We start from the raw sequence: 108,893 nt of genomic DNA on the forward strand, positions 1-108,893 counted from the left end.
CAAAGTGGTACCAAGTTTGTGTAGCTGTGATAGAGCTTTACTGCCTTTGTATCATCAAAAGCTGCATTGTCCGTTTTTCTTTCCACCAGTGTTGTTTGGGACTATTCGGTGCAGGGTTTACAAATTCGTCTCCCAGCATCCAAAACTCCAAAGAACTCTTGGGTGGAACTCTGGGTTTATGTTGGATCTGTCCCGTCACATTTTAGAGCATTTTGAGGAGATACGCTATCTCATCCTTCATCTAAAACTAAAAATAGAGTACATAGAGGAAAAAAAATTATTTTAGAAGACACTACATCACATCCTTAAAAAATAAGGCACAATCTCATCATCCAATCTTAGGAGGAGAACAATAACAACATAAAATAAAATGGTTATAAAATATTAATAAAATATGTATGCCCTGGTAATTGATATAAAGAGAAAAATTAATTTAGATGTCCATCTAAATTACGATATGGATGATGATCAGCTGCTCGAAATGGTCTTAAGCAAATAAAACAAGATTGCAAATAATATAAACCATATATTATCACTACCAAGCAGACCCGCAGAGGTCACGCTCAACCAAGGAATGGTCATTACTCCATAAGAAAGGGATTAGGTTGGAACTCAAGGATGAAACAACACCTGTCCACACAAAACCAGATGATTAACAGGTACTGCTTCATCCATTTTTAATATTATATATCCGATCTAAAATATAGACATTTCTTGATTAATTAATAAAAACTAGGATAAAAAATCAAAAGATTCCCTCGGTTATATTGAGACATGTGACTATTTTATTTTAAAAAAATTAATTAATGGTTAAACTTTTGGATACGTAGATCCACAAATACATATATATTGAGACGCAAATAAATATATTAATAAAATTAAAGATAATTTTATTATGATTTAATAAAATATGAGATATTATAATCTTTAGTTTTTTTATTGGCCGGGAGTACGATGGAGTATGTTAAACACCGTAGCAAGCAGATGAGATGCATGAGACACGTGAACAAACATTTTGTTGGCCTGTCTCTGCCTGCTGGATCAGCTGAGCAGATCGATGGACGTGATAAGACACGATTGAACTGATGAAATGAACTCTTGTGTCCTCCTTCCTCCCGACTGTACTCTTGTGTCCTCCTGGTAAGCCAGCAGAAGAGCATTCTGTAGGTTAGGGGGTTTTTTTTTTCTGTCAGTATTCCTTTTTAGTTTTCATGTCTAGCGTCTGACCATCTGTCTTATTTAAAAAAAAATTAAAAAATTAAAAAAATTAGTCACATGTAAAGCACTATTTATGATGTATATCTAATAAAAATAAAAATTCTAATAAAAAAGAATAAGACGAAAACTTAAATATTATATGTAAAAAGTAAAAGATTGGTTTATTTTGGGATGGATGGAGTAGGTCTTAATGGTTTGCATGCCGAACATGTGTGTACTTTTTCGTTATTGTAGGCTATAATAGGATAAAATAAAAAAATCATATAAATCAGCAAACATAAAAGTAAAGTACCATATAGTTATATATTGTTGCCGCAAGACGCCGTGTGCAGCAGAAAATTGTGCTAAAAGTCGAAGTAATATCAGTGACCTATCGGGTGTCAAACTTGTCGAAGTAATATCGGTGACCTATTGGGTGTCCATGTATAGAAACTTCTCATCCACTTACAAACACCTCACGCCATAGCTATGTCGATAAACACCACAATTTGACGATGCCTCTAGTTTTAGATCCTAACGATGGATTTAGGCCCCGTTTCTTCTAACTTGAAATTATTATAATCTAGATTATTAAGAGTAAGTGGAAAGAAACAGACAACTTATTGAAGTAGCTTATTATAATCTGGAGTTCAGCTTATTATAATTTGATAAGCTCATTTAGGTGAGCTTTTTCCAGACTACTGGGTGAAAAATTACCCACCATGCCACTTCACTTCATCTTTAGACTTACAACCTAATAATCCAGGCTCTAATAATCTAGAAAAAAACAACTCAGAATTTATTCTACTACAGATTATAACAATCTAGCTTATAGTAATCTAACTCAATAATCTAGATTATAATAATCTTAAGCTGAAAGAAACATGGCCTTAGTTTGCCCATGCCATGATTCATGAGACATAATAACCAATCAATTCATATGCTGGTCATCTAATCACATTTATTACACATGAGATATTTAATCGGAGAAAATTTGAAGAAATGCAACTTACAACATAAAGAGTCTCGTAAACGAATCACACACTCATTAATCAATAATAAGCTATTTATCCGAAAAACAAGACTAAAGAATAAATATTTAGTGTGTTCTAAAATAAGTTCATTTTTTCAGTTTTTATATATCATCTTTGACTCTTCGTCTTATTTGATTTTTTTATGATTAATACTTTTATTGTTATTAGATGATAATACATAAATAATATTTACGTGTAACTATTTTTTTGAGTTTTAGTTAAAATTTTCAAATAAGACGGATGATTAAATACTGGACACAGAAATTGAAAAATAAAGTTTTTCATGGACAGATGCAGCACATGTTTTGATCGTTATAAAAGACCAAACTAAAAAATAAACTACGGTGAAAAAACTCTAAATTTAATATTAAAAATTAGAATTTTGGCTCTTATAATCGTAAGCAGCAGGCAATCTTTTTATATCGAAGGGATTGGCGGAGTTTAGGACTGCGTGAAAAAAAAAAAGCAGAGGTCCAATCGAAGGAGGAGGCAATCCAAGAAGCAGGTTGTTCACTTGAGGAAACAGGTTTGGGACGGTCGATGAGATGCGGGAGCAAACAAACAATTTGTTGGCAAAGGCCGGCCTGCCATCGATAAGACACGATCGAGTGAAATGATAGGAAGCCGATCGATCAGCTGAAAATACTCTCTCCTGCACTGCTAGTAGTATAGGAGTATCGAAGTGCAGGAGTAGCGATCGAGAGTGGAGTGGAGTGGACACCGACTTTTGGACGAGTACATGTCGCTTGACTTCTCTCCCGTTCTACTCTAGTACTACTAGTACCTGCATGCAATACACACCTACGAACAGAGATTTTAAATGCGTATACTAGTACGTAGTATTTACTGTGTCTTTTTATTTTTATCTCATCAGATTTTACTACCAACTTGCATAGCACAGGGGTCGTGCAGATAGGCTGGTGTAGAGGAGAGCCGGGGCCGATCGATGGCTGATGGATCATTCATTGCCTGGCTGCGGTACCGCTTGCCAATGCCAACGCCAATGCCAATACCAATGTCGATGCCATTTGCTGCTGCTGCAGCGTCAGTCGGAGTACACATACAGCACTGTACTGTACAATTATTGATCGAGCTACTCCTCCTCTTGCTCCTGTACACATCACCTACACGTTCATACGTCGGACCTCGATGGCTCAGCCACCACTCTACTCTAGCTCTACTCTACTCCTGGTAGTATATAGTAGGTGTAGATCACGCCATGCGGTCTTGAGCTTTTCAATGCATGCTGTCCGTGCTCAAATGGTGAGAGAGGGAGATCGGTTGTGCGCTTGCTTTGCCAACCGGAGTTGTGATCCATGTATTTCTACTGTCGTGGACTTTTTTTTAGGTGTACATATGAGCCGTCTAATACGATTAGGGCTCAATCGAAACAAAGAATAGAAAAAATAGGGGATAGAAAAAATGTAGAAATATGAAAGGAATGTATATAAAAAACGGAGGAACAGAAACAAGAGGAATATAAAGCTAAGAACGTTCGGAATAGAGGAATTGTTTCAAAGGAAATACACAGTAATTGCTTTATTTACTGCCTTTGTTATCCACTCAACTACTAGACACCATCCCTACCAACACTTTTCCCAAATCAACCATGAATCAGCGGCGTGAGCTGCACAGAGACGACCCGTGGGTAGGGGTGGAAATGAGCCAAGACTCGTGGGTTTTTTTTCACAACCCTATTTAATTTTTAGAAAATTTTTAGATCAAAACTCTATACAATTTTATTTTTAACCCGTTTTAAACTCGGTCCTTACATTTTATAATTTTATAGATAAAATAGTTTGGCCTATTAACACACCTACATGTGGGCCAACGAGCTCGAGACAAACCATGGAGAAAGCATGAGATAGCCCTTGGGAAAGCACGAAGGCGGCGAGGTAGAACTTTGAAGAGCAGGTAGAACTTTAACCCTGTGAATAGGTGGCAGAGGGCCGGCTTGTGGATGGATGGAGGCGGGGCTGGCGGCCAATTGGAGGCGATGGAAACGACCTTCTTTCTTTCTTTCTGTCATGCGGTTTAGCCGTAGACAGGGATGGGTCTGCTATCTTGGCCCACTTAGTAAATAAAAGAAAATGACTAATTTGACCCTCTTTACAATACTTATTAAAATCAACGTTAACGTTGTTAGATGCATCTAATACACTATTGCATCTCTAAGTAGGGTACAGTAAAAGCGTCTTTTTTTTAAACTTACTTTTTCATAAATACGTGGTAAAATCTTGGATACATTTAATCCGACTTTTCTCGGCACTAGGCTAATTGACACCAAAACCCTCAACCTGTGGCACCCAAACACAGGCGTGGAGGCAGTCGCATTCACGTGTATATTTGAAAATAAACTATTTAAATTATGCTCTCAGAAGAGTTATATGGTAAATAGCTTATTTTATAAATTGGTCCATTACATGAAAGGTCTAATTGTAAATAAGTTATTTAAAAATAGTTCTTCGGCACAAAAGATATTGGCATCGTCCACCATCATTTTTAGTGCTATAGACCTAGTTTCACATGTCAGTTGTTGCTACTATAATAACTACATGGTTACTACTACCAAGAATTCCTACCAATACCATTGCAGTCATCTTTCCATTGCCACTGCATAGATCTTTATTTGGAGGGGTTGGGAACCCTTATTGCATTAGAGTTCATAAAAATAGGGAACACATGCATTAGACTAGATAAAGTGAGTACTATTTTATTAATTTTGTATTGATCGGTATAAGATGAGTGAAAAATAAAGTTATTTTGGGACTAAGGCAATAATTAATTAAGTATTATCTACAAAAGAGTTGAAAAATAAATTAATATGATTTTTGCAAAGCAATTTTCATATTTTTTTTAAAAAATACACTATTTAGTAGTCCAGAAATCATACGTATGAAAAACAATAAAATTGAGTGTCCGTACAAGGTCATCTTGTCCATATTCGCTTTAAGCATGAGTAGTACTCCCGGAGGCCGGAGTATTCGATCTCTCCCCCTAGGCATGACTGGCAATGTGAATTCAAAACGTAACCTAGCTTATTCTATCTTTCTATACGCCTAGAGTATTCAACTTCTCTCTGACAAGTGTAGTGATCTAAAGACTAAGGATATATTGTTTATTGAGTGTTTTTGCAGAAATATAGTGAGGAACGCATGATGAAGCCATGAAGGCACTAAAAGATTGAGCACCTGAGGAGAGAGATTCGACTATAGGTGTTCTATAGGATGTTCTCTCCAAGATATCTGGGGACCAGTAGTTGAGTCCTGTCGAGGACTTAGGGCATTCACAATACAATAACAAGGGTAGTTTCTATCTTTCTATTTATTACATTGTTATATAAGTAAATTGCTGATGTGTCATGTCATTTATTAAAAAAAGAGAGGGGGGGAAATGAAGATATCGTTTCTTGTTTGAGAACCAGTGTCTACACGCGTGTCGATGCAGATGCGGTGTTGGGGGGAAGGAGATCGTTTCCATGCCCTCCGCTCAGATCCAGCGCGGCCCGCGCGCTCCCCATGGCACACATCCTCGTCTCGCGCCGCTCGCTGCCACGAGCGCGCCCTTCTCTCGCGTGCAACCGCGAGCTCACCAAATTTTCCCGCAAGCTCCAGTCTCCCGCGCGTCGCTCAAGGTCTCGCGCGCCAAATCTCCCGCGCAGAGCTCTTGTCTCTCTCCTTCTCCTGCTAGAAGCTGACCAAATCGAGGTATGAGACACAACAGATCGATCTCCCTCCAATATTTCTCCATTCTCCTTCCTTCTGCCGCCTAGAAGCAATCCAAAACATGGATTAATCTCAGTCGCTTGCTCCAAATCGACGTTCTTTCCCCAACTCCTGTGACCCAGCCTCTCAAATTAATCTCTTCCCAAATCGCCATTACCCCAAATGCATCCCCCAAACTCCGGGCCAATGAATCCGTTGGTTAAAGAAGGCATCGGGCATCTGAAAAGAACAAAAAATTCTAATCCAAGCTCCTGGCGAGGCAATGGTGTTCATGCTGCCCGTAATACTGTAGCAGATGTTGAAGGTGCGTGTGTTTCTGCTGCTCATACTGGCACATCCAGTACACATCCAGTACATACTATGCCATACATTACCTTGCCACACATGATCTCTCTTTGTATGTGATGTATGCATATGCTCATTAAATTTTAGTCTATGTAGAAACTACTACAAGAAACCATGCATTGAAATGGTTAGTGTCTATCTTACTATTAATATCTATAAAAACTGCCTATAAAAACCATGTATTGTGAGTGCCCTTATAATGTTATCCAAGATGATCCTAAATTATCAACACTCATTTTCATCCCTATCCGGTAAAAAGAACTAGATTGAAATATATGCATGTGTGAGTAAATCTTAGAAGTTAGAACGACAATCCAGATGTACTGCTGTAGATAACATCCAACAATTGCAACGGCTTAGAGCATTCTCAACAGCTCATCCATCTCATCCTCCATCTTAGAAATAGAGAATGAAGAGTAAAAATTGAGCTCCAGCAAAACATCTATCTCATCATCTATTTTTAGATGTCATCTATATTAGGACAGAGAAACTCTATATTTAGATATTGTCTCTAAAATCCTCCAAATAGATATAGAGGATGACATATATAGATGATCTGCTGAAGTATAAAGAGGTATGAAAGATGAAAGTGTTTTAAATGATCATCCAAATAAAGATATGGATGACTAAATTTAGATGAGCTGTTGGAATGCTCTTAACAAAGCATGGCAAAATGTTTTCCGGCAAGGACAGTTTATCATATATCCACCTCCTGCAATTAACATCACAGGAGAAACATGCTAATTACACACACACAAAAAAAAAAAGAACAAGCTAGTACCTGTCACTACACAATTTCGGTCTAGTGTGATATGGGTGGCCAACACGATTCCTGCATCCTTTCTAGTATCATCAGATAAACAGAAGAAACACCAAAAAAAAAAACAAAAAGAGGCAAAACAATAGCTGACTGAGCTAAACTAGAATCAGTTTCTTAATGTTCTTGCATATCTATCTGAAGATTCTGAAGTTTCCTCATGTTTCTTCCAATCTATCTGAATTCTGAAGCTTGTTCATGTTCTTCGATCTATGATTCTGAAAGCTGCCGTCTTGGCTACAAGAAGATGAACAGGAGTGACGTGGCCACCATGCCCTGAACCAGCACCAGGAACCAGAAGCCATTGACGTTGGAAGCAGAGATGGCAAAGGAGGTGGCCATGAGGCTGGAGCTCACCTCCGGCGTCCTCCCATCCACCTTGTCCCTCACGCCGGCACCGGCCGCCTGCACGTCCTTGCACACGGTCACCCCGGGCGGCGCGTGCGCCGCGTCCACCGCAACATTGTTGTAGCACAAGCCGGGGTTGTCCCACGACGCAAACCTCCTCCCCATCCTCTGGTAGAACGCCGACGAGAACTGCAGCGTCCCCGTCAGGTTGTTGCCGTTCAGGTACAGCGCGCCGATGTTGGGCAGCTCGGCGAGCTTGGGCGGCACATTGCCGGTGAGCCGGTTGTGGTCGAGAGCCAAGAACCGCAGCCTGGTCAGTGCCGCCATGGATTCCGGTATGGCTCCGACGAGGCCGAGATTGGACAGGTCCAGCGTCGCGAGGCTGAGCAGCTTCTCCCACGCCAGCTGCTGCACGCTGCCTCCCAGCGGGTTGTTCGACAGCAGCAGGTCCTGCAGCGTCGCCATGCCTTGCAAGAACGGTGGCAGCCCGCCGGTGAAGCTGTTGTTCCTGAGGTCAAGCAGCGTGAGGCTCCTGAGTCCGGCGAGCTCCGGCGGCAAGCTCCCTTGGAGCAGGTTGTTGCTGAGGTCCATCTTGAGGAGTCCCTTGAGGCCACCTAGCGACGAAGGGAGAGAGCCGGTTAGAGATTTGTTGCTCATGTCGACGATCAGCAGCTGCTCGGCGAGGCGGCGGTCATTACCGAGCGACGCCGGGATCTGCCCGGACAGCCCGTTCCCGGACAGCACGAGGCGGCGGAGCCGCACCAGCGCGCCGAGCTCGGCAGGCACGGCGCCGGTGAGGTTGTTCTCGACGAGCACGAGCGACTGCAGGCTCGACAGGCGGCCGAGAGAGGCCGGTATCGCGGCGGTGAGGCCCGGATTGGTGCGGAACTCGAGCGTCTCGAGGCTGCCGGCGAGCTTGTCCCAGCTGGCGGCCGGAATGGGAGTCGGGTTCGCCGCCGGGAAGCAGCTGTAGAAGGAGAGTGTCTTGAGGTGCTTGAGATCGAACAGCTGGGGGCTGAACTTGGCATCAGCGGAGCACTGCAGTGAGTTGTCAAGAACTGGTCCAATGCTCATCACTGTTGGGTACCACATCCCATTGAACAGATCACATGACACTCCCTGCAAACACAACCCCATCCAAGAACACAACCGTGTTAATTAGGAGTATTCCACAGAATTTGAATTCAAAAACACACCTTTTATTTTTAAAAAAAAGCAGCCAAAGGTGTTTTTTTTTTTGGGTGAATTTTTGGCATTTACAGTACCATCTGTTAGCTGTTCACAACTTTTACTGGACACATGAAAAAGGTACCATCTGTTAGTAGTAAATGGCAGGCTACTAAACAGAATTTTGGAGTAACTAGTAGTAACAGACATGGAAGGATCACATGGTTGACAGAAGTTGATAAATGCTGTTACAGAGAAATGTTCAGATTTGCTCCTTTTTTCTAGCAGCTCCCATTTTCATCCAGCTGCAAAGAATTCTGGTATTCTGAGATGGCAAATACTAATTGCTACTAAAAGGAAAGCGAGTACTGAGCAACTGTTGCTTATGAGAGAGTAAACAGCACAAAGCGCAGGGAAGGAGAAAAGGAGGACAGAGCGAAATGCAGTGGCAAAAGAGCAGCATCTCCATCCACACTCCACAGCAAAAGAACAATGGATGGGAGAGAATATAACAGTGACATGCTATTACTATTACTAAAAAAGAGAGGAGAATACTCCTGTATGGATTGATTTTTTAAGAAAAACATGGAGATTTCAAATCAGAGAGATTCTTTTCATGTGAGTGGAAAGTTCTTGCCCAAGAGAATCTCCTATATCGAGTAACATCGGAGACCTAAAGGTTCAGAGGTCTCACTCATCCACAGTCGAGGAACAGGCCAGCATGGAGGCCAGCCGCAAATGCAGCAACACCAAATATACAAAACACCGCTAAAGTTTGGATCTTTATAACAAAAATAAAACAAGTGTTGCAGGAAAAAAAATTCAGGATATGTTCCTGCTGCATTGAAGAAATCTTGTGCGTATCACCATGCATTGCGGAGATCAATTTTGTTCAGCTTCATGAAATCTATTGAGAGCAACCAGAAAGAAGAGAGATTGTAGCAGAATTGAACCTGAATAGGAGACCATCCGCAGGGGTCAGGATAGAGAGCGGAGCCATTCCAGCCCTTGCCGACGAAGCCCTCGATGGCGGCGTAGAGAGCCCTCTTCTCCTTCTCCTCCATTGGAGCCGCCGCCTCCCCTTGTTGCCCCGAGCAGCCATGGACAAGCAGCAGCAGCAGTAGAGAAAGAGCCAGATGCTTGCTGCAGCTCGACCCCATTGCTTGGCGCAACAAGCAAAGCAGAGAGCAGAGCAGAGCAGAGGTTCCAGTGTGCCTAGCAAGAGAGCGCTTCACCAATCACCAGCTATATAGGAGGAGGCAGCCATGGTGGGGGGGTCGGTGTCGCGAGAAGAAGATGGATGGAACTATGGAAGTGGCGCCCTTTTAGGTGGCGAGTAAATGCTGGGTTGGATGAGCAGAAATGGCTGCAAGAAGGCGAGACATTCCTACTACTACTCCACTATGCAGCAAAGCGAGGCTGCAGCGGCACCGGGGATCCCAAGGCAAGCGCGAGAGAGACGATGGAGTGTGCATTTGGTTTTTTTGTAGCAACAGCGAGCGTGAGAGAGAGATTTGTACAAGTTGACAAACCGACTGGTCCCGCCAATGGGGTTAACTAAAGAAAGAAACTTTTCTTCAATCTCATCTCATTCTACGGTAATCTCGTGTGAATTTGCACATTTTACAGTCGCACCTATGATTTGCAAATCATACTAGTTCGAGAGAATTCAAAATGAGCACCTTTTGCGTCGTACTCCTATAGTAGTAGTATGAATGAAGAAAGGTTTTTACGCATCAGCATTCAGCCGCCCAAGATGATGAAGAGCAGAGAGCATACTCCATGAAGAAGAAGGTGTGGTGTACTATGGGGCTTTACTCCGCTTTGCAGAAAGGTACAGTGAGGGGGGGGGGGCATACTCTCAAGTTGTTGGGTTTTAGGCGGCTGCTGGCTTGCAGGACTAGTGTGGGCGCTCATCAATCACAGTGCCCAATGCAAAAATATGCAATGCAATGCTGCTCCATCTACACAGATGGTGATGAGTAAATGGAGATCGATCGATCTGATTCTGAGCTCATCAGCTAGATGCATGGGCGATCCCCACATCTACACCTAGCGACGCAATCTGATGGCGACCCCATCCCAGAACTAGCGTTAGCCTTCGATCACAAATCCACAATCAGCAACTGATCGAGGAGCAAAGGACAAGGAACGTGCATGTGACCCAGAGAGAGATCGATAGGCAGCCAGCCACCGAGACAGATCTTGCTTCCCTACTCCACGGATGAGCAGAGAATGCAGGAATTGCTGCAGCCTGCAAGAAAGAACCCGTGTAATTAGGGCTTTTGAATCACTAGTATTAAGCAAACCAATCAGTATCAGCTACTAGACTAGTAAGCTTGATCAAGTCATGATTTGTGTACGACTCCTTTTAAGTATATGATTGATTCGTGATGATACCATCGATCAATCATCTCGTTATCAGTACGGGAGCAGTACTGTAACTGTATGTATGGCCATCCGGGTGTGTCTGAATTTTGCTGCAATCTGCTCTTTCTGAGCTGGGCTCTCTCCTGCATCTGCAAAAGAAAGACGATGGGGGAGGAGAGACATGAGGATGATGGGGCCACCCACATCAACCGGTCTTTTATTATTACCAACTGTACGATCGATACCTCTGCAACTGCAAACTAAACCACCCCAAAAGGCTGTGATAAAAGAAAAGAAAAAGAAAGAGAGCAGGTTAAAAAATTAGACTGAAACTGCCAGCCTGCCTACTTTCACCGTCTCTCTTGTGTGTTTTAATCTTCTGAATTGTGATCAGTGCAAGCAAATTCAGGTTACTCTAGTTGTTGTTCCTGAATTAGCAGCAGTACCAGGTTGTAGTGCCCTTTCGGTAACTAACCCACATGCTTGCTGCCTGCACTGCACTGCCCTCCATGGCAAGAGTGAAAATTGGCAGGCCTGCAACTGCAAATCTGCAATGTAGTAGTAGACGAAGTAACTTCTTTCTTGACGTGTCACTTTACTATTAGGCAGTTAAACTGGAGTACTGGACTAGGGAAGACACTGTTGAGAGCAAGAGAGCTGTGAATCTGTTGGTGAATGCTTCTGAATTTATTAGTGAATGCAGTCCTCGGTGTACTGTTCCATCATCAGCCCATCCCTAGTTGTTCTCTCTTTCGAAATGGCAGAAGAAGAACATCAATTCAATGATAACGAGTTACTAGTCCTATAATACTTTGCAAGGTGTTAGTAAGTAGGAATGCTTAATGCCTCTTTGTTACCTGGACAGCCAAAAAGGATGCTAGAAAAATCCACATTGATGAAGCCAACAATAACCAGCAGAGTTGCATATGGTGAGAGGAAATGCATAGAGAGGAGCAACGCAAATTTGCAAATGAAGCGAGCAGATGGGATCAGATGAGGTGCTTTTGGATGAACAGGTACGGTGTGAGAGGAGTGGAGAGCAGGGTAGGGTTAGGGTAGGGGACCGATGCAGGGCAATTTTTTTTTTTTTTTGCAGAATGCAAGGCATGAGGGGTGCATGTGATTGGGCGATGCAGCCATGCATATGCATTTGTCATGTGTGGGGCTCCGAGATTTACAATGATTTCCTGGGGACCTCTTCAACTTGCAATGCTGCGTTGGCCCATCCATATATCATTCCATCCATCCACGTAGATGCATTTTTATGCGAGAGAATTTCATGTCTATGTCATGTAAAAAATCAAACTTTCCTCTGATTTTTTCTTCCTTACGTGACATTGCCGTTAACTTTTCCATCCATCTCCGTTAACTTATTTTGCTTACGTTCCTTCTATGCCACTACATGCCAAATGACCTGAAACATAGCATTGAAAATTGATATTTTTAAATAAAATTTGAAATTAAGACAGCATAATTGAAAATTAATATTTTTGAATAAATTTGAAAATTAATATTTTCAGATAAATTTGAAATGACCCGTAACATAGAATTGAAAATTTTAAAAATATCAATTTCCCTACTTTAAAGAGTACTAACAAGCAATATTTGACCTCAGTCTCTAACTATCACAGCCTGGGTATCTTTTTTAAACCTTTTGAAAAATTTCAAAAACTAAAATGGTTTTAAATCTCTGAAAAAAATTAAACGAGTAAACAAAGTGACAGAAAATCTCTGAAAAACTCTAAGTAGGTAAATTGATATTTTTCAAATTTTCAATTCTATGTCGCGGGTTATTTCAAATTTATCCGAAAATATTAATTTTCAAATTTTATTCAAAAATATCAATTTTCAGTTCTGCTGTCTTTTTTAAATTTTATTCAAAAATACCAATTTTCAATTCTATATTTCGGGTCATTTGACATGTAGTGGCGTAGAAGGAACGCAAGCAAAATAAGTTAACGGAGTTGGATAGAAATTTAACCACGGTGGCGTGTAAAGAAGAAAAAATTAAATGAATGACACAGAGAAAAGTTTGATATTTTACGTGATATAGAAGGAATAGGGTTAAATTTTAGTGACATGCAGGAATTCTCTCTTTTTATGCAGATGCAGCACGTGCTGGTAGTGGTAACTGGTAAGTAAATATTACTGTGTCGTAATCGAGTATGGAAGACACAGATACCGCTGCTACTCAGTGGTACTGGCTCATATATGGTGCAGTGTATATATATACATGCAATGACCTGGGGTAGAGATTAGTAATACGATGATAGTGCGTCTGTTAAGTTGCATGCACCAAGTGGTTAGCCTAAACGAAAAAAAAGTTTAAACACCTGAACAACATCTGATAGATGGAGCTTTGGAACCGTCCATTGCAGTCGATCCTAGTGCTTCTCTGCTTTGCTGATGGATGGATCCGGCTCTAGTGATTTACGTACGTAGAGAGTAGGGTGTGGTGAGATTAAGACGGTGAGGAAGTACTACTTAATGTGATTGCAAAATTGACTGGCTTCTACGACTCCAGTAGCTAGTGAATTTGACCGACCGGGCTAATTTTTGTTGGCGGGTACTAGCTAGCTAATATAAGTGATCGAAGTGGTACTGTTCCTCTTCTACCTGAAGAAAGATTGAGCAGACCAGAGCAGCAGCTAGAAGTTACGACGGTATGTATTGTTGGTTGGATCGGCAAGGACAGGACAGGCAAATGGCGATCCGATCTACTACCATCCATTACCAGTGAGTACAATGGGATCGAATACAATGCAATCAGACAGACAGACAGAGAGAGAAGCATGTACGTACATACATACATACGTATGGATACCGGTAGCATCGCATCTGCTGCTGATGGCGCCGCCCGGACCCGGAGCATGCATGGACGCCGCCGCCTAAGATCTTACGAGATGCCTGACCACTCCGGCCGGACGCCGGAATTCTTTTTATATATTTTATATTATTTTTTTCAATAATAGATTTTTGTTTTCAAAAATAGCAAATCTATATCGCTAAGAGCATCTCCAACAGCTCATCTAAATTTGACCATTCATATCCTCATTTAAACTAGTTTCATCCTTTATATCTCTTTATACTCCATTACATCCTCTATATCTCCTTGTAGAATAGAGAGATCATCTAAATATAAAGATTCTTTCTTATAATATAGATGACCTCTAAAAATAGATGTTATAATAGCCGTTCTATTAAAGCACAATTTATAGTTTTTATCTTCTATTTTCAAGATAGAGGATGAGATAGACGAGCTGTTGGAGATACTCTATCGTCCTACCGGCGAGCGAGAAATATGAATGCCCACTAGCTATGTGCAGAATCCAACGTTGCTTTGCGCCCGAGTATGTAGCTGCATGCAAAACAATCATGTTATTCTCTTTAGTGAAGATGAGAGAGAATGTATTTTATTTTATTCTATTGATATTTTCTTTTTATCTAGGATCATACAGTAACCAAACAAAAAAAATCAGCTCAAAAGGGACGAACCATGTGGCTCGTATAATTTTTTTAATTTTCTATCCAACTGTTTCCGAATCTCCTAACTTAAAAAACGCAATCTTGCAAGTAAAATTTTGCGACTCTGATTTCACCAAAACCGGTGACGTGAGGGGGAAATAAGCATAACTTTTTTCCGTAGATGTACGTGAATATAAATCTTGATCGAATTCAAGTCCACATGAGAAACTTATCGCTATTTTTTAAGAAAGAGCACTCGAGTCGGGTTTTTATACCTCTCGGGTTAATTTGTAGGCGCTCTTCTACTCGAACATAAAATGGCCAAGCCCCAATACTCTCGCCCAAGCTCATAATATTTGCAGGTGCCCCTTGTCTAAAGATAAAAAGTCTAGCTATTGGGTAACCACCTGTAAATATGCCACCACCGTCCAACGGCCGTCGCCCTTCTTACTATCGTCGGCTGCCGCACCAGATTCCACGCCTAGTCTCGATTTGCAATATTTAGAAACAAAATCTATTTTAAATAAAATATAAAAATTACTCGACGCGGTGTCGCCTTGGGGATGATTCGGCCCAATTTCCTGCCACGGGTCCAACGACAAGACTGGGCCAACGTCGAATATCAACGTGGGCCGGAACTTATGAAGCCCTTTCCTTGTGCGAACGGCCCAGCCCGTTGGGCCCGGATGGCAAACGGGAAAGAATTGATGAAAACGCTACTCCTACGAGGATACAATGGAAAGGCGCGTGTGCATGGCGAAAGAATGGAGAGAGTATCAAAGCTGCATCGCGAAATATAATCATCTTCCATGTATGTATCCAATCCAGCGCGCCATCACCGCATATATCTGCACCTTGCAATGGCAATGGCGACGACCTCTGCTTCAGCAGCAACCATGACGACGACCATCGTGCTTCTCGTCGCCGTGCTCTCCGTGTCGACGGCCACCCTCCCCGTCGCCGTGGCCGACGCCGGCTTCATCGGCAGCACCTGCAACAGGACCCGCAACGACAGGTGCGTCGCCGTCCTCGGCGCCAGCCAGGACAGCGCCGACGCCTACACCGTCCCCGACCTCGCCGGCGTCGCGGTCGACCTCGCCGTCGCCGCCGCCAGCGACGCCGGGGCCGTCATCAACGACAGGTCCGCCAGGTACGGCGGCGGCACGCCGGAGGGGGACGCGCTGCGCATCTGCAGCGGCGCCTACTTCGACGCCGCCAACGACCTCGACATCGACGCGCACGACAGCCTCGACTCCGGCGACTACGTCGCCGCGTCTCGGCTGGTGTCCGGTGCCGGCGGCGCCGCTGACACGTGCGAGGGAGCGTTCGCCGCCGCCAAGGTGAGCTCGGTGATGGCCGACGTCGACCAGAAGATGAAGGATCGCTGCAGCGTCGCCCGCGATCTCATCAACCTTCTCATTCCCCCCCCCCCCCCCAAGTGATCTGTCATCACTGATCCTTACTACGTAATACTAGTAAATAAAATCAATATATCTTCGAATTTTTTGTACGGTAAGATGGTGTGTCTCTCGGGTATATATATACCCGTTGCTTGCATGTTATCTAAATAGTCATCAAAAAATATGAAAAAATTGACAAGATAGTTTGATATGAGTTATATCACTCCACCAACATGCAAGTTTAAATTTAACTTCTATAAGTTGTAGCAAAAATAACAAAAACAATTATGAATATGTGCATACTTAGTTTCAGTTTTATTTGTTTTTTTGCTACTTCTTGTAGAAGTTGAATTTAAACTTGGCTGTTTGCGAGGTGATATAACTCATATTAATCTATCTTATCAAAATTTTTTATATTTTTTGATAACTATTTAGATGGCATGCAAGCACACGGTTATACATACACCCGTGTGCTAAAAACGGTTTCCCGTCGCCCGATCAAAGATATCTTCATCGTGACATCTGACGACGCGGAGTCTCAAAGGGCGATAATAGAATAATCTTATCTGCAGGAAGATTAACCAAATCCAGTAGAAGAATGCTACTTCGTCTGTTTAATATTATAAGATATTTTAGTCTCACGATTCAACCATAGTTCATAGTTCCATGAATATGTTTTACGTAGTATTTGCGATCAGATTCGTCAGTATGCATGTGATTTTAAAAAATATCGCAATATGTTATAGTTTGTAACGGAGCAAATATAATAGCTAAAAACTCGAAGTAGGTGGCAATGCTTTACAAATTACAATATTATGATCCTCACAATGCTTTATAATCCTCTCCCACTAGCTGATTGTATTATCAATCCACGAGTAACCAAACTCTGGTACTGTGAATATCTTTCAATCCCTCTTGTAAACAGAGCTCCAATTTGTTACACTTTGTAAAATTGAACGCATGAAAAAAAGAGGATAGAAACAGAGCAAAACGAGGTTTCTACGGCTGCTGTTGAAGGACTCCGCAATTGGTGACTAGGATCTTGGTGTAGGGGCGGTTGAACCCTCGCTCTGCAACCACTGCTCTCTTGTCCCCAATCAACTTGGCCACTCTGCAGCAACAAAACACAAAGCACAAAGCACGGTGGTATTCAGTTTGATCACGAAGAGTAGTACATGGACAAGGTCGCCGGAGCTGGCTGCTTGCATTGCCATTGCATTGAGTTTCAGACAAAGAGGGTGACCTGAAGTAGGGGGAGGCTGTGTTGTCCCTGACGGTGGGCACGGCGGCGATCTTGCCGACGACGTCCATGCCGTCGACGACCCTCCCGACCACCAGCGCCGACGCGTCCAGCTCCGGCGCGTCGCCGGTGGTGATCACGAACTCGGTGCCGTTGGGCGCCACGCCCACCTGCTCCTGGTCGATCTCCAGCTTCCCGCCGCGCGCCACCAGCTTTGGCTTGGGCGGCGGCAGGCTCGGGTCCCTCACCACGATCGACACCGCCCCCGCCGCCGCGTGCGGCCTCCTCCCGTCCCGGCATTGCGCGCGCACGGCGCCCATCTCCGCCGCCAGCCGGTCGGTCACCTCCTCGATGGCCGGGTACGACACCACGCCACCGTGCTGCACGTACCCCGGCACGATCTTCACGAACTCCTTGCGCCGGTAGCCGACGCCGGTGACCAGGGACAGGAACCGTGACGCGCCGGCGGGGGCCGTGTCGCCGAAGAGGCCGACGGTGATGCGGCCGGCCGGCTCACCGCCGATGGAGACGTCGAGGAAGGCCTTGGCGGTGACGGGCAGGTCGGCGATGCAGGGCGCGGCCGCCGTCGCTTCCTGTGCTCTGGATGGTGCGGGTGTGACGCTGAGGATGGCCGGCGCGGCCGCGATGGCGACCGCGGCGGCACGGCGACCGAGCTTTGGCGGTGGAGGCGGCGGCTGGTGGTGGTTGTGCGGCTGAGGCAGCGACGGGAGGGTGGGGTTGGAGGTGTTGAGAATTTGGTGCGACATTGTTGTGGAGTGAGGTGCATTGGCATCGCGAGGATGGCGCGCAAGTTTGAGTGGCGACTGACGAGGCTGCTGGATAAGGTGCGTAATCCATCAGACAGACTGCCACCTTGTACATTTGGATTTTCTACGACCAGCCTACCTATCTACCCTACTTCCTCTCCATCTTATTATAAAAAACAATTTTACAAGAATGAATTTGAACAAACAAAATGTTTACGTTCATCACTATAAATTCATTTTTTCTAAGATAGAGAACCCAACAACACTATGGCTATATGTTTTTTTTTTTCCTTTCAAGCCGGTTTCAGTTGTACTGCTACTGTTTTTAAGTTTAATGCAATTTATGTAGGGCTCTCACCCCTCCGGTGAACATAAAAAAAAATGGCTATATGGTTGAAGCAACCAACACGGATAATATAGCCTTGATACAATAGTTTGATGTGTTGATTTTTTTCCCGTAAGGATAAGCATAGACAAGATAGTCTAAAGTTAGCATAGCTATCGCAATGATGCTGTCCGTTGTTTTTAATAACGCCTATTATAACTAGTTATAGGAGTATCTCACAATAACACGTAAAGTACGGACAAAATGAGAAACAATATTTTTTTGAATTCTTTTTTGCCTATGTTCCCTAAACTATTAATGTTCTTAAATTGTAGCTTGGGTGTGTAAAGAGCCACTTCCAAGCGGGGAATCAACCATGGAATATGCTGTTTTACTAATAATCAAAATTGCATCGTAGCCTAACCATTTTAACCACAAAAATACATACTTCTTTTATTATAGTCTCGCACCTGAATGATTTGCAGCTTGAACTCTCTCAAAATGAATCGAAATATAACAAATTTGAAATGGGCCACCGATGGAAAGAAGAAAAACAAAGCGACCGAGGTGTCACGTCCATTTCCTTTCCCCAACTTGAGCCGATCCACCCGTTTAATACGGGGGGGAGGGAGAAGGCCCAGCCGGAAAACACCATCCAAACCAAAGCGCACATCTCAAACGGATCAGCCGCTTAGGGTTTCTCCCCTCCCCCCTCTCTCCCTCTCCCGCACCGTGTCGCATCCCTAACCCTAGCGCTCGCCCATCCGCGGCGTCCATGGCGGCGGAAGCGCCACCGCCGTCGGCGGCGTCGGCGTCATCCTCCTCCTCGTCATCCGCGGGCCCGCGGGCGCCTGCCGCGGCCGGCTCCAGTGGAGGGGCGGCGGCGGCGGCAGCCTCGCCGGACTCGTACATCGGGAGCCTCATCAGCTTGACGTCCAAGAGCGAGATCAGGTACGAGGGCATCCTCTACAACATCAACACCGAGGAGTCCAGCATCGGCTTGCGCAATGGTAATTCATCCCCCCCTCTCATCTCGTCAGATGCGCTTGATTCAGAGCAGATTTGGTGTGCCATGGAGCGCCCGGTGAGGCAAATCTCCGTCCTCGACCTAGCTGCGTGTTTTAAAATTCGAAAAAAATTGGGATACCATAAAGTACAACAATGTTGGTCTCGATAGTAGTTTCATCGCCTTTTTTTCATAGGCCACCTGCTGCGTATTCTCGTATCCGTACAACACAAGTGCTAACCTGGAGCTCAGCTTTGCTTTACTTCCAGCACTGTTAGACGCATTGTTCCTGTCACCTTTTGATTTACACCTGTCCATTTGTTGTATTGCAGTTCGATCATTTGGAACCGAAGGACGCAAGAAAGACGGGATGCAAATTCCTGCTAGCGACAAAGTTTATGAGTACATACTTTTCAGGGGAAGTGATATCAAGGTATATTGCACTATGAACAAGATCATTGGCGTAATTTTGATGTGTGAAACCATAGATGCTTCATGCTTGTATGAATGCACACTCGAAATAATTCTGCTATTGCTATTGCCTTTCTTTACCCCATGGGGTTGGGTCCAGATTCAGACTGGCAGGGGCTGGGAATCATGAAAAGGTTGGCTACATAATTCCAAAATCAATGGGTGCTTGGTCGTGTTATGCACTTATTATTGAATACACACTTTCTGTTTGGTGTACTGAAATGTTAAGTTAGCTGACATTAACATGTCATTTTGGCTATGGTAGCATTAGCCAGTTTGTAAATGTGTTTTCATTTGGTCAGTTTTGTGCTGCATATATCCAATTTGCGCCTGAATTCAAGGACATGTTCTTTTTTTTCCTGTAAAATGCCTCATGCACTATATTCTATCTATCTTTTATCATATGTTGCACCATATCCTACCTGAGACCAGTTGATTTGTTTCTCCAGGATTTGCAAGTTAAGTCATCACCACCTCCACCGCCACCGCCGCAACCAGCTGCCCCACACAATGATCCTGCCATAATACAGGTACTGCAATGAAATAAAAACATTAAAAATACCATACCTTTAGATCTGCACGACTCATGCAATTCTGTTCTGCAGTCACACTACTCTCAGTCAGCGTTAGCTTCTTCAAGTTTGCCTTCTGCTGGAAGTACAGTACTACCAGATCTCAGCTCCCAGGCAGCTCAATACGGGCTTCAGAGGCCAAGTTTCCAGAGTAATATTCCTCTATATCAACCTGGGAGTGCTCCATGGGGATCGTCTGCTCCACCTGCTGGAAATGCACCAGCTCTTTCAGTTCCCCCAATGTATTGGCAGGGATATTATCCACCTGGTGGGCTTCCACCTCATTTGCAGCAAACTCCTTTGCTCCAGCCCACACCAGGATTATCAGTTCCCCAGGGTCTCCAATATGCAGGATTGAATCCCAATTTATCATCAGGGCCACAAAAACTGTCAGAATTGCAGCCACCCTTTTTGCAACCACCTGGTAGTACCCAAGGCCCTTCCTCAGGCATCCTGCCCACTACAACAGCACCTTCTTCTGCTAACTTATTAGCTCCAGAAACTTCAAAACCTTTGCTGCCGAATATGGGTCCTTTGTTTACTCCTCCAGTTTCATCTGTTGGTGCCACCCTTCCTTTAGCTAGTCTGCCAACATCCATCGCTGAAAGTAGTGCAACAGCGTCACATAATTTTAACTCACTTGTTAGCAATAAGATTGCGGATATTCCAGGTTCAACATTGGCATACCAGTCAGTGTCTCAGGCAATTTCTTCGACTGTTGCTTCATCTAGCTCAGCCCAAATGGATATGCCGGTACCTTTGTTGGCATCATCAGGTCAACTACTGCAGAATGCTCCATCGATGCTTTCATCATCTCAGTCCATGCAGACACCTTTACAGATGAGCAGCAAAGACTTCAAGACTGTTGAATCTAAAACTAGGGTTGTAGAGCCATTGCTGCCTGATCCATCATCACGTGCTCTACCTGAAAATATGGAGCCTATATTACCATTGCCGAAACAAACACCTCAAAAGGTATGCCAGCATTTCTATGCCTGTGTTGTGCTTAATGAGACAAATTATCCTTGTTTTTTTCCCAATCCTGCTTGTTATGTGTATAACCATGTTCTGATATTTAGACATGTGATTTCCTTCACAATTACATCAGGAAATTAGTGCCTTCTTTAGTTAGTCAGCTTATGCTTGCCTACTTTGGCTTGATAAAATTAATCTGTGGTCTTGGTCCTTTTGTTTAGATACTCTTTCTAAAGATCAAACCTACCATTATTTGTGTGCAAATACATGCTTAAACATAAACTAGCCAAGTGTTGTATTTCAGTAGATATCCTCATTGTGTTTATAACAACACACTTCAATTTTGAAATTAAGATCTATGGATTAAAGTGAGGTGAAACAATTCCTTCAAGAAAAGTATGTAATATGTACCCTGATTTGGGAAACGTGGATACTTCCATAAACATCTAATTTCTTTTTCCAAACTAAAGAGTTCAGTTGCTATTGGTTGCATCTTTTCCTATCTCAACTGTCAATCTTGCTCATGGAACACCATTTTTATCATATTAATATCACACATTTGCTACTAGTAAATTTTTTGCTTGTCTTTTATACTCCATTCTTTGTCATAGTAATATCACACATTTGCTGGTAGTAAATTTCTTGCTTGTCTTTTATACTCCATTATTTCTTCATCTGTTGTCGTTATGCATGCCCTTCACTATGTTGGTTCTCTCTCTCTTTTTTTTCTCTCAGTACAATGGAGCTGGTTCACACAGCAATCACAACTTCAGGGGACGTGGGAGGGGTAGGGGCAGTGCGGTATGAGTTACACTTTATACTTTTTGAGTATCTCTTGAACTTTGTTTGCTCTTATTATCTGTAGTCTTGCATTTTTTGTTATCGCTGGTGCGTATGGTACATGTTTAATTAGAGTACATCAGAATTTTATCTTCAAATGGTCTTATTCCTCCCCTCACAGACAAAACTTGAATTGAATAACTAAACTATTGTTGAAAGAGCTATTGGAATGTGAAATTAATCTATTTACTTTTGGATTTAAAGACCACCTGGTAAAACTCATAAAAACAATTCCAGGCACTCATTTTTATGCAATACTCCCTTTGTTTCATATTAGGGTTTCTCCTAAGTCAAACCTCTTAAAGGTTGACCTAGTTTATAGAAAAATATAGCAACATCTACAATGTGTGTCACTCTAGTATCTACAATCTTGTGAAGAAACTGACAATATGATGCAACCAAATCTATGGGGTCTATTTTTCCTAAGGCTTAGACTTAAGGCCTCCTTTGGCATGGAGGAATTTTTGATGCCCTTTTCTTCTGAACTGAAGTCTTTCCCAATATGCCTTTCACTTTGGTTTAGTGATTCGAGTAAAATTCCAAGGCACATGTTTGCATGTGAGGGTCTGCGCTTTATAGAGCAGCCTAATGAATTTTAGATTTAGACACAGATGTCCTTAAGAAAATGGCACTCCATAAACCTTGGCATAATTTCTGTTGTTTCCTTGTTGGGCATTGATTGAGGCATTGATTCTGTTTGTTTTGCAGTTTTCGCAGTCAGTAACAAATTTTACTGAAGAATTTGATTTCATGGCCATGAATGAGAAGTTTAACAAAGATGAAGTCTGGGGTCATCTTGGTAAGAAAACCCAGTCTAGGGACAAAGATGGCGAGCTAGGAGATGATGTGTTTGATGAAGACCTGGAGTACGAGGAAACAGAAAATCCTGAGTTAGCAGCTAAGGTTTAATGATAACATTTTGTTGTATGAATAGATGGTTTTGTTTCTTTCAGGAATAACTAAACATGTCCTTCAACCTCCATGCAGCCTGTCTATGTCAAGGATGACTTTTTTGATTCCCTCACTAGTGGAACATTTGGACGTGGAGGGCAAAACGGGAGGTCAAGGTTTTCAGAACAGCGAAAACTGGATACAGAGGTACAGCACCCACTTTCTTTCTTGATCTTGTCCCGTCGCTGTTTTTGCTGACGGTGGTTTCTGCAGACTTTTGGTGATTTTCCAAGGCATCGCCAGCCCTACCGTGGTGGTGGTCGTGGTTACCGTGGTGGTGGTCGTGGCCGTGGATCATACTATGGCGGCAGAGGGTATGGGAACATGGGAGGAAGGGGTGGTGGGCAGGGCAACTCCTATCCTCACCGTGGTTCCTACTGAATGGGTTGATAATGATCGAAGATATGTACTGTCAGTGATACCGGCAGGTGTTGTATCCTTTACCATGATGCATCGGCTCTTACTGTTGTCCAAATAAACGGAACTTAGCGCGCCCCTTGTGTTGGGCAGGGGCCGTAGGTTTGATGTCCGGTGGTTGGTTTATACCCCGCCCCTTTGTTCTGTTAGAGTTGTCAGTAGATGGGGGCAGTTGATGCTCTATTATGTCATATTATATAGTAGGTGCAAACTGTGCCTCTTACTCTTTAGGGTGTTACCATGTGAATGGGATTTAGTTTGTATAGGCAGATCTCATTCCTGGTATTACACCATGCTGAGCTTAACTCACTCGGTGACTCTCTCGTCTTTCATAGACTAGCTGCTGTGTTTGTCTGTTTTTTACCTTTATATGCTAAAGAGACTTTGAATTTAAACTTCTCATTAATCATCAAGTTTATCATATTGGTATAGACTGTTGCAACTGTGACTACAAACGTGTTATCTGTATTTGCTCTTGATTCCTTTCGCAAAGTAGGGAGGGACACCTGGAGTGCTTGATGAGCAGAGTTGTGCAAGCGAGGGTATACAGTATACTATAGATTGGAAGGCATCTCAAATTGATAAGGTGGAGGGTTTGTTTCTGTAGAGAGTACAGTGCGAGTACAAGCAGACAGTGTGCCTGGTCTGGTCGGCAGCCGGAGTGGAGTGGGGTTTCCTTCCTCCGTCGGTGCCTCATTATCCCTCTTTTTTTTTTCTTCAAGGTGTTCTTATTTTCTTAATTTTCTTTTCTGTTGGTGGCTCTGATGGTCGTTGTCTTGCATACCGGCCAATGCCGAAAGAAGGCAACACACGCACACGTGCATCGTCAACACACACATTAGGCACGAGAAAGCACCATGCACAGTGACCATTCTCCTTTCTATGCTCCTTTCATAAAAAGTACAACAAACTTCATGTGTTGTATTACTGTATGTATCAGCAGCATTATTTTCCTTAAGGGAAAAGGATACGACATTATTTTCCTTGAGGTAAAAAGGCTGAAAAATTTTCAAGGAAGCTAGAGATCCCAGAAAACGGTGCCCCTAGAAAGAAAAATTAAACTAGGTGCACTCGCGTGTCGCGTGCCAAGCCAAGAAGAGAAAACACTTGCAACCAAAACTAAGAACAAGCGTAGCAAAAGGCTGCACGTACAGCACATGTACCCTTTTAAATTTGTTCCTACCTCCGACATATTGAGTGTTGTATCCCTCGTGCCTTTGCTTCGTGCTTCGTGAGGAACCACTGTTTTTGCATCTCAACACACACACACAACATAATAGTTCTAATTCTTTTTAAACAACAGGAGCTGCTGCTAATTAGCTTCTCAATCAATGTTAATGGGTATACATGAGTTGGCACCTACATCACAAACAATATCGTTTGGCTCAATGATACTCACTTCAACAAATGTAGACCAGCTAACCCCAAAAAATTAATAAATAACATTTAGATATATAATTTAGATGCCACTAATAATTACTGATCCCTAATCGGTAGCACGACACAATCCGCTGCCATCACTCTAAACATTTTTTTTAAAGCGGCTCCACCTAATTAAACCGATCAACTGCTACACTTGCTAAGACGACGACATAAGTCCTTCCACTTGCAAAAAGAGGGAGATTAACAAGAGAATTAGACACGAAATTAGAGGGGTCTGCACCCCGCCGGCCGGTGTCATCTCACGCGTGCGACCATAAACCCTCACCATTTCTTCTCCAGCTAGCTCGTCTCGTTGTGAACTAAAACTAATGCTCATATGTATAAGCAGCAGGTAGCTAGGACACGTCGCAATCGATCCGTTTGTATTTGATAGGAAATTTGTTAAGATGAGCTAATTAACAAGATTCCCTAATCCACTCCTAACCTCCAAACGCGTGACAAAACCAAACAAAACAAGAGCCATGTTTGTATGCACGCCTAGAGATAAAGCAGCTAGCTAATGCCACAAATGACATATACACGCATGGTCTGAGTGATGACATGATTAAACAGTGAGCATGCCATTAGGGATACCCAAATCCATTCTCAATTGAATGGTAGTTGTTAGGGAGAAGAGGAGGAGAAGGATGAACATGTTGAGAGGAACAGCTATGGAGTTGGGGGGTGGGGGACCCTTGAACAATTTCCTCCTCATATCATATGGTCCCTCCCATGTCAATGTGTACGTCATGGCATGGCCACCTCATCATTTCTTTACTCCTCCATCTAGCTACAGCTGAAGTTGATTATCCTCTCTGCTCTAATCCTCCATGCATCAGCTCCCTCACCACACACAAGTACACAACCACAGTAGCTTAGCACAGCTCTTTAGTTAAGTGCGTACTAATTACCAGTGTGCTCATCTCTCACCTGAGCAAGAGAGAGAGAGAGAGAGAGTCACTTTCAAGAGAGGAGGCTTCTTCTTCTTCTTCTTCTTGAAGAGCTAGCTAGCTAGCTAGCTTTCATGGCGAGTTCTTGATGGTATGGATAATCTCCTAGAGTGAGGCGAGCTAGGTAGGTAGAGGTAGCGTGTGGGTGCGATGGAGAGCCAGAGGGTGGTGGTGGTGGTGGAGGACGTGGCCGCCGCCCGCGCCGCGCTGCAGTGGGCCGTCCGCAACTTCATCCGCTCCGGCGACTGCATCACGCTGCTGCACGTCTGCCCGCCGGCGCGCTCACGCCGGCGCCGGCGAAGCCTCCGCCTCGGCGGCTTCCAGCTCGCCCTCGCCTTCAAGGAGCTCTGCAACGGCATCGCGGAGGTAATTAACCAATCAGCATCAACCACTCAACCCTACCAATCAATCAATCCAGACGCTCTCTGAATTTAATTCATTGGTAGTTGGCTCTAGCACTCAAACTCAAAACTCAAAACTCAAAACAAAGAATCAGTCAGAGTGATGCGTATGTTGCTCCTGTCTGTCAATCATCATCTTCCGGATGCTGCCATCCTCCTCCGGTTCTTGTCAATCTTCTTCTGAAATGGTGGTGTGGTGTGCGTTATCATTGGAATGCATGCAGGCGAAGGTGGAGATAGTGGTGAGGGACGGGGAGGTCGGGGATACGGTGGTGGCGACGGTGAACCAGCTCGGCGCCACCACGCTCGTCGTCGGCCTCCACGACAAGAGCTTCCTCTACAGGTACCTGTAACCCCATCAAAATTGTATCTTGCATCTTGATTCCTCAACTGAACTGGACTGAACCGAATTGCTGTCAAATTCTGAGTGAAAAAAATCTTGTTGGTGTCAGGTCGGCGAGCCCGTATGAGCGAGTGAGGAGGCTTGGGTGCAGGGTTCTGTGCATCAGCCAGCACGCCACGGCACGGCATGGCTCCTTCAACGCCGAGCTCACCCAAATCGAGACCATCAATCTGCAGTAAGTTCTAATTAGCGTACTGCCACTTGTTAACTATCTGCTCAATCTCCAATCACATTCTTAACTGCAAAAGGAGCCACAAGAACACAGTCTCCCCCTTTCGGCTACCCTGACGATTTTCAGCTCAGGGATGAACAGTTTTCAGAAAACCTGCATACCCTATCGGAATTCAGAGTTTCAGACTGTACCCAAAACCAAAAGGATTAGTTAGGACTCCTGTTCATTCTAGTGGTTCAGTTGAGCTCTGCCATTGCCTGAACACACGCACACACACATACTCTCTCTTTATCTCTGATTGCTAGTACTTGTTTGCTACAGTTGTTGATGGAAGATCAATCATTTTCCTTATTTTTGCAGCGTGCCGCCGCCTAAAATCCCGTTCCCAATGTTCACTCTTCCGCTGGGCTTGCTATGGGGAAGAAGATCGAAGGCAAAGAAGAGAAAATGAAGTCACTGTGCATGACAACATTTGCAGTTCGAGTTAGCTCACTGATTCGATCGATCGATCATACGAGTAACTGATAGATTACTCTGATTGAGCTGGTTGCCCGGGTACATATAACTATACAAACACACACATCAGGACATGAAAACATCGAGTGAAGCAGGGAAAAGGGAGGCCATTCTTTTTCCTCACTTGGATTGGATATTTGTATTGATCCATTTGTTGCACTTGTACAGAGATGATCCATAGTGGTCAAATGACAAACACCAAGAAACACATGTAGTAAATGGTTTTTCTTTTACCTGTCAAAGTTTTACATTTATGTTCCCTGTTTCTTCTTCTCTGCGAGTACTGCAAGGGAATGGTTAATGGTTCAGATCAGAAAAAAAGTAATACCTTATTTGATGAGATGAAAATGGAATACTAGGCCAAGGTCGGTGGCATTGCTCTTCTTATGTAGTCGAACACTAATTACTGTTAACACTTTATTTAATCACAGTATTTTGCATCTTCAGTAAAAAAGCGAGTAAATCAAATTATGTAAAACTACATATTTCAACCAGTGTATCACAAAATTACAGATTTAATTACAAAAATATCGCAAAAACTATATATTTAAGACAAATTCAATCACAGAATACATATTTAATAACAAAATAAGCTAGGGGTTTTACCTCTAAATTAGGAGGGAGCATGTAATCTCGTGATACAACTCCTTAAAATTTTAACTTCGCGATAATTTGGTCAAAGTATTCATAGTGTCGTGAAATTTACTCAAAAAATAATATTAAGAGGAAGCACAGGAAAAGCTAAAGTTAAACGATTCGGCGCAGCCCAGTCCAACCAAGCCCACTAATGTTGTAGAAGTGGAGTCAGCGTGCGGAGACGAGCCGGCTCGTGACGTGAGCCGCTTCGATTCATCGTCGGAAGACAACCCTAGCTCGCTCGATTCCATCGGCGCCTCCTCCCTCGCTCGGCTCCGCCGCTGCTGCCCCGGCTCGGCTCTCTCTCCGGCGACATCCTTCGGCTCGCTCCCCAACCCAAGGTACTACTCCTCCCCGAGCCTCTCCTTCTCCTCCTCCTGCTGCTGCTGCTTCCTCCGATCTGCCTGCTGCACGGCTCTTCTGCCGCTCTCAAGGACCACCAACTCAACGGGACTCGATCGATTATAACCTTTGACCTGAAAATTTCACTTCTTTTTCGCACTGGAACGAAACAATCACAGCGTTAGTTGAGCGAAAGAATCAAATGCTCATTGATCTGCTCTCCCACCTGTCAAAGATTGCATCATGTGCAATCGGCTGCTCTGCTCGCTCCCGTCAGATTGGATTTGATGTTTGCTGTCGTGCTGAGTCGCTGACGCTTTCTTGCCACAGATCGGTATGGGGAACGCGACTCTCACTGATATGACTCTCTTGCCCAGCGTAGAGCCGCCCGCCGCCGACGCCGACGCGCTGTCCGGGATGGCGCCCACTTCCTCTGGCAAGCCCAAGAAGAAGACCATGAAGTCCCTCTACCTCCAGTTCTTCGACACTGCCCCCGATGGGAAGTCCCGTGTCTGCAAGCTCTGCAAGAAGAGCTACTGCATGACCACTGCCACTGGTATACATATGCTCATCACGCCCCCATCAAATGGAAACGATTTTATTATACCCTTATACTCCGTTGCTGTAACAAATTAAACAATTAACAGAAGCAAAGGGTATTTTGCACAATGAGAAAATCTATAGAAATTCCATTAACAAACTCCTAATTCTAAGAAATGCCATCGACGTGTGCGAGTTCTTCAAAATGCTATCATAAACATCAACTTTGTCTAAGAAATGTTATCGTCGTTAGGGTTTCGTCAGCAATCCTCTGTCAAGTGTTATAAGATGAACAGTGTATTTAGCGGCGCAAGATAGACGGAACCCTAATGACTATGACATTTCTTAGACAAAGTCGTTTACAATGATATTTCGTAGAACTCGAACTCGTCGATAGCATTTAGTAGTCTTAGCCGTTTGTCAATGACATTTCTTAGATTTTCTGTTGCACAATTTATCTCCAAAATGATTCAACCTTTTCTGATGACACATGTCCACAACGGTAGAAAATGGTCTTAAAGAAATCTGAAGACTGAACACCACACTCACTAATCTTAGAGAATGCTTGTGTGCAGGAAATCTAGGGAAACATCTTAATAACCGCCACCCTGGTTATTGCCAACTTTCTGAGGGTGATACAGCTCAATCTAATACAATTAGCAGCATGTTTTCTCGAGGCAAAAAATCTCAATCCATAGCCCGAACTCGATCACAAGCTCAATCACTGCCCCAAGTTCAACCTCAACCCCAAGTTCAATCTCAGCCTCAAACTCTAGCTAAAGTTCATCCTCAACCTAAAGCGAAATCAGCAATTGATATTGACCATGTCAACTGGTTACTTCTGAGGTGGCTTATCAGCTCCTCCCTTCCACCTTCCACCCTTGAAGACAGTATGCTTATCGACAGTTGCAAGTACTTGAACCCCCCTGTCCAGCTTTGGCAAAAAGAAAAGGCTCATGAGGTTCTCCTTCAAGTGTTCAGAAGCATGAAGGAGAATATTAAGGCATCTCTGCAATGCGTCAGCTCTCGGCTCTCCATTACTCTTGACTTTTGGACTTCTTACGAGCAGATTGTGTACTTGTCCGTGAAGTGCTACTGGATTGATGAAGGCTGGGCCTTGCAGAAAGTTCTGCTTGATGTCCGCCGTATCCCATACCCATGCACTGGCCCTGAGATTCTGCAAGTTCTAATGAATGTCTTGCATGAGTTTAACATTGATTCAAAAATCCTTGCTTGCACTCATAATAACAGCCAACATGCAAGCCATGCTTGTCATGAACTCAGGCAAGAGCTTGAGTCCCGTAAACTTCCCTTCTGTTACATCCCCTGTGCTGCTCGGACACTGAAGATTATCATAAAAGATGGCCTGGAAAATGTAAGACCATTACTGTCCAAGATCCGTGAATTTATTCTTGAGACCAATTCAAACCAGGAGATGATGGAAGATTTTAAGCATTGGACTGAAGTTTATCAAGAAGGTTCGTGGAAACTCCCATTCGACCATTCATCAAATTGGAGTGGTGATTACAATATGCTTGATGTGGTAAAGAAGGTACCATACAGTTCATACTCTTTATTTCATTTTCCATCATGGTCTATAGTTTTACTTTACATTTTTAATAAAACAAAACTTTCTTTCCATCTAGGCCCCTAATGCAATGGATAACACCATGAAGAAGTTTGAAGGGATATTTGGACCAAGGGACTGGGTTCTGAGTTCCACAGAGAAGTCAGCCGTCAACTCATTGCACTCGTTCCTTGAACCGTTCTACAAAACTACTACTAACCTTTGTACTTGCAAAATACCAACGGTTGGGCTGGTGTTCTTCTTCATGGACCATGTTATTGAATTGATCAATGTCTGCCATGACAGCACCCGTCATGAATGGCTCAAGAAAATTGCCGGTGACATGTCTGAGACGGCTCATAACTTTGCATCTCAAGCTTACAACATCTACACGTTCACGGCTGCAATTCTTGATCCAAGAATCAAAGGAGAGCTTATCCCTGAAGCCCTTAACTCCACTAGCAACTTGGAGGATGCAAGGAACCAATTTATCAGGGACTACAGTAGCACCTTTGAAGCTGTTGGGAATGGTTACAGCACCCAAGATACAACTGACGGTGGTGATGCATTTTCCTTTGCTGAAGAGATTGTTCGTAAGCGCCGTCGCGTGAATATGATCACTGCTGCCGATGAGCTTTCTCAGTATCTCGCTGAGCCCCCTGCACCAATTTCCACTGATGCTCTTGAATGGTGGAAGGGTCACTCTTCTCGTTACCCACGGCTCTCCTTGATGGCTCGTGATTTTCTAGCAATCCAAGGGACATCATTAGACCCTGAAGAGTTATTCACGAGCAAAGGTGACAGCATGCGCAAGCAGCATTACTGCCTTCCTCTTAGTAGCATTCAAGCTACAATGTGCGTAAAATCATGGATGCAGAGCGGGTATCAGTTCAATTTTCAATCCACCATCATTGATTTCAAGAGACTGATCGAATCTGCTGTTGCTCCTGATGCTGTAGATGCTCCTGAGTTTTCATGAATATATGGCCATAAACTCAGAGTCTAGATTAGTTATGTGTTGATGTTTTCATTGTCTTTCTGTTGATGTTTTTAGTGGTCTCTGACAAAACCCCATAGTGAAAATTATGACAAGCAGCATGTGTTAGAATCATGACATAATGAATTTAAGAACTGAAGGCAATCAGAAGCAACACCGCACTTCATGTTTGTTTCTTCTGAAGGTGCCTCCGGGCAGGGTTTTTTTTTTTAATTTTATTTTTTAATGTTGTGGTGTTGTTGTGTTGGTACTTCCGTAGGTGGCGAAACGAGAGCAATATATATCAATGGTAAGATTGATATGTAATTTATTTGTCAGATCATTTACCTTGCTACTCTGTTGGCTTCTGCCACAGAAAAAGATGGGTTCATGGGCATCTGAATTCAATAGAAGAAAGAAGGAAGAAAATAATAGATGGGCATCTTCACAGTACGTGCATTAAATCCCTGTGATTTTCTTGTCTATTTTCTGTTTCAGATGGAAGTGAAAGCAACTTGAAGTTTGCGACGCAGGTAATGCTTCCCACGTCCTTGGTTTAGTTGAATCCAAATTTTAATGACATGTGATGCCATGAATCTGTAGTCATACGCAGTTTTAATTTAAGATGTGTACTCAAAAGTCACATGGGAATGAAGCTAAGAATTGAGAATAAGAATCTGTAGATTATATTCTGCTGGAATGTGACCTCAAAGGACAGGATGCTGTGCTCACAGAATTGCACCCCATGTTTCCTGTTGCCTTCCGGATTCAGCAAATACACAACAGGTTGGTATAAAACCTTCACAAGCACCAAATTGCCAAAATAAATATTTTGATATGTTTTCAATTAGCATGGCTTAATAGTTGTTAGCTACTATAAATTCTAGATAGGTATATCATCAAGAACAAGCCTGGTTCATCAGTTATATTTTGCCTTCGTAATACTTCAAACTTCATGGTCATCATTTACAAATGCTTGAAGCATCAGATGATTTATATTTTTTTTCCCTGGGAAACATCGACGATTCTAAAACCACAAATTAAAATGGCAATGGCATCCGTTATTGTTTATTGATGTGGAAACAAAGCACACATAGGTATCCACATCCTGTGATTTGTTTGACTTCTACAATGAATTGCATTGCGTCCCATTGTCAAACAACTAAATTAATGGAGTTGTCACATGATGCAAACTTCTGATGAGACTCCAAGCATTGCACGACTGATACTACCAAGAAACTTGTAGATCTTAGGACCACACACTAATTTTTCCTTCTCTCTTTTATGTCAAGCAAAACTGTTTATGTGTTCTAGCCACCGACTATTAGCATGACGCTGCCCCTCTCTCATTCCCATTGTTATTTAGAGATTAGTAGCATTTCAACTTGATTGTTTATTGTATTCTTGCCGATTATCTCGTGACAATGATTCAATGAAGATGTAAATGACAGTCAGTACCACATGTCAAACATCTGATCATGATTCATGCATCATGCAATGTGTTGGACAGGTAAAGTTTAAGTATCATCATTAGAGTTTATCTCATTGATGACGGCCCAAGTTTTCAGAGGATAGCTTCTCTTGCAGTTTTTATGACACATTCTTCATTGAATTTTTTCCCTGAAAAGATGTTCTTCATCTAGAATTTAATTTATTTCTCGGACCCGCTTCTGTGTTGGTATTTGCAAGAAAATTAGAGAAAATGATGCCTTCTTTGCCTTTGCATGTACCATTTGTATCTGCATTAATTTTCAGAGGACAGCTTCTCCTGCAGTTTCTTATGACCTATTCTTCACTGTTTTTTTTTTCAGAATAGACGACGTTCTTTATCCAGAATTTTATTGATTTTTCAAACCGGCTTTTGTTTTATTTGCAAGAAAACTAGAGAAAATGGCGCCTTGGCCTGTACATTTGCTTTGTGCTAATCCTAGCATAAAACTTCACATAAAACAATTGAATTGAGCACTGAGGCCCTGTTTAGATCCTTTAAAATGGCAAAAGTTTTGCCATTTTGAAGTATTTTTTGGCAAAATAGATCTAAACATTAGGGTAAGAAAATAACAACTTTATATTTGGTATTTGACAGTCTAGAGTAGCAAATTTCACCAAAAAGTGCATAGGGACACAGACCACCTCTCACTTTTGCCAAAAAAATGACAACTTTTACATGTCTCTAAACACCAATTTGCAAAAATACAATACCAAAACTTTTACCACCAAAACTTTTGCCATTTGCTATTTGGCATTTCAAATGCTTCTAAACAGGGCCTTAGATCCTTCAAAATGGCAAAGTTTTGCTATTTTAAAGCATTTTTTGGCAAAATGGATCTAAACACTAGGATAAGAAAATGACAACTGTATTTGACATTTGGCAGTCTAGAGTAGCAAATTTCACCAAAAAATGCATAGAGACGTGGACCACCTCTCACTTTTGCCAAAAAATAACAACTTTTGCATGTCTCTAGACACCAACTTACAAAAGTGTAATGCCAAAACTTTTGCCACCAAAACTTTTGTCATTTACCATTTAATATTCTAAATGCCTCTAAACAAAGCCTAACACTTTCAGTATATTTTCGAAAGGTGTGCAGTTAGTTCTTCGTCTGATTGGCCAAAGATGATCATGCACACACATCAGAAACATACTATATATTATAATCTGTTAAAGAACACCCTAGAATTAGCCAAGTCTGGCCAGATTCCTCCTGGAGCTCCTCTAATCACGCACCAATTGCCAAATTAGCCCTAGTTGCATTACACAAATGTTTGACTTGGAGAAAAAACACAAGTAGCTGATGATGCCATGCTATATCAATGTTGTAGCAGAAAATTGTCAGTGAGCAGAATACATGCTCTGCAGGAACCGCTACTAATTTACTATCACTTTCTTCAGTTAAGGTGATGTTTAGTTGGCAAAAACTTTTGGCAAAAAGATCATGTCAAATGTATGACCGAATGTCAAAAGGGGTTTTTGGACACGAATCAAAAAACAAATTTCAGATTCCACCTAGAAACAGTGAGACGAATCTTTTGAGTCTAATTAATCCGTCATTAGCACATGTTGGTTACTATAGCACTTATGGCTAATCATATCGTAATTAGACTCAAAGATTCAAATATCTTATAACTGTGTAATTAGTTTTAATGTTTGTGTATATTTAATGCTTCATTTAAGCGTTCAAAGATTCGATGTGATGTTTTTGGGAAAAGTTTTTGGAAACTAAACACGGCCTAAGTCACCGCTAGTTTACATGGTTCATCAGTTCGTGCAGATCAGGTAGAGGTCAATGCCGATCTTTGCGTGAGAAAATTATAACATTTCCACGATCATGCATTCATGCATTCAGGCTTCTCCGACTGCCCAACTGATAAATTTATTAAGAGCCTTGATCTGTCTCAGGAAGGTTCCGTTCATCAATTCACGATTTAGGGTGATACTATGCTTATGCTCTAATTAAAAAAATCACTTTACTTGCACCACGACCGTGAGAAAGTTAAAAAAAAAAGAGAAATAAATCACGTCTTCTTGTTGGCCCTCGTCTGCAATGTCTAGAGCTTTCTCTCTGTTTTTATTTTCTGTTCTGTGATGCCTGGTTGTTCATAAACAGTATGAAGATGTACAAGTGAAAATAAATAGCACTTCTTGGATTTGACTGCATCTATTTAAGATTTATTTATTTATTGGAATTTGCAGTGTAATTTACAGTAGCAAGCGAATTTGCAGTGCTCAGATTTTTGTTTTCTAGCTGATACCTACACTACATCCTTGCTATGAAGTGAAGGAACTCTGATGACTGAAGTACATTACTTTGGCAACAAAAACAAGAAAGAATTGATCTAGGAAAAAAAGAGTGAAAATAAAAACATCTAAGATGACTGATTTTCAACTCTGAAGTCCAATAGAACAACTCCCAGTTTTTCTTTTCAGAGCAGAAGCTCTGTTACATTGCCTCTGTTCTAAAGATCATACATACATCAAACTTAGTTTTAGACTTGTGAAATTTGATGCATAATTCTAGCAGCATCATTTGTTTGGATGCTGAGAAGATAGGATGGCGTCCAAGGCGTCCTTGACTTGAGAGAGCTCTGGTGCTTTTCCTCCTTGTGCCGGCCAGAACTCATCAGTAGCCAAAACCTGCATCGATCAAAAATCAGATTATGGTCAGGCAATTAATCTTGCACACTAAACTTGCATGAGACATAATATCTGAACTGAAAGAGCTACATATACACTCCTAAATTACTATCATAGTGCATGAATAATACCTTTACTTGTAGCTGGAGGAATTTGACGTAGTTGATGGCCTTTTCTAGCATGGTGACCAAGTCTACCTGCGGCAGGCACGAACATGAATAGTTGTTATCATTCAAAAAAAAAAAAACTCTAGGAACCATGCAATTAACTTAATAAGAGGAATTATACTGATGATAAATATAGGATGATATGTACTACCTTCGTGCCATTGGGCACCAGATCCTGAAGAACTTTGAGCCTCTCACTGATCCGCTCTCTTCTCACCTACACATGCATAACATAGCAAGATTAATTGAGTACTATACACCCTTGAATAATACTAATCAAGTTTGATCTAAACAATTGCAAGAACAGATCAGAAAATAAGTAATTAAGTAATGATTCGTACCTTTGCAGCTGCGCTCTGAGGGTGATCTTTGTTGGTAGGAGTTGCAGGAGCAGGAGCAGAAGCAGCCTTGCTGGCCTTGCTCCCTTTCCTGCACTGCTTCTTCCCCGCCGCTCTCGCCTCGCCACCCTGCATGTATATATGCATGAACTCAAAACAATCAATATTGGTTTGATCTTGAATGGCCTAATACTTTTCACTCGAAATTCATGACTGGTTGGTGTAATATTTGTGAAAAGTGACGGCTTTTTTGCATGACATATTACCGGGCATGAGCGCTTCTGAGCTGCCTTGGCTGCCGGCGGCGGCTTGCTGACGTTGCTGTCATGGATATCCAGGCCGGTGTCAGCCGACGAGCCTGGGCTCGCGAGTCCAAAGCTGGCGGCGCCGTGGAGCTGCGCCCGATGGCAGTAGTTGCCGGCGACTGACGGGTTCTCGACCATGCCGGCGGCGGCGTCCATCCACATGGCGGTGCAGTACTCATCGTCGCCGCCGGAATGGAAAGCCAGCTGCCGGGCGCAGCCGGTGGCAGCCTGGTCGAAGCTGAGCACCGACGAGCTGGAGCTGGAGGTGGAGCCCGACCAGCTGTAGTAGTAATCGGCGTCGCCGCTGCCGCCGTGGTAGCCGAAGAGCTCGAGCGGCATGGATGCTTCGTCGTCGTCGTAGAGTAGTGGCTCCCGCAGCGTGGCGCGCTTGCTGCTTGCCTGAGCTGCCATCATCTAGCTTAATTATTAGCTAAGCTAAGCTAATTGATGCTAATCTTCTAGCTAACTAGCTACTTAATTTACGCTTGCATGCAACACACAGCTAGCTAGCTACCTAGCTAGATTAGTCAGTCGACTTAATGGTGATGAGATGTTTAGGAAGTGTGAAGCTAGCTAGGGTTTCTGTTCTTGGTTTGGTACTAGCTACCTGAGCTGCTAGCTACTTATATATAGGGAGATGAGTTGGGAGACACTGTGTGATAGTTTAGAGAGGTTTTGAGCTGGCCATGAACGGAATTAATACCTGCAATTATATATGCATGCTGTCATAAATACTTGTTAGCTAGGTAGGAGTATAATAAGAAGTAATTAACTAGAGATGAAGTCACTCGATCGATCACATGCATGTTCCAGCTCAAGGTCCACAGACACTCTCTCCTTGGGTATCATATCCCCACTTCACATGGCATTGAAATGCAAGTTGATGCTTGTTTACAATATTTGACATGCTAGCTAGCAAGGGCCTAGGAGTGATTAATTAAGCAGATGCTTATCAAGGGTCTGGGGGAGGTGACAAGCTTAATAACCTCCCCTCCTTACCCTTTGTAAACATACACCACGTGGCAGATATTTTTATAGGGACAATTTTATCTTCCATAAGAGAAGTTCTTGAGGTATCATATTTGTTTTAGCGTAAAACATAGTACCTATTTGTACCAAATAATTGAAGGTATCAAAATTTTACACTAAAATATCTCGAGGTACTTTTGTAGAGTACATAAAATTTATTATTTTTGTAATCTTTGAAATAGTACCAGAGGTTACCATATTTTTCAGTTTGTAAGAGAATCAGGATATCTTTTTTTTTTGTAAGGCAGAGAATCAGAATATCGGGAGGGAACATTTTTCAGTTTTGCTACAGTAACATCCTTTTGTCATAGGAAAGGATCATCCATATTCCATGGTTGTTTCAGTTGCAGGTTTTGCCAAAAATTTTTTGAACTGCTTTGTACGTAACCTGGTTCTTCTCATCCTTCAATAGCGCTAAATTCCAGTGCCATGTAAATTGTACAAATTCTTCTCGATCAATACATAAGTAGCAAAGCCTTTTCCCTCCTTCAAAGGAATAATAATAATAATAATAAATTCCAGTTCCATTCATCAGGCTTCAGATACAGAGAACAGAGTGGATTATATGTTTGGGTGATTAAGGCAAATAATCATGCCAGTTAGATCAAGACATCAATAGGATAGCAGTAAAAAGAGGGAATTAACTCAGGCTAAGAGCCTAAGATGAATTATAATTGTGTCAAATCTTTTCTTGGCGTGAACGTTTCAGCACACCTCAGCTATCCAGCACAGTGCTGCTCTGCTTCGCAAATCGATATCGCAGGACCAAAAACTGGTTAAACAAAAACACCTCCCAGAATTAACGACGAGTCCATTTCTACCCAAAATAAACCGACTATAGAACAGTAGAATTATCCTGCTAATTAAGTTAATCTGAGAAGCCCAGAAATGCGCATATATATGGAAGTAGATTAATTATATTAATGGAGAGTGAATGTGTACTGGACTTGCTGGGAAGATAGGCCTAATGCACATGCAGTATTACTTTATTTAATTTTAATTTGTGAACGGTGTGCCGTGCAAATTAATGGAGTATAATAGTAAGTAATTAACTAGTAATTTGTACTCGTAGATCGATGGATGTGATATCTGTGATCAGTCGACAAAGTGGACGAACAAGCACGTCTGGCATGTGTATAGGTATATAGTACAGATTAAGCCTTGCATGCTCACCTTGTGCGATCTGCAGCTTCAATTCCACGACGTGCTTCCACGACATTAATTTGCGACCCATGCATGCATATATATATTAATGATGCTCTAGCTAATTAATTAAGCCTTTGCACTGCTCGGTCTCTACATATATACGTACCTATATAGCCACCAGCAGTACGTATAGTAGCCACTGGTATGGAGTATATTTGGGTTTTTTTATCTGACTTCCTTTGAACTATGGTCCAAATCCATAGTAGAAGGACCTAACTTTAACGGAGCGAAGTGGAGACCCGTCACCAGAAGCAGGGGTGGAGCTACAGTACAATGGCTGGGGTCAGCCAACCCTAATGACCTCTGATGAAATCCATTGTTATATTGTTTTAGACAGTTAAGATAATATTAAAAATTAAGTAAGATTAGTGTATTCTGACCCCGGTGACTCCGATAAACTAGTTTTCTAGCTCCGCCCCTGGCCGGAAGGACTCTATAGATTTTAGGGTTTCATCATATATGTACCTCTTGCAAACCGTCGTACGAGATTGTAACCTCATCTTGAAATAGTGAAGATATTTTGCTCGCTGGCGCCCGTAGTTTTTTCCCTCCTGCTTTAGAAGGGTTTTTCATGTTAAATCTCGCGTCTTCTGTGATTGATCTACTGCGTTCATCGTTTATTTGCTCGTCGTTTCCTAACAACTTCTTTATAGCTATTTAATAGAATAAATAATAAAATTAAACATTATAAAGTTAAAAATCTATTATATAAAAAATAAGATGATAAATTTCTTATACTTTCTAAAAATACGATGTTTAATAGTTTGAAAAAAAGTAAGCATATAAGGCGAGAAATAATTGGCCGTAAATGAAGTGTTGCAGTTCAAAGCTAGCTTCACATGGGCATGGCCAAGTAGCTAGCTATTACATCCATTTCATAATAACTTTATTTTTTTCGATTTTTGTGTCTAACCATTTGACCATTCGTCTTATTTGAAAAATTTATATAAAAACTTTAAAAAAAAGTAGTCGTGCATAAAATACTATCTGTGTTTTACTATATAGTAACAATAAAAATTTTAATCGTAAAAAATCAAATAAGACGAAGAGTCAAAACATTATATTTAAAAACTAAAAATAATATGAGACGGAGTTAGTATAAGCTAGAGCTGAGCTCAATACTACGCTTAATTAGGAGTAGCTTGCTATCTGCAATCGCTTTAAATAAATTATTAGTTATATGTTCAACTCAGTCTTCACGATGGACGTGCGACGCAGTCGTGCAGTTCGAATAAATCTAAGACATACTAACTACAACTAGTCTACCACACTGATTTATATAATATATACTCATCGGTCGCTAAATATTTGACACCGTTGATATTTTGACACATGTTTAACCATTTGTTTTATTTAAAATTTTCTATAAAATATGTAAAGATATATATATATATATATGCACATAAAAAATATATTTAACAATAAATAAAATGATATAAAAATAATTAATAATTATAGTCAAACGCGTATAAAAAAGTCAACTAAGTCAAACATTGACATTTAAGGACGAGGGAGTATATACACATATACTGGGCTGGGCTGGTTTAAGCAAACAATTAGTAACAACTAACTAGTGCATCCCTGTATTATTCCTTAATTTGTTGATATGTGGATACATAGTTCTTTCTGGCTTCAGGCAGGCAGCAGCAGATCGGGATTAATATTATGATTAATTATGGCATGCATGCACTATATATCCGATCAAAGTCCTGCTTAAACAGAAATGAAAATATTAGGGCGATATAAAGGGTACGCGATGATATAACTGTAACAATCTCATCGCGTCTTTACTTAGTACGTTACGTTGTTCCCATTCATAATCTGAAGGTGAAAGATATATATACGGTACCTTGATAGAATGATAGAATTCCTCAGTTACTGGCCGGCCGGCCGCTAGGTGATGTGAATACACGTACGTACGGCATCGGATTGGGTCGAGCTACTTTGCGCACACGCTACAAATTAATTAACTAGTGAACGACTTAATGATCATCTCTTAGTTGAAATATTCTGTCTTCGAGTTAAAAAATTTTGAGCTAGAGTTTTGGTCGCAAGTACTCCCTCCGTAGCCTAGATTTATATGGATGCTAATAAATCTAGACATATGCATATTGTCCGTGCGTTGCAACGGAATTTTATTAAAAAAATATCATTAGCATGTAAATAAGTAGAGTTAATAAAAATGGTTTGATATATATGTTTTAATTATCTTTTCTTTTAGAAAATGAAAGGGAGTTGGTGGTGGGGTAGGTGACAGATTTATCATCACCCACCACCACTACTCATCTTTATAGTAATATAGATTATATACATTTATTAATTTATAAATTTAGACAAGGCTTAGACTAACTCCTAATTGGAACCGCATGCCGCCAGCATACACGCATGCAAACGCTAATGAATCACGCGGCTTATATTGTACGCCACGGCCCAGGCCTCGTAGCCCGTAGCCCGCGATCCATCGGACTGCGCCTGTACGCCAAGGCCCACGAAGCCGTCCACTGTTCGCCGGAAAAAGGCTAACGGCGACGGCCGGCGGCTCGTTCTCCACTCCAGATCGCCAACTCCGGCACGGCGACACATATGGCCCCTTAACTAGTTGTGCAAAAATTTCACAAGATTCAGTGTACATAGATTTTCATGATATAACTCACTGCACAAACATGCATTTCTAGATTTGATATATAGACTAAGAAACAAAAACAATATATTATATTATGCTGTGCAGGTACTATTCATTGCTTGATTTTAATTTTTTTTCCTCTGGTGATAGATCAGATTTATACTTGTATATTTGTACATACACTTATGCCATCCTAATCCGTGTTTCATTTTTTTATTTGGAAAAAAGAAAATTGCAGCTATATAAGTCACATGCAAATAATTAATGGGCAGGTGTAATTTGCACCGGTGTAATTAATATAGAAAAAAATTCTCTGAATGCAGCAGAGTAAGTACGTAGTTTGAAATTTTAACCTTAAATTTAAAGTTCATTTTAAAGTTTTATCACCGAACTTTATTTTTCAGCATTATGTTTCAGATCACTAAGAATACGTTTATAAAAAATTCACAAATTTATTTTTTGTTTGCATCAAAAATCCAAACAATTGCCCCTGAGTGTTTGAGAAGTTGAGTTGATAAATGGAGTACTTGAATGATTTTTTATTTTTTTAATAAATAATTTTATCATTATACCTGAGGGTCAATATTTGCACTATCTGAATCTTTTTTTCCCCACGTCACCGCTCCTACGCAGAAAAAGAGTTGTTACGCAAAGCAAACCGGTGTTGCAAGGGTGCCATGCCACCATTACTAGCGTGTTAAGACAGTGATAAGACAATACTGTTATACCAACTACTCTGTGTGATAGTGTTGTTTTGTCACGTCATATGAGGTAGCGTGGTCAAAAGTTTTATACGGAAAAATATTTGCCAACAAAGTTTAATAATAAAATTATTTAATCTGAATATTTAAAAAATAAAAAAAGCCCAGCTGACACCGACTGACTGGGAATGGCAAGATCGAGGTAACGCGGCTGCTATAGGCTATGCGGCGGCTAGGTTGAGAGAGGGCGGTGGTCGGATGTACAGGCTCGGCTCATGCATGATCGATCGATCCAGAGCCGCCTCCTGGGTCGCCCAAAGAGCGCTCCATCGATGAGCATGCACTTACTTTCTCTGATAAAAAAAATATGTCATTTATCACGAGATTTGATCACATTCTAGTCTAGTCTGTGAGAGTTTTTTAAATACCACAAATCATATACATATAGCTTATAGCTTTGCATGACGTGGGGAGGAGTGAATGATAGCTCCATTTTTAAGAAGTAGAGATATAGTGCCTAGTTATATATATAGTTTAGTATTTTCTATTTTTTGAGACAATTTAAAAAATATCATTGACAAATGTCTAAATCTTAAAAAATAACATTAATGAGTATGAGTTCTATGAAATACATTGTATAAACGATTTTGTTCGAGAAATACCATTATTGTTAGGGTACTATCCTTTCTACCGTTAAATACATTGTTCATACTATAGCACGTAATGGAGAAATGCTAATAGAACCATAACACGATGACTGCATTTCTTAAATAAATTTATTTGTATGATGATATTTTGTTAATGGTATTTTTTAGAATTAAGGGTTAGTCAATGACATTTGTTAGATTTTGTATTTTTTTTCTACCAACACTATATATATATATATATATATATATATATATATATATATATATATATAAATAAGAGATGCAATATAGTTTGGAGTACATGCCGACATGCAGTATGTGAAGGAAGCTGATGGATGGAATTATTCAGCAGGCCAGGCTATAGCTAGCTAGGTAGCTAGGCACCACTGCATTCAGCTAGCTTCGATCGATCGAGTAGTGTTGATCATATTATTTCTGTGTGCTAATCCAAGGGACATATGGAGAGTGAGGCACCCTACCCCAGATGGATCGATATACGTACACAGGGCGCGCGCACACGCCGCTTGTAGGCACCCTATCCTGCAGCCACGTGTCGTGTCTCCCAACGCATGCAGCCAAGAGTCCAAGTCCCATGCATGACGAGGCTAAAGCCATAGCCGTAGACGTAGCTGTGCCTGTGCGTGCTTCGTCTACCGGCCTGCTGCTATAGTACGTAGTAGAATTAACTTAAGAAGTAGAGAGCGAGCGAGCGCGTGCACGTCGTCAGGTGAGATCGATCGAGACGCCGGCCGGAATAATATCTAGCCTGCATAACTAAGTGGAGTGCGTGCCGGTCGCTGGTACGTACGTAGCTGCAAATTGAGAGAGATCTAGAGGTCGAGGAGAGATGGCCCGTTTCGTGGATCCGCTGGTGGTGGGGAGGGTGATCGGCGAGGTGGTGGACCTGTTCGTGCCTTCCATCTCCATGACCGCCGCCTACGGCGACAGGGACATCAGCAACGGCTGCCTCGTCAGGCCTTCCGCCGCCGGGGACCCGCCCCTCGTCCGCATCTCCGGCCGCCGCAACCACCTCTACACCCTGGTACGCGCGCGTACGTTAATCGATCTGTATGTATATCAGGGATCGAATATTGTTGCACGTACGAACCATGCAAACCAGTATATATATATATATATATATATATATATATATATATATATCTCGATCGAATGAACCTGCACGCATATGCATATATATATATGCAGATCATGACGGACCCGGACGCGCCTAGCCCTAGCGACCCATCCATGAGGGAGTACCTCCACTGGTACGTAGTACCACCAAGCTAGTGTCAATTCTCCATACACATTTGCATCTCTCTCTCTCTCTCTATATGCATGTATGCAATCATTGCTAGCTACAGATCTCCATTTAATCTAGCTCCATGCTTTCATATATCATATTCATACATATATGAACGATGCTTGCTAGCTAGTAGTAGCTCTCTCTTACTAAATCTTCAACGACTTGTCTTGTTTTGGCATGAATTGAAGGATCGTGGTTAATATACCGGGGGGAACGGATGCCTTTAAAGGTGAGTTCATCAATCAATTATCAGTATTAATCAGTTGTGTCATCATCCAATCCGGCCCCTTTTTACAACTCAATTTTCATGCATATGCATATATCATATATATGCCATATATATATGCATGAGATCTATCGTAGGTACACATATTCCTCCTGTTTGTATGCCTGCTTTCAGTTGTTGGAAGAACTAACTAGAGTTCATCTATCTCAGCAATAATCTACTGTAATAGTGTTCTTACCCGGGATCAAATACAGCTATTTCTAGATATTTTCCTTATTAGATAAATGCTGATTAATTATATTATTAATTCGTAACCGTCAGTTAGGAAACATTATATTTCTAAATGGAATAACTCCCTCCATTCTTTTATATTTGTCGTTGGTTAGCTTAAAAATGAGCTAACCAATGTCAAATAAACAGAAACGGAGAGTATTAAAATATTTTTAGGCTGGTGTTAGGCGCCCACACACATGCACGTGTGTGTGGATCTATAATTAGGCTTGCTTAAAAAAAAAAGGTACTAACGCAATCATACATACATGCCTATGCATACGTATGAATATTTGTCTAGACGCTCTATTTTTGCGAGAGATCTTGTATAACAACATGTCATGACTAGGTGCAATGCATCTTCGATATGATATTACGCAACCATTACACTCTGGCACCAAATGTTAGCGTTACACATTCCCAGTGCACGCATGACGCATGCATCGATCGTAACCTGCCCATATATATGTACCCTAAATTAATACTATATACATATAACAGCACACTTTAAAAAGTATTATTTCATATCTCATATATATATATATATATATATATATATATATATATATATAAGATAATTACATATACCTAGACGTATGCATAGAAATAAGAGGATAGATAACGTCGTGCCATATACACCTTCTTCATTCTGCTGCGGCGCATTGACGCACGCAGCTGTATTCGTTGCATACATGTGTTGCATGGCACAGACTCTCACGTAGGTGTGAGGTGAGATGGCGTGCATGCCAGCCTGCCTGCGTCAGTAGAACGCCACCCTGTCTGCACACATGTGAAGCAGGGGATCACCACACGTGTCCGGGCAGCGGCGATGTCCAGCCATGCACAACCCAGCGTTGTCTTAGGTGGCGCGACACGTGTGCGCATGCATGCACACAACGCAGCATATACTCGCACTCATCTTCTGGCGGCTAGTAGTACTTTAGTAGTTTGCCGAGGTTTAAGGTCTCAGTACATGTTTTAGTCTCAATATATGTTTTATATGGGTATTAAATATAGGTGTCATATCAGTAAAATTGCTGACTTGACAGAGTTATTAAATGATGTAGTTTTATAAGATAAGAGTGAAGTTTTATCTCCATGGAACTCATTTGGCTCGGTTATCTAGTTTAGAATTTTGGTAACTATGTCATGAAACACGGACCTAATTGTGCAATTATCAACTGACTAGCAGTATCACTAACTAACTATTCCATTAATTTATAAGCAGAGATATCTTAGGACAGGAAGATTAATAAACATAGATATGATAATGATGATGATGATGATGAAGATGTGATTATGGAATGGATGGATGGATGGGCATGCAGGGGAAGCGATGGTGGAGTACATGGGGCCTCGGCCGCCGGTGGGGATCCATCGGTACGTGCTGGTGCTGTTCGAGCAGAAGGCGAGGTTCGTGGACGGCGCCATGATGCCGCCGGCGGGGAGGGCCAACTTCAACACGAGGGCCTTCGCGGCGCACCACCAGCTCGGCCTCCCCACCGCCGTCGTCTACTTCAACTCCCAGAGGGAGCCCGCCAACCGCCGCCGCTAGCTATACCCCTCCCGACGTATCTATCTAATTTTCTCCATCCATATATCCGATCATGCGTACACGTACCTACGCATCCGCCCATATACGTACGTACGTGCGTGCGTGCGTTATACCAGCCAGCCAGTACTTTCTATATATATATATATATATATATATATGTATGTATGTATACACGTACGTACGAATGCTTGCTAGCTATATATTACGTACGGCCTCCTTCTCGATCGATCAGTCCGTTCCGGCAGGCCGGCCGGCTCATCGATCCATCGGTTAAGTTACTTGAATAAGCTTGCAAGCTCAACTGAAGAACTCCGAAACCTATATCTATACGTATAATCTACGTACGCGGAATGTGCGTCGTACGTACCTACTTACTAGTATTACCTTCTCTGCTCTATACCCGTGTGGTTTAATTGGATGGAGACACTGCATTCTATGTACTATATATATACTGTGGAATAGCTACCAATACGTGTTTTTTTTTGGCTTGCTGATATATATATATATATATATATATATATATCTGTTCGATCGCTACGTACGTTCATATATATCAACTGAACTGGCATGCAGTAGCTAGCTAGCCATATATGCCCTTAATTACGGCGATGTCGTCGTCGATATCATATACGTACCGTCCCTCGAATCTTTTTTGATTATGCTGATGTCTATAAATCAAAATTTAAAATTTTAAACTTAAATTTATATTTGATTTTGGTAGTTTTCATCATAGCTTATTTTTCGATCTACACCTTTAATCACTAAAAACACACGTATATAAATTTTATTAATAAGTTATTTTTTGATTTACAAATATGCCATTTGGATTCGAAAAAAAAAACGAAAATCAAGGAAGGCTCGGAGACGGAGAGTGCTGTTGATAAACGTCCGTATTGGGTTGGGCCCAATTCTCCTTGCCCACCGCCGGCCTGAGCTCGTCCGCAAATCCAGCAGCTACCAAACCCAACTGACCGTTTAGTCCTTGACGATCGATATGTTGCTGTACGTCGAATTTATATACTCTACCACTACGGAGTACATGTCTACGCGTATCATATGCAACTGAGACATATAGTTGTAATCACTAGTGATTTTATTTTATTTTATTTTCTCTAGAGAAATAGGTTGGCTGCTTACCCATGTTCCTCTCTAGCTAGCACATTGTCATTGTGCACATCACTCCATTTACAACATTTTTCTCCCTCTCTCGATCGATCTCCAATCCATGGACCTATAACATAACCAGTTATACTAAATACTATTGGAGGCATCGGCTGCGCCGCCTTTCTTGATGGTCGCCGCCGGCAGCTGGTTGCCGTCGGAGTCGTAGGTGATGTGTCCGGAGAACTGGAGCGGCCGGCACTTGTCGCCCATGATGATCGTCTTCCTCCACAGAGCCTCCTCCTCCTCCTCCACCGCCACGGCGGCGGCGGATCTCATCTCATCCACCTCCTCGTCGTCGTCGCTGCTGCATCCCGGCCGCGCCCGCCTGTTCCACGACACCATCTTGGCCACGGCCGCCGCCTTGCCGCCGATGCCACTGAGGGTGGCGAGCAGCTGCGGCTTCCGGCTGCCTCCGCCGCCTGCGGCTTCCTCCGCCTTCAGCGGCGGCGACGACCCGCTCTGCTGCGGCTTCCACACCTTGGCGTGCTGGCTGCTCGTGCAGAGCGACACGACGAACAACGCGACGGCGGCAGCGGCGACGATCACGAGGAGATCAGGCGCGGTTTGGTCGGAGTGTAGCTGGATTAGGATTGCCCTCGCCATGGCCGCTGCTGTATCAAGCTCACGAGCAAGATAAATTTGCTCTTGCTCAGCTAGCCGCCAGTGCTGTAGGACTGACGAGCTACTACTAGTCAATAAGCGCACTGGAAATCGCCGCCGTGCAAGACACTGCACGTTGACCGGGATCTAAGTCGTCGCCGGAGACTAGCGGTCAAGTCGAGCGGTCTTGGCTGCACGCGCACCCAACAGTGACACGCCACGTGGCTATCTGGTTTGACCGCAGCGACGATCATGAGGTGATCATGTGTACATCAGGACAGATATGGATCGTTAATTTGTAAAGTCTTGTTCGTCAGCCAATGGACGGACGAAGATCGAGAACGCTCAAACTCGCCTGAGCAGCATGCTCATCCTACTTAAACATCAAATAGCCTCACGCTCCCTATTTTTGGTAAAAAATAAGATGAATAAAATTATATAAAAAAATTCAACGCCGTCGACGGACGGAGGTAGTATATTGAAAATCATTTTAACCATGTGGACAACGGCGTGGCATGTGGTTGCTTTTGTAGCACATACGTTAATCTATTTGGTGTCTTTCCAATCGATGCATTTCTTTCATTCATCAACAAGCCCGGCAATTTCATATTGCCATCAATGTTTTATCTTCCAAACTGTTATGCCTATTGAAAAGGTAATTAGCTCGCTACATTGCCATGCTATTGTCACATCAAACTCACATGTTCAAAACCATTAATGAAACCTCTTTAGGGGTTATTTGTATTGGTTTGAATACTTTAAAGGATATATTATATGGTTTCGTACTTTAGAGGGGTTGAGTAGTTTTTTCTCAAAAAAAAAGCTTAGTACTAATTACATTAATTATATGATAGTTACATTATAATTATATAATAGTTATGTTATAGTTACACTGTAGTTACATTGGTGTAATTTTAGTAAAAAAATCACACAAAGATTTATAGGAAAACCGTAGGGGTCTAACTAGAATGGCTCTGCTTTTTTGTGCTTTTCAGGAGAATAGACAGAGGAGGATGGGCTGGGCTATCTTCGAATTCTTTTTGGGCTGAAAACATTTGGGCCTATTAAACTACATGCGTGGGCTAAATAGACTGTGCTAGATCAGTTTGACTACTGGGTATTGCTTGTCACTTGTCAGTTTTATTACACTGCAACATCAGAAGAAAACGAAGAACAGCAAAGTCTCCATCGGCATGCCCAGCAAAGTAAACTTGTAGTTTACCCAATCAATAAAGAGTTAAATACTACTGTCAACATCGGTAACCATTAGACAGCGATTCTTTGGAACCTTTTGGATCATCAAAGTTACTTGCGGTGTTAATCCATGTCATGTCATTTTTCTGCTGGTTATTTCTCTGAATAGTCCCATGCAATGCATGGTCGAGTCAACTCTGAACATCTGTAAAAACAGTATATCCTTTTATCTTCTTTTACCGATGTGATTTCAGAATCCAGAGTATTGGATCCAAGCCTTTTGGCTCATATGTGATGCCATGACCGACAAGTCATCAACCACCGTCCTAACAGCAACCACTTGTAGTCTTTTCTTCGCTCTGTAGAAAGAAAGATACTACTATTCAGAAACAGAGACGGGATACTCTTGATGTCAGAGTTGGTGGATGAGGAATGTGCGGAGAAGTTGGTTTGCAGACATAAGTATCTTCAGTAAGATGCATCAGTACAAAACTAGGAGCTGCTTCAGAAAAGAAAATGAGAGTGAAAGATATTCTATGCTCTAATCTTTTGTACTGATCGTGACAAGAACAAAGCTACGCTCATCGCCCTTGAAGTTTTAACTGTTTCTTTCATGTCGGTCAGTCAGTTAAAAAAACACAGGCATGCAACAAAATTGGCAGATATTGTTTCTCTTTCATGGCTGTATCAATCAATCGACCTCGCCACAGTCAAGAAGACTCGCCTCCCCTTATTTCTGCAGTACAGCTATCATTTCATTCTACTCCTCCATTCATCACAAATTCATAAATCAGGCTATAAACCATATATTTTATGAGTTCATCCATGTATATATAATTGAAAAATAGTGCATACATGGCCAAAAGAGAAGAAGAAAGAATATACATTTCTGTGAGTGAAGATAAGGAAGGCCAGCGACACACATCATGCAAGGATAGGGTAGGAGAGGATCAGTATTCAGTAGCAAAGATATGCTGCTGCACTGCACTGCACTGAAGGCCTTGGCCTTTCCGGTGGAACAAGAGGTGGTTGTTTGCTATTGCTACCCACTTGGCTCTCCATTTTCCAAGCCTGAATTATCATCAGTGCCCCCTCCTGTTGGAGTCCTCCTGCCCTTCCAGACCTCTCTTTTCTTTCAGCCATATGTTGGTGCTGCAGTGTGCTCCCAAACAGATCATCCTTGCTGGTGAGCAGTCACCATCCTAGGCCTGCTCTCTCCTTTGTACCATCTCTTGCAAATGCTCCAAACTTTCCACAATTCTTTTGTGTTCAAAATCAGCGTGCCTTGACATCACAACCAACCCTGTGTCCTCAGCTGAAGATGCACTGATGCTGAACTATGCTCCCCTCTGCACAGGGCTCTGTACAATGTATTGACAGGATCTTCACAGTGACCTGATTCCTCCATCTGTCAATTCTCTGTAAAATTAGGGCTCAAGGCTCTGAAAAAAAAGGCATGATTAGAAAAGTGACTTAACCTTTTTGGAGCAATTGAACCGCGTAGTGAAGCAAAAAAAAATTGGTATCCCAGTGAGGCAATGACCATATCTACTACCAGTAGACCACTACACATGATTGGAGAGTTTGTTGAACAATGTTCAGTTGTCAGTTGCTTAGTTTTCAAGTGAACTACGCAATGTGGGTTCTACACGGATGTAGTACATGCAACATGCTCTAAAATACAACATCATCCCGGCTATTTAACTCACTAATAAATGAAGACTAGGTAAGATAGCTGCTTTTGTTTGCAGATCATTAACTAAACCCAATTAACTGATGTCTGGTACTCTGAGCTTTTAACACTCCATCAGTTGACTAGCGCATGGACGACCTGAAGCACGCTCCATCATGAATGGCATTTGTCATTGTCACGTAACATTGGCAAAAGGTCCAATCTTTTCACCTGCTGCATGCATTGCAGTGAGACGCGCCACCGACACCCAGTTTGATCACAACATCACAACCTAATCCAGAGCTTAATAGAAACTTATTACAAACCTCAGACGCTCCATATCAATGGTACAATTAAGGTCACAGTAATAAGAACTTCATGTGATCATGGTCGCAAGGAGAGGAAGAAGACGAGAATCACTCCCATGCGACGACGGACAGCCGTCCGATCGGCATCGGACGGTGGATAGCGTCTCTTGGCCGGCAAAACATCTCCGTCTTTCTCACTACTTTAGCCATGAGTAGCTCTTGCCGGAGCTGTGAGCTCCTTTTGGCACAAATTCCTCAAGAAAAAGGAGCGAATATGCCACCTCTGCGGCCGATCTTGCTCGCCGCCGCGGCCGCCGTCGCCGTCGCGTCACTGTGGTCAGCTGCCTGCGTGGCGGCCGACATCGACCCGTCGGGGATGCCGTCGCCACCTGCAACCGTCTCGCCGTTCCCGTTCTGCCCGACGACGCCGCCGCCGGGGAGTTTGACGCAGCCGTTTCCCTGGGCGGAGCCGTCTCCGGCGACGACGCTGTTTCCCCAGGATCCAGGGTTTCTTGCATCCGGGGCATGCAGGATGGCACTGGCGTGGCTTCCTCTGGCCTTTGTGCTTTCTGCTTTCTTGGTGCTCTTGCAGTGACCTGTATTCACTGTGCCCTTGATGTATGTGTTGAATTCAGATTCCACAGTCACTGAATATTGCATCTGGTGTGATGCCATGGTGAACTGTTAGCCATCGGTATCAGATATGTTTCATATAGTAGTTGTGATTTGTGAATACTACGTCAAATTTGAGTTCTTTTTTCTCTGTACTAGTTACTCTGCTTCCTTGTTCATAAAAAGATAGCACATAGTATCAACTATAAACCTTGTACATGAAATTATTACTCGACTTTGATTGCCGTGGGTATGATAAACAGTAGCATCAGAGCTTATCTTCATGTTCCAGGCTGCATTAACTGAAAAGTCTGAAATCGCAAGGAAGAGAACTGCAGGCCTCAATAAGCATTCGTTCAGTCGGTTGTTGTAGTTCAACAGAATTGCAGGTACTTAGGTATACATCTATTTGCTCCTGTCATATTACTAACTTCTTTGGTGTCTATCTTTATATATAATTCTCAATATATTTCAGTTCACCATTGTAGATTGTACCACTGCATAATTTGTGAGTAAAGTACTAAAATTTTGATGATCGAGATAGGAGGCATCACAGCATGTTCTCCGGTGCGATGTGCACGTCTGTATACATTTCTGATCAGATGTACCAGTACAATGATTGGTACTAACACAGCAATTACCATTAAACCTGATAATTAGATGGTTTCTTTGCAATGACCCTGGTCTTTGAAAGTTCACTGCTTGATTGTCAAAAGAGGTACCAGAGGTAAGCTGCCACTTGTCAATCCACACAGCATCCACGAGTTGGTATTATGAGCAATCAGAAATGACATCACTCAAGGCGCCAAGGTCTCTCATCCAATTCCATCACTGTCAGTATGGAAAAGGATGAGCAAAAGTTAGGTCCCAACGTTCTGAAAAACAAATTATCAGCATCTGTAATTTATTCTAGACAACATGGTTAGTAGTATCTACCCATTTCATATAGCCGATTCCGAAAAAACAAAACTTCAAAACGCCACTACTTGCAAATTTTTGATATCCCCTTGATCTGTGGGGACCCATATAATAATGATATTGATAATGGATACACAAAGAAAGAAGAAAATATTCCAATCACTCTCACAAATTGGACAGCAGAACAAGCAGGAGAAGATAACACATAACAAAGAGCAAGAGGTATTTCTACACGTACTAAAATTTTCAAACTAAACCGTTTGACTAAATTACATGAGAGTTGAAGTATATCAAGATGTACTCACCGTATGACACACAATTTAGTAAGAAAAAATTAAGTACGCATGAGCCAGAATAATGGAGACGTTTAAATTACGGCAGATTGCCATCACAGTACACTTAGGGACATGACCAAAAGTGATAGGAGATTAGGAGCATTTGATTAGATTAGGCACTACAACAAGAAAACACAAGCATAAACACACATAATAAAAAGGAGAAGAGAGGAGAGGAGAGAAGAGAAGACGACCTCCACTGCCACTGCCCAAAAGCGGAAGCAGAAGCCAGGCATTATAACCACCCAAAATCGAATCCATCAACCAAAAAAGAAGACGAGAGAAGGAAGAAGAAGAAGAAGAGAGGAGAAAGTGAGTGCACACTCTACTCTTCTTTAGGAGAGCACAGTTCCAAGAAAAGCTTCGAGCTTTTTCGATCTTTCGGCCATGGGGGCGCGGTGGCTGCAGCTGCCGTGCACTTCCCTTCTCCTCGTGCTCATCGCCGCCGCGTCCGTCGCCGGCGACGAGAAGTGCACGGCGTGCGGCACCCCGTCCCCCTGCGGCACGACGTGCACGTACGCCAGCCCACCTCCGCCGGACCTACCAACTCCGGTGTACTACCCGCCGCCGCCGCCGGTGTACTACCCTCCGCCGTCTCCCCCGCCGGTGGTCTACCCACCGCCGTCAACCAACTGCCCGCCGCCGCCGTACGGCGGCGGCGGCGGCTACGAGCCGACGCCCGGTTACAACCCAACACCGTCGTACAACCCGACGCCGTCGGGGTGGTTCACGCCGCCGAACCTGCCGTCGTACCTCACGCCACCGGGGACGCTCTACCCGCAGGACCCGGGGTTCCGGCCGAACGCCGCGGCGGGCAGCACCGTCTCATGGCGCGCGGTGGTGCTCACGGCGGCGGCGGTGGCCGGAGCCCTGGCCTTGTGATCGGCGACGGATGGTAATTAATTGCTCGGCGTTTTATTTCCCTTCTTATGTGTTAATAATAAGATTAGAGGAGATAATCCGGTAAGATAATTTTTTTTTGTTATTGCTGTTGATGTTCATGTTGTTGTTGTTGTCATCGTTGTCAGTAAAATTAATTGTTCTTGTCATGTATGTATGTTGATCGATCCCTTTTGGTATAGGAAAGATGTACATCAGACTCTGTAATCCATATATTTATGGGATATATGTGTCTAATCAAATTTCAATTACATATGCTAATTAGTGCGATGCATCTTGATCACCACTCATCATGGTACAATGCTCCTTTTTTTTTCCTGTATGGATGATAAGTGAGGCATCTGTTTCTTAAAGAAAATCATGAGAGCTTCTGCAAGGTTTCTCTTAAGAGAAAAAAATGCAGAAAAAAATATCTGTATTTTGTAAGAAGTAAGAATATTGCACTTAATCTAACCTTAGGTTTGTATTACACGAAAAATAATAGAAGTGTGATCCAGTGCCAACTCAAAGCCACAACTCTAAACAAAGAAAAGAGAGCAAACAAGTCATCAAAAAGAAAAAAAAATCTGTTTCTATAAACCATCGAAGTTCAACTCCAAACTGGTAGGTCCAATGATTTGTAAAAATGGGTCTCCAAACATGTGGTGTTTGTAAATTTGACACTTGAAGTATATGACATGTGGGTCTATCCGTGTCTATAAAATGTGAGACTAAGGCAAATCTGCGAAACGCCGCGATTGGAGATCTATTTTTGCAATTTTTTCGTCCAATGAGTATAACATTATGTTTCTTCCGTCACTGTTGATACATGTAAATATAACTTGCAGAGGATTATCATCCTTCAATATTAAAAAACAATATTATTGTGGCAAAACCAAATTGACCAGCGTAATAATGCTGCACATGGCTGATGTCCGGAAACCAGTCTACAAAGCAAGGCTTATTTCCCCACTGACAATAAAAAATCCAAAATTTTTACGGTACTCGAGAAAACAGAGATACTAAATTTCTAGATATACTAATTTTTTACTTAAAATTTTGACACCTCATGGTGATTAGCACCTGAAGATAAGTTTTTACACGGGAAAATATGATATTTTTAAGAACAATAAAAAGCTCCAAAAACCCTTAAACTACCCAAAAAAAAATGAAGGCACATTTGTGGGATTATAAATGAAAAAAAAAGGAGAGGAATCATAGTCCCTTCAAAGTTCAGAATGGCCAATTTATGCGAATATTTGTCGGAAGAATCTATCTAATTTTATCCTCTGTTTCAGCGACTGCACTGGTATATACGCATAAATTCAGTGTACTATACAGTTGCAATGTTAGCTGGAGTGAGTGAAGTGGCCTAATGAAGTTGAAGATTAGGGCTCTGCATAGCATAGGCGTCCATGTCAAAGAGGACATCCATGACGATGGGATCGAGTCGCACTCCATCAACCCGTCGGTGGTTGCCCAGTTGCTGTCAGCGATTGAACCGTGTTTTAATTACATGTCTGCTTGTATTATTTGTTAGCTTTTCGAAGAAAAAGAATATCAGGAGAGCTGCTAATAAGATACAGTAGGTAGAGTTCATCAGAAAGAACAGTTGCTGATGCATCATGCATCGTTCTACTTTACTGGCAGCTAGTACAATCTGACTAGTTCTACTTGTTCTTGTGAAGGTACTACTACTACTCCTTTGGACTTGGGAGAGACAATCTAAACTGCTTCCATTTCGCTCACAAAGTCCAAATGATCTATAATTCTAGTAGTAGTGGTAGTTGGGCTTAATTACAGTGACAGTACACCTGGCAAGCTATAGAAATGCTTAACCGGATTAGTTAGACCTGATGAATCAAGAGAGCAGAGCAAGTCAAGAAGGTTTATGTTCTACCTTCTCTTTAAAAACTGTATAGATCGATGGAATCCTTGGAAATCTTGGACTAGTATGATCACTTTTTTGCACACATTTAATTTTGGTGTGTAGCTGTGCCTTTGATGGCTTTGTAACACAAGGCAAAGGCATGCATGTATGTCTTTCTTTGTGCCACCAAACAAGTGAGAAATAGAAGAATGTTGGGTAGTTCGGCGAGATGATTAGGTGTATTGGCCTGGTTACATCTGTTCTATCATCATTGCAGTACGTGCTGAATATTAGTAGTTGCTTGGCAGTTGGCACACTCGCAGGAACTCAGAGTTTATTAGTTACACTCCTCCTTGAGATGAAAGTAGTAGTAATTATGTTAAGCTGATAGGTAAATATAGGTAATCAAGATTGAACTATCAGAAGAACTAGCTAGTATACTGACAATGAGATGCAGGCCTGTTTCAACTTTGAACAGGCCATACAGACTAGAGTATGGATGGATGCAAAGTTTGCAAGTTGAGATGCAGAACAGAATGAAACAATCCATTCGAATTCAGTCGTTTGTCCAAAACGGATGCCAATGGACCAATCTAACCACCCAATTTCCTTAGTTTTGTTTCTAGGCCTTTCTCAATGACAATTAGGTTGCCTTTGGCCCAACCTAACAGTCTAGGCCGCACTACAGGTCTGAAGATGAGCAATCTCTGATTCTCTGAACCCTGAAGATATGCATATGCACTTGCTATGGACAAATCGATGACGTGATGAAATGAAAGATCCTTGTATGATGTCTGTTCTGTTCTGCGCATTCCGATGAAGAGATATCGCTGCTAGATACTAGTGATTTATTGGGTACTATAAGCTTCTAGACCAGCTAACTTTCCTTATACTAATGCCACCAATAACCACAGTGAAGAGATAACTATCTACCTTTTCATACTTTGTAATGATAATCATCATCTAATGCAGAGTCTGGTGTACAAACGAGTGAATGATTTGCTACACTGCCGAATGGAACAATCAGTGTGTTGGTACTTTATTGGGCACTGAAGTATGTGGTCAAAATCCTTAACAGTGGTAGCCACTGACCAGTTTGGAATATTGGAAGGCAACCAGGACTGGAACTGGAGTGGTTCAGAGAAGCTTCTCATCCTGCAATCTGCAGATTTCTGACAGGCAAGATACATCCACATACTCAAATCAGGTCTTGCCTTGATAATTGTTTTATTGTCAGCTTCCTTTGCTACTCTTATGATCAGCTGATGAGTCCATCATCAACAAGCATGCCAAAACTCAAGTCATGGAGGTAGCAGCACGGCGTGGGGGAATCTTTGCTCCTGTTATGCCCATGAGCCTGCTTGTGATCACACGCAAAAAATGCATATGCTGCTCCATTTCTTTTAGACAATAGAAGAATATTACACCAAAAAATGATACTCTATACATGAAAGTGTGTTCAGTTCGCGAAAGAAAAATTTTTAGATGTCACGTCGAACGTTTGACTGGATGTTAGAATGGATTTTTAGACACGAATGAAAAAAAAGGAATTTTATAGCTCGTCTAAAAACCACGAGATAATTTTTTTAAGTCTAATTAATCTATCATTAGCACACGTGGGCTACTGTAGTATTTATGGCTAATCATGCATTAATTAGGCTCAAAAGATTTGTCTCACGATTTTTCCTCTAACCGTGTAACTTTTTTTCATCTATATTTAATGTTTGTTCAAAGATTTAATATGATGTTTTTGGAAAAACTTTTTGGAAACTAAACTATCCCTAAGAATCATTATTCATTGCCCTTTGCATACAGATCAGTTTAGCTCGTGCATTTGAGAGTCGTTAACAGCCAAGTCAGTGGGCTCACATGAACTCCATATTTTAATCACTTGTCGTATGTAATGCAAGTGAGAGAGAAGAAAAAGAGAAGTTATACACGTCGGAAGAACAGATACTGCAGCATGCATCCATCTTGGTGATGATCCATGCGGCCGGCCAGCGAGGAGAGAGCTGTAGGGCACATTATATTTCCCTTTTTCCTAGCTAGCTAGCTAGAAAAGTCCATCAGGAAAAAAGCATTTCTTGTCCAAAACCAAAAAAGGTGGTAAAAGAATCAACCATTGAGGCGCTTAATTCATCAGTTTGATCCTTGACTTCAAACATGCCAATTAAGGATCCAAAGTGGTGAAGCAGACAAAAGAAAAGGAGCTTTAATTAAGTTGCGTTTCAAGATGAACTGTTCATACCGAAATAACCATCCCCTGATCCCATCTGTCTGATGTGATGTGAAGGGAAGCTAAGCTGAACTGAACTGAACATGCTGTTGAAGAAGTTCTTGTTCTCAAACACCATCAGCCTCAATCTGTGGATCAATTTCTTAATTAATTTCAGTACACATGCTGACTGCTCCATCACAATCGAATAAACATATATGCAAGGAGATATCGGGAAAAGGCAATTTTTTTGCTGCCTGAAAGCACGGCATGTCATGTGGAGTGGCGTAGGAAGTGCAGGTCGAAACCGACTGCGTCTACAGCTGCTCTCTGTGCAGATCCAGTGATGCAGATGGAACTGAAAGAGACGTACGTATGAGATCATCAAGCATACTAATGTTGCTACAGCTGTACTCAGTAGAGTAGGTTCTCAAGGTACTTAAATGACTTTATTACTTGTGTTGACAATCAGGCAATGAACCCATAATTGCTACAGCTTTGAGTTACAACCATTCTGTTTGATCCAAAACACATTTCTGATTTCTGTACACTCCTCAAGTATGAAATTCTTTCCTTTCTTATGACACAAGAATGAGTTTTGAAAAACAGAGCGAAGACGACAGCTGATGCACGGTGACATAGATCCGATGAACGCGGGATCCTACACGCAGAGCACAAACTGTTTGAACTTACAGCTGGACCCTATCATGCATACCAACAAAAGATACAATCTGGAACATATATGCGACACGCCATTTTCTGTGAAATCATGTCAGCCAACTTAAGCTCTCAAGGCGGTCTTTCTCGAGTGTTAGCTCAATTTATTACATCTTGCATAGCAGAATCATATCAGAGAAATTCAGAAAACGAAATCTGACGACCAAACTCGTTCAGTTCAGAACTTCAGATGGTCTCTGCATCACTGCAAGTGCATGACTCAATTCCGTTTGATTTTTTCCACTTCAAACTAGCTACCCTCTTGAATTTCTTTTGTTTTTGTTAGGCTTGCGTAAGATTTATATGTATATTCAAAGAAAGCCTGGTCAAATTACAAACTTTTTTGTTGATTAAGAAGCAAAGTAATTAGGTGTAGTTAACGAAACGCTCCCATGTCGTCACCCCGGCGCCAACAGCTATAACCCATCGTCTCTTCTTCTCCCTCGCGCACACCACCATCTCTCTCTCTCACTGCACTCCACTAGTAGACTCTCTCGCGGCCATGGCGTCGTACACGCTGCTCGTCATCCTCGTCTTCTCCGCGCTTGTCTCGCCGCCGCGGCTCGCCGTCGGAGACAGCTACCCGGCCGACTGCCCCTACCCCTGCCTTCTGCCGCCGCCCACGCCCGTCGTCACCACCAACTGCCCGCCGCCGCCGTCCACCTACTCCTACCCCCCGCCGCCGTCTTCCTCTTACAACACGCCGCCGTCGTCGTCGTACTGGAACTACCCGCCGCCGCAGGGAGGAGGCTACATTCCCTACTACCAGCCTCCCGCCGGCGGTGGCGGTGGCGGTGGAGGAGGTTTCAACTACCCGGCGCCGCCTCCGCCGAACCCCATCTTGCCGTGGTACCCTTGGTACTACAGGTCGCCGCCGTCGTCGTCGGCGACGGCGAGGGGACGATCGTTTCTTGGCTCGGTTGCCGCGGTAACAGCTGCTGCTGCTTTAATTATCGTGTTTTAATGTAGCTCATCCCCTTTTTTTCTTAGTTTAAATTTCTATATTTTGGAGAGATATATAATGAGACGCCATTGTCATTCTAGCTACTATATACAAATATGATATAATATAAATTTTGGCTTAATTAGTTTACTTTTATCTAGTGGAGTAACTATTTGCAAGTTCTTCAAATCATAATGCTACTGATCACAAGAATCTGCTTTTTTTTTTCCCGGCTACCTCTCTTTTCTATTTTCTACCGAATAATGCTACTCCCAGCTTGTGTGAGTATATATATGTGTACGTTGTAAAATGTTAATTTGCGGATTATGAATAATGCTACTCCCAGTTTACTTTAGTGACACTATCACAGTATCACTGAAGATTAAATGAATTGATGAAGAACAGATGCCGGTGAACCTAGACTGAACAGATTTATAATTAACTTTTATATTTACGTCTCTTTAATTCAGCAGTAAATAAATTAGAGAGACGCATGCACCTGGTACATTATTCATAATCCGCTTGCACAGCATGTATAAATGCTAATTTGGTTAATTCGGCTAGTACAAAGCAACAACCTTGATGAAATTTCCAAGCTTCCAAGTCAGATCCTCCGTGTCCATTGTAAACAAAAAATTAACTCATTTGATCATTTCCCTCAAGGTTTGTTTTTTTTTCTCTTTTTTTTTTAAAAAAAACATGCATATCCTTGATGCATGTGTCTAGTGGAGCAAATCAACTACACGTGGATGGGGAATATATGTACAAAATTCTCACCATTGCAATAAATTGCCCCCAAAAGGTTTGCTTTCAGGATTAACTAGAATTAAATTGTTGGCTAAAGTCATATAGTATGAATGATGATGAATATATAAAGAATGGATGGGAAGTGGAGGAGAAAAGGTTAGGGATCAATAATGGGTCCATGAGGTTGGGAGTGGAGTACACTTGATTTCTCCTCCCTGATGAAAAGCAGCTACCTAGATCAGTTAGAAGCCAATTGGGTGAGTAGGAAACATGAGCAAAATGACACTCCCTCAATTCCAAAATATAAAAATTTCTAGAAAATAACACGGTTATTAATAAGAAAACATGTTACATTAAATAAATGATGTTTGTAATTGGTTAAGATGGGAAAAAAATAAAGAAATTAAATGAGATATGGTTATGCTTAGTTGTCATAAGGGATGGTGAAGAAGTTCATGTATTTTACAACAAATTTTAAATGCTAGAAGTTTCTATGGAAACGTAGGGCATACAAATCTTGAAAAGTAAACAAACAACTTTCTACCGGTACAAACAACAATCAGCAGCGCACCATCTAAGGCATCTATTACAACACAAGCAATGGAACGCACGCATGTGATCTCCCTTCTTTTTCTTAATATGAAGATAGGATACAATGACAATAACTCAGAAAGCATTACCGCTCAGATTCGTTGAGATGATAAAAGGTTCCAGACAAGCAAGATCACCAAGCTTACCATGGTAGGAGTACTATGCAGCTTCACTGGCACTGATCACTGATCAGATTCCCGGTGCAGTGCCGTTGCCGCGAAGTTTCACACCGCTGCAGCAGCAGCAGCAGCAGCAGCAGTAGGTGAAAGAAGAGAAGCATTCATCAGGATGGCAAGAAGGAATAAAGGCTACTTACAAAAAAGCTCATTTTGGGTGATGGTTAATTGGTAAAGGTTTCCATCTAGCTTACAAGCATTGCCCAATTGCTTTCAAACATTCTTTTTAACCAAAAGGAAAAAAAAGTATGCAATGTATGATGGATTTCCATAGCTATAAAGGGCTTCCTTTTCTATGCCACTACTTAAAAAACATTTCGGCAATGTACTTATCTGATGACAATGAGTGCTCTACTGTAACAACCTCTTGTAAACAGCATGATTTATGGGCTATTAGTGACTTCGAGACTTTTTAGTCCCCTCACCCCTCTCTTGACTCCTGCTATGAGACCATGTCATGTGCATGCTAAACGCCTAGTCAGCCACATTCAGCGAATGAAACTGCACAAAGAATGATGGAAGCACCAGGCACACGTGTCGATGCATTCTCATCAGATCCGAGGCATATTTCATTCACATCTTAGCTTTGCGCACTTCAAGATATCCTTGGAGGATGCAACAAACTTGCCATACACCAATGCAAGAAATGGTCAAATCTAACATACAAGAGTAGGCACACGGCAGAGGCGCAGAGCTACCTACCACAAGTACAAACTTACTTCCATCAGGCAAAAAAAAAAAATTATTTTGAAGGATAGCATAGAGCTCTCTCGTTTTGTTAACGTTGATGCACTGAATTCTTGCTAAAATAAGTGGCTTTTGAATTTCAGCAGTATGCCACTACTTTGACACAATAACAAAATAGAATGCACAAAATGCAATATTCAGTCACGGTATAAATGTGCACGAAGGACACTGCATTAGACCATATAGCGGCCTGGGCACGATAGCTGATGCTATGCTCATGTTTTGTCAAACATTACTTTGCCTAAGATACAAGCATCATTTCGAGGTTCGTTAAAGAGGACATCTTCAGGATTAACTAAGCACATGATCCATCCTCCAAAAAAAAAAAGAGAAAAAACTAAGCATATGATTCAACAAAGTATTAACCCTACCTCAATTTTACTTTGTTAACATCTAAACTGGGGAGAGGATTAATTGCAAGCACAGCAAAAACAAAAAAGCATTTAACAATCCACGAGACCTAGACAGTGTCAATGAGCTTAGTTGCTAACCGAAGCAACTGAACTGATGCAACAAACTAAAATGTACTCCATGTACTACCTAATTGTATAGAATTAGTTCAAATGAAAAGCATAAATGGAAAAGTTTACTTCTTTAATAAAAATAAACTTTACTTGAGCTCGATTTGGGAAGATTGAACTCACCTACCAACCACCTTTCAATGTGCAAAAGATGACATTTTTTCCCCTTTTTCTAAGATGGGGCAAGCAGGAGAGCTGGAGAACCATACCTTGGGACCAGAAAACACAAGATAGCCGCTTGCTTTCACGACGTCTTCAACTTTGGCAGTTATCTACTACTATCCCAAGATAGCCGCTTAGTTCAGAACGTCTTCAACTTTGGTTGGTATGCCCCATTTCTCTTCCTTCTTCTACTGCCTATAGCACCAAGCCACCAACCATCTGTTGCACTCTTGTCTTCACCGTTTTTAAATTGGTCAATAGGCACGAGGCAAGCTCCCAGTGCATGGACCATTTTTTTTGGTACTTCAAAATGTGGAATCCAGATTTCACATCACACATGGGCATGTCCAATACAAGGTATATTGACAAGAATGCCAGAACATTAGAGTATTACTGAAGATATGTAAATTCAGAATTAAAAAAAGGGTACCATTTTACATCAAAATGAAACCAGAGGTAATACTGTCAGGCTTAAAACTGTCAAAAGATCACAGTAGTCATATAGAATGTTAAATCACAAAAATGGACAAAATACGGATACCAGAATCTAAAATTCAGCAATTTGGAAATAAATCGGTGACTTAGCTAGGACCATACAAGTCAAGTACTTAGGGTGAGGTATGATCAGCATTCTCAAATATATTTAGGAAAAAAGGTTAGTTCCTTCGAGCAGTAAGGTAAAGCACATCAAGAACTTCCTTATTTCAGCACTGACCTAAGAACTAAGAATTCAGATTATAAGATCAGATCAGTGAGAATCAATTTCTTTGGACACTGCTAAGAGTACAAGTAGATCCCTTCTAGAGATAAAAGAAGCGCATTGGAAAGTATCAGGAATTATACAGGACCAATTATTGCATAAAGATAGAGAATGAATTATGTTCTGAATTCCCAGAAATAGCATACAAAGAATATTTAGGGCATTGTCTTTATACTTACTGATGAGGAGTCATTTTTCACAAGATATATGCAGAGGACCAAATTAATTCCACCGTCTGAACTCCAGATATAATTGATTCTGAAGATTGTTCAGCTTTACGTGTAAGAATGAAGATTGTCAACAAGTTCAGATTTATTCGATTTTCACAAAGAATATGCAGAACATCCAATCAATTTGTCTCTCATTCAACCATTGAAGCCATGGAATCAATCGGTTCTAAGGATTATTCCGTTTTATGCACAAGAATGAAACTTGTCAAGAGCTTTATCACCTCATTTGGATCCAGCAATGTAAATGAATTAAAAGAAAGTAGCAAATACATGAGTTTAAAGTAATGTTGAAGTGGTTTTGTACGAAAATGTTCACTGTCAGAAGTTCTAATATATTTGAACTGAGATTAAATTATGCCCTGCTGCCCATGCAAGGCTCAATTTCGTATTTCAACTGGCCCTGGTTTATGAATGAAGCATTAGTTACTCATACAAGAATGGCAGCATTTTGAAGCTTATTCTACCACAAAATATCAGAAAGCTAACTAACACACCACATTTGAATTTGCATTCGTACATGGTGCTTTTACTCATTGGTTCAACTAGCCATGGTCAGCGGGCATTAGTGCATTGCACAAGAGACCAACCAAGTGACAATCTAGCTAGCAGCATAGTAACATCACTCTGAAGACATGTTGGCTTCCAAACAGAACATGTACCATACCCTATGATATTTTTAGATACTAGAGCACATAACTCATCACTGCAATGCAGTAAAACAATCAAATTTCTCAGACATCAGCATAACAGCCAACATCAGTAAACAAATTTTTGGGGCCACATTTTAATGTCTCACACATCTTGCTGCAAACGACGAAGCAAGTCCAGGACAGGTCCTGCAGATTCAGCCTCTGCAGCCAGCTGTTTCACCATCATCTCCGTGGTCTTCAAATCCTCTTTCAACTCTGCATTCAGCACAAGGTGGGAGAAGTGCTGATCCAACACCAATCCTAGTGCCATGGCCACCACCTGAAATGAGGGCACAGCATCACACAGCTCCAGCCCTGGCATCCCCACAGCCTCTGGGCACGGCTGCGCCTCCGGGAACCTCTGGTACTTCCCTATCCACTTGGCGAGGTACTTCATAAGCCTGGCCACCTCCCCACCATCCAGCTCCGCTACGGCTGTGCCGAATACCATGGAGTCCACATTCCCAGACGCAAACAGGTAATGCAGGCACACCTCTGGGGAGGTGAACCCATCGTATCCCATCATGAGCAGCAGCGCTGCCTGCCTTGCCGTGGCATCGGCCTTCTTCCCCTGCCTGCACCTGTTGACCGCTAGCACCGCGGCTTCCTTCCACCTATCCTTGATACTCATCATGGCGTCGTAGGCGCCATCGGACGCCGGGGAGAGGAAGAAGCGGAGTGTCGCAAGCAGCTCGGAGGAGCGGAGGTCGGCGGCCTGTCGGACCACGGCGCAGACGAGATCGGGGCGGTTGGCCTCGGAGAGCGACGACAGGATGTTCGGCGGGGGGTGGCGGAGCAGGCCGCAGTCCACGAGGGCGAGAAGCACGTCATACTCGGCGAGGCTCGACGCTCGGGAGGCGACGGGGGAGGCGAGGGCGGCGGGGAAGTAGGGCGCGATGGAGCGGATGGCCTGCGGGAGGCTCGCGGAGGGTTCGGGGAGGGAGAGGGAGCTGGAGAGGGCGGCGAGGAAGGAACCGAGGAGGGAGCGGAAGCGCGGGAGGGAGACGGAGGCGGAGGAGAGAGAGGTGGAGAGGAAGGAGGCGGCGGTGGCGAGGGCCGGGTCGGCGGGGGAGAGCGACCAGTCGGAGGGCGGGATCAGGGTGGGGAGCGCGGAGGAGGTCGGAGGCGGCGGAGCGGCGCCGGGAGTGAGGACGATGGCGTTGGTCGCGGGGGCGGGGGCGGCGGCGGCGGCGGAGTTGGTGATGGCGGCGAGGAGCGTCATGGCGCCGGCGCGAGAGGAGAGGGGTTAGGGTTTTGGGGGAGACGAGTTTACAGCGCGTGTTCTTAATTCGTTCACATGGGCCGTCGTACTTTCTCCAAAAGCCCGTATAATTTATTTATGGCCCATATTGACAGCCCACATGGCCCGCAACGGTCCAAGTTGGATCGGGCCCACCCACTCGCTGTAATTAATAGCTGGGCCGCGTGGTGAATGAATTGGCCCAAGATATCTCGTCACGCTCACGCCGAAATAAATTGCAAGTTGAGTGCAGTATATACGTGATGTGATATGATGTGATGCTTGATCTAGCTAGTCTGCGGCGGTGCTCCGGCAACCCCAACGGCGCCGCAGAGGAAGGCGACGATGCGGTGGGAGAGCCTGACGGCGCGGTTGCAGAGCGCGCCGAGCAGCATGCCGGCGACGGGCGCCACCATGTAGATCCACACGCCGTCGTACCGGCCGAGCACGATGGCCGGTCCCAGCGTCCTCGCCGGGTTCATCGACCCTCCCGACACCGGCCCGATTACCAGACCCAGACCTCCCACCGCCGCTCCAATGGCGATCCCTCCCGCCGTCTTCCCCTGCACACATATATGTACTCCATTGTAGACGACGACATGCACAGTAGCAACGCAAAGATGATCGTCCAGTCCAGTACGTGGCACGCACTGCTGAGCCGGTGGCGACGGTGGCGATGACGATCATGAGGACGGCGGAGGCGAGGAGCTCCAGGAGGAACGGCAGCCGGGTGCCGCGGCCGGCCATGGGCGCCGTGCCGTAGAAGTAGTCGTGGCGTGGCCTCATGACGGCGTTCACCGAGAGGCACGCCAGCAGCGAGCCGGCCAGCTGCACGGCGACGTAGAGCGGCGCCTTGCGCCAGGGGAAGCGGCGGTAGGCGGCGAAGGTGACGGTGACGGCCGGGTTGAAGTGCGCCGGGCCGAGCCAGCTGAGCACGAAGGCCACGGTGAGCGCCACGACGAGGCACACCATGGGGAACGTCAGCGTCCCGTACATCTCCTGCATCAGCGCCGCCACGCACGACCAGAACACCACCAAGAACGACGCCAACCCCTCCACCATCACCTGCTCGATCACTCCATCCATCGGTTCAATCAATTCAGTGATCATATTTGTATTAATCATCTTAGATATGCGTGTACCTCACGTATGAGAAAGCCAATGCGAAGGCCTCTAGTGGCAGGATGATCAGCCGGCGCCGGATCACGGCGAGCCTGCTCGAGATCCTGTCCATTCCCGGTGACGCGCTCGCCGTCGACGTTGCCGACGACGATGGCGTCGACTTTGTTACCGGCATGATCCATTGTCATTTCAGTATTAATTACCTCTCCAGCCGGCGGATTAATCTTCTTGAACCATATGTAATGGCTCGAGTGATAGATAGATCGTGGTAACTGCAAACATCGACACACTCTTGGCGTGTCAAAACTGAAATCGCGCGGGAAAATGCTGCTACTAACAGAATTGTTTCATGAGCCGAATCAGCTGAATTATTCGAGTTGACTCGCTTTGTGTGCTCACCCGAATTCTTGATTCATCAAACCGTTGGTGGTTAATTCATCCATCTCCATTCTCTCTCCGAAAAATTCAAACTTCTCGCAGTTCTGATCTCTAGTTCAAAATATGTCAGTTCTACCGCGGAACATAATAAAAAATCATCTACTGGCTCCGTCCCACAAAAAACCAACTTTTCGGTTTTTTGTCAAGCATTTGACCATCCGTCTTATTTAAAAAAAATTTAAAAAAATTTAAAAAAATTAGTTATACGTAAAGTACTATTTATATTTTATCATCTAATAAAAATAAAATTATTAATCGTATTGTTTTTTTAATAAGATGAAAAATCAAACATTGTATCTGAAAACTGAAAAATTAATTTGTCTTAGGACGGAGGGAGTAACTTATTCTGCTGTCATAATGATCGAAATAAACGATGTTTCTTCAGCTGAGAAAAAAAAAAAGCAGCAGTCGTCTTGTTGAAGCTGTGTGTGTCTGATTGCTGTCGAACACTGGCATATTCTCCCATGGATACGTCGTCGGTGCAACGCAACGCAGCTTTACAGTACAAAATCTACAATGCAAACCAGATGCGATGCCAAATGAGGCGTGCAGAAGAATCGAACGCAAAAAAGAAAATATTTTCTGTGTTTGATTTTTGCAATGGATAACGTAACAAATAAAGGTACTGCATGATCAAGCTATGATGGGAGACATCTCCCTTTGAGACGCAAAGGAAGCAGCAGACATATATAATTGCAAGTCTTTCTTTTCTTACGGTCAGATTAGCCATCATCACCTTCTAATCAGGCCGGCCAATTAGTCAAAAGGCTTTTTACACACAACGAAAACGATCATTCATCGTTAACATGGATGCTTCCAAAACTGTACTGTCTGAAACATCTTTCAGACCTGATGAAAGTGATTTAGCTGATGAATCCCGAGTAACCCACTGAGGTTGTGATAGGGTACTCGTGACTGCAGCTTGACAAATATCAAGAAATGACACACTAATAACAAATTCAGCGAGGTACGCTTAACTGTTTTTCTAATTCTTTAGTTTAAATTTTTAAGTCCAACAACACCAAACAGTTAGGTCAACACCAACAGTAAGCCTACTCAGAAGTCAGAAATTTGGTAATCATCATAGTCAGAAGCTTATCAGCCTTAGAGAAAAGTCACTGATTACCTTGTTAGGGCCAAAAGAGATGACACTTAGTCAGTAAACAGCATAATATGAACAGAGATGAAGAATTCAGAACAGAGATTAAAGACCACAGCTTTCCGGACATGAAGAATGGGATCTTTGCTTTATATCATGTACAGTCCATTCCTCAAAGGAAATGTCTTTCTTTTTTTGGTTTTCTGCCTTTTGCTTTTTTGTTTTTTGGCCTTTCATGCACAAAGTGCAGGAAGGGCACATGAGAAACAGAAGAAAATTTTGTTCTTGTTCAGAACACACAAGATTGAAATGGAAAATGAACTACTTCAACAGCTTAAGTATATGAGCGCTAAAACCAGTCACTCGGTCCTGTCAAGGCCTGGACCGGCATCACCAGCAAACTCATTATTTCCACTATGTCTACTTCCATTGCAAAACATGGCAATCACCTGATCATGCAAAAGAAGCCCGACGCTGCAAATGCCTCAAGCTTTGCTCCATGCTAACCTTCACCATCTCGGCAAGCATCTTCTTAGCTTTCCCACCACGGTCCTCGCCATCTATTTGTGAAGCAATGTTGCTTACGATGTTCTCAAGTGTGTCTGCTGGCAGCTTTGATCTTGAATACGGTGAGTTGCGAAGCAAGTCAAGAAGAACATGAGCCTTCACTCTGGACTTGGGTGTACCATGGACTGTGAGTTCAAGAAGTCCAGGGATTGCCCCTTCGTTTAGAATGATATCTCTATATTTATTGCGATCGCTCTCACACATGGTCAGTAGAGCTCCCACTGCGTGCTCCCTACCTTGAAGGGATCCTTCCTCAAGTACCTCCACAATGGTGAGCACTCCACCTTCCTCAGAAGTCAAGGCCACTCGTCCTTGATCAAAGGCAAGCAATGACTCCAAGAGGGCACAGCATTTGTCAGCCGTTTTGGAGGATCTCTTTCCACCCTTCAGCAACTCTATTAAAGAGGGGATTGGCTGAATGGAAAGGATTGTTTGAAGGTTATCTGTAACTGTGGAGAGGTTGTAAAGAGCCATCACTGAGTCATTCTTAGCTTGTGAATTTCCTTCTTTCAGGACCTTTACCAGCAAGGGGATTGCTCCGGAAGCACTTATAATAGGTTTAGTTGTAGATGAGGCCGAGAGCGTAAGAAGGGCTGCAGTTGCATACTCCTGCAAGTTCAGATCACTTGATTGCAAATAACCTAGCAGTGGCTCAAGTGCACCAGCATCCACTATCTTCGTCTTGTTCCTGCAGAGATAAAACAATCGAAATTTAGAAACAGGAGTATTACAGACAGTCCCCACTTCTCAGCAAGCTAAGTATTGCAGGTACACAGAACTAAACCACTGACTGAAACAGATAGTAAATCATCTCAACTGTAAACATTCAACACATAAAGACATTTTGTATTTTCCTCTCCAGAAATACCACATTACCCTTATAGTGCCTGAGATAGATAAAAACCAAGAACAAAGTACAAGGTCCACATTGAGTGTTGCTAGTTTACTACTAGATCAACAAAACAACGTCAGGCCAATCCACGTTCAGAGCAGTTATGCTAGACAAATTCAAAGGCTCCATATATACTAGGATAGCGCCCCAAAGGGCACTAAAAGTTTTAAATGTGAATCTTGAACCCATATGGACGCCATGACTTGATTTTATAAATGTTCCCGATTTGAACATCACTACTTTAAGTCTAATTTATGTTCTGGAAATATGTCATAAATGTGAGATATGGGCGGCTACACCAACAAAGTGATAAACAGCCCATACATGTCCTGACACCAGAGGCAAGGTACATGAGGTCTTGATAAAATCCAGTCTTAAAAATCCTTATCCCTTCTCTGCTGGTGCTCAGAAAGTGTGACATCTTGGGATGTACTAGTACTAGATACGATCTGAAGACAGGAACTTGATTCTCTAACTGTTGAAATAGTTGGTCCCACTAGAACCAGTGGTAGGATGGCAGTCGATGGAAGCCATCAGATTCTTGACAAAAGAGTTATCTGAATACCATACCGGTGCTGAATTTACCACTTGTCCATCCTTGTTTTACCTTCTACTATAATTGAGAAAAGAAAGGGACATAGGAAGGAGACAATTCTGGTATACCATACGGCACCAAATTGTCCAGGCTTCACTTTCAGCCACGGGTTGGTATGAGGCCAACCAAGTACCAAGTTCATGAACCATGAGGTCAACATGCTCGGATATGTCTCAAAATAATTAGGTCATCGAATTGGTATGGCACAAAATTCCGAAAGCAAGTATGGGATAACTGTATTATCTTGACCAGCAGCAGTTGAAAAGAGTGGAGAAATATTAGGCAGCTTTACAAAGAAAAAAATGGGTTTTTTTCCAACTTCCTGATGTTACTAGATTTTTGTTGGAAGCAGCCAACCATGGCAAGGTGGTTGGCAGCCTTAGGTCAGCTTCCAAATCAGACCACCATCTGTTTCTTCCAACATCTTAACCGAACGTTTCCTTTGCTTTCCTCGTGTTGCCATTTCCAAAGAAATCTACACCTCTCATTCTCGGGATCGCAGATTAGTTGAAAGGTCACTGGAAGAAATCTCTTTGCTAACAGCAAATAATTTGCTATGCCACGGGCGTCTAAAAAAGCAATAGGATACCTTACTTTAGATGGTGTATTGATGATGCTCATGACTACTTCCAGAAATCAGGTGCAAAGCTATCATCCCCAGTCTGTTTCTTAGAATATGCTTGAGAATATATTCAATACCACTAAGTGGCCTGGCTTATGTTTGAATCATGGTAAAACTAACCTCAAATCACAGTGTTACAGATTTACCACCGATAGGGTAAATCAGAATTAAAGGTTTGGCCAACGACACAACTCTGCGATCTTGCTGTACAGTAGAGGACCACAGAAGAAGGAATTTAATTCATATTCATCTATTGATCGATCCGAACAAAAAGAATCAGGCTTGCTACGCCGCCATGATTATCCAATCCAATCGAAACGAAACACCCTACCGAAACCAGTTGAATAGACATAAACGATAGAAACTGGAGCTTTTTCCTAGGATTCGGTAGGCGTGTATCGAAATAGGCAAGCAATCGCAGAGGACACTTATCGAATTAGGCGAGAAAAGGATCAAACTTTCGAAAATTCACCAAAGCGATTTGCACCCAAAGCGCAAAGATTACCGAATTTATCGCAAAAGAGAAATCTGTTAAAGACTGTTTTTTTTTTCGATTTCCAATCAGAAGAAAGAAAGAAAAAAATCGGGCTGGAGTAGGGAGGTAGTACTAGCTATGAGCAGCGGTTGAGGCAAGGAAAGAGTGAGCTGACCTCTCGTCCCGGACGGCGAGGTTGAGGAGGGCGAGGAGCGCGGCCTCGCCGGCCTCGGGGGCGCCGGAGCGGAGCATGGCGACGAGCGGCTCGACGGCGGCGGCGAGCTTGCGGCGGTGCCTGGAGGAGGCCCGGGTGAGGCGGCGCACCTCGCGCGCGGCCTCGACCTCCCCGGCGCGCACGCGGTCGACGAGCGCACGCAGCGCGACCGCCTCGGAGGGGCGCTCGGCCGGCGCCGCCGCCGCCGCAGCAATCTGCTCCCGGGACGGGCTGGCCCCCGGCGACTCCATCTCCGGTGCAGTAGACGACGACGGTGGTGGGGTTGGTCTCCTGGGCTTCGGGTTTCCCTCCCTGTATCTCTCTCTCCGGCGCGCGGGTTGCTCGCTAGAGAGAGAAGCAGGGGGGAGAGAGGGTGGCTCAATCCATCGCCTTCTTATTACAGAGGAGGAGCCGACGACGACGACGACGCCACGGTTAACGGTGACGGCGACGGCGACGGCGACAGCGACAGCGACAGGGTTTTCCGTTCCGTTCCTTGCGTTTCATGTCTTCTTTCTTTTGATTTGATTGGAAGAACACGTTAGGTTTGTTTCGGCTACGTTTTATACTTTTTATCTTTTCACTATTGATTATTCTTTTATTTCACATCTTATATAGTCTACGTTGTCTACCTATATACTATCATAGTAGCATCAACCAACTAAAAAGTGTTAAAAAAAACCACCACATTTACTTTGCGGACATAAAATTCGCCATAGTAATCGAATAGAAGGATAAAATATACGGCACGGCTGCATAGATTTAATCATTATAGCCATTATATCAAACATAATTATTTATGAATAACGGGATAACGGTTAGCTTTTAAAATCTAATAATCCCGCCTAATATTGCGCGCGAAAATCCGTTAATTATTTATTGCCACATGCTAATGTTCAAATTTGGCGCAAAAAGTTAATTCAAAGTTTAAAATGTAAATAATGCCGAAATGACATCTTAGAGGCCTTAAAAGGTAAGAAACAATGCCAAATGGAGGTGACAGTGACACAGTAATAGAGAGTGTCCATGGTTAGTCAAGGTAGCTGCGTATCCTCAAGTGCATAATCCATTACCTCAATCATCAGTTACATGTTATAAAGAGCATCCATCCTCTCTTCTTCTGTTCCAAAAAAAAAAGTTAAAGCTCCAGATGATTTGGTAAACCTAGCTAAGACGGCAAGTTGACAGTGAGACCAAGGAAATAAAGGAAGGACTAATCCTCCTCCTCATACTGTCGGCCGACCGATTCCACCATTAATGGCGTTAACCCCAGCTATCGAACCATCACAAAACTCACGACACGTATGCATGCTTGACAGTGATGCTGCTCTGTGAGGGTGATTATTTGGTTTATTTGTAAAAGAAGTCAAATGATATAATTTTAAATGAAAAATAATTTATAAATAAAATTTTTATATACGTATTCTCAACCATATAAGAGCTAAGACTAGATATAAACTACAGAAAAACCCTCAAAATTAACTTAAAATTAAATATTTAAATTTTAATTTTAACTTATAAGCATAAGTGAAAAGATAAGTGCGTCCGCTCGTCTCACGCAAGAGAGACACGTACCGATAGTTCATAGAGGATGAGTAGTAATATGCATGCATGGGTGTTAAATTGCCAAGTCATATGAACATTGCAGATGGGTCATCGTGGCTGTGTGTAATGTGTGAATTGTGATCGGTGATGATGCTGATCGAGGTAGTCATCGTCAAACTCAACTAATTGCCAGGTTGAAAGCGACCGTGAGCTGAAGGATTTCACCTGTACCATTATTGGGCGTGCCTATGCAGTTGTGAGTTGTGGCAGAATGAGGCAGGAAATTTAAACCTGCAAGATATTTTAAGAGAAAAACAAGTAATCATTCATTAGTGGATCATATCCTGCCATCCTGGCAGTTATATATGAAGGGGGGTTTCAATTCTGTCTGTTTATAGGATTATCTGTGATCCTGTAAATTGATTTGCTGGATAGGCTTAACACGCAATCCTCCGGATTATTCATTATTTTCCACTCCAATATCACACCTCTGGAAATTTTTCGTCCATTTCGACGCAATTTAGAATCTGCTGCTGATTCAGAGAGAAATACTCAGGATTTGCGACTCTTCGACCTCCATTTCTGCTGCTTACCTCTCCCTCGGTTTAAGTATTCCAGCATCAGATGTTGATCGAACCAGCTAGCTGATGGATTCCAGTTTCCTGCATTCTCCAGGTGCTGCAACTTAAATTTGAGGACAGGTCATCGTGGTTTTTGATCAATTTGATTCTTGACCGTACCATAACATATACGAGTATCAGTTAGTTTATGGTTTGTGATATCGAGGAGTGAAACTGATTAAGGAATCAGAGTCGAAGCGAATTAATATTGGATTACAGCCTTAAAAATAGGATTGCACGTGCGGTAGGCTGCTCAGCTGCAGATCCAATCTCTCATCTCGCTGTCTTTATTTTTTTCAAACAAAAATAATATTTCATCTCACTCACTCACTGCATATCGAGTACATGAAAGTTTAATCCGTGGATTTTTTTATCATCCTTGAAAAATATCTAGATACCAAGAATTTTAGTATAAATTTTTGGTACTTCAGGTACCACACTTCTTACATAAAAAAAAGTTTTACTTCCATCCTTCCTTTTGTACCTCGAGAATAAAAACAATTTGGTACCGCGAGGTATCGGTACCTCGAGGTACAAAAGGGATACTTTGATATACTTTTTCAAGATTGATAAAAAAAACTATTAATTTGTACCGTACATCAGTTACAGCTGTTGAGCTCATATTTATATATCACCTGGCCAGCAATGTATGCACTCAAACCCCTTGATAAATTGGACTATATTCTAATTTTCAGACAGCATAATGTCAAGTTGCCAACAATACAGGATCCAAAATGTTGTCAAGTTCCATCAAATATTAATATTTGTCAGTACAAATAGTTTGGTTTAATTAGCTCTGACCTAACGTAGCTGCTACTGCTAGGACCCAACAGTTCGGAAGAGCATGTAAAGATAATCTGAACAGGGCAATAATGCAGGTAGCTAGCTAGTGCAGGTTGCTTGTTGCTTTTCCAGCTGCTTAATTAATCTGTTTATATTTTGTCCTCATCGATCCGATCGTACTGGTACGCTTATTAGCAGATCTTTAGCAGATCGTAAACACACGTACGCAAGCACGCTGATTTGTTAGGTTGTTAGTAGAAGAAAACTGAGGACAGTGCCAGTGTTGCATAAATCAGTCGCGTGCAAATGATCGATCGAGCTAGCTTGTACCTGCAATAATACATTATTAATCCGTGCTACGAGCTAGCTAATTAGTTGTGGTACACTTCTGATCAGTTCCTCTAACGTAACATGAACCACTCCTCCTTGTTTCTGTTTGTACAGCCTGAATTTCTTCTCTTTTTTACTGAAACTGTGAAACGCCTGAAGACTGCAGAACACCACCAGGTGATCCAACTGAGGCTGCGTTCGGCTAGAGCGATGGCAAGTTAACTTATCCAGCGTAGAAAACGTAGTAATGGATTAGTATATAATTCATTAATTATTAATTATTAAAAAATATAAAATAGATTAATATAATTTTTTAAAACAAATTTCCTATAGAAAATTTTTGCAAAATATATACCGTTTAGCAGCTCGGGAAGCGTGCGCGTGAAAAATGAAAGAGATAAGTTAACTATTATACTACTGTACAGTACTCGGAGAAATTTCAGTTGAGAGATATATATTGCAAGGAGTGATATTGCTGACATTATTGCCAGCAAGTTGAGATAAGAAACATATAAAATCAGTGAAATGGCTGTGGGTGACATATACTAAAAGCTACAGCATTTGCTGATACCCGAGATAACGATGCGATCGAATCAAAGAAAAGCAGCCGCATGCAGAATTTGTTCCCAGTTCATAATCCCAAATGCAAATGCTGCGCGTGATACGCTTATATATTTTTTTTAAAAAAAAGATAATGCGAAATGCTGCGTGATAATCAATCTAGCTGCTACTTTAATTTATGAGCTTCTGGTTGCGTAAGCATGACCGATCGACGCGTGAAACATAATGGATCGACTGATCTGTATACGTATATGCGTTGTTAGTTCTGATTCTCTCTCTCTCTTAGAATAATACAAGTACAATTCTGTCTGTACAGGTTGCATTGCTGATCACAATAATACTATATTTGCTTTGATATTTTTTAAATCTCCTGCATAGTATATGATCGATCGATGGGATTATTAATTAGTGATGCCAGTAGTATTTTATAAATCCATACCCAATGGTAATTAATTAACAAACTGGACTTCAGGTAGATCCATACATATGAAGCTCCAAGTCATGACCAGTACAAAGTGGACTTGATGTAAGTGTAATATTATAGATGCCTGGATGGCCTCGGCCAGCCCTAACAGACAAATTAAGAATGAAATTTGAAATAAGCATTGAAATTAGCACTCCTTGTTGCTCTGCATTGGTCTTTTGGTCATTGCTCATAGTAGCTGCCTGCCTGCCTGTGTGTGTAAATTAACGGTCTCAATTAACAGCTGAACTCATTTGGAACCACATGTAAATATAAACTCTAAATCATCTGCTGCATGTTTCAAATTGAGCAAGCGACTAGCTAGACCAAGTTAGTGTCATTCTTTCAGTTTGTGTTGCTTGACTGAAAATACAACTTGGTTTTAATTAAGTAGAACAAAGTTGACTAACAAAGTAGCAGGAAACTGCTAGCTAGCTGCTGGTATGCATTTTGCTACACAAAATATATTAATTATCAATATATAGTTTATAATATGTAATTGTTCCCTATTCTCTTACAGATGTTAAATAAATTAAAAACAGCATGGTCGGCCTAGTTGGAGCTGACATGTAATATATTCTACCGTCGCATCAGGACGCAAAATGCCTCATTCTTCTTTGAATTTATCTCACAAAAAAATTAACTGGTCTCAGTACGTACTACTAATTTGACTGTGATTAACAAAAAAAAAAACTAATTAACGCCGTGGCGGCTGGGACGGAAACCGTCGGCAGCCGTGAGTTCACGGCGAGGGGTAACGAAACGGAACGGCGTGAGAATAGCTGGCGTGGTCGTTAAGCCAAAGTGAGAGAAGAAAAGCAAATGAACGGATGGATGGATGAGATGCTCCGATTTTGGTCCCTTGGCTTGAGAGTTATCCATCACATGATGCCCTCCATCACACTCCAAAACACACTCTCTCACACTTAGAGATTATATTATATTTCCTCTCTCTCACACTTAGAGATTATATTATATTTCCTTTATTCCACGACTTTTTGATCTTGTCTAAATTTATTTATGTGATAATAAATCTATATATATATATATAAATATACATTGATGAATATATATAAACTCAGAAAGTTTTATAATATAAAACGAATGGAGTATTCGATTAGATTAAATTCAGGAAGTCTTTATAATATAAAACAGGGAGCATTAGATTGGATTAGAGTAGTCAATAAATTAATCCAAATCTATGGGCCTTGATTGGTTAATCAAAGCACCCTTGCTTTCTTCCTACTTTCTACTTTACTTTCTTTCTTGGCATGCATAAATGCCTAACACAGCAAGTTTCATCCTAATCAACAACTTTTGTTTAATCAGCCGACATTTTACATGGAGGATGGGATAATGCAAATGAAAGGAACTAATTCTTTCGAATATAAGTTTAATTCCCATAGAAACGAAGAATAATCCCGCACAAAATGATGCACACCTGAATACACTAGATAGTTTTCAGTTTTCTTGGATATGAATATAATATCTCGTGTGGATATAAAGGCTGGATTTATAAATAAAATTGTCAGTTTTCTTGGCTATGCATATCCACTCATGGATATAAAGATGCTATTTCTGAAAAGAAAAAAAAATCATGGTTTTTTGTTTGTGCATATCCACCTGTACGTGTATATAGAGCTAGGATATCTAGCTACATCCATTATCTTAAAAAATATTGGCTTCATATGCGATAGATAAACTAAAATCAAATCAGATAAAAGAGTTTAAGAAAGACGAAATTGTCGTCAATGAAATATACCCCAAACAAAAATTGATTGGATTAGTGCCGCAAAACCTTAGGATCATGGGCAAGTGTGGCGTGCCATCAGCTCATCCCTGTATATATACTCCTGAAGATATAGAGAGGTGACAAGAGGATGATTGCATTGCAGCCATGTTGAGCTGTCCAAACGGAAAGGGGAAAAAGGTGAAACTGCATCAATACTAGTCATTCACAATGTACTTTGCAACAAAACTCATCATGTCATATAGCACTGTGCACACAATGAATAATTAACGTGGTTATGAACTCCATCCGTTTTAAAATATAAACATTTATAATCTTATATCAAAGTATAAATATTTCTAATATGATTCAAAGTACTACTTGTCAATTTTAGGATTCTTCTTATTGTACCCCAACCTCTCCTTACACCCTTGTCCACTCCTTATTTTTTAAGGGCATTATGATTCTTTTCTCAAACTTAATCTTTAATAGAAATAAGAGAAAATGCTTATATCTTAGTACCGAGATACTGCTCCACTCCAAACATGCAGGGCAGCAGTTATCCACTATATACTCATCATGCCTGGCTATAGCTGCTATCTACGGTACCCATGAGTGCTCTACACAATATATACACTGTAGGGATATGAAATCAACTGAATTTCTTCTGATCATCTCTGGTGTCATATGCAAACTACTAGCTGCCATCAGACATATAATTATATGAATCTGTCGGCAAATCGATGAAATTAACAAGTCAGAGCAAGCTGTATAGCAGTACATGCAAGCTAATTATGAAAAAAGTGTGCCCTTAATTAGGTCATATCGGTGGTGGTAAAGAAGAGATCATTAATCAGGCCTGAACATTGTCACTCGCTGTACATACATGGAAAATATAGTCTAATCATGTGCAGAGCCAAATTAAGGCTCAGTTAAGAAGAGGGTTAGGGTAAGCACAGCAATTAATATAACTAGGAAGTGTTTAACTACACGTGGAGCGGTGAGAAGAATGAACCAGCTGATGCAGATGGTGTTGGTGAATGAACATGAGAAGGGGTTTAAATCTAATTGGGTTTACTGAATTTAATTAAACAGATAATGACAGTAAAGTTGAGCAGAGAAAGACAGGGAGAAATAAAGAAGAAGAAAAGGAAAGGAAAGCTATGGAATATAGAAAAAAGCAAGCAAAGAAGAATTAAGCAAAATGTAGGGAGTGAGAGGCGTTGGTTACGTTTCGTTTGGAGGCCGGGAGCAAAGCAACCGTCGGTTGATGATGAGTCGGCCAGAGACTCGGACCCCACACTTTGCTTACGTCAGACACTTGGCTGGGCCCACTTTTCATGGATGGGGTGACACGTGTCCAGCCACAGCTCCGGCCGGAACGAACCAACCAAACAACCGTGCAGAGTTGGATTTGGAATTTTGGATTGGTCCCATCTGCTGACGTGGACAAGGATGACGATGCTGCCAAGCATCGCATCCATGTACACCTGAATGCCTCTTCAGAGTTCAGACACTCTCTGGCCTCAGATAGTCAAGAGATGCTTCCTTTGAATTATATGAAAAACATAGTAATTTTCTAATTAATTACTCCAAAGTTAAGACGATTACTCCAAAGTTAAGAGGATTTCAATCCTATAAAAGATTCCTCCAAAGTTCTCTAAAATAAACGATTAAAACATACGGTTTTCTTTCTAATTAATTTTCTATGAATTGAGCAACCCTGAATAATTTAGAGTAACATAAGCATGAGGCTCATCTTGTGTTTTCTTTTTTTTACCTTTTCAATTCATACCAAAAGCCAATGGACATGACATTATATTTCTACCTTTTCTGTGGCGACGTTTTGCTTCAAAAAGCCTCTTAAATGTTGGAGTATATTTTTATACCTCCTTATTAGAAATGCATGTCCGTCAGCCACAGAAAGGTGTGGTCAGTAACCACTCAACTTGCGGAAAACACATAACATCTATTTCATACTAATAAATACGTAGGAAGTAAGTAGTATACAGTCACGTGTACGTCAACGTGCCTCATGTATGCATATATATACACCAACTTTTACTTATGTCTATAAGCTAAAATTTAATTTTTAATCTAATTTAAATTGATTTTGAGATTTTTAATTACAGTTTATTTTTTACTTTGATTTTTAGATCCCTATGAACATACATATAAAAATTTATTCATAAATTATTTTATATTTATAAATTTATCGTTTGGCTTTTTTAGCAACGACACAAAAGATGACTCCATAGTCTGAAACGTTATCCACATAACACTTTCAATCAGCTAGCTTTGCTAATCTTACTTTAATTAACTTTAAATAATTAATATTGGTAAGTGAGTGAGTATTCGATTCAGCTTTTGCCTGACAGGTCCCTTTGATTAATCAAACCAAACGCTACTGTGGTGGGGGCAGTACAGATTTGCACTTTTCTCTGGCCAACAGGTTTGGTCCTCAACCTCGCATTCTCTTGGCTATAAAAGAGCTACACCAACATACACTAATCCGTAACAATAGTACCAAACTTTGGTTCTCTTTTAAGACTTCGTTTAATGAGTTTGGAACCTCTTCCCTCGACACGTTAAGTAGAACGGTGGATTAGTATATATTTAATTAAGTATTTAAACTTTAAAAATGTATTAATATAATTCTTAATGTACCATTTAATAATTTAGGAAACGAAATAGGGATACGTTAGAGCATCTCAACAGCTCATCTATCCCATTCTCTATCTTGAAAATAAAAGATGAAGACTAACCTCCAACAGACGGTCATCCTATCATTTATTTTTAGATGTCCTCCATATTAGGAGAGAGAACATTCATGTTTAGATGATCTCTTTTTATCCTCTAAAGAGATATAGAGGATGTCATATATGGATGATCTAGTGGAGCACAAAAAGATATGAAGGATAAAACTAGTTTAGATAATTATCCAAATGAAGATATGTATGACCAAATTTAGATGAGCTATTGGGATGCTCCATGAGCTAGCTTTTGTTGATCTGCACCTTGCTTATCATGCAAGTTTTAATACGGTAGATTAGCTTAGCTAGTATAGGCTGGTAGTGCAGTTGCAGAGAGGAGAGCATCCACTGAGCACGCGCAGTCCTTTTCATTGAAAAGTTAGCTAGCCAACGACGAACAGCAGCTAAAAACAAAGAGACAGATAGATCAAAGTGAATGCACAGATAGCAAGCAATCTCTCAAGGAAACAAATATTAAACGAACGTCTTTTCTCTTCAATCATATTTGTAAACCAAAAACTAAATTTTTAACCTTAAATTTAAAGTAGATTTAAGAATTTTTTTTATCGTAGTTTATTCTTTAGCCTTAGATCTTACCTCGCTAAGAACATGTATATAAAAGTTTTATTCATAAATATTTTTTTATTTGTAAATATGTTTGGCTTATTTTCTGAAAAAGCCAAATGATCCCCTAGTACTCCTAATTAGCAGCAGTACATGTATGATTTACTTTGGAACTGAGTATGTATTTACAAATATTACTTGATCTTGCTAAGTACTCCAGTAGAACTCTGTTAGCTAAACTTATACTGTATAATGTATTGAACATACAAATAGTACGGATTATTTCAGTAGAGTCCAATCTTTGCGAAGGCCCAGTATACTGCTAACTGGGCGACCTCGTTTCTTGAATCTTGAAGAAGGCCCGCATCCAGAAAAATTCATGGGCCAATTCGGCATGAATCTTGAAGGCCCACATCCAGAAAAATTCATTTCAACGGCGTAAACGAAACCGCTTATTAATAAAAAAAATTTATGTGTAAACCTTTTATATACATATTCTTATAAATATAAATAAAGTCCAAAAAAATAAACTAGAATAAAAATTCCTAAAATCAAATCTAAATAAGATTAAAAAATAAGTTTTTTATAAGCATAAGCACGAGCGGAGGGGTCTTAACTCGGCGGTGTGACTATTTGATATTATGACTACCTATACCATCCTAGAATTAACAAAGAAATTTTAGAGAATTGTATTGTTAACAAAGCTGGATAAACTCATTTGCAGTTTATTTCCTCATGACCGTAGTCACTGATAAACAATGACTCCCTTGATTTTTAAATTTAAATTTAGAGTTAATTTTAAAGTTTATTTATGATAGTTATTATATCGTTAAGAACATACTACTCAGTACCTTTTAATTGTTAATAATTTATTTTGTTTGTGCTTAATTTCAACAAAACAATAACGCTAACATCACATCCCAGCATGGCCACCTTGAGTGTAGATAAAGGAAAAGGATTTGCTGAAGATGCACCCTCAAATTAACTTGGTAAGAAGGAAATACAACAACCACGGCTGCATTCGGCGTAAGGTAACTTGGAAACACAACAACCACGGCTGCATTCGGCATAAGGTAACTTTGCCGGCGCGAAAAATATAGTATTAGATTAGTATATAATTAATTAATTATTAATTATAAAAATTATAAAATAGATTAATATGTTTTTTAAATCAACTTTTCTATAGAAAATTTTCGCAAAAAATATGCACCTTTTAGTAGTACATAAAACATGCGCGTGAAAAACGAGAGAAATAGGTTAGTAAAGGGAGAAGAAGAACACGGCCCGCGTCATCACCCGAGTGATATGATATTAAAAGTAAAGTTAAAGATTTAGATGTGAATTTTATGAGTAATGGACCTAGATAATATCTCGGTTCAAGTTTAAGTACCCACCGTTCATAGGGAGGAACGGTGGTTACCGTGGTTTCCTGCTTCACGGCACCATGAGGATTAGCGAACGAACAACTCGATCAGCTTTTAAGCAGTGCTAGAGACTAGAAGAGAGCAAAGATAGTCAGCATGCTAATGGGAAAGACATCTCCAATGTGGATGCACGTCATGGTCCGCCATGTTTGTTCATGTTGATTGCACAAGAGAGAGAGAGAGTCTCAGGTCAACCGTTGAACTTCAACGCGCTGAGATGGACACACGTTTAGGCTTTAGCCATGCATTCATACAACCAACCAGCCGAGCTTCCAGTCCAAGTATGGTTCGATTCAATCAGCCAGCCAGCTCGATCAGCCGCAGACGAACTCATCAATAATTTATTAATAGAGGAGGCATCATGCCCTATAAATACATGCACAATTAAGCAACTGGATGTGGATGCACATGAGAATACTGCATGCAAATGGCGCCGAAGAAGGCGACGGCGAGCATTCTGGTGGCGGCGGCGTTGATCGTCTTGGCGGCCGTGCTGCAGCCCCGGGTGGACGCGAGGGTACCGCGGGCGGCGCCTCCGCCGCCGGCAGCACACCGGGCCGTCAACGAGGACGGCACGCTGCCCGACGCCCCACCGCCTTCACCTGAGTCACGTACTACTGTATAACTATGTAATTTTCAGTTCAGTGTAATTCATTTTCTGTGTACGTTGGTTGTTCCATTTCAACTCTCTGATTACTTTTGCAGAGATAAGTAGGTACTCCTCCCGTCTTTAAATGTTTGACACAATTGATTTTTTTATATATGTTGTTTTATTAAAAAATTTATATAATTATTAATTATTTTTATATCATTGTATTTATTATTAAATATATTTTTATGCACATATATAGCTTTACATATTTGATAAAAAAATTTAAATAAGACGAAGAGTCAAACGTGTATAAAAATGTCAACGGCGTCAAATATTTATGGACGGAGGTAGTATTATATTAGATGTTCATCAAAGTCATTTGCATTATGCGTGTCTTCGTATTGCCTGCTTTCAAACAAACCAAACAAAGTGATTACACTGCTTTCGTTAAAGTTGACTTGTGAAAACTCTAAACGATCGAGCTGAGTAGTTGTGTTAACCTGGACTGACAAAATTTGACCACAAGGATTCTCCGCGATACGAATATCATCAATGTACCACACGTGCAGTGCCTATAAATTAATCTAAGGTGGTGTTTAGATTGAGAAAACTTTTAAGAGAAGTGTCACGTCAAATGTTTGACCGGATGTCAGAAGAGGTTTTCGGACACGAATGAAAAAACGAATTTTACGGCTAGCCTAGAAACCGCGAGACGAATCTTTTGAGCCTAATTAATCCGTCATTAGCATATGTTGGTTACTGTAGCATTTGGCTAATTATGGACTAATTAGGCTCAAAAGATTCGTCTTAAGATTTTTTCCGTAACTGTGCAATTAGTTTTTTGGTTCATCTATGTTTAATGTTTTATTTAGATGTCCAAAGATTCGATGCGATGTTTTTAGAAAAAAATTTTGGTAACTAAACGAGGCCTAACAGCAAAGGAAATTCAGAACAAAAAAAGCTCAGATAGCTGAGCTGCAGCCTGCTGGATCGGTCAGGCTCAGGCATGAAGCAAAGGAGGAAGGAGCTGGAAGAGGTGAATCGGCGGCGACATTTCTGCTCGCTGCTGCTACTGCTCATGTCCTCCATCGTCGTCGTCCTCCTCGTGGTGCTGCAAACCGCGTTGCTACCCGGAGGTACGCATGTAACAGCCACCTTGTTCATCACATTATTCATATCATTAGACAGTGATAAGCATTTCTGAACCTGGGAAGCTTTGGCTTGGAGCATGCAGTGGGGCAGTCCATGGCCGAGAGAGGCGGCGACGAGCCACCTCCGGCGCCGACCTCCGGCGGGGGCATCCATGAAGCTTTCACTTATTGGCCCGGCTACGGCGAGGTGCCGCCTCTGTCTCCCGAGAAGCAGCACTAGCTAGTGCTTTGTACTGTTGTACACCATAGATCGACGCCGCTTCATATGTGTTTTGCGACAGTGGGTTTGTTTGGTTAGGGTTAGTTGTAGGCAACGCTCATGTTTTCCTGTTCAGAAAGTTCGGACGGTGCAGGACGCTGCGGCAAGAGCGGGTGGAGGCAGGCGACGCCCGGACATTGACGAATGAGTGGATGGCGATCTGTTTTAATTGTTCTGTACTGTAGCGGGATTCCGGTAGTCATTCTCTTTGCATTATGTATCTCTTCTTATTAGAATTACTAGAGACAAGTGTAGAACAAAATCCGACCCCAAGAGAGTCACCCGACTCACCTGTGGATCGTGATTGGGCTTCCTGTTCCTGTGGTTGGTCCACTACCTCCTCTAGCCCTCCCGAGGCCCATTCTTTTCAGCTATTTGGGCTAGGCTAATTGTCATTTTCCACCGACATGTCTTTCAAACGGTTAAACGTTATGTTTTGTGAAAAAAATTTTATATAAATTTTGCTTTTGAAAATAATATGAATTTATTTTTAAGTTTTTTAAATAATTAATGTTCAGTTAATCATATGACAATCATATTTTTTGTTTAGCACGTACCTAATCAGGAACCGGATCCTCTATAATCAACTGCAGAGAACATCGTCACTGACGTGTGGGCCTAGCGCCTCCCGGGCCCACATGTCAGTGGCGGTTGTAGAGAGAAGTTGACTGCAGAGGGATCCCAATCAGCTATTTCAAACATAGCCTCGTCTGCTCCTTGCCTTGCTCACTCAAAGGACGTGGGATCTTGGGCAATTAAGGGTTGTTTGCTTGCTGCCCTCAGACTTGTGCCTGAGCCAGACGTGATTCTCAGGCGTTAGATTTCGGTCGCCTGTGGCTGTATCAACTTGCAATTAATTGTTGTTTGCTTGCTGCCCTCAGGCATGCATATGCAGGTAGCACATCCACTACATTACGAGCTCACTCACTGTAGTCCTGCTAAATTAAACTCCTAGCTTGTTGCACCACCCGCCACTAGCTAGCTAGGGTATTGCTGTGTTGCCCTCGCACCGTCCATACCATACGTTCGCCGCCACAACCCCTAGCTAGGGTCGTCACTGTCCCAAGAGACCACCGTCTATCTTCATCCGTATTCCAGAGGGGTCGCTCCTCGTCATCAACCTCTAAAGTACTCTAAAGTAACCGAGATATCAAATTTTATACTAGGAGAATATGATACCTCCTATCAATTTTTCAATGATGCTAAAATTGCTCACTAATATGTATATATAAATATAAAAGTAATAGAAAAAGAGTCACCGTGTTTGCTCTCATGGGTTAGAAAATCCTAGGTTAATCGAAAAACAAAGAATATAGTTCGATTAGTAATACAATTGTGAAGTTAAAAATAAAAAAATACAAAAAAAGTCTATGTGTAATACAATTTAGAGTGAAGAGACCATATATAAGTACAATATGGAAACATCTAAAATGTTGGTTAAAATATGTAATATTAAAAGAAAGAGTCGATGTATAAATACAATTTAGAAGTATTTAAAATTTGAATTACAAAATAAATATTAAACAGAAAAGAGCTTTTGTGCATGTACAATTTAGAATACAAATTAGCAATTATAAAATAAAGAATAGTGAAATAAGGTTCCACATGGAAATACAAATTAGAACAATCTATATTTGAATTAAAAATTAAAAATAATTAATATCAAAATAAGAAACCATTTACAGATACAATTTATAACAATCGCGTAATATTTTTTTTATCGAGCGCGCAAAATAATTGCACGTCAATATATTAGAGGAAAGAGTTTTGGTACACGACACCTAGAAGCCTGACAGACTTTAGGCACAGAGCCGAGAAGGCAAAAACAGAGCTACTAGACTAGACGCGTAACTAAAAACAAAGCGCAACACCAGGAGAGGGGAGGGGAAAGACCGCTCTACACTCCTAACAGGTCTCCAAAGGTGGCGACGCCGGCGGCTGACCACAACTGGCCTTCAGCAACAACCAACTCCTTCACCGCAGTAACGGGGGACAACGCCGAATCGAAGATCCTGCGGTTCCTCTCTTTCCACAGCTGCAAGGACACAAGGAGGACTAAGGAGTCAAAGCAAGTCCTTAGGTGGTGGGGAAGGCAGGCTCTAGACAAAGGCCACCAGTCCTGAAGACAAGCACCACTGCGGGGGGAGAGGGGCGTCCGACCCGACGGCCGTAGTACCTAGAGCCAAACCTGCCTAGCGAACACACAATCAAGGAGAATGTGGTTCGCTGTCTTGGGCTCCTGTCCGCACAGAGGGCAAATAGAGTGGCTAGTGATGCCACGCTTCTGGAGCAAGTCAGCTGTCCAGCAGCGCCGCTGGAGAACAAACCAGAGGAAGAACTTGCACTTTGCTGGGCCCTTCGTGCGCCAAAGCAGTTTGGCACACGAAAGGGGCAGCTGGCCGACGAAGAAGGCATTGTAGGCCGAGCGTGCTGAATAGCATTGGTCGCTTGTCCAGCGCCAGCAAAGACGGTCCTGCACTCCAGGTGAGAGCTGGACGTGCCGCACCGCCTCCCAAACGAGGAGAAACTGAAAGATGACCGGAACAGTAAGCACTCCCCGGATATCGAAGATCCAGGCATCGTTGGCAAGACTAGCGGCCATGGAGCGTTTGTTCCGAAGGTGGCAAGGAACTGCGAGGAGCAAGAGTAGGGCTAGAGAGGCTATCGACCACCCATCGATCCAGCGATCGGTCCAGAAAAGAGTGGACTCTCCGTCGCCGGTAACAAAGAAGGAAGAGGCGGCGAACATGTTGGACATATGGCGCTCGGGGTGGTCCTTGAGGCCGGCCCAATAGGGGTGACCCGAGTGTTGAAGCCAAAGCCAGCGCAACCGTAGGACGAAACCAGCAGTCCTCAGGTTTGGGATCCCTAACCCTCCCAGAGCTTTTGGGCGGCAGAAGTTCGCCTATGCCACCTTGCATTGTCCCCCATGGATGGAGTCAGATCCTGTCCAAAGGAAAGCACAACGCTTCTTGTCGATGGCTTTCACAGCCCAAGCCGGTAGGCCGACCGAGATGGCCACATGCGCCGGGATGGAGGAGAGCACCGACTTGACCAGCACCGTGCGGCCGGCAAGGGAGAGCAGTCGACCTTTCCACAGGGGTAGAAGACGGGAAACCTTATCGACTAGCGACTGCAGGGCCGACCTCAGGAGCTTCTGGACCAAGAGGGGGATTCCGAGGTAAGAGCAAGGAAAATAAGAGATTGAGCAGGGGAAGGAGGAACGGATCAGCTCAAGATCCTCTACTGAGCAACAGATTGGGGTGATCGAGCATTTAGAGAAGTTGGTACGTAGGCCAATCGTGTAATATGTATGGGCCACTATGCTAGGTCATTATATTTGACTCTCTTAGGCTCCGACACACGCTATGCCAGATGAATCCATGATAGATCATAGATGCATAAATACAATAAATAACTTGAAAACAACAGCTATCTAAATTGTTGTATATGGCTTAGGGGAGGGTGGTGAAATAAAAAGGCTCGTAAGTCAACTAGCTAGCAAGTCGAGGGTCACTTGTGTTATTCATTTTCTAGTATATAAACACGTACATGCTACTAGTCGATATCCATTTATTTTGTTTCTTGCCAGCAAACGCCACCGCACCTTCACATGGCCTCGGGTGAGTTTACCGGTGGTTCGACAAACGAGTTTAGATCTTAAGGATCCGTTCAAAAGGGTTGAATAGATGAATGGACGATAAATAATTTGATTGGCGATAATTATTTGAGTACACAAATTAATTAATTAATCATTGCAAAATTGAGCAGCACGTTGCTGTAAAAAGCATTACTATAAATTCGTATGAATGTTGAGACGAAAGAGTAGGTGAAAAAGTTGATACTTGAGATAAATTATGAATATATAAGTTGCTCCGCTCCATCTCAAAAGGACTCGTCTTTCTTCTATCACATACATACCAATATAAAACCAAAATACTAAAATGTCATTTATTTTTTTAATATCTAATATATTTGTTACTCTAAAGATGGACTTGTATGGGATACATATTTTTTTAAAAGATGAAATCTTTTCGAAATAGAGGGAGTAAATTAATTTAAAATGAAGTTAAGAGAGCACGAGAGGCATCATTTGAAGTCCAAACTCTTTTGCATCGGACAAACCAAGCACCATTATAAACTTGGTCTCCCATGGTTATGGACGTTTTGTGTGGGTCAACAGTCGAGGTTTAGATCTGGCTGCTCAGACAAGAAATTCCATCGGGTAATTCAACCTCACTGAAGGAGTATTACTCTGCGTGGTTGATCAGATCTAGCTGCTCCCACTTTGTAGTAGTATAATTAATTCAATTTTAGGGATGTCCACAGTATAGACTCTTCATCTGGTTCGCTCTTCAACGGCGTTACTGGATGGCTAACCTGTTGCTTAAGCGCGGCATTCCGAGCCACACCGTGTGCCCCTTTTGTGTCCAGGACCCGGAATCAGCGAACCACATTCTTCTTGATTGTGTGTTCACAGGCAGGTCTTGTTTAGTTTAATTTTTTTTTAAAAACATCACATTAAATCTTTAGATACACATTTAAAGTATTAAACTCTAATTACAAAACAAATTTTAGATTCCGCCTGGAAACCGCAAGGAGTCTAATTAATCTCTCATTAGCACATGTTGGTTACTGTAGCACATATGACTAATCACGTCATAATTAGGCTCAAAAGATTTGTCTCACGATTTTCTCCATAAATACGTAATTAGTTTTAATGTTCATGTATATTTAATACTTCATTTAGATATCCAAAGATTCGATATGATGTTTTTGGGAAAAGTTTTTGGAACTAAACAGGGCCTAATCTGCGATAATTATTTGAGTGCACAAATTAATTATTTAATCAATCATTGCAAAATTGAGAAAGCACAAAAAAGTACTACAATAAATTCATACACAATGTTGAGATGTAGGAGTGAGTGAAAAAGTTGATATATTTTTCAGATCAAATTTGAATGTACAGGTTGCTACTCGCTACTTACAAAAAAGGATTTCGTCTTTGTCCTATCCCACGCACAGCAAAATAAAATCAAAATACTAAAATGTTATTTACCTTTTAAATTTTCAACATATTTGTTCTCTAACCCTAATATATTCGTCGCTTACTTTCTCAAACTATAATATAATTAATTATTACTTTAAGAATAAAAATAAAAATATTGTCTTATGAGATAATTTTTTTAATATAAAGTCTTTATGACGGTGATAGTATATTATAAAATGAAGGAGCACGAGAGGCATGGCATCAGTCCGACTTTTTTGCATTGAACAAGCCAATCACTGTTAAACTTGGTCTCCCATTCTTTTCATGGACTTTTTTTTTGTGTGGCTCAACATCAGGCTAGATATGGCTGCTCCCATGTCGAGCAGTTCGGGTTAGAGCGAGTAGCCGAATATAATAATTGATCTAAACGGAGAGAGACATCAGCGGCAACCTTGGCCTGCAGCAGCTTCCGGATGGCCTCTACAACAAGGCGGATGAGGCGGAGGACGTGCTGGATGAGCTCCACTACTTCATGATCCGCGACGAGCTCGACCGTAGCGCTGGCCATGACGCCACTCCGGACCTCGGCGATGGCCTTGCTGCTCGAGTTGTGCATGCCCGCCATGCTACTCGCGGCGCTGCAGGTAACTGGCTCTCCTGTTTCTCCTCATGTTGCCGCCCTTCGCGACATGATAATGCTACTGTTGCTGGTAGCCCAAGCATGGCTAGCCAGACCAAGCATGACAATGAGCATACCAAAGAGTTGCCATTTAACCGGGCAGACATATCCCAAAAACTCAAGACCCTGATAGAAGGCTTAGATTCCATATGCCCTGCTGTCTCTGAACTGATCAAAACTTACCCCACTAGCGTTCCTGCCCCCATGAAGCGGCCTGCCACTAGTTCAGTAATTACACAAAAGAAGTTGAATGGGAGGGATGCCATTTTTCACCAAACCATTGATGAGATGCTTAAATGTGGCACTCATCATGATCACACAGAAAACATGTCTGTCCTTCCCATTGTTGGTCCAGGTGATATTGGAAAGACAACTTTCACTCAACATCTGTACAATGACAATAGGGCAAAACAACACTTCACTGCGTTTGGTTGGGTCTGTGTATCCACTCTAACTTTGATGTGACTGAGCTCAGCAGAAAAATCCTTAAGTCCCTAGATGCAAATGGAAGTGAAGGGAGCATCAGAGATTATGATAAGTGTGAGTTAGATCAGCTTCACAAATTCATTCAAGAGAAGTTGAAATCCAAAAAGTTTTTAATTGTCTTTGATGACATATGGGAACACGACTCTAGTAAGCCTACTTCCACGAAAAGCTTTAGTAAGGGTGAGTGGGAAAAATTGCTAGCTCCACTTGGAATGGGAGAGACCAGTGGCAACATGGTTCTTGTCACAACTCGGTTCCCAAAAGTAGCAAACGCAGTGACGAAAGGAACTAATCAGGTAGATCTTCATGGGTTGGAGCCTGATGAGTTTTGGGAATTCTTTCGACAGTGTGCATTTAGTGGAACTGAAGATGATAATGATATGGAGATATTAACTGACATTGCAAAACAAATAGCAAAAAAGTTGAAGTGCTCCCCACTGGCTGCCAAAACAGTTGGCCCCTTATTACATAAGAACCCCACAAGGAAACATTGGAGGCAAATTCTTGAAAAGGAAGAGTGGCTAAAACAAAAGGATGGCGATGATAGTATTATCCCCGCCCTGAAAATTAGCTATGACTACCTCCCCTTTCATTTGAAAAAATGTTTTTCATATTGTGCCCTTTTCCCCGAGGATTATAAGTTTGATATGTTAGAGATTAGTTGTTTTTGGGATTCAATAGGTATTATAGATTCCAATGGTAAGAATGACAAAACTGAGGATATAGGATCACGGTATTTGAGTGAACTATATGACAACGGTTTTATGATGAAAGGAGATGATAATCACTACGTAATGCATGACTTGCTGCATGAACTTTCGCAGATTGTTTCATCAGCAGAATGTGCATATATAAATTATTCTAGTTTTAGAGCTGATGACATCCAACCATCTATTCGTCATCTGTCCATTACCATAAAAGATAAATATATTGAAAGTTTTAAAGGAGAAATGGAAAAGTTGAAGGATAGGGTTGATATTAGAAATTTGCGTAGCGTGATGATTTTTGGAGGTTACAGAAGTATAAGAACTGCCAATGTCTTAAAAGATACATTAAATCAAATATTGGCTCTCCGTGTTCTCTTCATATTTATAAATTCCCCAGATTCCTTGCCTCACAACTTTTCAAAACTTGTCCACCTCCGTTACCTAAAAATTGAAACATTATGGAGGTGCGAAGTGTGTATTCCTAGCACAGTGTCCAAGCTTTATCACTTAAAATTCTTAGATCTAAAATCCTGGGGTGGTAATGATTACAATTTGCCTAAGGACTTTAGCCGCCTTATAAATCTACACCATTTTCTTGCTGACGAGGAATTCCACTCCAATGTTTCCGAGGTTGGGAAAATGAAGTGTTTACTAGAGCTCAAAGAATTCCATGTCAAGAAAGGCACCTTGGGATTCGAATTGGCACAGTTGGGACAGCTACAAGAGCTTGGAGGAGAGCTCTGTATATGTGGCCTTGAAAATGTAAATAAGGAAGAAGCCGTTGAAGCTAAATTGAAGGATAAAAGTAACCTAAGTAAGTTGCGATTAGTTTGTGGCACAGAGCATGGAGATGATATTCTTGATAGCCTTGAACCGCACTCTAACCTTACAGAACTAAGCATTGTGAATGTTGGTGGTGGCTTGGCTCCAAGTTGGTTGGGCAAAAACATGCACATTACAAACTTGGATACCCTCCATCTAGATGGTGTGCCTTGGGCCACTCATGCACCATTTGGGAAAATACAATATCTTAGGGAGCTCAAGTAAAAAAATATTGTTGGGATGTGCCAATTTGGACCTGACTACCCTGGTGGCACTACAGATGGTAGTTTTAGGCACTTGAAGAGGATTTTCTTTGAGGCGTTGCCAGACTTTGTAAAGTGGGACGGGGGAGATAATTCCCATCTGTTCTCAGGACTTGACAGCCTCGAGTGTATTGATTGTCCCAACCTTAATGAGTTGCCGTTATCGAGTTGCTCGGGCTCTTCTGCTGAAGAAACAAACACCATGTGGTTTCCTAACCTATGTCGTTTGGAAATTAGGGGATGCCCACAGCTATCTCTCGCGCTTGTCCCTCACACTTCCACGCTAACATATATTCACTTAAATGATACCATTCTTACTCTTGATAATGACGTGTGTTTTCAAGGCTACAATGGTGCTTTGGCCTTCCAAAATCTGGGATATTTTGAAGGCATCTACAGTACTGCATATATACGGCATATGTCATTAATAGATTTTCAGCCGCTACATTCCCTACAAAAGTTACTTATCAATCTTGAAGATTGTGAATGCGAGGACACATTCTTCAGAGGATTGGATGAGGATGTAAATGTTGTTGTATTCAATTCCATTAAAGACCTCGGTCTCTATCATTTTTCACTTACCAGAAAGGTTCTGTCAAATTTATTCAAATGCTTCCCAGCTCTCCATGGGCTGTCTATTACTTCCAAGGAGAGCAACGAGGAGGTAACACTGCAGATCCCATCCTCCTGCTCCCTGCGGTATATCAATCTTTGGGATTGTAAGAACCTGATGTTGCCTGTGAATGATGGAGTAGGACTTGGGAATCTCACATCGCTCGAAAGTTTAACAATAGGAGATTGTGGCAATATATTCTCTCAGTGGTACTCCCACATGGGAAAAGCAACTCAAACAACTAGTAACCCTTTCCCTTCTTCCCTCAGCAAACTTTACATTTACAAAGAGTCAAGTATATACTCCATGGCTCTCCTCTCAAACCTCACAGCTCTCACCAGTCTACGACTAGAAGATTGTTATAATCTAACCAAGGATGGGTTTAATCCTCTCATCACATCCAGTCTCAAAGAACTCTCCATTATTAATTCGGGCTCTGTTGCCGCGGACCTACTCGCCGAGATGGCAACAATGCCTGAAGTTGCCTTCCAGTTGGAACATCTTGAGGTGGACAGTATCTCGGCAGCACTTGTTGCTCCCGTCTGCAGCTTCCTCGCCCCTACTCTCCGCAAATTATCCATCTGTGGCGATGACCGGGTCAAAGTATTCAGCGACGAACAAGAGGGGGCTCTTCAGCTACTTACGTCCCTCGAAAGATTATCATTTTATGATTCAGACGTTCTGCAGTCCCTCCCTGAAGGTTTACATCAGCTTCCTTCTCTCACTGAGCTACGGATCTGCCGTTGTCCTGGAATCAAATCGCTTCCGAAGAAAGGCCTCCCCAGCTCTCTGGAAAAGCTGTCGGTATCTGACTGCAGCAGCGAACTTGAAGAGCAAAGCAAAATATTCCAAGAAGAGAAGAACAAAAGATTCGAAGAAGAGAGAGAAAGACAATCGGAGTCAGACTAGATACTTCTCCTACAAAGTACTGTTCTCTACCTACCTACCAGGGTAAATCCTGTTGTGCTCTCTCCCAATCTTGCATTGCCAAACCTTATGTAATTAACATGATGGCTTATTAACTCTTAACTCTTTTCCCCCGTCCCCAATTGGTATTATATTAGGGCTCTAGCCGGCATGAGCACCACTGCTCTTTAAATTCAACCACAATGGTGGTGCAGCTCTCTGTCGGATGAGAATCATACGTCTTCTATTGGTCCGTGTGCACAATTCTCAAGGTTAGTAAACAAAATCCCACACCACTTACTTTTCAATTCCAAGAAACTAGTTTGTCTGTTTTGCAAATTTTCATATGGCATAGTATAATCTTGTTCAATCTCCCCCCCTTTTTTTTTATCTCTTTCCAAATCATCATTTTTAATTTCTTACACAGTTTGGGAATATTTTGTTTTGTTCTATATGTTCCATTTTAGAACTGGAGTACTGGACGCGAGACAGTAGATCGATAAGGGGTATATGATATAAGCATCCATTCTGCAAAATTGTGCTTCATCATGCACATTAGTACCACATGCATCATCCTTCATCAGGGGCATCATATATCAGGAGGTCTGGAACTTGCAAGCATAATTAATTGTGTGGAAGGTAAGACAAAGTGCATCTCTGCCTGATGTTTATATATGTTGTAAATTGATAGAGAATTTATATTCATCAATCTGTTTTTGTTCATGTGAAGGTTCTAATAATCCCGTCGCACAATTTGAGTTATTGCTGATGCTGGCTGGTACGGTAGAAGCCTTCAAGTCGCCGTCAGGTACGCCCATGTCCGTGTTGAAACAAGGTATATGTATATTTTTAGGGCTTTTTTACTGTCTTTAAAAAGTATCTTAAGATACCAAGAAATTTAGTACAAATTTTTGGTACCTCAAGATACAAGAGATTTATTCGGTCCAACAAAAAGTACCTCGAGGTACCGATACCTCAGTACAAATTTTTGGTACCTCAAGATACAAGAGATTTATTCCGGTCCAACAAAAAGTATCTCGAGGTACCGGTACCTCAAGGTACCAAATCATTTCTCACCATTGGATCTAGCTGAGTAGGATGTGTGTTGTTAGATCCAACCGTCAGAAACGATTTGGTACCGCGAGATACCGGTACCTCGAGATACTTTTTGTTGGACCGTAAAATTGCTACCAAGGTATCACACTTTTTGTTGGACCGTCAAGTACACTTTTTAGTATAAAAAATGTGGTACCTTAAGATACTTTTCAAGAATGATAAAAAATCTCATATTTTTACCTCTTCCTTCTGTTGCATGGTCAGTTGCATGATCAATTTCCTTCACCGTGCATGATTTTTTGGACTCGAATTTACTCATGCAATATTTTGTGAAACTGGATGCAGGATGATTTTCTTTGCCCGGCGCTTGTGCGACACATCTCCGGATCAATTTTGTGGTAAACACAGTTAGCTGTGTCCAAGTCCAACTGAGTTAATTCTTAGTAGTTTCAACAGCTGGCTGATTCACCATTTACCTTCTCCATGGCCTCCATTGCATTGCAGTTTGTCATGCCTGTGTTTGCTTCATTTGCATGAGAGACATTTCTGTGCCAGAAGAGAAGCTTAAGCATGCAGCTAAACTCTCTCCCATCCTGCACGATCCCTCATGTCTCAACGAGTGAGACCATGTGTGGTTATTCTCGCTTACCCACCGAATCCTCCAATTTCCCATTCAATTTGTAATGCTAATTCTCCACTCGATTAATTTTATGAAATCGATCACCCATGATCATTAATTAGGTTCGGCTGTTTGGCGCTTTGTAAAGATTTGGATAATTCGAGGCCGGACTCTGGATGCTGATGCCACCTCCGCTTAGGACTTCTGAGGTTCTTCAAATATTTCATGATGTCAGGTTCATGTAAGGAAATTATTCATAATATGTAATTTTAGTTTACGCTCTACAATTTAATTTGACCAAATGAAATGATTTTTGAAGAAAAAAAATAAACCACATTCTAGTGGCGGGGCTGGTACACATCGAGATGAAACGTTCAATATTATTGGATATTTTGATTAAGAGCAATTTTAACATCCTTAAGGAGGTACCCCGAGGTATCACTGTTTTCTATGTAAAATTTGGTAACTTCATGGTACCTCATCTTTGGAACAATGCTCTTTGATTAATAGACGAGTTCATCCACAAAATGGCTGCACTCTGCAGCTTTGTTGCTTGCCAATAATTTTTTGTGCTTTCTATATGTGTTATTAGTCTACTAGAAGTTATGACCGATCAATTGTAGAGAATTAAATGTTACACCATTGACATGAAATCCTGGATCCGTCCCTGGATGTGCAATCCATCCATTTGTTGATCAATGACTATTTATTTGTTTGAGACAGGCCCAAGAAGATCTGTTCTATGTGACTAGGCCTGTTTGCTTCATTCATTTTGTGGATATAGCTTTTACAACATTAATATAAATGGTGACTGCTGTTGCTTATATGTTCTTATGTATGAAATTGGGCTATTTGGATCTTCCAGAATGGACGAGCTAACTCTTCTTTAATGATGTGCATCATGCTACTTACAGAGGGGGGCTTGAATTACACACTGCGCAAGAAATCAGTGTGAATCGGTGATGCGTGGATGGGTTGTACTCAGTTGGATTGGATTACAAGCTAGGCTGAAGATTATTTCACAGGTATGCCGAGTGATCGATGTTACTGGCTTCGTACCTAATTTGCTAATAAAACGTGCGAAGCATATCATAGCTGTACGTGCTAAGCAGTTTGAACATTAACGCCATGATTTTTTTTTTTGAAAAAAAGGAGCGCAGGAATTGGACATTCTATGTAGCTCAGACCAAAGTAGTTCAAGAATTGATCATCATTTCAAATGAAGCACTTGCTATGAAAATCTTGCAGACTTTGTGAGTTTCTGCCTATGTACCTGACGAAGAAGCCGGAAATGGAGAGTGATGCTCTTGTGCCAATGTGAAAAGAATATCATTTTTTCTTGATACCAAAGTACAAGACCATCATCTCCAAGATAACTCCAGTATGGTGTGGTTCTGTCGGTGTTGCGATTTCTGAAGGCCCTGTATCAGCAAAGTGATGCTTGGATGCCATCGACTGGTGGACACAATTCAGGAAGTTTTAGATGAGCCAAGATAGCTGGGCAGCTTTTCGATGAAAACAGAGAAAGAAATATGGGTTTGGAGAGTAATCCCACCTAGAGCTGCAGTGTGAGTTTACTTGTATTGCCTATGCGGTTTCCCCGCCAAGCATCGACATCATTTTGTCGATTCTGTAACTTGTAAACATTCTCCTTGTTCTTTTAATAAAATCTGGTCGGCTGGTCTTTCAATCGGACCGGAAAAAAGCAAAGTGGTATAGCTCACAAGTCTGGCACGAACTCTAAATATTATCACTATGGTGATTGGTGATCTTGCAGTTGAAAGGCTTATGCTCCACGGTGTGGAAGGGGTAATGGAACTATGAAGCCATATACATTGTCATTTGAGCATCATGTAACTAACTAATCCTACGCATTCTTGTTGATTTCAGTATCTAATTTTTCCTCACAATGCCAACCTAGCTACCCAGATGATTTTATTTAAGATGTTGTTGGTAACTGGAATTTTATTCAAGATCTGTAATGAAACACACTGTTCATGGATGAGTCACAGGTCTGTCTGTATGTAACTAGACGAAAATGTATGCATGTGCGCTAAACCGAACAACTGAACAGAAGAAAAACGAGGAAGACTCGCTCACCTTTAATTCTCTACGAGGAGGAGAAGGACCGTCGCCGGAGGACAGGGCGGCGCTCCGGTCGGCAATACCGCTGCCTGCGGGACATGCCTACCGCGCCGGCGAACTAGAGCCATAGAGGGACCGGCCAGTCCAGACCGCCGCCGGCGTGCAGATCCACGGCAAAATGCACGCCGGCCGTAGATTCGCCGAGCACAAAGATAGCTGGAGCCTTCGCCTGGACGCCGCCGTCACTGCCTCTCGCCGCCATGGCCGAGGCCACAAGAAGCAACCGGATTGCGGTGGCATGAACCTTCCCGGGCCTTATTGATCCGCATTAAACAAAGCAGCCCATCCAGAATGGGCCTCACATAAGTCAATTGGGCCTTATCATACTGTTGGGCCTTATCAATGGGCTGCACGCAAGTCGAAGTCCTAGTCACGTCCTTGGGCCGGGTGTAACTGAGATCCCGCTCCGGCCCAATAAATATTTGTTCTTGGGCCAGAATTTGGGCCGCTGAGAAGCAATACGATGGTGGCGGCGGCGCTCTCGACTCCGGCGCCGGCGGCTGAGCACCGCGGTGTCGCCGCTGCGGCTCTCCAGATAACTCTCTCGTTGCATGGGAGGCGCGCGCGCGCTCTCTCTCTCTCTCGTGGAGCTGAGAAACTGTTCCGGCAATCCATGTGCTCTTCAGTTGATCTGCTTCCTCCTTCTTCTATCCCCTTCGACTTGGGGCGGCGCCTGTAGCAGCGGCGCGGCTGGTCGTCCATGGCAACGGCCGAAACACGTACCGCTACAACCAAACTAAACCAATGCTGCTGCTGCTGCTGCAGAGGCAACCTCCAAGCAGGTGGAGATCCTCCCGCTGCCGGTGCCCTATTCCTCTCCTACTTGGTTCGCAACCCTTCTTTGCATTGTTGCACTAAATGAATCACTCGTTGCGGAATTACCCAGACCATCTTGCTTTTTTTTTTCCATTTTTTCATGCAGAATCACCATGTCGCGGAGCGCGGACTGTGGCTGTCAATATTACCGGTGTATCCATGAGCTTAACAAGCTGGCAGTACCAAAAGGTTATTACTTTACTAGTACTCGTTATCTTTGAATTGAACTGCAAGTTATCTTCTTACGGAATGGGATGGATTAGTAACAATTTTGAACCCATGTAATTCAGAAGACAAGTAATCGGTTTGGAAATCAAGTATTGTTCTAGCTACATATTACATTCAGGATGCAATTTTCAGAGACTAAGCCTCGAAGGCAAATGAACATCATGACATGCTCAACTTGTATTTAACATGCTGATACATTTGGCTCACTAGATTTTCTGTGTATGTTAGCCTAGAGATGAGACGAATGGCCTAGGGGGATTCTTTAGATTTCGCAAGCTTCCTGTTAACATGTTCACCACTTTTCTCATTGAGGGCCGGTTTGCAGGGTTCCACTGAACACACCATAATGCCACAATGGCCAGTTTTCTCAACTTGTCTTGTTCTCCCTCTGTCATTTCCTTGGCAAATTCTGACTCTTGCGCACTGACTATTGTCTCATATATCCACTCTAGAACAAAAACCTCATTTTTGCTGTTGATCCTTGGATCTGAATTCCTCTTTCCACTAAGCATTTCCAACACCAACATGCCAAAACTGTAAACATCTGACTTGTAAGATACCACCCCAAAGTTTCGAGAGTATAGTTCTGGTGCTATGTAACCCATTGTGCCCCTTGCCACAGTTAGTGTGACAATGCTTTGATCCCTTGCACAGAGCTTTGCAAGGCCAAAGTCTGAAATCTTTGGGTTGAAGCTGTGGTCTAACAAGATGTTGTGAGGCTTGATATCAAAGTGGAGGATGCGCTGGCTGCACCCTTGATGTAAGTACTCGATCCCTTGGGCAATGCCTAGTGCAATTTTAAGCATCTTGTCAGGAACCAGGGTTTCTTGAGAACTACCATAATAATGTGAGAATATATATTTCTCTAGCGAACTATTAGGCATGAATTCATAAATAAGAGCATGCCTTGTTCCTTCGGAGCAAAATCCCAAGAGGCGGACGACATTGACATGATGAATCCTCCCTATGGTTGCTACCTCATTGATGAACTCTTCCCCCTCTCCATTTGAATTCTCAAGCATCTTTACAGCAACAGGTACTCCTTTTGGTAACTCACCTTTATATACACTTCCAAATCCACCTGTCCCTAGTTTATGTTTAAACCGTTTTGTAATCCTCTTCACTTCAGAGAACGTGTACCTTGTCGGTTTAGATGTGCCGAATGTCTTGAGAAACATTTCAACCTTCAGTTGTATCTCATCATCATTCTTAGTTTTAAGAGCAAGATAGAGTGCAGAGGCCACCACCAGTGTAAGTACTACAATTGTGGGTACTACTGCTGCTGGTAAATCATAATGAAGGGAATTAGTATTTTCTTTTATATTGAACATTTATAAACATGTACTAACTATCCCTTGTTTTACATAAGGAACATGAGAGTTAGAATAACACAGGATGAGCTTAAGATGATCTTATACCTATGATAACTTTGGCAAGTGATTTTGAACCTGCAGACAGAGAAGTAAAGGGTTAGATCCATCCCATACTAATATACACAAGAATATAGAATATATTGCTCCATATTATTATAGCAGTAAAAAATGTCACGGTACAGTTTCCTTTGCATGAAATGGAAAAGAAGCCTATTAAGCTTGTATCGTCTATCACACATAAGAGGCATATAGCCGTAGAGACAAATTCAAGATAGGTCTTTCTATGCTCAAAATGCCTCGGTCAAGTGTTCAGCTAGAACTATATGACTTAGTATATGCCATCAAAAATGTTAAAAAGCCCTTGAGATAAAATTCTAAAGTAGGAAACAAAGAAGAAAAGAAGTAGTGAAGGGAAGTAGAGGTGGTGTTTTTTTTTAACTTCTATTGTTTAAATATTCATGTAAAAATATCCGTAGACTATGGACAATCAATGATCATTATATCATGTTTTTTTTCTCAGAATATTAATACCATGAGGCTTGCAGAATGCTATCCTCCTTTGTGAGCTGAATCCACAGAGCCGCTGTTGTTGTTCACAATTGATGCAAACATCAGTGATATTAGGAGCTGACCAAGTGAATGTTAACTCAGAGAATGCAGTGAATCTTTTTGCACTTGCATCGAACTGTCTGCCTTGATTGGAAGTGTAGGGTAGCATGATCTCTGTTGAAATCACTTTGCAGTATAATGGGATAATTGACACAAACAAATAGGGAGCTACCAAGTACAAGGACTGGCTTGCATTGCTGAGGCAAGATATTGGGCCAAAAATGTTGTCTGTGATGTTCCATAAGAACTCTCCTGAACAACTTACTAGACTTGCATATTGAAACCCATACTGTTCGTACACACTGGTTGAATAATTTGTAGAAATTATCTTCTGTAACGCGCACTGAGACCATGACTCTGCAAGAGGGACGATGTTGATGAAACCATAGCTATAGTCTGTTCCAGTTACCTTTGATAGGCCAAGAACAGGATGCAGTAGAAGAGTATCTTGCCCAGAACATGATAGCTGCATTCCTGGAGCACCACAAGATGAAGAACTGGACTCAAGACGGAAAGGAAACCTGATGTTTGGTCCATCACCGCTGCATTGGGATGGTGGACAGTTTCGGAAGAAATCTGCCTCGTCTGATCCTGCGCCCATGACGGCATCATAGTTGAGAAGGGAGAAGAGTAGGGAGGTCACAAGAAATCTATGCATCTTCTGCAATGAATAAAGGTGAGAATGGAGAACCCATGGGAAGAAATATCAACTAGCTATCGTTTGGTCCCCAGTGACTAACGCCGGTGTTGTCATGAGTGATGACTCAGTTGTGACTCTGTGAGTGCAGTCTACGTCAGCAATGGTATTTAATTATCTGAAAAAAAGGACCACTTTGGAAAGGATGGTCTGGTCTCACGGACTTGAGTGTGCAAGACTATGTGCGCCCCATGTGCTTCATTGGTCAGCAAAGTAGTGCACACAGCTTTGACTTGTTCTCAGAAAAAGAATGCAGTAGCCAAAGTTGGCTTTATGTCTTATCCATCCTCTATCCCATATACAGCCTCATAACACTTTCCTAATCGCCTAGTATGCTATCTTCAAATCAGTATTACTTTCATAGTTGTTCGATCATGAGTTTCTGAAGCTGACCATGGCCATTTGGGTTTGGGGCGCACTCTTTCTCCCTGGTATCTTTCAAGCCTTGAATATACTATCTGTTCTTGGGGTTTGGGGGGTTCTTGTAACGAAGAGTGGAGCTGCAGATTTTCAAGAACAGCGAGCTTGTATTCCTTTCTCCTGTAGACATCTTGAAGATATCGGGTACCCTTTCCGTTTACGAGGCGATCCACTTGGCTGTGGTGTTGAATCTTATGAGCTAGATTGCAGAGATGGAAGAGCTATAATTCACATCAACACTGGAAAATATTTTGTGACTGACATCTCCTATAATGAGTCTAGATTTTGGGTTGTTGATGCTAATTTAGACAACAGCAGCTGTCCTCTTCCACTGTGGAATAGCTTTCCCTACTTCAATGAAATTGACACTGAGTTGTACATTGTTGCAGCTCGGTGGGCTACATTTCTGAATTGCTCACGGGTGATAAACAATGGAATGTACATGCCTGTTGCTTGCTTGAGTGGGAATAGTTCTTTTGTTTATGTCTTGACTACACCAAGCTCTTACTATGTTCAAAGCATCGAGCCTTCTTGTGGGTACTTAGCTGTGATTCCTGTGAATGATAGTAGAGAGAATGTACCAGACTATGCAAGCTATGCAGATGTTGTAAGATTCATGAGGAATGGATTTCCTGTTTTGTTTCCTCGCGTTAAATCCCAGAGTCATTCTCCAGTCATCAAAGCATGTGCAAGAGATACATTCCAGTGAGTTTTGGCACGGCTTTCACTTGTTCGCTTTCTTGATTATCTTATCAAACTTATATCCTTTTTGTTTTCTTGCAGAAACTTCAAGGGGCAAATATCTAGTAGGAACATTCAGAACTGGACTTCTGCCGTCATTGGGACTGAGATGGAATTTTTGGGATGTGTAATTAATGATTACTCTAATGTTGCACAAGTGTGGGTTACTCTCATTCTGGTACTTGCCATAGAGATTGTTAAGTGCATTATAGGTACTTGAAATATGCCTTCATCTAAACTATTGTAATTACACCCAATCTATCAATACAATCTAATTCAATTCCTGGTGCAGTACTATGCAGATTCATCCTGGCACCACTGACTGTTTTGACTTTCCTTGGTTACAAATACCGGAAACAAAGGATATCCATCGATGCAGTAGAGAAATTTCTCCAGATGCAGCAAGCTCTTGGTCCAAAGAGGTATGCATACACAGAAATTACTGCAATCACAGGCCATTTCAGAGAGAAGCTAGGCCAGGGGGGCTATGGTTCTGTGTACAAAGGTTTCCTTCCTGGTGATGGTCATGTTGCTATCAAGATGCTGAGCAACTCCATGTGCAATGGAGAAGAATTCATCAGTGAGGTTTCCACCATTAGCAGGATACACCATGTGAATGTGGTACGCCTTGTTGGGTTTTGCTCAGAGGAACTTAGGAGGGCTCTCCTATATGAGTACATGCCCTGTGGGTCTCTAGACAAGTACATTTTCTCACCCGAGAAGAGTCTGTCTTGGGACAAGCTCAACGAGATTGCTCTAGGAATTGCTAGAGGGATCGACTACTTGCATCATGGTTGTGACATGCAGATTATGCACTTTGACATCAAGCCACACAACATCCTTCTCGATAGCAACTTCACTCCAAAAGTTGCTGACTTTGGGCTGGCCAAACTGTATCCCAGGGATGACAGCTTGGTGCCGATGAGTGCTGCACGGGGAACAATAGGGTACATAGCTCCTGAGATGATATCTCGAAGCTTTGGCGCCATTTCATGCAAGGCCGATGTTTACAGCTTTGGGATGTTATTGCTGGACATTTCTGGTGGAAGGAGGAACAGGGAACAGCATGCATCCAACTCAGCTCATCCTTATTACCCAGCATTGGTGTATGATTCTCTAACTCGACAAGAAGCGAGCAAGATTCCAGAGGATGTTGCTATGCACTGGGTAGAGAGGAAGTTGTGCATTGTTGGGTTCTGGTGCGTTCAGATGAAACCGAGTGAACGGCCTTCCATGAGCGAGGTTGTGGAGATGCTCGAATCTGATGACCCTGACAACCTGCAGGTTCCTCCGAGACCTTTCTTTGGTGTGGATGATCATATCTCTGAGATGGATTCTTGCTGCCATTCTGCATCAAAGTCAAATTCAATCACAGAGGATGACTGAAGCAATCCTGCTTATCAGCTTATGCATGGATATATTCAGTCCATGCTTATACAATATGGGATGTTTCTTATAGATGTTGACATGAAAATTAATAGGACTATGGAACATTTCTCACTGATCTCTTCAGGTGGGCATATCTTTCAGCAGTGCACGAATTGTGCTGCATAGAAAGGTGAACTAATAATGTGTTTTGATTGATGAACATTGATATGGGCAGAAATTTGGTCCAGTTTGATGACACCTGTTTTTCTGTGGCACACGTGCTTCCATGGCATTTCTGTTCTGAAGACATGTGAAATTTGGTCAAGTGAAAGCCATTGTCAAAGAGGGTATATTTACAAACAAAAATTAATTTGTGAATAAAACTTTTATATACGTATTCCTAGCAATCTAAAAGCGAAGGTTAGAAAATAAACTCGGTGAAAAAACTCTAAATTTAAAGTTGAAGATTTAAATTTTAGCTCATAAGTATAAGTAGTATAGAAAAGATGGGGTGAAATTTTTCGTCGGTTGCAATTAATTTACGTAATCGCATCCCGGGCCGACGTGGGTGAGAATCCCGTTCCAGCCCAACCAAAGCCTGCAAGCCAGGCAATATCCATCCGGCCCATAATATATAGGGGAATTAGGCCTCGGTGCAGCGATGATGGGCCTTAACTATCCTCCTTTGCAAAAGTTGTCAGCCCAAAGAGATATGCACCATACGCAGCCCACCAAAAGCTCGCCGTAATTGGGCCTTCATCAAGACCGTGCATCTCGTCATCGAGAACGAGTTGAACTCACCGTCTCGCTCGCTGTCGAGTTGAACCAGCCGTCTTCTCGTGTTCCGGCCGGCGGCCGCCGCTCGCCGGAGAACCATGGCATATACAACCATACTTCTCCGCATGAATTAAAAAGAACAAAATATGAGAAACGTTGAATTCCAGCTATCCAACTCGTCAAACTTATAAATAGTACCTTTTGTTTGTTGCGATGAGGTGCGTTCGGCTAGCACTTTCTTAATCCAAATTTCGTTTTTCGCGTGCGTGTTTTTTCAACAGCTAAACGGTGTTATTTGTTAAAAAAAATTTTATAAAAAAGTTGTTTTAAAAAATCATATTAATATATTTTATAATTTTTAATCTATTATTATTTTTTCGCGCTAAATAACTCATACATTTTCGCTCAAAAGAACGCGGCTCTGGTCAGCTAGCAGATGGTAGAAATTATATTACAAATGACGACATCCCAGTCACAACGTGGCGTTGAAGGATGTTGGCGACATGATAAGAGACCATGCCTCGCGGACTAAATTAATTAAGAAATTCTTGATGGCAAAAATTACTGGCACTCATGAAAACCAGACAAATTATGAACCAAACCAGTCACTGCTCTAACATGGTAGGTGGTTGACCTTAGGCCGTTGAGCTGTTCAACATGTTGACCATGGACACTCCCCTGCAACTCAAGCAACAGGTAGTTTATTCCCACCATCCTAAATATACTCTGTTACTAAATCATTGATGCCGTTGATTTTTTATACACATTTTTATTATTTATCTTATTTATTTTTTTATAAAATATGTAAAACTATATATATATGCATAAAAGTATATTTAACCATAAATAAAATGATATAAAAATAATTAATGATTATGTAAATTTTTTTAAAAAAAACGAATAGTCAAATATATATAAAAAAATCAACAGCATCAAATATTTAGGGACAGATGGAGTACTGCGTACCTATCTAGGAAGTATGAAGGGTTATTTAGTACTACAAAATTGGACAGAAATATATACTGAGTGACCGAGATGGTGTTCATGAGCTGAGTGGCCGTATGCTGAATATGCAATTGACAGAGAAAGGATCACAGACAAACCTGCCCAGTTGGACGATATAATAAACAGATTATGGATATGAGGTGAGGCTGAACTCATTTTGTGACTTTTTAGTCACATAATAAACTTGTATACTGATGATCAGCTTACCTGCTCTTCTTCATCTTCTTCCACCCTGTCAAAACAAGAGACGTGTTAATTACATTACAGCTCAAGATTTCAACCACGACACAAATGGCACGAGCTACTACTGCTACTTCTTGTTGCACCCACCATCTCCTTCCTCTACTGCTCGTTGCCTTAGTCGCCGCCACCACCACCACCACCACCAACCACGCCGCCGCCGCCGCGTTCAACATCACCAACCTATGCCCCTTCACCGTGTGGCCGGCCGCCGTGCCGGTGGGCGGCGGCATGCGGCTCGACCCAGGCACGTCGTGGGCGCTCGACGTGCCGGCGGGCACCGCTCCCGGGCGCGTGTGGGCGCGCACGGGCTGCTCGTTCGACGCCAGAGGCGGCAACGGCACGTGCCTGACCGGCGACTGCGGCGGCGCGCTGTCGTGCGCCAGCTACGGCGAGCCGCCGCAGACGCTCGCCGAGTTCTCCCTCGACCAGCCCAACGGCCAGGACCTCTTCGACATCTCCCTCGTCGACGGCTTCAACGTGCCCATGGACTTCCTCCCGGAGCTCAACCAGGGTGGAACGCCGCCACCGCCGTGCAGCAAGGGGCCACGCTGTCCGGCCAACGTGACGGCGCAGTGCCCCGGCGAGCTCAGGGCGCACGGCGGCTGCAACAGCGCGTGCAGAGTGTTCAAGCAGGACAAGTACTGCTGCACCGGGAACGGCAGCATCACCTGCGAACCCACCACCTACTCGCTTCCATTCGTGAGGATGTGCCCCGACGCCTACAGCTATTCCAGGAGCGACGCATCCAGCCCCGTGTTCACTTGCCCTTCAGGCACCAACTACCACATCATCTTCTGCCCCCCTCTTGATCTCACCTCATCAATTCCTGCACCCATTGCTGCTCCTGACAGTAACAAACAAGGAAAGGTTATTGCTGGGATCGTAATTTCTGTAATTGGATCCACTTCAGTATTCACCATTGTTACAGCTTATATCATCATCAGACGAAGAACACGTCGGCACCAGCACCATGAGGTGCATGAGGAACAAGAGTTTGAGGAGATATCTTTCCAAGGAATGCCAAAGAGGTTCACATTTCAGCAGCTACAGGAAGCAACCGATCGATTCAGAGACAAGCTTGGTGAAGGAGGATTTGGGTCAGTTTTCGTGGGACGGATTGGAGACGAAAGGATCGCGGTAAAACGCTTGGATCGAAGTGGTCAGGGAATGAGAGAATTCTTGGCAGAGGTTCAGACGATCGGCAACATTCACCATATCAATCTAGTGAGGCTGATTGGCTTCTGTGCAGAGAAATCGCAATGGCTTTTGGTGTATGAGCATATGCCCAGAGGCTCCTTGGACAGGTGGATCTATCACCAGCAAGGTGTTGTCTTTCCATCTGCTCCTCCTCCTCCTCTAGATTGGGAAACAAGATACAGAATTATTACTCATGTAGCCAAAGGTCTCTCTTACCTTCATGAGGAGTGCATGAAGAGAATTGCTCACTTGGATGTAAAACCACAAAACATCCTCCTGGACAACAACTTCAATGCTAAACTTTCTGACTTTGGGCTATGCAAGCTCATTGATCGAGATAAGAGCCAAGTGATCACCAGAATGAGAGGCACACCTGGATATTTAGCTCCTGAATGGCTGACATCTCACATCACGGAGAAGGCTGATGTATATAGCTTTGGCATAGTAGTCATGGAAATCATCAGCGGAAGAAGGAACGTTGACAGTTCCCGGTCTGAAGAGAGTGTCCATCTAATTACCTTGTTGCAAGAAAAGGTGAAGAGTGATCAGTTGGTAGATTTGATTGACAAGCACAGCAGTGACATGCAAGCACACGGGCAAGAAGTAATTCAGATGATGAAACTTGCAATGTGGTGTTTGCAGATTGATTGCAAAAGAAGGCCTCAAATGTCTGAGGTCGTCAGAGTCTTGGAAGGCACCATAAGTGTCGAAACTAACATAGTCCATGACTTTGTTGCAATAACTCCAGTAAACTTTGGTGTTAATGAAATTGTGGCCTCAGCTCCACCTCTAGCCTCAGATATATCAGGCCCCAGGTGAATTCCGGAATTTTATGGTGTAGAACATGTGCGTTTCTGTCAGAAAAAAAGGTATATCATATACGCTATTGCATTTTCAGAAAAAAACTACGATGTGATAGCGTTTTATGTTGCAATATCGTTTCGTTAAAAAATAATGTGTCGATATTGCAGACCTTTAATATGCAATAGATGAGAACCAAGTTCTTGTTGTTAAACTTGTCCTTTTAGCGCAAATCTGATCCTGGTTCTTATATATGAAACCACCACTCTTCTAAATAAAGAAGGAAACAACACACTGAAAGCAAATGAGGAGTTGGAGGGACTGATTCATGCTTTTTTGCATTTTATTTTTCCCACCGTGTTTTTAGAGGAACCAAAAACCACATTACTAACCTTGTGGTTTTTGGTTCCTCTCTTTTTTTTATTTTATTTTTCCCACGGGAAGTGAAGCAAGGGTGTTTTTAGTTGGCTTAGGAAGTGATGCTTAAAGAAAGGTGTTTTTAGTTGGCTTATGAAGTGATGCTTAAAACTTAGGAATTGATGCTTAAAGCTTAGGAATCTATTCCACCTCCTGTTCTCAATGTCATAGTAAGAATTTTGAGCAATTTTATCGTTCTTGAGAAGGTATCAGCAATTTAAGCTTAGGAATCTTTTGAGCCTAATTAGTCTATGATTAGTCATAAGGGCATCACCAATGTTTACTACCCACTTTAGGAATAAGGGTGGGCCATGCGTCAGTAGGTATTAGTTGTTGTTATAGCCACAATGGTGAAAGAACAAAAGTAGGTAGTAAGTTGGACCCCACCATCACTAGCTTGAGAGAGAAAGATGAGAGAAATCATTTATTTATTTCTTATGACCAGGTAGTAAGCATATTATCTGGTATTAGTTAATTACCACTTTCACAATGTATATAATCTGGTAGTAGCAATATTTTATTTCTTACTATCCACTTTACCTATACATTGTGGATGCCCTAAGTGCTGCAATAACCAATATGTGCTAATAACGGATTAATTAGGCTCAAAAGATCCGCGCAGTTTATAGGCTAACCATAAAATTCGTTTTTTTATTTATGCCCAAAATTCCCTTTGAACATCCGATCAAACATCCAACATAATATTTCTTTTAAAATTTTTTGCTATCTAAACGGGCCCTAAGCGAATCTATTGGGCCCATTAAAGTCAGCCACGCTGTGTCGGGGCCCGGAATGAGACGACGAGTGGGCTGGTCTGCAATTTCACGAAAAGATGATTCCGCCCGCAATGCAATTCCAAAGTCCAAACACGTTACACGTGCTGAAATGAAAATTGCTGACAGCAAGCAGCAGCAATAAGCAGAGGAGTGAGCCTGGAGTGGACAGGACAGCGACATGCGTGA

At 42.2% G+C, this 108,893-nt stretch overlaps 17 protein-coding genes, 2 long non-coding RNA genes and 1 pseudogene across 22 annotated transcripts; 12 read left to right on the plus strand and 8 right to left on the minus strand.

Moving 5' to 3' along the window:
• Nucleotides 1-6,946: 6,946 nt before the first annotated feature.
• LOC102718412 (piriformospora indica-insensitive protein 2) lies at nt 6,947-10,198 on the minus strand. The gene is made up of 3 exons (XM_040520518.1): nt 9,587-10,198; nt 8,165-8,585; nt 6,947-8,080 (listed from the first exon to the last, which is right to left on the minus strand). The coding sequence occupies exons 1-3, from the start codon at nt 9,791-9,793 to the stop codon at nt 7,356-7,358; spliced, it is 1,353 nt and encodes a 450-aa protein (XP_040376452.1). The 5' UTR covers nt 9,794-10,198; the 3' UTR covers nt 6,947-7,355.
• A 5,136-nt stretch (nt 10,199-15,334) lies between these two features.
• On the plus strand, nt 15,335-16,250 carry LOC121054687. Its single transcript, XM_040524921.1, has 3 exons — nt 15,335-15,483; nt 15,619-15,808; nt 16,212-16,250. Exons 1-3 carry the CDS (start codon nt 15,335-15,337, stop codon nt 16,248-16,250), a joined length of 378 nt encoding a protein of 125 aa, XP_040380855.1.
• A 355-nt stretch (nt 16,251-16,605) lies between these two features.
• LOC102711379 (peptidyl-prolyl cis-trans isomerase CYP26-2, chloroplastic) lies at nt 16,606-17,932 on the minus strand. Its single transcript, XM_006643599.3, has 2 exons — nt 17,112-17,932; nt 16,606-16,979 (listed from the first exon to the last, which is right to left on the minus strand). The coding sequence occupies exons 1-2, from the start codon at nt 17,873-17,875 to the stop codon at nt 16,868-16,870; spliced, it is 876 nt and encodes a 291-aa protein (XP_006643662.2). The 5' UTR covers nt 17,876-17,932; the 3' UTR covers nt 16,606-16,867.
• A 925-nt stretch (nt 17,933-18,857) lies between these two features.
• On the plus strand, nt 18,858-23,827 carry LOC102718697 (protein decapping 5-like). Its single transcript, XM_006645375.2, has 8 exons — nt 18,858-19,210; nt 19,539-19,639; nt 20,127-20,207; nt 20,283-21,224; nt 21,960-22,025; nt 22,773-22,967; nt 23,052-23,162; nt 23,229-23,827. The coding sequence occupies exons 1-8, from the start codon at nt 18,976-18,978 to the stop codon at nt 23,394-23,396; spliced, it is 1,899 nt and encodes a 632-aa protein (XP_006645438.2). The 5' UTR covers nt 18,858-18,975; the 3' UTR covers nt 23,397-23,827.
• Nucleotides 23,828-25,525: 1,698 nt separating this feature from the next.
• On the plus strand, nt 25,526-27,531 carry LOC102711920. Its single transcript, XM_006643600.3, has 4 exons — nt 25,526-26,170; nt 26,430-26,548; nt 26,658-26,783; nt 27,141-27,531. The coding sequence occupies exons 1-4, from the start codon at nt 25,955-25,957 to the stop codon at nt 27,229-27,231; spliced, it is 552 nt and encodes a 183-aa protein (XP_006643663.1). The 5' UTR covers nt 25,526-25,954; the 3' UTR covers nt 27,232-27,531.
• Nucleotides 27,532-35,012: 7,481 nt separating this feature from the next.
• On the minus strand, nt 35,013-36,716 carry LOC102712202 (transcription factor bHLH81-like). The gene is made up of 5 exons (XM_006643601.1): nt 36,264-36,716; nt 36,001-36,126; nt 35,811-35,876; nt 35,624-35,689; nt 35,013-35,492 (listed from the first exon to the last, which is right to left on the minus strand). The coding sequence occupies exons 1-5, from the start codon at nt 36,714-36,716 to the stop codon at nt 35,382-35,384; spliced, it is 822 nt and encodes a 273-aa protein (XP_006643664.1). The 3' UTR covers nt 35,013-35,381.
• Nucleotides 36,717-43,355: 6,639 nt separating this feature from the next.
• On the plus strand, nt 43,356-45,865 carry LOC102712475 (protein MOTHER of FT and TFL1 homolog 2). The gene is made up of 4 exons (XM_015841092.2): nt 43,356-43,550; nt 43,715-43,776; nt 44,003-44,043; nt 45,639-45,865. Exons 1-4 carry the CDS (start codon nt 43,356-43,358, stop codon nt 45,863-45,865), a joined length of 525 nt encoding a protein of 174 aa, XP_015696578.2.
• An 864-nt stretch (nt 45,866-46,729) lies between these two features.
• LOC102712757 lies at nt 46,730-47,681 on the minus strand. Its single transcript, XM_006643603.3, has one exon. It carries the CDS (start codon nt 47,630-47,632, stop codon nt 47,117-47,119), a length of 516 nt encoding a protein of 171 aa, XP_006643666.2. The 5' UTR covers nt 47,633-47,681; the 3' UTR covers nt 46,730-47,116.
• Nucleotides 47,682-50,842: 3,161 nt separating this feature from the next.
• On the plus strand, nt 50,843-51,557 carry LOC107304718. The gene has a single exon (XM_015840091.2). The coding sequence runs from the start codon at nt 51,012-51,014 to the stop codon at nt 51,396-51,398; it is 387 nt and encodes a 128-aa protein (XP_015695577.1). The 5' UTR covers nt 50,843-51,011; the 3' UTR covers nt 51,399-51,557.
• A 1,223-nt stretch (nt 51,558-52,780) lies between these two features.
• Nucleotides 52,781-53,829, plus strand: LOC102713026 (leucine-rich repeat extensin-like protein 3). Its single transcript, XM_006643604.3, has one exon. The coding sequence runs from the start codon at nt 53,056-53,058 to the stop codon at nt 53,548-53,550; it is 495 nt and encodes a 164-aa protein (XP_006643667.2). The 5' UTR covers nt 52,781-53,055; the 3' UTR covers nt 53,551-53,829.
• Nucleotides 53,830-58,775: 4,946 nt separating this feature from the next.
• LOC102713307 (leucine-rich repeat extensin-like protein 3) lies at nt 58,776-59,690 on the plus strand. The gene has a single exon (XM_006643605.3). It carries the CDS (start codon nt 58,852-58,854, stop codon nt 59,311-59,313), a length of 462 nt encoding a protein of 153 aa, XP_006643668.2. The 5' UTR covers nt 58,776-58,851; the 3' UTR covers nt 59,314-59,690.
• Nucleotides 59,691-63,697: 4,007 nt separating this feature from the next.
• Nucleotides 63,698-65,165, minus strand: LOC102713580. Its single transcript, XM_006643606.3, has one exon. It carries the CDS (start codon nt 65,135-65,137, stop codon nt 64,019-64,021), a length of 1,119 nt encoding a protein of 372 aa, XP_006643669.1. The 5' UTR covers nt 65,138-65,165; the 3' UTR covers nt 63,698-64,018.
• A 46-nt stretch (nt 65,166-65,211) lies between these two features.
• Nucleotides 65,212-66,487, minus strand: LOC102718973 (aquaporin NIP4-1-like). Its single transcript, XM_006645376.3, has 3 exons — nt 66,298-66,487; nt 65,807-66,220; nt 65,212-65,718 (listed from the first exon to the last, which is right to left on the minus strand). The coding sequence occupies exons 1-3, from the start codon at nt 66,463-66,465 to the stop codon at nt 65,443-65,445; spliced, it is 858 nt and encodes a 285-aa protein (XP_006645439.1). The 5' UTR covers nt 66,466-66,487; the 3' UTR covers nt 65,212-65,442.
• Nucleotides 66,488-67,939: 1,452 nt separating this feature from the next.
• Nucleotides 67,940-71,540, minus strand: LOC102719254 (U-box domain-containing protein 4). Its single transcript, XM_040519872.1, has 2 exons — nt 71,141-71,540; nt 67,940-69,069 (listed from the first exon to the last, which is right to left on the minus strand). Exons 1-2 carry the CDS (start codon nt 71,428-71,430, stop codon nt 68,268-68,270), a joined length of 1,092 nt encoding a protein of 363 aa, XP_040375806.1. The 5' UTR covers nt 71,431-71,540; the 3' UTR covers nt 67,940-68,267.
• A 15,320-nt stretch (nt 71,541-86,860) lies between these two features.
• LOC121054694 lies at nt 86,861-91,862 on the plus strand (annotated as a pseudogene).
• Nucleotides 91,863-92,985: 1,123 nt separating this feature from the next.
• LOC121053610 lies at nt 92,986-94,041 on the plus strand. The gene is made up of 3 exons (XR_005811165.1): nt 92,986-93,464; nt 93,578-93,691; nt 93,887-94,041. It is a non-coding gene; the product is annotated as an uncharacterized LOC121053610 (long non-coding RNA).
• A 114-nt stretch (nt 94,042-94,155) lies between these two features.
• Nucleotides 94,156-96,333, plus strand: LOC102719820. The gene is made up of 5 exons (XR_005811164.1): nt 94,156-94,227; nt 94,821-94,873; nt 94,980-95,335; nt 96,009-96,119; nt 96,247-96,333. It is a non-coding gene; the product is annotated as an uncharacterized LOC102719820 (long non-coding RNA).
• Nucleotides 96,334-98,318: 1,985 nt separating this feature from the next.
• Nucleotides 98,319-100,946, minus strand: LOC102713857 (rust resistance kinase Lr10-like). Of its 3 annotated transcripts, XM_015843146.1 has the most exons (4): nt 100,787-100,842; nt 100,188-100,622; nt 99,702-99,731; nt 98,319-99,565 (listed from the first exon to the last, which is right to left on the minus strand). In XM_015843146.1, exons 1-4 carry the CDS (start codon nt 100,800-100,802, stop codon nt 98,508-98,510), a joined length of 1,539 nt encoding a protein of 512 aa, XP_015698632.1. In that variant the 5' UTR covers nt 100,803-100,842; the 3' UTR covers nt 98,319-98,507. The 3 variants fall into 3 exon arrangements, with proteins under 3 accessions (XP_015698632.1, XP_015698627.1, XP_006643670.1); XM_015843141.2 differs by having other exon boundaries at nt 98,319-99,562; nt 100,188-100,946; XM_006643607.3 differs by having other exon boundaries at nt 100,188-100,946.
• Nucleotides 100,947-101,002: 56 nt separating this feature from the next.
• On the plus strand, nt 101,003-103,831 carry LOC102714131 (rust resistance kinase Lr10-like). 2 transcript variants are annotated; one of them, XM_006643609.3, is made up of 4 exons: nt 101,003-101,393; nt 101,772-102,087; nt 102,166-102,335; nt 102,416-103,831. In XM_006643609.3, exons 1-4 carry the CDS (start codon nt 101,357-101,359, stop codon nt 103,507-103,509), a joined length of 1,617 nt encoding a protein of 538 aa, XP_006643672.1. In that variant the 5' UTR covers nt 101,003-101,356; the 3' UTR covers nt 103,510-103,831. The 2 variants fall into 2 exon arrangements, with proteins under 2 accessions (XP_006643672.1, XP_006643671.1); XM_006643608.3 differs by having other exon boundaries at nt 101,003-102,087.
• A 1,733-nt stretch (nt 103,832-105,564) lies between these two features.
• Nucleotides 105,565-107,570, plus strand: LOC102720100 (PR5-like receptor kinase). Its single transcript, XM_040525052.1, has one exon. It carries the CDS (start codon nt 105,565-105,567, stop codon nt 107,530-107,532), a length of 1,968 nt encoding a protein of 655 aa, XP_040380986.1. The 3' UTR covers nt 107,533-107,570.
• Nucleotides 107,571-108,893: the final 1,323 nt, after the last annotated feature.

This window comes from Oryza brachyantha, chromosome 1 (assembly GCF_000231095.2).
Source record: "Oryza brachyantha chromosome 1, ObraRS2, whole genome shotgun sequence".
NCBI classification, from domain to species: domain Eukaryota; kingdom Viridiplantae; phylum Streptophyta; class Magnoliopsida; order Poales; family Poaceae; genus Oryza; species Oryza brachyantha.

Coding starts and splice junctions, on each gene's coding strand:
- LOC102713026 (XM_006643604.3), top strand. CDS start 53,056: ATGGGGGCGCGGTGGCTGCAGCTGCCGTGCACTTCCCTTCTCCTCGTG.
- LOC121054687 (XM_040524921.1), top strand. CDS start 15,335: ATGGCGACGACCTCTGCTTCAGCAGCAACCATGACGACGACCATCGTG. Junction 15,484..15,618: donor AACAGGACCCGCAACGACAG/GTGCGTCGCCGT, acceptor CAGGTCCGCCAG/GTACGGCGGCGGCACGCCGG. Junction 15,809..16,211: donor GAGCGTTCGCCGCCGCCAAG/GTGAGCTCGGTG, acceptor TACTTCTTGTAG/AAGTTGAATTTAAACTTGGC.
- LOC102713580 (XM_006643606.3), bottom strand. CDS start 65,137: ATGACGCTCCTCGCCGCCATCACCAACTCCGCCGCCGCCGCCGCCCCC.
- LOC102718697 (XM_006645375.2), top strand. CDS start 18,976: ATGGCGGCGGAAGCGCCACCGCCGTCGGCGGCGTCGGCGTCATCCTCC. Junction 19,211..19,538: donor CAGCATCGGCTTGCGCAATG/GTAATTCATCCC, acceptor GTTGTATTGCAG/TTCGATCATTTGGAACCGAA. Junction 21,225..21,959: donor CGAAACAAACACCTCAAAAG/GTATGCCAGCAT, acceptor TTTTTCTCTCAG/TACAATGGAGCTGGTTCACA.
- LOC102714131 (XM_006643608.3), top strand. CDS start 101,357: ATGGCCATTTGGGTTTGGGGCGCACTCTTTCTCCCTGGTATCTTTCAA. Junction 102,088..102,165: donor TGTGCAAGAGATACATTCCA/GTGAGTTTTGGC, acceptor GTTTTCTTGCAG/AAACTTCAAGGGGCAAATAT. Junction 102,336..102,415: donor GATTGTTAAGTGCATTATAG/GTACTTGAAATA, acceptor TTCCTGGTGCAG/TACTATGCAGATTCATCCTG.
- LOC102718973 (XM_006645376.3), bottom strand. CDS start 66,465: ATGACAATGGATCATGCCGGTAACAAAGTCGACGCCATCGTCGTCGGC. Junction 66,221..66,297: donor TTGGCTTTCTCATACGTGAG/GTACACGCATAT, acceptor GTGATCGAGCAG/GTGATGGTGGAGGGGTTGGC. Junction 65,719..65,806: donor CCGTCGCCACCGGCTCAGCA/GTGCGTGCCACG, acceptor ATATGTGTGCAG/GGGAAGACGGCGGGAGGGAT.
- LOC102713857 (XM_006643607.3), bottom strand. CDS start 100,923: ATGCATAGATTTCTTGTGACCTCCCTACTCTTCTCCCTTCTCAACTAT. Junction 99,732..100,187: donor AGCATTCTGCAAGCCTCATG/GTATTAATATTC, acceptor CTCTGTCTGCAG/GTTCAAAATCACTTGCCAAA. Junction 99,566..99,701: donor ACTTGCCAAAGTTATCATAG/GTATAAGATCAT, acceptor ATGATTTACCAG/CAGCAGTAGTACCCACAATT.
- LOC102711379 (XM_006643599.3), bottom strand. CDS start 17,875: ATGTCGCACCAAATTCTCAACACCTCCAACCCCACCCTCCCGTCGCTG. Junction 16,980..17,111: donor ACAGCCTCCCCCTACTTCAG/GTCACCCTCTTT, acceptor TTGTTGCTGCAG/AGTGGCCAAGTTGATTGGGG.
- LOC102711920 (XM_006643600.3), top strand. CDS start 25,955: ATGGAGAGCCAGAGGGTGGTGGTGGTGGTGGAGGACGTGGCCGCCGCC. Junction 26,171..26,429: donor TCTGCAACGGCATCGCGGAG/GTAATTAACCAA, acceptor GAATGCATGCAG/GCGAAGGTGGAGATAGTGGT. Junction 26,549..26,657: donor GACAAGAGCTTCCTCTACAG/GTACCTGTAACC, acceptor TGTTGGTGTCAG/GTCGGCGAGCCCGTATGAGC.
- LOC102713307 (XM_006643605.3), top strand. CDS start 58,852: ATGGCGTCGTACACGCTGCTCGTCATCCTCGTCTTCTCCGCGCTTGTC.
- LOC102712757 (XM_006643603.3), bottom strand. CDS start 47,632: ATGGCGAGGGCAATCCTAATCCAGCTACACTCCGACCAAACCGCGCCT.
- LOC102712475 (XM_015841092.2), top strand. CDS start 43,356: ATGGCCCGTTTCGTGGATCCGCTGGTGGTGGGGAGGGTGATCGGCGAG. Junction 43,551..43,714: donor GCAACCACCTCTACACCCTG/GTACGCGCGCGT, acceptor ATATATATGCAG/ATCATGACGGACCCGGACGC. Junction 44,044..45,638: donor GGGAACGGATGCCTTTAAAG/GTGAGTTCATCA, acceptor ATGGGCATGCAG/GGGAAGCGATGGTGGAGTAC.
- LOC102720100 (XM_040525052.1), top strand. CDS start 105,565: ATGGCACGAGCTACTACTGCTACTTCTTGTTGCACCCACCATCTCCTT.
- LOC107304718 (XM_015840091.2), top strand. CDS start 51,012: ATGAGTAGCTCTTGCCGGAGCTGTGAGCTCCTTTTGGCACAAATTCCT.
- LOC102719254 (XM_040519872.1), bottom strand. CDS start 71,430: ATGGAGTCGCCGGGGGCCAGCCCGTCCCGGGAGCAGATTGCTGCGGCG. Junction 69,070..71,140: donor CTCGCCGTCCGGGACGAGAG/GTCAGCTCACTC, acceptor TTATCTCTGCAG/GAACAAGACGAAGATAGTGG.
- LOC102718412 (XM_040520518.1), bottom strand. CDS start 9,793: ATGGGGTCGAGCTGCAGCAAGCATCTGGCTCTTTCTCTACTGCTGCTG. Junction 8,586..9,586: donor GCGGATGGTCTCCTATTCAG/GTTCAATTCTGC, acceptor TTGTGTTTGCAG/GGAGTGTCATGTGATCTGTT. Junction 8,081..8,164: donor GCAGATCCCGGCGTCGCTCG/GTAATGACCGCC, acceptor CTTCGTCGCTAG/GTGGCCTCAAGGGACTCCTC.
- LOC102712202 (XM_006643601.1), bottom strand. CDS start 36,716: ATGATGGCAGCTCAGGCAAGCAGCAAGCGCGCCACGCTGCGGGAGCCA. Junction 36,127..36,263: donor CTCAGAAGCGCTCATGCCCG/GTAATATGTCAT, acceptor ATATACATGCAG/GGTGGCGAGGCGAGAGCGGC. Junction 35,493..35,623: donor TCCTCCAGCTACAAGTAAAG/GTATTATTCATG, acceptor TGATCGATGCAG/GTTTTGGCTACTGATGAGTT.